This window comes from Oncorhynchus nerka, linkage group LG2 (genome assembly GCF_034236695.1).
Source record: "Oncorhynchus nerka isolate Pitt River linkage group LG2, Oner_Uvic_2.0, whole genome shotgun sequence".
Lineage (NCBI taxonomy): Eukaryota > Metazoa > Chordata > Actinopteri > Salmoniformes > Salmonidae > Oncorhynchus > Oncorhynchus nerka.
The window spans coordinates 49,888,383-50,030,640 of NC_088397.1; the positions used below are offsets into that span (position 1 = coordinate 49,888,383).

Here is a 142,258-nt window from a genome sequence, read left to right on the forward strand (position 1 = left end):
TTTTTTCTGCACTTCAAATCTCAGCTAGTAACTAAAAGTAGTGCAATGTAAAAAAATATATATATATATTAAAAAATGTTGTTTTTCAACACTGTACAGATTCGTTCACGATTGCCATTTCTAAAGCCTTTAACAGATAACACGATTGATATCTGCAAGGCATTCCAAATATATCCAAGGCTTTCATAGAAGTTGGGGACATCATAGTGGAATTAAAGGAACAAGACATGAAAGGGTACTGTCAGCAAACTCCCAAACAAAATGTCAACATATTTGGTATCTTAATTGCCCTCGTTGCTGCACACTCCAAAGAACATCCACCATTCTGCTGTGATGTCCTTATTGTTAGCGGAATGCCAGCATCATACTACTCCATTCTCAGATCTCTCTCCAAGGCTTGTTATGTGAAAAGTAGTGTGGTCACAGGATTTCTAAAAAGCCTGAAGTGTATCGCAGTCTTAACAGAACAGGATTTTACACAGAGAGGCTCTGAGATTGAGCCGGCAGTATACCATCCATCCCCCCATGATGGAACAACCTACTAACACTGTGATATACGGTGGTGGTTGGTGGCACTTCAAATGGGGAGGACGGGCTCATAGTAGTAGCTGGAAGGGAATGAATGGAATGGTCTCAAACACATCAAACACCTGGTTTCCATGTGTTTGATACCGTTCCATTGACTCCATTCCATGCATTACTATGAGCCCGTCCACCTCTCTCCAGCCTCCTCGGATGAGATTTAATGATGGAGCAGAGAACATGTGAATGTGAGAATGCACTTGGAATGCATTGCTAGGGAACTTAGGGTTGTGTGTGACGTGTGTGAGATGTGATTGATTGTGTTGTTATTGCTAAGGACTCTCTTCCGGCGGCCTCCGGGACTCTTTTCGATCCATCCACTGTCTGTTTGTACTGCTGCTCATAAATTTTACAGCTGCACTGGGACCTGCTGGGAGCTTAAACAATTGCTTTATTGATGAATTCCCTCATACAAGGAAGAGCACCATAGCGCAGAATGAGACTTGACGCCACAAGCATCTATTTTTTAACTGTCATTGTTTGAGCAGAAGTAAATGTTTGCATTTATTTAGTTCTGAGCATTGTCCTTTAAAGTTAAGAATAGCAGTTATAAACTGTATGTACTACATCAGGTATTGTGCTGTCCTTGATTAGTGACAGAATAGGAGTCAGTTTGTAATAACCTTCAGAACCTTCAGAACGTCTTCCCACCCTTTGACTTTTGGTGTGTTACAGCCTGAATTTAAAATGGATTAAATTGAGTTTTTTTTGTCACTGACCTACACACAATACTTCATAATGTCAAAGTGGAATTATGTTGTTCAAATATTTACTAATTAATTCGAAATGAAAATTTGAAATGTCTGGAGCCAATAAGTATTCCTTCGACCCCTTTGTCATGGCCAGCCCAAATAAAATCGCGATTAACAAATCACAATAAATTGTCTGGACTCACTTTGTTTGAAATAATAGTGTTTAACATGATTTTTTAACGACTAACTCATCTCTGTACCCCACACATGTAAGGTCCCTCAGTTGAGCAGCGGATTTTAAACGCAGATTCAACCACTAAGTCCAGGGATGTTTTCCAATGCCTTACAAAGAAGGGTACCTATTGGTAGACGGGTTTACATTTTTTTTAAAGCAGCCATTAAATATCCCTTTGAGCATGGTGAATGATTAATTACACTTTCGATGGTGTATCAATAAGCCCAGTCACTAAAAAGATACAGGTGTCTTTCGTTTTCGGAGAGGAAAGGAACTGCTCAGGGATTTCACCAAGAGGCCAACGGTAACATTAAAACAGTTACAAAGTTTAATGGCTCTGATAGGTGAAAACTGAGGATGGATCAACAACATTGTAGTTACTCAACAATACTAACGTAATTGACAGAGTGAAAAGAAGGAAGCCTGTACAGAATAAAAATATTCCAAAACACGCATCTGCAACAAGACACTAAAGTAATACTTCAAAAAATGTGGCAAAGCAATTCACTTTTTGTCCTGAAAGAAAGTGTTATGTTTTGGGCATATCGAATACAAAACATTACTGAGTACCACTCTCCATATTTTCAAGCATAGTGGTAGCTGCATCATGTTATGGGTATCCTTGTAATTGTGAGTTACTTTCCAAGAAGACAGTGAATGTTCCTGAGTGGCCGAGTTGCAGTTTTGACTTAAATATAAATCTACTTGAAAATGGCAGCCTAGCAATGATCAACAACCAACTTGACAGAGCTTGAAGAAATATTGTACAATCCAGGTGTGCAAAGCTCTCAGGGACTTATGCAAAAAGACTCACAGCTGTAATCACTGCCAAAGATGATTCTATCATGTACTGACTCAGGGGTGTGAATGCTTATGTAAATTAGATACGTCTGTATTTCATTTTCAATACATTTGCTAAAATGTCTAAAAACATGTTTTCACTGTCATTATGGGGTAGTGTGTGAGAATTTTTTATTTATTTAATCCAATTTGAATTCAGACTGTGACATATCAATGTGGAATAAATCAAGGGGTATGAGTGCTATCTGAAGGCACTGCATTCAGGCTGTGACACATCAATGTGGAATAAGTCAAGGGGTATGAGTGCTATCTGAAGGCACTGAATTCAGGCTGTGACACATCAATGTGGAATAAGTCAAGGGGTATGTATGAGTGCTATCTGAAGGCACTGTACACTGAAAAATACATATGAAGTAGAGTTCAGATAGACTGCTAGGCTAGATATCAGAGATTGTACATGTTCAAACAATATCTATCACATTTCTGATACTATAGCTCATATTTAATATGAGAGCCTGTTGCACATGATTGGTTTACAGATAGGAAATGACTGCTTCATTAGCCAGTGAAGTCAATTAAAAGTCACAATAGACAGAGCCACACAGCTAGTGGGAAAGTAGGCTTCATTCTCCCTATAATTACTGCTATAATGGAGAGGCGTGGAATGCTCATCCTATTTTCAACCTGTCACTGAATAACTATTTTCTGCACATTTAGTGTTAAATGTGTTTTTACCTCACCGCTCCCTGAAAATGTATGCAAAGCTCTTATTCTGAAAGGACTGTCTTTTAGAGAGACTAAGTTGCAGTGTTTATTAGGGATTAGCATAAACCCTCTGTGAAGTTGTTCAGATGACACTCTGCCTACCTTTTGTTGATCGTTCACATTGAGAGAGTTTATTGTAGAACATGGTTCTACTTGCAACCAAAAAGTGTTATCCTATGGAGACAGCCGGAGAATCATTTTGGAACCCTTTTTTTCTAAGAGTGTATAGTATTGTTGGATAAAAAATAAAAAAATGTTTATGAGAGTTCCTGGTGAGAAACTGTGACATGCGTATAGTTACACTGAGGTGTGTGTGGAGATACCCTGTGTCATTGTATCCATCGCGGCAGCTGGTCATTCTGACTTGGAGGAGCAATTAGGCTTCAGTGCCTTGCTCAAGGGCACATCGACAGATGCTTTGCCTGTTTGGCTCGGGGATTCAAACCAGCGGCCTTTCGTTTACTGGCCCAACGCTCTTAACTGCAAATGCACACAGATCAAGCCAGTCACAGCCACCTCTTGCAACCAACAATTCTGCAAGGCATTTACTGTTTAAGAATAAATATTGCAAGCAAAACATGTTTAATTCTTGCAAGGATCAGCTAGAGGCGCATGGCGAGTCAACAGGGGGCTGGGGAAATGGAATGCTGAAATATTTATCTGAGCATTGCATATTCAGCTGAGGGTCCTTTGTGAGTGCCTGTGTGATCTTCCGCAACACGTTCACAAATTAAATATTTATCGCATTTAAATAAATAGGCGAGTGGCAGGCCCCGGTGAGAGGGGGGATGCCTGGGTGAAAAAGGAGAGCAGCGAGTGGTGTGCTATCAGGGATGATTGGTGTCCCAGGAGGAGTGGGTGTGTTGAACCTGTCAATGTGTAGATATGAGACTAACCACAGTATATTCCTCATTCTCACAGAGTGGAATCAGCCTCAGTGTAAACAGCACATTGTAGCTTCAGAGAGCTGGAGATGTACACAGAGACGTGTCATCACATCTCTCTCTGTAGCTGAAAAACTATATCGGGGAGAATATGCCACACAGCAGAGATATAGGCCTATGTGAGAATATAGATTTTCCACTACATTAATATTTCACCAACATATTAACCAAATAACCAGCCCCTGAGGGCCTGTGACCTCTGCAAATGGCAACACACATTTGGGTCAAAGGTCATTCCTAGTTCTGTGTTGAATTTGGATTTAGTCGCAAAAAGGCAAAGTAAGTGACTGTCATGGGTGGAATGAAGTTGCATTGACAGCCTCAAGGATGAAAATCATCTGCCAAATGTAGTACATTTCTCCCTAACTTTACTTAAAACTGGAAAGGGATGTCGATTTGTGTGGTTTGGTCTACCACTTCCAGGTTGAAAGTCAACATCGTATTCCCTTAATTTCTTCGGAAGAGTTTGTGAACCTCAAATCTGCAAAGAAATTCCCACATGCCATGTCAGAATGGCTGGTGATATCATTTTCCCTTGCCATGCAGGAAGACCATGTTCACTTATCGCCAATCAAACTATTAATCCACCAACTAATTTAAGTCTGTCAAATTATGCATGAACATTTACAAATGTAAAACAGCGAAACCATTGTTTTCCATTTCCAAAGCTTGTGAAGGGAATGATTTGTACTGTAGGCATACGTGAACCAGTCCTTTTTATGAAGCCCTTGCTATGAGCCTGTGTATGAAACCAACAGCCTGAAAAAGCTTTGTTCTGCTGAGATGATGAAGTGATACTTTGAAAAGGGCCAACCTGCTGAGCGGAGGACATCTAAAATGAGCCAAACATGATCAGCAATTATAATTGTCAGTATGTGGGAGTGTTTTACGTGAGGGAAGATAATTCTCCATCCACGGAATTGCTAGCATGTGTCAGAATGACTATTGATTAGAACATTTCGCTTGCACCCTGCATAACTGAGATCTATGCACTGAGGTAGGACTCACTCAGTTTGACAGTTCAGAGTATTTCAAAGAATACGTGTCAAAATATGATTTGAAACATCTATAGCCCAGTTCAGATAGAACAGCCAAGACGAGACGGTTTTATGCTGTTTTAAAACGAAGTTTGCTTGATCTCAACAGTCTCGTTTTAGAACGTCTCATGTTAGCTGCTGGAGTTTAAGATTCAACGTGTTAAATCTTAGCAAAAGATTTGAGACGAGACAGGTCCATTGAGACAGAGAACAGTGCACTGAAGTTGTGTGTTTAGCCAGGCAGCTAGCTAGTTAACCAAGCAGACAGCTAGCTAGCTATTTTGCTGCAGTTATCTAGTCTAGCTTGCTGATATTTATCTGACAAGTCAAAGTGCGCTCTGTTTTTGGTGCATGCATTTCATGATACTAATTGGCTACAACACCTTGCTTCAATAAGTGGCAACTTTGTTTCAAAGTTTCACCACGCCATTTTGAAGAGGTACCGTTACCGTGGAAACTTTTTGACCTGAATGCCCCATCTGCAGCTGTTCTACAACACCACATGGTTCTCCTTATGTCAGCTGTTGTGTCTGAACCGGGCTTATGTAAGTATGTTTCTAGATAATATGGTGCCATGGTGTCAAATGTTGCATGTTTCAATCCATACAAAAACATGCATGGGTAAAATGTCCTGTAGCCTACATTCAACGCATACAAGCATAGGTCACAGGGGTCAGAGCAGACCCTTATGATTCCTTATAGAAATAGGAGAGGAGGGATCAGATCTGTTGCTTTCATGGGCATCTCATTTTCCTTTGGAAAGGGCCCATTTAAATGGACCCATAAAGAACATTTACAACAACATAACTTCACTCTCCCCTCGTTATACTTGGTATGGACTTCCTGATGGTGAGAAGGTATATCTTACACACCCAGATGCGTTACTTTCCAGACTCTCAATGCTTCTGTAATCACCAACACGAAAACACATTATTGTATAATATGGTATAAATACTATAGTATTCACTCTAGTGTTTATGCAGACATTACTGGGGCGGCAGAGTAGCCTAGTGGTTAGAGCGTTGGACTAGTAACCGAAAGGTTGCAAGTTTGAATCCCCGAGCTGACAAGGTACAAATCTGTCGTTCTGCCCCTGAACAGGCAGTTAACCCACTGTTCCTAGGCTGTCATTGAAAATAAGAATTTGTTCTTAACTGACTTGCCTAGTAAAAAAATATAAAAAACTGTAGTATTTACAGTTTACTATAGTATAAATACTGTAGTATATACACTATAGTAATTCGTTTTTGCAGTATAGAGTAGTATTTATAGTATTTACTGTAGTGTTGGTTAGGGCTTGTAAGTAAGCATTTTACTGTAGTGTTTTTGTGGATTGTAGTATACTGTTGCTACGCTCATCGTCTGATGATAAATGACCGGACCAAGGTGCAGCGTGGTAGGCGTACATTCTCTCTTTATTTGAATACATAACACCGGGAAAAAACGTGAACCAGCACCGGGAAAAAACAATGAACACAAACCGAACTTAAAGCTAGTCGTGCATAATGCAACAAACAAAGACAAGATCCCACAACCTAAATGTGGGAAAAAGGGCTGCCTAAGTATGATCCCCAATTAGAGACAACTATAGACAGCTGCCTCTGATTGGGTACCACACTCAGCCAAAAACAAAGAAACAGAAAACCTAGAATGCCCACCCAAATCACACCCTGACCTAACCAAATAGAGAAATAAAAAGGCTCTCTAAGGCCAGGGCGTGACAACTGGCGAGTTTTGCGGACATTACTATACTGTTTTTGTTTCATTATATCTGACATACAAGTGGAGGCATTCTCCTTCAGGAAACTACTGGAAAAAAATTAAAGGACACATTTTCCATAACCTGTAGGTAGGTAGGGAGGTAGGTAGAGCTTCTGCTCTTTTGTATAACATGTATGTAACACAAATCAAATTTACAGTGAAATGCTTACTTACAAGCCCTAACCAACAATGCAGTTCAAGAAATAGAGTTAAGAAAATATTTACTAAATAAACAAAATAAAGTAACACAATAAAATACATAACAATAACGAGTCTATATACAGGGGGTACCGGTACCGAGTCAATGTGTGGGGGTACAGGTTAGTCGAGGTCATTTGTACATGTAGGTAGGGGTAAAGTGAATATACAGAGAGTAGTAGCATTGTAAAACGGGGGTCAATGTAAATAGTCCAGGTGGGCATTTGAGTAATTGTTCAGCAGTCTTATAGCTTGGGGGTAGAAGCTGTTAAGGATCCTTTTGGACCTAGACTTGGCGCTCCGGTACCGCTTGCAGTGCAGTAGCAGAGAGAACAGTCTATGACTTGGGTGACTGGAGTCTGCCTTCTTCCGACACAGCCTATTATATAGGTCCTGGATGGCAGGAAGCTTGGCCCCTTATGGTCGGATGCCGAGCAGTTGCCATACCAGGCGGTAATGCAACCGGTCAGGATGCTCTCGATGGTGCAGAAGTCAAACTTTGAGGATCTGGGGACCCATGCCATATCTTTTCAGTCTCCTGAGGTGGAAAATGTGTTATCATGCCCTCTTCACGATTGTCTTGGTGTGTTTGGACCATGATAGTTTGTTGCTGATGTGGACACCAAGGAACTTGAAACTCTCGACCCGCTCCACTACAGCCCCGATGTTAATGGGGGTCCTGTTCGGCCCTCCTTTTCCTGTAGTCCATGATCAGCTTGTCCTGGCACCACACTGCCAGGTCTCTGACCTCTTCCCTATAGGCTGTATTATCATTGTCGGTGATCAGGCCAACCACTGTTGTGTTGTCAGCAAACTTAATGATGGTGTTTGAGTCATGCTTGGCCACACAGTCGTGGCTGAACAGGGAGTACAGGAGGGAACTAAGCACGCACCCCTGAGGGGCCTCAGTGTTGAGGATCAGTGTGGCAGATGTGTTGTTGCCTACCCTTACCACTTGGGGGAGGCCCGTCAGGAAGTCCAGATGCCAGTTGAAGAGGGAGGTGTTTAGTCCGAGGGACCTTAGCTTAGTGATGAGCTTTGTGGGCAATATGGTCTTTACTTGACATGTAGGTTTTCACTCATGGGTGGCACAAATTGGGATATGGGGTAGTGGAAGGGGCAGTATATATGCAAATGAAATACTATAGTATTTACTATAGTTAAAAGATGTGTAGTGTTTTTGCAGACGTTATTGTAGTTTTTACCACAGTGTTTACTTGCAGATAATACTGTAGAATTCTATGATCTCCTACAACATTCTATCGTACTACACATGATCAAGAGATAGTACAGTGTGCAGTATACTACAAGGTAACTAGTATTTTTGCATGTACGGAATAGGAGGTATAAACGGTAACATGTTATGGCTGACTAACAGGCTCTGAAAAAAATAGCAAAAGAAATGCAGGTTTTAAGACGCCTGGGAAAAACAAAACACTTTGTAAAGACATACAGTTGAAGTTGGAAGTTTGGAGTCAATCACCACCTTCCGGAGACACCTGAAACCCCACCTCTTTAAGGAATACCTAGGATAGGATAAAGTAATCCTTCTCCCCCTCCCCCCCCCCTTAAAAGACCTAGATGCACTATTGTAAAGTGGCTGTTCCACTGGATGTCATAAGGTGAAAGCACCAATTTGTAAGTCGCTCTGGATAAGAGCGTCTGCTAAATGACTTAAATGTAATGTAAATGTAAATGTAAACATACACTTTAGCCAAATACATTTCAACTCAGTTTTTCACAATTCCTGACATTTAATACTACTACAAATTCCCTGTCTTGGGTCAGTTAGGATCACCACTTTATTTTAAAGATATGAAATGTCAGAATAACAGAAGAGAAAATGATTTATTTCAGCTTTAAATTCTTTCATCACATTCCCAGTGGGTCAGAAGTTTACACATACACTCAATTAGTATTTGGTAGTATTGCCTTTAAAATGCCTTTAAACTTGGGTCCAACGTTTCGGGTAGCCTTCCACAAGCTTCCCACAATAAGTTGGGTGAATTTTGGCCCATTCCTCCTGACAGAGCTGGTGTAACTGAGTCAGGTCTCCTTGCTCGTACACGCTTTTTCAGTTCTGCCCACAAATTTTCTATGGGATTGAGGTCAGGGCTTTGTGATGGCCACTCCAATACCTTGACTTTGATGTCCTTAAGCCATTTTGCCACAACTTTGGAAGTATGTTTGGGGTCATTGTCCATTTGGAAGACCCATTTGCAACCAAGCTTTAACTTCCTGACTGATGTCTTGTGATGTTGCTTCAATATATCCACATAATTTTGCTTTCTCATAATGTCATCTATTTTGTGAAGTGCACCAATCCCTGCTGCAGCAAAGCACCCCCACAACATGATGTTGCCATCCCCGTGCTTCATGGTTGGGATGGTGTTCTTCAGCTTGCAAGCCTCCCCCTTTTTCCACCAAACATAATTAATGATGATCATCATGGCCAAACAGTTCTATTTTGTTTCATCAGACCAGAGGACATTTCTCCAAAAAGTACGATCTTTGTCCCCATGTGCAGTTGCAAACCGTAGTCTGGGTTTTTTATGCCGGTTTCAGGTTATGTCGATATAGGACTCGTTTTACTGTGGATATATATATATATATATATATATGTATAGATAGATACCTTTGTACCCGCTTCCTCCAACATCTTCACAAGGTCCTTTGCTGTTGTTCTGGGATTCATTTGCAGTTTTTGCACCAAAGTACGTTCATCTCTAGGAGACAGAATGCGTCTCCTTCTTGAGCGGTTTGACGGCTGCATGGTCCCATGGTGTTAATACTTGCGTACTATTGTTTGTACAGATGAATGTGGTACCTTCAGGCATTTGGAAATTGCTCCCAAGGATGAACCAGACGTGTGGAGGTCTACAATTATTTTTTGAGGTCTTGGCTGATTTGTTTTGATTTCCCATGAAAACAAGTTTGAAAGGTTGGCCTTGAAATGCATACACAAGTACACCTCCAATTGACTCAAATTATGTCAATTAGCCTATCAGAAGCTTCTAAAGCCATGACATCATTTTCTGGAATTTACCAAGCTGTTTAAAGGCACAGTCAACTGAATTATAAGTGAAATAATCTGTCTGTAGACAATTTTTGCGAAAATGACTTGTGTGCACAAAGTAGATGTCCTAACCGACTTGCCAAAACTATAGTTTGTTAACAAGACATTTGTGGAGTGGTTGAAAAACAAGTTTTAATGACTCCAACCTAAGTGTATGTAAACTTCCAACTTCAACTGTAAAAGCCATGAAGTCCTCACAGAGCTGCACAGTCACTGCCACAATTGTATGTGTTTTCATTTGGTGATACCCTTTGTCGGTAATATTCATGTTAAGGATCAGGCGAAATGGGAGAGAAGTGAGTGATCATAATTGTACACAATTTTAACATCAATCTTTTGTCACACCCCATTGTCATCTCATCACCTGGTCGCCTGGGGTCCACGGGGATGAAAAGTGAGTTTTCCATTGCAGACGCAACCACTTCCTACTCTTGTCTGGTGTCGCTCTTGAGCTGGTCTACATATGTTATATCTGGCCTGCCCCTTCCACAGGTGCCACGCTATGGTGTCCAAAGGATCCGTTCACCAGCAGGGATGTCCTGTCTGTAGACCCCAAATAATCAAAAATGAAAATCAAAACATTATCAGTCTAATTTCACTTCAAACTAAAGTATCCTGCTATTGTGGTAGAGCAGACAGGTTTGAAATCAGTTGAAATGAAAGAAAGTTGATCTTTATCGCCTCGCCTCGCAAGAGAGTTCTAATACATTCACTTGTTCACTGTTACCCATCACTGACTCACATTATTTATCCACAATTCTACTGCCTCAAATCTCTGAAACAGCCTCTCTTAGTGCAGCTAATTGCAGGGGAAGTCTGTGGAAGGTCAGGGTTGTGTTGGGAGGCTCTCTTAATTACATTTACATTACATTTAAGTCATTTAGCAGACGCTCTTATCCAGAGCGACTTACAAATTGGTGCGATCACCTTAAGACATCCAGTGGAACAGCCACTTTACAATAGTGCATCTAAATCTAGTAAGGGGGGTGAGAAGGATTACTTTATCCTATCCTAGGTATTCCTGAAAGAGGTGGGGTTTCAGGTGTCTCCGGAAGGTGGTGATTGACTCCGCTGTCCTGGCGTCGTGAGGGAGTTTGTTCCACCATTGGGGGGCCAGAGCAGCGAACAGTTTTGACTGGGCTGCGCAGGAACTGTACTTCCTCAGTGGTAGGGAGGCGAGCAGGCCAGAGGTGGATGAACGCAGTGCCCTTGTTTGGGTGTAGGGCCTGATCAGAGCCTGGAGGTACTGAGGTGCCGTTCCCCTCACAGCTCCGTAGGCAAGCACCATGGTCTTGTAGCGGATGCGAGCTTCAACTGGAAGCCAGTGGAGAGAGCGGAGGAGCGGGGTGACGTGAGAGAACTTGGGAAGGTTGAACACCAGACGGGCTGCGGCGTTCTGGATGAGTTGTAGGGGTTTAATGGCACAGGCAGGGAGCCCAGCCAACAGCGAGTTGCAGTAATCCAGACGGGAGATGACAAGTGCCTGGATTAGGACCTGCGCCGCTTCCTGTGTGAGGCAGGGTCGTACTCTGCGGATGTTGTAGAGCATGAACCTACAGGAACGGGCCACCGCCTTGATGTTAGTTGAGAACGACAGGGTGTTGTCCAGGATCACGCCAAGGTTCTTAGCGCTCTGGGAGGAGGACACAATGGAGTTGTCAACCGTGATGGCGAGATCATGGAACGGGCAGTCCTTCCCCGGGAGGAAGAGCAGCTCCGTCTTGCCGAGGTTCAGCTTGAGGTGGTGATCCGTCATCCACACTGATATGTCTGCCAGACATGCAGAGATGCGATTTGCCACCTGGTCATCAGAAGGGGGAAAGGAGAAGATTAATTGTGTGTCGTCTGCATAGCAATGATAGGAGAGACCATGTGAGGTTATGACAGAGCCAAGTGACTTGGTGTATAGCGAGAATAGGAGAGGGCCTAGAACAGAGCCCTGGGGGACGCCAGTGGTGAGAGCGCGTGGTGAGGAGACAGATTCTCGCCACGCCACCTGGTAGGAGCGACCTGTCAGGTAGGACGCAATCCAAGCGTGGGCCGCGCCGGAGATGCCCAACTCGGAGAGGGTGGAGAGGAGGATCTGATGGTTCACAGTATCGAAGGCAGCCGATAGGTCTAGAAGGATGAGAGCAGAGGAGAGAGAGTTAGCTTTAGCAGTGCGGAGCGCCTCCGTGATACAGAGAAGAGCAGTCTCAATTGAATGACTAGTCTTGAATTAATACCAGGGGGCCAAAGGCCTCTGAGTGAGATGTCATGAAAGACGAATGCTCAGTCAACTATTTTGTTCCGACAGGGAGGAATCCACAAGCATCAGCCAAATGTTTGTGTTTATCTTTTTGTGCAACGCCCATACACAATATATTATTGCAACTCATTGGACAGTTTCTATTGAGATTGTCAGGAATGCGTCAGCAGTTGTGTAAACATTTATGATGTGTTGAAAGGTGTTCCAAAGTAACTCTGCTTTGGAACTTTAGTTCTTTAGTATTGATCAGTCAAAACAGTTACCCACATGTACTGTACAGTATACAGTGCATTCGGAAGGTATTCAGATCCCTGGACTTTTTCCACATTGTTACGTTACAGCCTTATTCTAAAATTGATTCAATTGTATCCAGACCCTTTACTCAGTACTTTGTTGAACACCTTTGGCACCGTTTAAAGCCTCGAATCTGACGGAGTATAACGCTATAAGCTTGGCACACCTGTATTTGTGGAGATTCTCCCATTTTTCTCTGCAGATCCACTCAAGCTCTGTCAGGTTGGATGGGGAGTGTCGCTGAACAGCTATTTTCAAGTCTCTCCAGACTTGCTTCCGTCTGGCCATTCTACCATAAAGGCCCGATTAGTGGAGCGCTGCAGAGATGGGAGAACCTTCCAGAAGGACAACCATCTCCACAAAGGTGTCACGTCCTGATCTGTTTCACCTGTCCTTGTGATTGTCTCCACCCCCTCCAGGTGTTGCTTATTTTCCCTGGTGTATTTATCCCTGTGTTTCCTGTCTCTATGTGCCAGTTCGTCTTGTGTGTTTCAAGTCAACCAGCGTGTTTTCCAGTGCTCCTGCTTTTCTATTCTCTTTTACTAGTCCTCCCGGTTTTGACCTTTACCTGTTTTTCTGGACTCCATTCCCACCTACCTGACCATTCTGCCTGCCCTGACCACGAGCCTGCCTGCCATTCTATACCTCTGGAACTCTGAATTGGTTTTGACATTTTGCCTGTCCACGACCATTCTCTTGCCTACCCCTTTTGGATTGTTAATAAACATCTTGGACTCTAACCATCTGCCTCCTGTGTCTGCATCTGGGTCTCGCCTTGCGCCCTTATAAGAGGAACTCTGGAGCTTGGTCAGGGCGGCCCTTCTCCTCCGATTGCTCAGTTGGGCCAGGCGGACAGCTCTAGGAACAGTCTTGGTGATTCCAAATTTCTTCCATTTAAAAATGATGGAGGCCACTGTGTTCTTGGGGACTGTCAATGCTGCAGAAATGTTTTGGTACACTTCCCCAGATCTGTGACTCAACACAATCCTGTCTCGGAGCTCTACAGACAATTCCTTCAACCTCATGGCTTCATTTTTGCTCTGATTTGAACTGGCAAGTGTGGGACCTTATATAGACAGTGTAACGGCGTTCTTCGTTTGTCGAAAGAGAGTCGGACCGAAATGCAGCGTGGTGGTTACTCATGACTTTAATGGAAAAAGTGACACATGAAATAACTATACAAAGTACAAAACAACAAACGGAACGTGAAACCTAATTACAGCCTATCTGGTGAAACTACACAGAGACAGGAACAATCACCCACAAAATACACAGTGAAACCCCGGCTACCTAAATACGGTTCCCAATCAGAGACAAGCGAATCACCTGACTCTGATTGAGAACCGCCTCAGGCAGCCAAACCTATGCTACACCCCTACTCAGCCGCAATCCCAAATCCTATAAAACCCCAATACGAAACACAACAAATAAACCCATGTCACACCCTGGCCTGACCAAATATATAACGAAAACACAAAACACTATGACCAAGGCGTGACAGAACCCCCCCCTAAGGTGCGGACTCCCGGACGCACCTCAAAACCATAGGGAGGGTCCGGGTGGGCGTCTGTCCATGGTGGCGGTTCCGGCTCGGGACGTGGACCCCCCTCCATTAATGTCCTAGTTCCTCCCCTTCGCGTCCTGGGATAATCCACCCTCGCCGCCGACCATGGCCTAATAGTCCTCACCCAGAACCCCACAGAACTGAGGAGCAGTTCGTGACTGAGGGGCATCTCGGGACTGAGGGACAGCTCGGGACAGAGGGGCATCTCGGGACTGAGGGACAGCTCGGGACTGAGGGGCAGCTCGGGACTGAGGGGCAGCTCGGGACTGAGGGGCAGCTCGGGACTGAGGGGCAGCTCGGGACTGAGGCAGCTCGGGACTGAGGGGCAGCTCGAGACTGAGGGGCAGCTCGGGACTGAGGGGCAGCTCGAGACTGAGAGGCAGCCCGGAACTGAGGGGCAGCCCGGAACTGAGGGGCAGCCCGGAACTGAGGGGAAGCTCGGGACTGAGAGAAAGCCCAGTACTGAGAGGAAGCCCAGTACTGAGAGGAAGCTCAGGTAGGTAGTAGGCTCCGGTAGATCCTGGCTGGCTGGCGGATCTGGAAGATTCAGGCTGACTAGCAGATCTGGAAGATTCTGGTTGACTGGCAGATCTGGTAGAATCTGGTTGACTGGCAGATCTAGAAGATCATGGCTGACTGGCAGATCTAGCTGCTCTATGCAGACTGGCAGATCTGGAAGAGACTGGTTGACTGGCAGATCTGGAAGAATCTGGTTGACTGGCAGATCTAGAAGATCATGGCTGACTGGCGGATCTAGCTGCTCTATGCAGACTGACAGCTCTGGCTGCTTCATACAGACTGCCATCTCTGGCTGCTTCATGCAGACTGACAGCTCTGGCTGCTTCATACAGACTGACAGCTCTGACTGCTCCATGCAGGCTGACAGCACCCTGCAGATTGGCAGTTCCTTGCAGACTGACAGCTCCTTGCAGACTGGCAGCTCTTTACAGACTGGCAGCTCCTTGCAGACTGGCAGCTCTTTGCAGACTGACAGCTCTGGCTGCTTCATGCAGACTGACAGCACTGACTGCTCCATGCAGGCTGACAGCACCCTGCAGACTGGCAGCTCCTTGCAGACTGACAGCTCCTTGCAGACTGGCAGCTCTTTGCAGACTGACAGCTCTGGCTGCTTCATGCAGACTGACAGCACCTTGCAGACTGACAGCTCCCTGCAGACTGGCAGCTCAGGCTGTTCCGAACAGGCAGGAGGCTCCGGCAGCGCTGTGGAGGAGGAAGGCTCTGATAGCGCTGAACAGGCGGGAGACTCCGACAGCACAGGAGAGGCGAAAGGCTCTGATAGCGCTGAACAGGCGGGAGACTCCGACAGCGCAGGAGGGAAGGAAGGCTCTGGCTGTGCTGAACAGACAGGAGACTCCGACAGCACAGGAGAGGCGAGGCGCACTGTAGGCTTGATGCGTGGTGCTGGCACTGGTGATACTGGAGCGAGGATACGCACAGGAAGCCTGGTGCGGGGAGCTGCTACCGGAGGACTGGTGTGTGGAGGTGGCTCTGGATAGACCAGACCGTGCAGGCGCACTGGAGCTCTTGAGCACTGAGCCTGCCCAACCTTACCTGGCTCGATGCCCACTCTAGCCCGGCCAATACGAAGGGCTGGTATGTACCGCACCGGGCTATGCACCTGCACTGGAAACACCGTGCGCTCCATAGCATAACACGGTGCCTGCCCGGTCTCTCTAGCCCACCGGTAAGCACAGGGAGTTTGCGCAGGTCTCCTACCTGGCATAGCCATACTCCCTGTAAGCCTCCTCCCAATAAGTTTTTGGGGCTGCTTTTCGGGCTTCCTTGCCAACCGTGTTCCCTCGTATCGTCGGCTCCTATCTCCTGCTGCCTCTGCTCTCCTAAGTGCCTCCACCTGTTCCCATGGGAGGCGATCTCTTCCGGCCAGTATCTCCTCCCAAGTGTAACAACCTTTGCCATCCAACACGTCTTCCCATGTCCATTCTCCGAATAATTCATCCTCCTTTCGCTGCTCATGCTGTCGCTGCCTGTTACCACGCCACTCGGTCCGTGTGTGGTGGGTGATTCTGTAACAGCGTTCTTTGTTTGTTGAAAGAGAGTCGGACCGAAATGCAGCGTGGTGGTTACTCATGACTTTAATGGAAAAAGTGACACATGAAATAACTATACAAAGTACAAAACAACAAACGGAACGTGAAACCTAATTACAGCCTATCTGGTGAAACTACACAGAGACAGGAACAATCACCCACAAAATACACAGTGAAACCCCGGCTACCTAAATACGGTTCCCAATCAGAGACAACGCGAATCACCTGACTCTGATTGAGAACCGCCTCAGGCAGCCAAACCTATGCTACACCCCTACTCAGCCGCAATCCCAAATCCTATAAAACCCCAATACGAAACACAACAAATAAACCCATGTCACACCCTGGCCTGACCAAATATATAACGAAAACACAAAACACTATGACCAAGGCGTGACAGACAGGTGTGTGCCTTTCCAAATCATGTCCAATCAATTGAATTTACCACAGGTGGACTCCAATCAAGTTGTAGAAACATCTCAAGGATGATCAATGGAAACAGAATGCACATGAGCTCAATTTCGAGTCTTATAGCAAAGGCTCTGAATACTTATGTAAATAAGGTGTTTCTTATTTTTAATACACTTGCAATTCTAAAAAACATTATGGGGTATTATGCGTAGATTGCAGATTTGTTATTTATTTTTAATCCATTTTAGAATAAGGCGAACATAACATGGAAAAAGTCAAGGGGTCTGAATACTTCCTGAAGGCACTGTATATTTACAAAAATAATACATATGGGAGGAGTCAACAACTGCAACGCATTAAGACTTGTATTCTCTTGGGTATATTATGTTAATGGTGGTCCAACTCAAGGTGTTTATAAACATGGATATCTACTTCCCTTTTATGGCACAGTCAATGCCAAACAGGCAACTAGCCAGAAACTTGAGGGTTCTGACGACCAGAGGAGGAGCTCATTCTCCATGCCTGTTTCATGATCAGAGCCGGTTGCTGCCAATGATCAACAAGGTGGAAATCTGATTTTCAACTTTTTGATGTCATATGTCGTGATTTGACTTTTAACATTAATCTGAACACTGTTATCTAATCAACTAACTATGTTTAATTGTTACCCAATTAAATTAATAATGCAACAATTAACTTATTAGGATTTGGGGCACCATGAGAGCAGTTCTATAAACCTCTTGCGGATCAGTAGGATGCTAGCGTCCCATTTTGACAACTTCCGGTGAAATTGAAAGTGCCAAATTCAAATTACTGTAATTATTAAACTTTCATGAAATCACAAGTACAATACATCAAAATAATGCTTAACTTGTTAATCCAGCCGCCATGTCAGATTTCAAAAAGGCTTTACGGTGAAAGCAAATCATGCGATTATCTGACGATAGCGCCCAGGACACAAATGCATAACAAATCATTTTCAACCAGGGAGTTGCGACACGAAAGTCAGAAATAGTGATGTAATATATGCCTTACTTTTGAAGATCTTCTTCTGTTGGCACTCCAAAAGGTCCCAGTTACATTACAAATGGTCCTTTTGTTCGATAAACTCCTTCTTTACATCCATAAAAACTCAGTTTAGCTGGCGCACTTCAGTCAATAATTCACAATAATCCATAATCAATAATCCCTCCTTTAAAATGCATACATATTGAATCGCAAATGTTACCAATAAACTTATCCAATCAAGTCAATCAATGTTTATAATCAAACCTTAGGTACCCTAATATGCAAATAAATTATCAAATTTAAGATGGAGAATCGTTATTGTTTTTACCAGAGAAAAATACCAAAGAACGCGCTCTCATTCACGTGCTTGGAAACACTACAGCCAAAATGGGAGCCACCTAGAAAAACTACAATTTCTGGCTCAATTTTCCAAAAACCAGCCTGAAACTCTTTCTAAAGACTGTTGACATCTAGTGGAAGCCCTAGGAACTGCAATCGGGCACGATTTCACCCTATGATAAAAGTGCCAGTCATTGAAATCAGTGGTAGGATGACATTTTTGGGGGGGATGGTTTGTCCTCGGGGTTTACCATTTCAGTTCTGTTATACTCACAGACATTATTTGAACAGTTTTAGAGGGTTTTCTATCAAAATCTACCAATTATATGCATATTTTAGCTTCTGGGCCTGAGTAGCAGGCAATTTACTTTGGGCACGCTTTTCATCCGGATGTCAGAATACCGCCCAATATCCCAAAGAAGTTAAAGAGGTACCATCTCCCGAAATAAACTCTAAAAGCCTTGGCCAGGTCGATGAAGACGGCTGCACAGTACTGTCTTTTAACGATGGCGGATATGATGTCGTTTAGGACCTTGAGCGTGGCTGAGGTGCACCCGTGACCAGCTCGGAAACCGGATTGCCTATCGGAGAAGGTACGGTGGGATTTACATTTTGGAATTAGTGCTGCAGGATGCAAATTTCTGTTTGAAAAAGCGGGTGACTTAAAAAAGCTTTCCTAACTGAATGTGTATTTTGGTTCCTGACTTCCCTGAACAGTTGCATATCGCGGGGACTATTCGATGCTCGTGCAGTACGCCACAGGATGTTTTTGTGCTGGTCAAGTCTGGAGTGAACCAAGAGCTATATCTGTTCTTAGTTCTACATTTTTTTAAAGGGGCATGCTTATTTAATATGGTGAGGAAAGCACTTTTAAAGAACAACCAGACATCCTCGACTGATGGGATAATGTTAATATCCTTCCTGGATACCCGGGCCAGGTCGATTAGAAAGTGATGAGGGGTGGTCATTTAACCGTGGACCCATAACAGATGCAGGCAATGAGGCAGTGATCACTGAGATCCTGGTTGAAAACAGTGCAGGTGTATTTAGATGGCAAGATGGTCAGGATGATATCTATGAGGGTGCCTATGTTTATGGATTTGGGGTTGTACCTGGTAGGTTCCTTGATAATATGTGTGAGATTGAGGTCATCTAGCTTAGATTGTAGGACTGCCGGGGTGTTAAGAATATCCCAGTTTAGGTCACCTAACAGTACAAACTCTGAAGATAGATGGGGGGCAATCAATTCACATATGGTGTCCAGGGTATGTGAATTGTAGCTTCTTGTGTTTGGAGACATGGATGTGAAGTTCATCATAATTAATGTAATCTCTAGGCAGCATAATGAACTGCATCCTCTTCCCATAATGTGGTGACATTTTTATCAGACATGTAGACTACTTTACTCGCATTAAAAGGTTGGATGGACCTAGTTCATGTCAAGCCTTTTTGAGGGTGCTGGAATTATATTTTGGATGAACGTGCACATGCTTAGAGGATACGTTTTAAGTAGCCTAATCAGATTAAAACATTGTGACTGGTTGTGTTTATGCCAAAAAGTTAAATGTTAAATATTTTGGTTATATTGAAGCATTAGGTTTGAGGTGAGCGAGGAATAGTTGCTCAGATTGGAGAGGAGCGTGTGCTAAGCTTTCCTGAGTGACTGGGCCTGCTGGGAGCATGTGTCCGTGTTATTATAGGACGACTTGGGAGAATGATGATCTGCAACAGACAGGGCATTCAGTATCAGAAATAAAAAATATAGCCAGACCGGCCTGCTACTGTAACTTTCTAGACCTTATAGACTGTCGAGAGTAGACCCACAACTGATCCAAATGAAATGAACCATTCAAATTAAAGGACATTTGCGCCATAATTCAAAATACATTTTCACTGCATCCTAGAGTGAAATGTTGTACTCATATTCATTGCATTGCAGCGTTGTAGGCTAGTCTAGGCAAGACAATTGTATTGTCCCTAAACAACATCAACATCATGCTCAGTGATGCACCTGGCCTCTCCGCTACCTATCAGCTATTCCTATTAATTCTTGTCGATTCATATAAAAAATGTATGAAGCTTTGAATGTTTTTATGTGTGGTATGATTGCTAGTTAGCTTATTGCAGATCTGGACAAACGATCCATCTACCACTATTGTCACTATGAATGGTGGATAGAGGGCAGGATAGACCAATATACTGGTAGACTGTACTGACCTGTGGTATAGTAAAAGTTAGCACATGGAAATGGTAAGTGCATAAGGGAAGTACCAGAACAACTTTTGTACAGGGGAGGTGTGCATGAAGCGCATGAAGAAATGTGGCTAGGATGCAAGAAATTACAGTGTGAGTGGGTGGATAAGAGGATAAGAGAGACAACACTACATAAAGAGAGACATAAGACCACAACATAGCATTGCAGCAACACATGACAACACAGCATGGAGTAAACACAACATGACAACAGCATGGTAGCAACACAACATGGCAGGAGCACAACATGGTAGCAGCACAAAACAGGGTACAAACATTGTTGGACACAGACAACAGCACAAAGGGCAAGAAGGTAGAGAACAATACATCACGCAAAGCAGCCACAACTGTCAGTAAGAGTGTCCATGATTGAGTCTTTGAATGAAGAGATTGAGATAGAACTGTCCAGTTTGAGTGTTTGTTTGCAGCTCGTTCCAGTCGCTAGCTGCAGCGAACTGAAAAGAGGAGCGACCCAGGGATGTGTGTGCTTTGGGGACCTTTAACAGAATGTGACTGGCAGAACGGGTGTTGTATGTGGAGGATGAGGGCTGCAGTAGATATCACAGATAGGGGGGAGTGAGGCCTAAGAGGGTTTTATAAATAAGCAACAACCAGTGGGTCTTGTGACGGATATACAGAGATGTCCAGTTTACAGAAGAGTATAGAGTGCATTGATGTGTCCTGTAAAGAGCATTGGTGGCAAATCTGATGGCCGAATGGTAAAGAACATCTAGCCTCTCGAGAGCACCCTTACCTGCCGATATATAAATCACCTCTCCCTAATTGAGCATGGGTAGGTTGGTCATCTGAATCAGGGTTAGTTTGGCAGCTGGGGTGAAAGAGGAGTGATTACGATAGAGGAAACCAATTATAGATTTAACTTCAGCCTGCAGCTTTGATATGTGCTGAGAGATGGACAGTGTACCGTCTAGCCATACTCCCAAGTACTTGTATGAGGTGACTACCTCAAGCTCTAAACCCTCAGAGGAAGCAATCACACCTGTGGGGAGAGGGGCTTTCTTCTTACCAAACCACATGACCTTTGTTTTGGAGGTGTTCAGAACAAGCTTAAGGGCAGAGAAAGCTTGTTGGACACTAGGAAAGCTTTGTTGTAGAGCATTTAACACAAAATCCAGGGAGGGGCCAATTGAGTATATGACTGTATCATCTACATATAAATGGATGACAGAGCTTCCTACTGCCTGAGCTATGTTGTTGATGTAAATTGAGAAGAGTGTGGGGCCTAGGATCGAGCTTTGGGGTACACCCTTGGAGACAGGCAGTGGCTGAGACAGCAGATGTTCTGACTTTATACACTGCACTCTTTGAGAGACGTAGTTAGCAAACCAGGCCAAAGACCCATCAGAGACACCAGTACTCCTTAGCCGGCCAACAAGATTGGAATGGTCTACCGTATCAAAAGCTTTGGCCAAGTCAATAAAATAGCAGTACAACATTGCTTAGAATCAACCTTTTAAAGTTGCAGTGACACATCCATAAACCAGATTGCATACCAGAGAGAACACTATAGACATCAAGAAAGCCAGTCAATTGATTATTGACAAGTTTTTCCAACACTTTTGATAAACTGGGAAAAATAGAAATAGGCCTATAACAGTTAGGATCAGCTTGATCTCCCCATTTAAATAAAGGACTAACCGTGACTGCCTCCTCCCAAGCAATGCAAACCTCCCCAGAGAGGAGAGACCGGTTAAAAAGTAGATGGAGAAGAAGGGAGGGGTGGTTAATGAAGGAGAGTAAGGAGGGGAGGTGGTCTTGGGGGCAAGGGTGGGTAAGGATGGTAGGGTGGGACAAGCTTAGTTTGGGGGCGCAAGGGGGAGTAAAGATGGGAGGTGGGGATAAGCTTGGCATGGGTGGGATAAAGGGGGAAACAGGGAAGGGGTGGTGGAGAGGGGTAGATTTTGCTTGGGAGAGGACTTGATTATATGTTGTTGTTATTGATGACTTATAAACCCATGGTAAAATGAATTAAAGTTCTGGGTAGATTATTGTATTGGGACATTTTGATTGTATGTGTCCACATAACTGAGTATGTGACTAACATTGTAGCTTGCACCTGCGTTCTTGTACAGATAAAGTCCTGCCGAAGAACAAGAAACTATAAAGTTACGTGCTTATCACCCAATGCTTCGGAATTGACTGTCTACACTGTGCTGTGTAATTCTGTTCCCTATGAGCTCAGAAATAAATAATCTTAGTTTGACTTGGACACCAGAAAATCCTTATGTTATAATACCCACCACAATTATCAAAAGCCTATACAATATGAGTACAATGTATGCATCCACAGTCTAATTTTTGGTACATTAGGAGAGGAATTGTTTGCTTTATATTTTGTTGTGTGTGTGTTTTTTTTAAAATGTCTGCTCAGCCCACATGCCCACACGCTCTATACACACTATATATACAAAAGTATGTGGACACACTTCAAATTAGTGAATTTGGCTACTTCAGCCACACCCGTTGCTGACAGGTGTATAAAATCGAGCACACAACTCACTACCGAGTTATAAACTGCCTCTGGAAGCAATGTCAGCACAATTCATTCATGCTGCCAAACATACCCTTGTAAAACTGACCATCCTACCAATCTTCGACTTCGGCGATGTCATTTACAAAATTGCCTCCAATACCCTACTCAACAAATTGGATGCAGTCTATCACAGTGCAATCCGTTTTGTCACCCAAGCCCCATATACTACCCACCATTGTGACCTGTACGCTCTCGTTGGCTGGCCCTCGCTTCATACTCGTCTTCAAACCCACTGGCTCCATGTCATCTACAAGACCCTGCTAGGTAAAGTCCCCCCTTATCTCAGCTCGCTGGTCACCATAGCATCACCCACCTGTAGCACGCGCTCCAGCAGGTATATCTCTCTGGTCACCCCCAAAACCAATTCTTTCTTTGGCCGCCTCTCCTTCCAGTTCTCTGCTGCCAATGACTGGAACGAACTACAAAAATCTCTGAAACTGGAAACACTTGTCCTCCTCACTAGCTTTAAGCACCAACTGTCAGAGCAGCTCACAGATTACTGCACCTGTACATAGCCCACCTATAATTTAGCCCAAACAACTACCTCTTTCCCTACTGTATTTATTTATTTTATTTATTTATTTTGCACCCCATTAATTTTATTTCTACTTTGCACATTCTTCCACTGCAAATCTACCATTCCAGTGTTTTACTTGCTATATTGTATTTACTTTGCCACCATGGCCTTTTTTTGCCTTTACCTCCCTTATCTCACCTCATTTGCTCACATCGTATATAGACTTGTTTATACTGTATTATTGACTGTATGTTTGTTTTACTCCATGTGTAACTCTGTGTCGTTGTATGTGTCAAACTGCTTTGCTTTATCTTGGCCAGGTCGCAATTGTAAATGAGAACTTGTTCTCAACTTGCCTACCTGGTTAAATAAAGGTGAAATAAAAACAATAAAAAAAAAAAAATTAAATAACTGTTCGTCTGGAGCTTCATGAAGTGGGTTTCAATGGCCGAGTAGCCGCACACAAGCCTAAGATCACCATGCACAATGCCACGTGTCGGCTGGAGTGGTGTAAAGCTCACCGACATTGGACTCTGGAGCAGTGGAAAAGCATTCTTTGGAGGGATGAATCACGCTTCACCATCTGACAGTTCGATGGACAAATCTGGGTTTGGCGGATGCCAGGAGAATGCTACTTGCCCCAATACATAGTGCCAACTGTAACGTTTGGTGGTGAAGGAAGAACAATGGTCTGGGGCTGTTTTTCATGGTTCGTGCTAGGCCCCTTAGTTCCAGCGAAAGGAAATCTTAACGCTACAGCATACAATGACATTCTAGACGATTCTGTAATTACAATTTCCAAGCGAGGTCCATACAGAAATGGTTTCTCGAGATTGGTGTGGTAGAACTTGACTGGCCTGCACAGAGCCCTGGCCTCAACCCCATTGAACACCTTTGGATGAATTGAAACGCTGACTGCAAGTCAGACCTAATCACGCCCATCATCAGTGCCTGACCTCACTAATGCTCTTGTGGCTGAATGGAAGCAAGTCCCCGCAGCAATGTTCCAACATCTCGTGGAAATCCTTCCCATAAGAGTGGAGGCTATTATAGCAGCAAATGGGTGACCAACTACATGTTAATGCCCATCATTTTGGAATAAGATGTTCTACAAGCAGGTGTCCACATACTTTTTGTCATGTATTGTACAGTATATAATGTAAATAATAACTATTTATACTATGATCCTCCCATTATATGTAATGCCCACTACTCTTATATGTCAGGTCTGTTCAAATGTTTTACTTGGTTCTTTAATGACAGACAGAACGGAAAAGGTTAAGTTAGATTCTATACAAGTAAAGACCAACAAAATCCAAATTTACCACATGGAATGTGCACCGGCTCCATGATGGGGGAAGAAAATGGTTCTCGAAACCTGAAAGAGATGGTCAGCAGATCAAATAAAATTGTATTTGTTACATGCGCCAAATACAAGTATATATATATATACCTTACCATGAAACGTTTACTAAAAGACCTTAACCAATAATGCAGTTTTAAGAAAAATAACAGTTAAGAAAATGTGTACTAAATATACAAAAATGTAAAAAAGTAACACAATAAAATAACAATTACGAGGCTATATGGGGGTACCGGTACCGAGTCAATGTGCGGGGGTACAGTTTAGTCAAGGTAAATGAGAGAATATGTACATGTAGGTAGGGATAAAGTTTCTTTAAAAATGTATATGAATCAGAATTAAACAGTGGGATGGATCCCATAGCCTTTTAAGATTCAACAACTCTGAAGCAACCCCGGGAAGTCTTCCTGTGGGCTCGGAAGTTGCCCCAGACCACTCCACGATTCCCACAGAGTACCAGGACATCCAGGAGGTATTAAGAATGGCCTGGGCCACTTTGCTTCCTCCGCACCGACCCTATGACTGCGGGTGTCAACCTTCTCCCTGGCACCACACCACCCAGGGGGCAACTATACTCTCTGTCAGTGCCAGAGACCAAGGCTATAGAGACCTACAGCGAGGCGTCCCTAGCTGCAGGGTGTATGCAGGGCGTCCTTCTCCCTACCCAACCGGCACAGGGTTCTTCTTTGTGGAGAAGAAGGACAAAACCCTGCGACTGTGCATCGACTGCAGGGGCCTCAATGACATCACGGTTAAGACACGTTACCCCCTACCACTCATCGCCTCTGCCTTCGAGCTGCTCCAGGGGGCCACCATTTTCTCCAAGTTGGATCTGCAGAACACCTACCACCTGGTGCGGATACGGGAAGGGGACAAGTGGAAGACTGCCTTCAACATGGCCAGCAGTCACTACGAATATCTGGTCATGCGATTTGGTCTCACCAACGCTCCAGCTGTGTTCCGTGCCCTGGTTAATAACATTCTCGGCAAAATGTTGAACCGGTCCATCTTCGTCTACCTCGATGGCATCCTCGTTTTCTCCCACTCACGTGCTCCATGTCCGACAGGTCCTCCTGCGCCTCCTGGAGAACCAGCCTTTTGTGAATGCGGAAAAGTGAGAATTCCATCGCTCCACCATCCCCTTCCTTGGTTCCATCATTGCTGCGGGGAATGGATTGGCCCCAGCCTACGGGTGGTGGATTGGCCCCAGCCTACGTCCAGAGTGCAGCTGCAACGTTTGCTTGGATTTGCCAAATGTTATCGCCACTTTATCCAGGGTTACAGCACCCTGGCTTCCCCCCTGTCTGCTATCACCTCTCCCAAGGTCCCATTGAAGTGGTCCCCAGCTGCTGACTGGACCTCAAGCACCACTTCACCACAGCTCCCATATTGGTGCATCCTGACTCGTCCCGTCAGTTCCTGGTGGAGGCCGACACTTCGGATGTTGGAGTGGAGGCTGTCCTGTCCCAGCGTTCTGCCCGGGACCTCAGGTTCTTCTCTCATCGTCGTAATGCCACAGAGAGAAATGATGATGTGGGGAATTGTGAGCTTCTCGCCGTGAAGATGCCGTTGGAGTAGTGGAGGCACTGGTTGGATGGGGCGGAACATCCTTTCATTGTGTGGACGGATCACAAGAACCTGGAATATCTCCACACCACCAAGCATCTCAATTCCAGGCAAGCTAGGTGGCCCCTGCCTTTCACCCGGTTTACCCTCTCCTACCGACCGGGATCCAAGAATGTCAAGCCGGATGCGCTGTCACGCCGCTATAGCCCCATGGCTACACCCTCAAACCCTGAGACCATCCTTCCCACCTCGTGCCTGGCGACGGCACTCAGCCATCCCTGGTGCCGCCCGTCCCTCGGTCCTGAGGTGGGCCCACTCCTCCAGACTTGCCTGCCACCTGGGCTCCCATCGGACCCTGGTCTTTGTGCGACAACACTTTTGATGGCTTACCATGGTCCCTGATGTCTCCGCGTTTGTCCCCACATGCACGATCTGTGCGCAGAACAAGACACATCGGCAAGCTCCAGCTGGTCTGTTTCAACCACTTCCTGTCCCTCACCGTCCCTGGTCTCACATATCCTTGGTCTTCGTCACAGGTCTCCCCCCGTCTGATGGCAACACCGTCATCCTGACAGTAGTGGACCTGTTTTCCAAAGCTGCCATGTCATTCCTCTCCCCAAGCTACCCTCTGCCAAAGAGACGGCATAGCATGTCTTCTGGATCCATGGCTCTCCTACCGGGGTTCCTCAGTTCTTGTCCCGGTTCTGGAAGACGTTCTGCACACCCATTGGGTCCTCTGGGTTCCATCCTCGGTCTAATGGCCTGACAAGTATTCTCTGCTGTTCATCTTGTGTTGCCCCATACCCATCCCACATTTCATCTGTCTAGGACTAAACCTATGTCTCACAGCCCTTTGTCTCCCGTTTCCCTTTTTTCCTGGATGTTGACCATTCTGCCTGTCCTGACCCTGACTGCTGTTTTGTACCTTGTGACACTGCCCTGGATTACTGTCCTCTGCCTGCCTTGACCCTGAGCCTGCCAGCCGTTCTGTACCTTTTTAACTCTGCTCTGGATAACTGACCTCTGCCTGTCCTTGACCTGTCATTTGGCTGCCCCCTGTTTTGGTAATAAACCTTTGTTACTTCAAACTGTCTGCATCTGGGTCTTCTCCTGAGCCGTGATAGCCATCCTATGGGACTCCCAATCACGGCCATATGTGATACAGCCCTGGAGTCGAACCAGGGTCTGTAGTGATGCCTCTTGCACTGAGATGCCGTGCCTAAGAGAGCAGCGGTCAAATGTAGCAGATATCAGTATTGGTAAACATTAATATAAACTCAATTTATTTGCAGATCGCATTATATACCTGACCAATATTGAAAACTCAATGCCCGCTTTAGTAAAGATGTTCTCAGAATACTAAAACAATATCAGGTTCTAAATTTAACTTTGAAAAAAACTAAATAATGGCAAAATGAAATAAAATGAATAACTCACAATTTACAGTAATTCCACAAAAAAATATGAAATACTTGGGATTCTTAATAACTGAACAAACAACAAATATATAAAGATACCTTTATTCCATTACTCAAAAATATGACAGCAGATCTGATTAAACGGGGGAAAAAATATATATATATATTTCACCTTTATTTAACCAGGTAAGCTAGTTGAGAACTACAGTATGTTCTCATTTACAACTGCGACCTGGCCAAGATAAAGCAAAGCAGTGCGACAGAAACAACATGGAATAAACAAGCGTACAGTCAACACAATAGAAAAAAAGAAAGTCTATATACAGTGTGTGCAAATGCCATGAGGAGGTATGGCAATAAATAGGCCATAGTAGCAAAGTAATTACAATTTAGCAGATTAACATTGGTGTGATAGATGAGCAGATGATGGTGTGTAAGTAGTGATACTGGTGTGCAAAAGAGCAGCAAAGTAAATAAAAACAATATGGGGATGAGGTAGGTAGATTGGGTGGGCTATTTACAGATGGACTACAGTGCCTTGCGAAAGTATACGGCCCCCTTGAACTTTGCAACCTTTTGCCACATTTCAGGCTTCAAACATAAATATATAAAACTGTATTTTTTTGTGAAGAATCAACAACAAGTGGGACACAATCATGAAGTGGAACAACATTTATTGGATATTTCAAACTTTTTTAACAAATCAAAAACTGAAAAATTGGGCGTGCAAAATTATTCAGCCCCTTTACTTTCAGTGCAGCAAACTCTCTCCAGAAGCTCAGTGAGGATCTCTGAATGATCCAATGTTGACCTAAATGACTAATGATGATAAATACAATCCACCTGTGTGTAATCAAGTCTCCGTATAAATGCACCTGCACTGTGATAGTCTCAGAGGTCCGTTAAAAGCGCAGAGAGCATCATGAAGAACAAGGAACACACCAGGCAGGTCCGAGATACTGTTGTGAAGAAGTTTAAAGCCGGATTTGGATACAAAAAGATTTCCCAAGCTTTAAACATCCCAAGGAGCACTGTGCAAGCGAAAGTATTGAAATGGAAGGAGTATCAGACCACTGCAAATCTACCAAGACCTGGCCGTCCCTCTAAACTTTCAGCTCATACAAGGAGAAGACTGATCAGAGATGCAGCCAAGAGGCCCATGATCACTCTGGATGAACTGCAGAGATCTACAGCTGAGGTGGGACACTCTGTCCATAGGACAACAATCAGTCGTATATTGCACAAATCTTGGCCTTTATGGAAGAGTGGCAAGAAGAAAGCCATTTCTTAAAGATATCCATACAAAGTGTCGTTTAAGGTTTGCCACAAGCCACCTGGGAGACACACCAAACATGTGGAAGAAGGTGCTCTGGTCAGATGAAACCAAAATTGAACTTTTTGGCAACAATGCAAAACATTATGTTTGGCGTAAAAGCAACACAGCTCATCACCCTGAACACACCATCCCCACTGTCAAACATGGTGGTGGCAGCATCATGGTTTGGGCCTGCTTTTCTTCAGCAGGGACAGGGAAGATGGTTAAAATTGATGGGAAGATGGATGGAGCCAAATACAGGACCATTCTGGAAGAAAACCTGATGGAGTCTGCAAAAGACCTGAGACTGTGACGGAGATTTGTCTTCCAACAAGACAATGATCCAAAACATAAAGCAAAATCTACAATGGAATGGTTCAAAAATAAACATATCCAGGTGTTAGAATGGCCAAGTCAAAGTCCAGACCTGAATCCAATCGAGAATATGTGTAAAGAACTGAAAACTACTGTTCACAAATGCTCTCCATCCAACCTCACTGAGCTCGAGCTGTTTTTCAAGGAGGAATGGGAAAGAATTTCAGTCTCTCGATGTGCAAAACTGATAGAGACATACCCCAAGCGACTTACAGCTGTAATCGCAGCAAAAGGTGGCGCTACAAAGTATTAAGGGGGCTGAATCATTTTGCACGCCCAATTTTTCAGTTTTGGATTTGTTAAAAAAGTTTGAAATATCCAATAAATGTCGTTCCACTTCATGATTGTGTCCCACTTGTTGTTGATTCTTCACAAAAAAATACAGTTTTATATTTACATTTACATTTAAGTCATTTAGCAGACGCTCTTATCCAGAGCGACTTACAAATTGGTGCATTCACCTTATGACATCCAGTGGAACAGTAGTGCATCTAAATCTTTTAAGGGGGGTGAGAGGGATTACTTTATCCTATCCTAGGTATTCCTTATATATATCTTTATGTTTGAAGCCTGAAATGTGGCAAAAGGTCGCAAAGTTCAAGGGGGCCGAATACTTTCGCAAGGCACTGTATATACAGCTGCAGCGATCGATTAGCTGCTCAGATAGCTGATGTTTAAAGTTAGTGAGGGAAATGTAAGTCTCCAGCTTCAGCAATTTTTGCAATTCATTCCAGTCACTGGCAGCAGAGAACTGAAAGGAAAGGCGGCCAAAGGAGGTGTTGGCTTTGAGGATGACCAGTGAGATATGTCTGCTGGAGCGCGTGCTACGGGTGGGTGATGTTATCGTGACCAGTGAGCTGAGATAAGGAAGAGCTTTACCTAGCATAGACTTGTAGATGACATGGAGCTGTTGGGTCTGGCAACGAATATGTAGCGAGGGCCAGCCGACTAGAGCATACAGGTCGCGGCGGTGGTGGGTGGTATAAGGCGCTTTGGTAAAAAAAACGGATGGCACTGTGATAGACTGCATCCAATTTGCTGAGTAGAGAATTGGTAAAATAGTCGGCGGCGTGAGTGAAAGTTTGGTGGCGTGAGTGGCTTTGTTGCGAAATAGAAAGCAGATTCTAGATTGATTTTGGATTGGAGATGTTAGATATGAGTCTGGAAGGAGAGTTTACAGTCTAGCCAGACACCTAAGTATTTGTAGTTGTCCATGTATTCTAGGTTAGAACCGTCCAGAGTAGTGATGCTAGTCGGGTGGGCGGGTGCGGGCACTGAACTGTTGTAAAGCATGCATTTGGTTTTGCTAGCGTTTAAGAGCAGTTGGAGGCCACGGAAGGAGTGTTGTATGGCATTGAAGCTTGTTTGGAGGTTAGTTAACACAGTGTGCAAAGAAGGGCCGGATGTATACAGAATGGTGTCATCTGCGTAGAGGTGGATCAGAGAATCACCCGCAGCAAGAGCGACATCGTTGATATATACAGAGAAAAGAGTCGGCCCGAGAATTGAACCCTGTGGTACCTCCATAGAGACTGCAAGAGTTCCGGACAACAGGCCCTCCGATTTTACACACTGAACTCTACTATCTGCGAAGTAGTTGGTGAACCAGACGAGGCAGTCATTTGAGAAACCAAGGCTATTAAGTCTGCCAATAAGAATATGATGATTGACAGTCGAAAGCCTTGGCCAGGTCGATGAAAACGGCTGTACAGTACTGTCTTTTATCGATGACGGTTATGATATCGTTTAGTACCTTGAGTGTGGCTGAGGTGCACCCATGACCAGCTCAGTAACCGGATTGCACAGCGGAGAAGGTACGGTGGCATTCGAAATGGTCAGTGATCTGTTTATTAACTTGGCTTTCAAAGACTTTAGAAAGGCAGGGCAGGATAGATATAGGTCTGTAACAGTTTGGGTCTAGAGTGTCACCCCCTTTGAAGAGGGGGATGACCGCGGCAGCTTTACAATCTTTAGGGATCTCGGACGAAATGAAAGCGGTTGAACAGACTAGTAATAGGGGTTACAACATTGGCGGCGGATAATTTTAGAAAGGGAGGGTCCAGATTGTCTAGCCCAGCTGATTTGTACGGGCCCAGGTTTTGCAGCTCTTTCAGAACATCTGCGATCTGGATTTGGGTGAAGGAGATGCTGGGGAGGCTCGGGCAAGTAGCTGCGAGGGGTACATAGCTGTTGGCTGGGGTTGGGGTAGCCAGTAGGAAAGCATGGCCAGCCATAGAGAAATGCTTATTGAAATGTTTGATTATCATGGATTTATCGGTGGTGACCGTGTCGCCTAGCCTCAGTGCAGTGGGCAGCTGGGAGGAGGTGCTCTTGTGAAAAAGCTCTGAGCTTTTCACAAAAGTCTCCACCTCTCTATGTGGAGTTTAATTTTGGATGTGTGATGACATCTGACTGCTTTGTACTCTATCACATAATTTCTTCATTAAAGATGCACTCCTGGTTCTTAAGCAGCACAAATTGGATTTCTAACATACGCAAAATTCACATCATATCACATGAAATGGGATGACGTAGTACACAATTGAATTACTTAGTACACAAAAAACAGGGACACATTTTGGCTCGTGGCACCACTTTCAAAATTACTGACTGAAATTATACGAAAGTTTAGAGGGCTCAAGGGCTGCAATCCATTTTACAAGCTGTTAGCTAGAAATATGATAAATTATTTGACTTGTTGAGGGAATTCAGAGATGAAGAGGGTGAAATGAGATGCTTGAATCTGCACCAAACTCTGTCTGTGCGGAAAATAGAAGCAAATCAAGTGGGGATTTTTGTGTTTGGAGGTCAATGAGAAATTGATGAATTCGGTCAACATAAAATTGAATATAGCTAATTTGATGTGAGGCTTATTTGATCAAATATATGTTTTGTCATGTTTAGGTTCTTACGAATGTACTGATATAGGTGCCATTCCGGAAACTTTGAGAAAAATAATTTTATATCAGAGTTGTCTCTGTTGTTCACACACATAACTGTCCTCTCATTGGCTAGAATGTCCCCGCCTGATCCCGCCTCCCCCTGCCTGCCTTCGGCCTATGTGGGCATTTATTCCCAATGTTAGTGCTGCCAGTCCCATTACTTGTCAGTCTATAGATCATCTTTGACGAAGATTCACTGCATCAGGATTGTTACGATAAAACAAGAGTCATGGCGATCAAAAATTAAACTCATTGCATCTTGTGGAATTGTTAGTGTAATTATTATTAATTGAATGCATCAGTATGAGCAAAAGTTCAGAGTACTAATTTAAAACAATCTGTGTTGTCCTTGCAAGCATCAGTATTTATTGAGATGCCCATGGAGGTTATGGGGGATATCTAGTGGGCCATCTTCCACACCTCTCTAAGCAAACATCTAAGCTAATTTCCTGACTTCAGGGGGAGTTTTGTCTGTGCTTTCCATCCATGCAATTTCCTCCTTCTATCTCTGATGGGTACCTGCAGTGAATTTGTTTGTTAGACACTGCTGGAGGTGTCTGATGGCTAATATTTCCAAGGCAGTCGAATTTGTTTTTATTAGATCTGTAACTTGTGTCTTTCTCCCTCTCTATCCTCAGATGCTTTCTGGATTTTTTTCTCTGCATCTTTGGGGGATGTACCTAGAGTAGCTTCTGTAATTACTGAACGTCTAAGGGAATATGGAAAAACTGAGTTCAGAAATAGTTCAATGTGGGTATTAAAAGTCTAATTTCATTCAGATTGTGCTGCATCTACACACGCACCTAATATGTACATTAAACATTACTTGCTTGCTGATGAAAGTTGTCTTTAGACGATATGATTATGAAATTGTGTATTTTATTGGAACATTGACAGTGGACCACAATGAAAGGCTTTACATTACAATAGCTTTTACCACAGATAAGTAATGATCAACAACACCTGTGAAATATAATACAATTCCAAGTGTGAATTTACTACCCCAACATTGTTGATGCCTCTGGCTGAATCCTGTACCTGTTGTTATCAGAGGGCTGAGTCAAAATTCCTAGAGGCTGCGTTTCCTCTCGAAGTGGCTCTGTTAAAATTGCATGAATACATTTCCACAGTAATATTCTATCAATAATGTCTGAATGAAGAGCCATTAATGATGCTTGAGAAGAACTGAGGAAGAAGTGTCAGGCTACTTCACTGGGTTTTCCAGGCAATGCCATCTGTCATTTTCAAAAGCTTGGCTCCGAAGACAATTAACGGAGTTTAGAAAAGGCAAAATTGTCAATTGTGTGTCTTTACAATGTTCAAAATCAGCAACTCAGCACTTGACAATCAGTAAAGGGAGTGAAGGACCTTATATTCATGCTCAACTCAGATTTGCTAATCTGTTTGGAGAATCGTTATTTACGATGCATACAGTGAATCAAATACAAATGAGGAATTATACACACAAAGAATCGAGTGACACAGATACGCTATGGCAAATTAGAATATGGCATTACCATTCATTTCAAAAAGGTCTCCTGAAGCAGCAGATAAACCAAATGGGATCTTCCACACCTGCTGCCTTTGATGTGAGAAATCCCAACAGGAAATTCCCCCAAATGAGGGATCAAATTCTGTTTGATGCTGTCTACCACTGCATCGCAACATAAAACAATGCACTGACATGTTTTTGTGATGGGCCACTGACTAGCACATAACCAAGCTTGAAGTATTCCTCTCCGCACATGCACCTGCTTATGACCTACAGTTGCAACTATGACACCACATTCAGGTTCAAATCATGTCATCAAGCCATCTGTTTTAATGGGTCACACATTTTGAAATTGAGTGCTCACAATCCATGAGGCTGGGTTAAATGTTGTTTTTACAGTGTTACCAGTTCACATGGTAATAACAATTATTCCTGAATCATTATTATTATTATTTTCTTTCTTTATCCGTTATTTTGCCAGGTAAGTTGACTGAGAACACGTTCTCATTTACAACGACCTGGGGAATAGTTACAGGGGAGAGGGGGACAGTAGGCTACATATGAATCCTAATCATTCATTCTATTGTCTTTAGTGTGTTAGCATCTGGTTGGTATGTCAGTAATTCTGTTAGAATGTTTATAGATTTAATAATATCATATATGAAAGCAGCAACCATGTACACGGTGGAAATTGCATTGCAGTGCTCACAGACTTATTGTTGACCTGGAAAGCAACATCTTTGCTGGATTACAAGACAGCACCCCAGGACATACAGATACTGTTGAGTGCACATGGTGTAAGGGCCGTGGTATTGACCACCCTGTTTTTATTAACCCACTGCCCCCTTTCACAAACATGCCGCATCTCTTATCTAGCCTGCTCTCTTGCTCTGACATGAGATTAGAGGATAGCCTACCCTCGGGCCTTTTAAAGCTCATTGAAGCTGTGTCCAACGAAATGGAATTGTATGCTGAAACCACAATGCTGCCCTAAGTTCATTAATACACTCTTAACTGTAGCATACGCGTGAACTTTAAACACCCTTAAATTCAGTGCTCTTACATTTATTTATTTTTTAGGAAAACAGATAACATCCTGTATTTCTACACATTCTGCCATGGGGCAGAGAACAAATGTGTCGTTTTATAGACGATCTCATGCCATTTACACATTTTTTACATGAGGCTGATAAAAAATGTTGCTGTTCTAAAGCTAATTTCCTGCAATTCTAATCATTTTGCAATGGGGCAGAGAGAAAATGTTGCAGTTTTCATATGATCACTCAGGATGAGACTCGGATGCAAACACAGGAGGCAGATGGTTCGAGCCCTTGTTATTTATTAAAATTACAAGGGGCAGGCAATAAGCAGGTCGAGGACAAGCAGTTCATTAACCATGTCAGTGTCTAAAAGGTACAGGGGGGCATGCAGGCTCAAGGTCAGGGCAGGCAGAACAGGTCGGAACCGGGAGGGCTAGAAAACAGAGTCTAGGAAAAACAGGAACACAGAAAAACACGCTAATAGGCTTGACAAGATAAGACGAACTGGCAACAGACAGGGAACACAGGTATAAATACACTGGGGATAATGGAGAAGATGGGCAACACCTGGAGGGGGGAGACAACCACAAAGACAGGTGAAACAGATCAGGGTGTGATATGTAAAGCTAATTTCATGTAATTATAAACATTTTGTCATGGCTTATGACGTGTTCTGTGTACATTTGCTATGCACTTTTTCAGAGTTTAAGCTTTTACTGCAGTTGGCTAAATCAGGGCCACAGTGATTCTTGGTAGTCTTAAACAAATCTACTTTGAAACAAAAGTATACACCTCACACACACACATGATTATGGGCTTAAAAAAGACACCTGTAACACGTCGGGTATGTATTACATTGAGTTTACATCCCAATATTACACGCTATTTACAGTACATCACAGAAGACTGAAATATAAAACTGTTTGACATAGAAACACCGGATTTCCGTCGTAAAAATAAAATATTAACATTCCACCCATGAGGCCAAAGGCCTTTTGGTCATTGAGGCCTTTTGGTCATCGACTGCAGGAAAGGGCTACAGCTAGAATTCTTCATTGAAACAATAACAAACCGGACACCCAGCCTCTGTTTTGGTATAAAGCTGAGGGATGGGCCCTGGAGAAATGTAGCCCATCTCAAATTCATAGACAGAGCTATGGATGCAAGGACCATCCATGATATATAAAAAAAAAAATCTAGTTTTAACCATGTTTTGAGACAATAGTGTTTGTTTTACAAACATTGGAGTAAATAAAACAAGCTTTTATTTAGGGTTCTCATGGGGTATGAGAACCAAGCTCATGGAGCATTTATAAGTTGTAGTCTTCAAGAATCAATATATCATTCATTTATAAGTCCAACAATGGATGTGGCAACTCAGGATTCTAGCTTTAAATAATGAATGTTGGCCTACTGAATATGACAATATTGGTTGTCTGTGAGTACACACTACAAACTGTTCTCTACAAACACTTTTTGTACCTGGGTTTTATACCTGGGCACTGTACCATTTACTTTATGTGTTCAGTTCTGTTCTGTTTTGGCATGCTTTGGTATTCCGTGTAATATTTGTGACATGCTCAATCATTTTCAGTCACGCTAGCTCATTAGCATAAAGTATTGGCTTGATATGTTTTCTGATCAAAATTAGAATTCACTAGAACGACGTGTTTTCTAGCCAATCCTATTCGTTTGAATGTAGAAATCATAGTGTAAGTACACTTTAAAAGCCTCAGATGTTAATCAAGATCCCCCTTTCAAAATGAGTCATTCATTAACAGTCAACTAAAAAGCTAGCTAACTAGCGGTTTAGCTTGCTAGCACTCCCACTGCATTGAATACTGAGGGAGAAAAAGGTGTAGAGTCATACGCAGAGCATGGCAGATGTTTATTAAGCCTTTGCAGAAGGCAGGAATCATGGTCACAGGCAGGCAATGGTCAACCACAGGTAGGCAGTCAAAAAACAAGCAATACCTCACAACCATACAAACAGAAAGAACTGAACTAAATCGGGAGCTGATTTGACCAGGTGAGAAACAAACAGGTGAAATCAATGAAAAAAAAAGAAAGAAAGACAGGGCTATGTTCCAGAGCACAAAGACAAAGGTTGTTCTGAATGAACAGGCGCTAGAAGTTACAGAACCCAATGTGTAGCTCCCTTCAGTAACCACGAGCACAACCGTTCCTTGATTTTAACTGGCGGCTTTATTCTGTAGTTTTAGTCAGAATTATCACCTTCCGTGAGAACTATAAAGTAAATGAAAAATACAGTTAAGCACACTCTTACAACCTTATCTTACGAGTGACTTATTAGCTTGGTATAACTCTGAAGTGCTTACATACATAACAGTTTAACCGGCGTTATAACGGGTTCAGATTAAACACATGAATAAAGGAACAAATACCTCATTGGCTGCTTATTACAGAAGGGAGGAAATCAAACTTCACACTTATTATTCCTGGCATGAATTCACACTTCCTCCTAACATACACTCTTCAACCTTTATGAACTACACCCGATGACATGAAAACTTAGCTAACGCAGCGCAGGATTGCCATCCCTCCAAAAGTTTGTTGCTACAATAAGGATCCCCGTTACAACAGTATTAGCTACGTAGTTCCACTTGTATTATCATTTCCCCCGCACAGCGGACACATAAACAATTCAAACAAAGGACAACGACATAACCTGTAAGTCTAACTGTCAGTTACACAATGAAATTTTGGAGTTCCTTAAAACCTCTTGCTTCTACCTGAGACGCTTGCGTCCCAACTAGAGCTCTGGAAATGCAAATGCGCTACGCTAAATGCTAATAGTATTAGTTAAAACTCAAACGTTCATTAAAATACACATGCAGGGTATCGAATTAAAGCTACACTCGTTGTGAATCCAGGCCACAAGTCAGATTTTTAAAATGCTTTTCGGCGAAAGCATGAGAAGCTATTATCTGATAGCATGCACCAATACACTACAACACAAAAGCCACGCAGGGGACGTAAACAAAATAATTAGCATTTCGGCGTTACACAAACCGCACAATAAAATAGAAAACAGTCATTACCTTTCACCATCTTCTTTGTTGGCACTCCTAGATGTCCCATAAACACTATTGGGTCTTTATTTCGATTAAATCGGTCCATATAAAGCCAAGATATCGTTATATGTAGACTGTGTGATAAACGAAAAAAACAGCGTTTTCAAAACGTAACGTCATTTTTTTTAATTCAAAAAGTCGACGATAAACTTTCACAAAACACTTCGAAATACGTTTGTAATGCAACTTTAGGTATTAGTAAACGTTAATAAGCGATAAAATTCATCAGGAGGCGATGTAAAGATCATTAGCTGTCCGTCTGGAAAAATGTCCGGCTAGAAACTCAACGAAAATATCCGGTCCTAGACCTGAGGAAATACGGTGCCCTGCATGTGTTTGACCAAGAAAAAACTCGAAGGGAAATGACAAGACTCTAGACACCGTGTGGAAGCTGTAGGTACTGCAACCTCAGTCAATTAATTGTGGTTCACCTTTATCAATGGGTTCAAGTAGCGCATGGATATATTTTCCCATTTTCAGTGATCAGTTTTTCCTGTGCTTTTCGATGTAAATGCCGTTCTGGTAAAGCCACAGCAGTGATTTAACCAGTTTTATAAACGTCTGAGTGTTTTCTATCCACACAGACTAAGCAAATGCATATACTATATTCCTGGCATGAGTAGCAGGGCGCTGAAATGTTGCGCGATTTTTAACAGAATGTTCAAAAAAGTAGAGGGTAGAAGCAACAGGTTAACAGTGGTGGGTTTGGGCCAGTTACTGACGGCGGTGACTTTGTTCTCATCCATGCTGACCCCTCCAGGTATCAGTATGAAGCCGAGGAAGTCTACCGAGGTTATATGGAAGGTACTCTTCACATGAAAGTCAAAGAGCAGTTGAAGAACCTTTTAAACATGATGTACACGTCCTACTCCCTGAAGGAACACATACAAAATCAGGATGTCATCAATGTAGACGAGAAATCGGTTGATCATATCCTGGACAACCTTGTTCATAAAGGATTGGAAAACGGCGGGGGCGTTCGTAAGGCATGACCAGGTATTCGTAGTGCCCTCGAAGCAGTGATGAAGGCCGTCTTCCATTCATCACCTTCACGTATACTGACAAGTTTACATGCACTTTGCAGGTCGAGTTTAGTATAGATGTTGGCGCGGCCCACTTGTTCAAGGGTCGCTGCGATCAGAGGAAGAGGGGAAACGGTTCTTGACGTCATTCAGGGAACGAAAGTCAATACATGGACGGAGACCACCGTCCTTTTTTCCAACAAAGAAGCTGGATGCAGCCGGGGAAGAAGAAGGACGAATGAAACCGTTTGAGTGATTCATCAATGTACTGTAGTTCTCCATTGCCTCATTTTCTGGGATAGATGTGGGTAAATACGGCCCTTCGGTGGGGACACTCCAGGGAGTAAGTCCATAGCACAGTCTCCTGGGCGATGTGGTGGCAGAGTGGAGGCCTTGGTTTTTCTGAAGATATTGCTGTTCCCGGGTGTATTCAGATGGTGTGGTGAGAGGCACTGCCGAGGCCTCAATGGTGGTGGCTCTGCTGGGTAGGCTGAGACAACTGGAGAAGCAAGTGGAAGACCAGGACAGTAGTTCACCTTGTTGCCACGAGATGTCAAAGGTCGTGACCACAAAGCCAGGGGTGTCCGAGGATGAGAGGCTGTTTGGGGGATGAGATTTCCATGAGTTGAAGGGTTTCGGTGTGGAAGATTCCAATCTGGAGGGTGACGCTCTGTGTCAAGTGCGTTATGAAGCCCGTGCGCAATGGCGGCCCGTCCAGGGTGTTAATCCTTAACCTCTCTGAGATATGGCCAAAAGCCAGTGAAAATGCAGAGCGCCAAATTCAAATGAATTACTATAAAATCAAACTTTCATTAAATCACACATGTAAGATAGCAAATTAAAGCTACACTTGTTGTGAATCCAGCCAACATGTCAGATTTCAAAAAGGCTTTTTGGCGAAAGCAAACGATGCTATTATCTGAGGATAGCACCCCCATAAACAAAGAGAGAAAGCATATTTCTGCCCTGCAGGCGCAACACAAAACGCAGAAATAAAAATATAAAGCATGCCTTACCTTTGACAAGCTCCTGTTGTTGGCACTCCAATCTGTCCCATAAACATCACAAATGGTCCTTTTGTTCGATTAATTCCGTCGATATATATCCAAAATGTCCATTTATTTGGCGCATTTGATCCAGAAAAACACTGGTTCCAACTTGCGCAACGTGACTACATAATATCTCAAAAGTTACCTGTCAACTTGGCCAAAACATTGCAAACTACTTTTGTAATACAACTTTAGGTATTTTTAAAGTAAATAATCAATAAAATTGAAGACGGGATGATCTGTGTTCAATACAGGAAGAAAACAAACTGACGCTACCTTTCTGGTCACGCGCCTCTATCTAACAGTACACTTGAAGTGACCCTCGTTTTGAACAGGGCTACTTCTTCATTACACAAAGGAAAAACTTCAAGCGGTGGGAACTGCAAGGAAGTCCCTTAGAAATCTGGATTCCCAATGAAACCTCATTGGGAATCTGAATGGTTAATCCTCAGGGTTTCACCTTCTACATAAGTTCTGCTATACTCACAGTCATGATTCAAACCGTTTTAAAAACTTCAGAGTGTTTCAAAATCTACTAATAATATGCATATCTTATCTTCTGGGGATGAGTAGCAGGCAGTTGAATATGGGCATGCATTTCATCCGGACGTGAAAATACTGCCCCCTGTCACCAAGAGGTTAAGGGAGGGGTGACAGGTGTTAGATCAATGTCAAGCGCTTGTACTAGCTAGTGATTGATCAAATGACCTGCTGCTCACAAATCTATCAAGCCCTCTACATACTTAGTAACCCCCTTCAATTATCAATACTGGGATGGAGAATTGCCTCGGATATATTTATAAATAAGGTCACACCTACCTGCATGGCAGCGGAGGGACCCTTCTCATCCCTCCGTGGGGGGCGAACGGGGCAATGGCTGAGTAGATGATCTTTCCCTCCACAGTATAGGCAGAGCCCTTCTTGGATTCGCTTTTGACGTTCAATACACGCGAGAGGAGCATGGCCCAACTGCATGGGCTCTGGAAGACTCGGACGGGATCATGGAAAGAAGGTTTCGGGTTCCTGGGTGGCAGAGTTCTTCGGCGGTCGGCAATTAGGTGGTCAATGGACATACGAATGTATTGATTTAAATCCTGAAGGTTCACCTCTACAGGCCAGCGCCACCTGAAGTTCCCCGTTGAGCCTTCCTCAGTAGACAGTAAGTAAAGCAGCCTCACTCCATCCACTCCCTGCAGCCATGGTGCGGAACTCGAGGGCATACTCGGCAGCTGAATTGTGTCCTTGTTGAAGTTCTATGAGGAGGTCTCCTGTAGGACGACCGGAGGGAGTGATCAAATACCTCTATGAAGAGGGGGTGGAAGTGGGTCTTGGATCCAAGTTCTGTGCTGTTGGCAGTCCATATCGTGGTGGCCCAATCCAGTGCTTTGCCTGTGAGTAGAGACAACAAAATACACCCTGCTCTTGTCTGTGGCGAAGTTAGTGGGGTTGTGCTCAATGTATTTGCTGCATTGCATCCGAAATCAATGACATTTCCCAGGCAAACCATCATATTTTCCAGGCATGGGTGTGAACGAAGGAGGGCTATGGGTTACGATACCTGGCTGGCGGAGAAGATGGCAAATTTCCTCCATAAGCTCATCTTGCTGGGTTAGGTGCTGCTGTAGCTCCGCTGAATACTTTCCATTTTTGGTGAGGTATTCTGTAATGAATACTCAGGGAGAAAAATGTGTAGATTCATGCGCAGAGCATGGCAGATGTTTATTAGGCCGTGGTCGCAGGCAACACTTCTGTCATCGAGAAGTTCTTTGAGAGACTAGTCAAGGATCATATCACCTCTACCTTAACTGACACCCTAGACCCACCTTCATTTGCTTACCGCCCCAATAGATCCACAGATGATGCAATCGCAATCACACTGCCCTATCCCATCTGGACAAGATGAACACCTATGTAAGCATGCTGTTCAATGACTATAGCTCAGCATTCAACACCATAGTACCCTACAAGCTCATCATTAAGCTTGAGGCCCTGGGTCTGCCCCCAACCTGTGTAACTTGGTCCTGGACTTCCTGACGGGCCACCCCCAGGTGTTGAAGGTAGGAAACAACACCTCCACTTCGCTGATCCTCAACACTGGGGCCTCACAAGGATGCGTAGTCAGCCCCCTCCTGTACTCCCTGTTCACCCATAACTGCACTCCCATGCACGCCTCCAACTCAATCATCAAGTTTGCAGATGACACAACAGTAGTAGGTCTGATTACCAACAATGATGAGACAGCCTACAGGGAGGAGGTGAGGGCCCTGGGAGTGTGGTGCCAGGAAAATAACCTCTTTCCCAACATCAACAAAACAAAGGAGCTGATCGTGGACTTTAGGAAACAGCAGAGGGAGCATCCCCCCGTACCCATCGACGGGACCTTAATGGAGAAGGTGGAAGGCTTCAAGTTGCTCAACATACACATCACTGACACACTGAAATGGTCCACCCACTCAGACAGTGTGGTGAAGAAGGCGCAACATGGCCTCTTAAACCTCAGAAGCCTGAAGAAATTTAGCTTGGCACCTAAAACCCTCACAAACTTTTACAGATGAGCAAGCGAGAGCATCCTGTTGGGCTGCATCACTGCCTGGTATGACAACTGCACCACCTGCAACTGCAGGGCTCTCCAGTGGGTGGTGTGGTCTGCCCAACGCATCACCGGGGGCAAAAATACCTGCCCTACAGGACACCTACACCACCCGATGTCACATTAAGGCTGAAAAGATCATCAAGAACAACAATCACCCGAGCCACTGTCTGTTCACCCCGCTATCATCCAGAAGGCGAGGTCAATACAGGTGCATCAAAGCTGGGACTGAGAGACTGAAAAACAGCTTCTACCTCAAGGCCATCAGACTGTTAAATAGCCATCACTAGCACATTAGAGGCTATGTAAATTACTTGAAATCACTTTAATAATTTAACACTAGTCACTTTAATAATGTTTACATATTTTTAAATTTTACCCTTTTTTCTCCCCAATTTTTGTGGTATCCAATTATTGTAGTAGCTACTATCTTGTCTCATCGCTACAACTCCCGTACGGGCTCGGGAGAGACGAAGGTTGAATGTCATGCGTCCTCCGATACACAACCCAACCAGCCGTACTGCTTCTTAACACAGCGCGCATCCAACCCGGAAGCCAGCCGCACCAATGTGTCGGAGGCTACACCGTGCACCAAGCAACCTTGGTTAGCGCGCACTGCGCCCGGCCCGCTACAGGAGTTGCTGGTGCGCGATGAGACAAGGACATCCCTACCGACCAAGCCCTCCCTAACCCGGACGACGCAAGGCCAATTGTGCGTCGCCCCACGGACCTCCCGGTCTCGGCCGGTTACGACAGAGCCTGGGCGCGAACCCAGGGACTCTGATGGCACAGCTGGTGCTGCAGTACAGCGCCCTTAACCACTACGCCACCCGGGAGGCCATACATGTATTGCTTTTATTATACAATGGGTGGGTCTATTCCTGGATGCTGATTGGTTTAAACTGCGTTCCAGCTGTTCTATCAGATAAATCACTGTGCATCCACTGTCCCATCAGCCCAGCCAGGCATAAACTTGATCTACACTGTAAAAAGGCCTTTAGAAAATATTTCCCCTTGCTTTTAACCTAGCATTTGGTTTGCAACAGCCGGGACTTGTATAAACCTTGCGGTCTGGTCTGTCTTTCTGACATCTGCAACGTTGTTTTAGTTTTGAAACGCAATCTCCAACATCACCTTGAGAGTGAACGTGTCTGGACAATATAGACAGCTTTTTTGAGCGAGGCGAAATCAAGATCAGCATTATTTTTATGGACAAATGCAACAAAAAAATCCAAATAGAAAACAGGTAAAAGGAAACTAAATGCAGCTAGCATGCTGTCTTTCAATCTTCAGTTTGAAGTGATTTCTGTGTAGTTGGCTAGATAAGGGAGAAGAGCCTGCATAGCAACCATTTTTATTTGTCATAGTAACTGCAAGTAGGTTATCAATAAACGTCACAATAAGGTGCAGAACGTTCGATTTGCCTGTGGGGGCAAGACACCGCCAGCTAAAACCATTGTTAACGATTGCCAAATAAATGCCAATATTATTTGGTTGTAATGTGATCACCTCTTGAAGAGCAATTATTCCATGAAAAACAATTGAGCACATTTAGCTCAATATCACAGTTACGCAGCAAGTAACTGCATTCATTCCATGATTAGTAAACATAATTTCAGATGTGTGAGGGTAGCCTATCCATTCGGCATGTAGCTAGTCAAAAAAAGGGTTTTAAACATCAGCAAGTAGCATATATGTTGAGTCAACACTCAGCCTGGTAAAGTTGTCTGTCTGACTAACAGACAAACATTCATCATTACTATAAGCAAATATAAACAATATTTAGAGATTACTAGATAGGCTATCCAACGAGACTAAGCCAATTTGCCCAAGCGAAAATCAATGACGTCTATATATTTTTTAGCAAGCTAGCTTCATACTTTTTTCTGACATGCCGAACATGCAGCCTTGTTGATTTAATTTGACACTTCACGGCCACCAGAGTTTGACATGTGACGACAGTTTGCATTGAATTGTGGGTCATATCAACTCCGCAAGTGACCAAAGTTCTTCAAGGCCAAGGGGGAAACGTTTGTGAATTGTACCTCCACTTAAGATGGCAATCAAACTGCATCTGGTTTCGACAGGGATTCCCCGAGGGAAAGTGGCTAGTGGAAGGGCTGAGGGGGTAAAAATAAAATGCTTGGATTGCAGCCCTATAGTACATTTTAGGTAGGGGGAATGGCGCGCTACAGTCACAGTCTGTACATGATCATCACATGGGGATTTACTTCAGAATTAAAGGGGTTTTCCACCTGGGTGCTGAACTTTACCGTACCCGAGCTGGTAATGGTGGGTCTTTTTTTCTATTACTTTTGGGTGAAGTACGGTTCAATTAATGTGCAGCTCAAATCGGAAGTTTACATAGCCAAATAAATTTCAACTCGGTTTTTCATCATTCCTGACATTTAATCCAAGTAAAAATGACCTGTTTTAGGTCAGTTAGGATCACCACATTATTTTAAGAATGTGAAATGTCAGAATAATAGTAGAGAGAATGATTTATTTCAGCTTTTAATTCCTTCACCACATTCCCACTGGGTCAGAAGTTTACTTACACTCAATTAGTATTTGGTAGCATTGACTTTAAATTGTTTAACTTGGGTCAAACGTTTCGGGTAGCCTTCCACAAGCTTCTCACAGTAAGTTGGGTGGATTTTGTCCCATTCCTCCTGACAGAGCAGGTGTAACTGAGTCAGGTAGGTAGGCCTCCTTGCTCCCGCAAACTTTTTCAGTTCTGCCCACAAATGTTCTATGGGATTGAGGTCAGGGCTTTGTGATGGCCACTCCAATACCTTGACTTTGTTGTCCTTAAGCCATATCTTTGGAAGTATGCTTAGTGTCATTGTCCATTTGGAAGACCCATTTGCGACCAAGCTTGAACTTCCTGACTGATGTCTTGAGATGTTGCTTCAATATATCCACAAAATGTTCCTTCCTCATGAAGTCATCTATTTTGTGAAGTGCACCAGTCCCTCCTGCAGCAAAGCACCCCCACAACATGATTCTGCCACCCTCGTGCTTCACGGTTGGGATGGTGTTCTTCGGCTTGCAAGCCTCCTCCTTTGTCCTCCAAACATCACTATGGTCATCATGGCCAAACAGTTCTATTTTGTTTCATCAGACCAGAGGACATTTCTCTAAAAAGTACGATCTTTGTCCCCATGTGCAGTTGCAAAACGTAGTCTGTCTTTCAGGTTATGTCGATATAGGACTCGTTTTACTGTGGATACAGATACTTTTATACCTGTTTCCTCCAGCATCTTCACAAGGTCCTTTGCTGTTGTTCTGGGATTGATTTTCACTTTTTGCACAAAGTACGTTCATCTCTAGGAGACAGAACACGTCTCCTTCCTGAGCGGTATGACGGCTGCGTGGTCTCATGGTGTTAATACTTGCGTACTATTGTTTGTACAGATGAACGTGGTACCTTCAGGCATTTGGAAATTGCTTCCGAGGATGAACCAGACTTGTGGAGGTCTACAATTATTTTTCTGAGGTCTTGGCTGATTTCTTTTGATTTTCCCATGATGTCAAGCAAAGATGCTTGACATCAAGGTAGGCCTTGAAGGTAGGCCTTGAAATACATCCACAGGTACACCTCCAATTGACTCAAATTATGTCAATTAGCCTATCAGAAGCTTCTAAAGCCATGACATAATTTTATGGAATGTTCCAAGCTGTCACAGTCAACTTAATGTATGTAGAACTAGAATTGTGATACAGTGAGTTCTACGTGAAATGATCTGTCTGTAAACAATTGTTGGAAAAATGACTTGTGTCATGCACAAAGTAGATGTCCTAACCGACTTGCCAAAACTATAGTTAGAACCTCTTTGGGGTGGGTGGAACGCTACCATCCCACCTGGCCAACATCCGGTGACATTGCAGAGCGTAAAATTCAAATGACAAAAAATAGTAATATTAAACATTCATGAAAATACAAGTGTCGTACATAATTTAAAAGCTTAATTTATTGTTAATCCAGCCGCTTTGTCAGATTTCAAAAAGGCTTAACGGCGAAAGCACACCATGCGATTATCTGAGGACAGCGCCCTGCACACAAAAGCATTACATTAATTTTCCAACCAAAGTCAGAAATAGCAATAAAATATATCACTAACCTTTGAATATTTTAATCTCGTTGCAATCACAAGGGTCCCAGCTACATAACAAATTGTCCTTTTGTTCGATGAAGTCCTTCTTTATATCCCATCAGATCCTCCTCTCCACCCTCTCCGAGTTGGGCATCTCCGGCGCGGCCCACGCTTGGATTGCGTCCTACCTGACAGGTCGCTCCTACCAGGTGGCGTGGCGAGAATCTGTCTCCTCACCACGCGCTCTCACCACTGGCGTCCCCCAGGGCTCTGTTCTAGGCCCTCTCCTATTCTCGCTATACACCAAGTCACTTGGCTCTGTCATAACCTCACATGGTCTCTCCTATCATTGCTATGCAGACGACACACAATTAATCTTCTCCTTTCCCCCTTCTGATGACCAGGTGGCGAATCGCATCTCTGCATGTCTGGCAGACATATCAGTGTGGATGACGGATCACCACCTCAAGCTGAACCTCGGCAAGACGGAGCTGCTCTTCCTCCCGGGGAAGGACTGCCCGTTCCATGATCTCGCCATCACGGTTGACAACTCCATTGTGTCCTCCTCCCATAGCGCTAAGAACCTTGGCGTGATCCTGGACAACACCCTGTCGTTCTCAACTAACATCAAGGCGGTGGCCCGTTCTTGTAGGTTCATGCTCTACAACATCCGCAGAGTACGACCCTGCCTCACACAGGAAGCAGCGCAGGTCCTAATCCAGGCACTTGTCATCTCCCGTCTGGATTACTGCAACTCGCTGTTGGCTGGGCTCCCTGCCTGTGCCATTAAACCCCTACAACTCATCCAGAACGCCGCAGCCCGTCTGGTGTTCAACCTTCCCAAGTTCTCTCACGTCACCCCGCTCCTCCGCTCTCTCCACTGGCTTCCAGTTGAAGCTCGCATCCGCTACAAGACCATGGTGCTTGCCTACGGAGCTGTGAGGGGAACGGCACCTCAGTACCTCCAGGCTCTGATCAGGACCTACACCCAAACAAGGGCACTGCGTTCATCCACCTCTGGCCTGCTCGCCTCCCTACCACTGAGGAAGTACAGTTCCCGCGCAGCCCAGTCAAAACTGTTCGCTGCTCTGGCCCCCCAATGGTGGAACAAACTCCCTCACGACGCCAGAACAGCGGAGTCAATCACCACCTTCCGGAGACACCTGAAACCCCACCTCTTTCAGGAATACCTAGGATAGGATAAAGTAATCCTTCTCACCCCCCCCCTTAAAAGATTTAGATGCACTATTGTAAAGTGGCTGTTCCACTGGATGTCTTAAGGTGAACGCACCAATTTGTAAGTCGCTCTGGATAAGAGCGTCTGCTAAATGACATAGATGTAAATGTAAATGTAAATCCCAAAAATGTCAGTTTAGTTGGCGCGCTTGATTCAGTCATCCACCGGTTTCCCTCATTCAAAATGCATACAAATGAATCACGTAAATTACCAATAAACTTCTTCCAAACAAGTCAAACAACGTTTCTAATCAATCCTCAAGTACCCTAATGTGTAAATAAACAATAACATTTAAGACGGAGAATAGCATGTTCATTACCGGAGATAAATAACGAAGTGTGCACCCTCACCGGAACGCATTACAAACACTACAGCCAAAATGGGACCCACTAACAAAAACTACAAATTCTATCTCATTTTTTTTTAAACAGGCCTGAAACTCTTTCTAAAGACTGTTGACATCTATTGGAAGCCATAGGATCTGAAATCTGGGAGGTATTATTTTTATATTCCCATTGACAGCCATTCTAATCAGTGGTGAGCTGAAAAAATAATTCTGGATCGATTGTCCTCGGGTTTTCGCCTGCCATATCAATTCTGTTATACTTACAGACAGTACAAGTCCAGTAACTCCAGTTGACTGTGCTATTTTGGACGCAGTAATTTCAATGTACTGCAGTGGTGTAAAGTACTTAAGTAAAAATAAGTACTACTCAATTAGTTTTTTTTTTAGGTTTCTTTACTTTACTATTTATATTTTTGAATACTTTTACTTCACTACATTCTTTAAGAAAATATTGTACTTTTTACTCCATACATTTTCCTTGACACCTAAAAATACTCGTTACATTTTGAATGCTTTGCAGGACAGGAAAATAGTCTAATTCATGCACTTATCAACAGAAGATCCCTGGTCATCCCTACTGTCTCTGATCTGGCGGACTCACTAAACACAAATGCTTTGTTTGTAAATGATGTCTGAGTGTTGGAGTGTGACCTTGGCTTTCCATAAATAAATCAAAACAAAAAAATGGTACCATTTGGTCTGCTTAATATAAAGAATTTTAAATGGTTTATACTTTTACTTTTGATACTTAAGTATATTTTAAACCAAATACTTTTAGACTTTTACTCAAGTCGAATTTTACTGTCTGACTTTTTCTTGAATCACTTTCTATTAAGGTATCTTTAATATAAATTTTACTCAAGTATGGCAGTTGGGTACTTTTTCCACCACTGCAGTTATACTGCACTCTGACTGCAATCTTTTTTCGTAAGGGAACTAACACGGAGGTGGACCGGTTAGTACTTAACAATTTCACCAGAGTGCAGGTGATAACAGAGAGTACTGGTACAGCACACCATATACAATCGCCCTCTGGGCCACCATAATCACACCATATTTCAACTGGTCGATCAGTACAGTACCGTTTCCGTTTAATCAAACGTGGAACACAGTTCTGTCGTACTGAACGCACCCCAGGCAAATGCAATCGAGCAAAGCGCCGTGACATTGATCAACCAATGGGTGTGTAAGATACCACCCACATACGTTTGCTTGACACCCCCGCATGATAATACTGGAGGAACAAAGATAGATCCAACGGTAGGGAGTGCTGTTTTGTCACAGGTAGCTTGTGCACTGACGAGACAGGACTGTATTTGTTGAATGTAGCCTAGATAAATACAGTTATGTAAACCGTTGAAAGATCAACACAATTTGTGATACATTTTAGTAGACTATTGCATATAGACCTACTTGTAAAAAGATCTAGTCTAATAGCCCTACAGTGGAATACATTTGAATTGGGCCTATTGACTTGAACACTGGTCTTAATGGCATAATCATATCAGTGACAATGTGATGCTCATTACATTCCCGATGCAATTACCACGAGGTATTCAAGTTACCGTGACAGTCGTGAAAGGAAACTACTGCTGTAACTCCCTCTATCTGGATGTCTGTGACTAATTCCAATTGGGCAACGTATAGCCTATAAATGACCGTGTGCCATATAAAAAAGATACTTCAGATCATCTTTTTGGCTTTGAATACGTGGAAATTAGAGCATGCTGGGTGAGTATTGAGCTCCCGACCAGTGGTGCATTTCATTTGTGCGCGTGTTTTTACGTGTCAACAGTGGGCGCTTCACTGCCTCTGTACAACGGGTCTGGAGCAAGGGGATGCGCAGAATGTAAATCTCAGCTCAGAGGTCTCTCTGTCTCACTCTCCGTCCAGACTGGCAGCATTTCCTGCGGTGTCTTCGTTGTTGAAAGACTAGACCAAAGCACCTGTGATTGAGTACAGTTGGCATCTCGACGTCGGAGCTGGAGCCCTGTGACTCCTGAGCTAATTGCGTGGGTGCTTCGGGGATTACAACGAGAAGCATCTCCCCCAAGCAAGAGGAGAGACGGACTTGCGGGGCTCTTTACGAGAAGTGTGGTGCTGCGATTCCGTGGACCAGCGTTTATCCGCAAACTCTCGTTGGGACCCCGAATAAGAGAGCCACGGCTCTTATGAAAATGTTTATTCTTTAGGATAATACATATAGACAATCGATAAATACCACTGATGTATGTCATTTGGACAGTGGAATCAATTAAATAGACTAGCCTACTATTTTCTCTGGTCGTCCAATTCCTTGAAGAGGAAAAACAGCATTCTGTTTAATAACTCGGTAAGTGTTTATTAGTTTACGTTGATTTGATAAGCTTTCACATAAGGTAAGACGCTATTTTAATGTTTCATAATAGTGGTTACGTTGCATGCGAGTCCGAGTGTCTATCAATTCCACAATATGTCATAGGCTATAGCCTACTAGTATTTTTCGACATGCTGAGAAGTTTTTCTTTGTTTCAATAATCGAAAAGGCAGTGTGAAATATAACAATTATTTCATAACTGAGCATGTTATGGCAACTACAGTGCAATTCACACGGTGCCTATAGTATAGCCTATTAGGCCAGGGTTATAGTTGGATTTTCTAGCTTGTTCCCATTTCCAAATATGGGAAGTGGCGAGGGTGACACATTTAAACAACACCCTGATTCAAGCACTTATTCAACTTTCTATCTTTTCAATTGCAGAAAAAGCTATTTCCTCAACAACAGCAAAAAAAAAAAAAAGATGTGTGTAGCAGACATTTATCGAGATAATGGTTGTGCATGATCATCTCATGCATAATGCTGATATAGTACTCCACCAGGAGCCTTGAATGGCTTTTCCAGGCTACTGAGATTTATCTTGCTGCTCAGGCTCATTTTCTTCATCTAGGGCACAAGTCCACATGGGGCCTGCTTTGTGCCATGCAGTCAGGGAAGGTATAGCCTTCATAGCTCTGACTGCAGATAGGCTAATGCTGGTTGCAATAGAGCCCCTTCCTCTACATACAATTCAGTCAGGAGCACCATATGGATCTTTTGCTCTCTAGATTTTTTTTCATTTTAAGCTGTGATTAGTCATCCAACATCATTCAATTATGCTTTTAATTATGTTGCTGGCACTATTGTATTTCTCATTGACTCCTCTGACTGTGTAAAATGATTGTCTGCATCCCAGGTGGCTGCCCTCTGGGGGACCTTTGTGACCAAAACGGTCTCTCCTTTGTTCTATTTCCTTTAGATAGATACATATATTCATGTCTCAAAACTCTTCTGGTTGGAGCATATTTTGAACCCCTTAAAAAAGACAGAACACCAGCTGCAGCAGAATTGCAGATGCTCAGCCAATATACATCTTCAAAGTATGTGCTATTCATTGGGGAATTTGATCCCTCTCTCCTCTATTCATGTTTATTTATAGATTTCTCTAGCATGCTTTGCTCATCTCGTTTTGTGGCTAACAAGCACAGCCAAATGAGAGGTGAAAACATCATAAGCAGCTAGGTGCTGAATTATTCCTGAACACTGCAATATGCCGCTGACATTGCTACAGAGGAAAGGACTGTGGCCCTTCTATTTTAGCTCAAATGGTTTTGAAATCCCTTCTGAAGAACATCAGAGTGGCAATCTTGGTACAAAAAGTGCATTTCTGTTTGAAAAAATCTAGGCGGTTCGAATATACTGTAGTGCTGTAAATGGATGCACAGATCCAGAGGTCTAGCTCTAATCTAGAAAGCATCTGTCCCTCTCTTCACCCAGTGATGTATCTGTGGCTATTGGGATGGGGGTCTGGGGATATGTCACGACGATGATAGGGTGGTGGAACGGATCACTGCTCCCTGTCTCACTCTCTGTTAAGTGCACTTACTTTTCTGGCCCCATGGTTTGCAGTAGCTGTGGGGTTCACCGATGCACTGGCCCCTTGGTTAACATCTGAGGAAATCACTGGAGCTTCCTGTTGTCTTTAGAACAGTGAGGCCTTCCAGGAATTCTCCTGTTTTCTCAGTTACTAGATCCTTCCCTCTTTGGGTGAAATGTTTTCGACCCGATAATTATCAATCCTTTCACCGTTTGTGCACAGCTGCTATTCGGGTGTTAAACAAACTCTCTCACTCACTGTGTGAAAACAGTTCATATCTCCTCGTGAAAGTATCTTGCTTCATGCCATTTAGTTTAATAGATAACATATGTGACATTGATTGTGTCTTCAAATGTTTTGAGGTTTGGCCTCAAAAAAAAAAAGAAGTATTTTTTGTTGTTTTCAATTCATCCTGTACAGTATTTGCTATACTATAATGTACTGTATAATGCATAAAACAATTGTGACTCAATGTCACTACGATGTTTCTCTGAGTGACAAAAGTGGGAAACGTAATAACATCTCCCTTGTCTTAGAGCTCAGTCTATGTTAGTGCTCTGTATGTTTGGTCTTAGTCACAGCCAGTTTGTCAGTCCTAATCACATTTATCTTATGCACGCATGTATGTAACAACATGCCAATCAGACACCTTCATGGAGTGACTCAGTGTTCTGCGTTATGTGATGTGCTTCCATGGCAGCCGCACTTGAAACGGCTGACAGAGACATCTCAGGAGAGGTATTCATATGATTATGTAAAACCATTCTTTAATTGGATGAAAATGGTACAAAGCTGTACGGAGAGGAAAGGGGGCAGTATAGTAAGAGATTACAAAAAATATTCCAAGTCAGTACACTTAATTGGTCTTGGACAAACATCATTCAGTTTCTCAGCACGGAGCATTTAGACCTTAATTGTGAAACTATCTCAAAGACGTCTTTCAATGCCCTTGTTCGAAGTCTTTAATACCTAACTTTGATATACTAACGTTTATGCGTCCTCGTTGGCCCATGTGAAATTAAGTTTACTCAGCAGCTGGATCGCTGGATAAACTAAATAGTGAGGCACAGATGAGATGGGCTCATTATCTTTCTTGTGTAAATCACAGCTCATGTTGGAAGTTAGAACTTAAATCATTCCGCTTGTTCATACTGGCCTTAGAGATTTTCTAGTGGAGGGCAATAATAGTGATTACAGTAATTATATGTATCCTTTCTCGAATTAGAGATAATCTTCAATATGAATGAGGTTTTAGATGCTGCTGTCTTGTGATATGGTGAATAGCCTACCCAGTGTTTCCCCTAGGATTTATTTCAGAAGCATGGGGTCTTCCTGGGGTCTTCCTGCAGGGGGCGGCCAATGGGCTCTTCCTGGGGCATACTTCTATAACTCTAATAGTGCAGTGGCAGCAACGCACCAAAGCATATAGGGGAAACGCTGGCCTACCTATTATCTGTTTTTATAACTAACTGAGTAAGTGTCTCCTTTTGAGATGTACACTACAGTCCTTGCTGGTCCAGCTTTGTTTGCCATAGGTCTTATTGCATCTGAAAACAGCTCAGCCTCCCTCTCATGTTGTGATAGAACCTCTCTCCTTTTCTCCCACCCTTATTAGATTCTTTGCTATTATGCGTCCCTTCAGGGGGAAACGGACGCCTTTAACCACCTTTTCTATCAGTTATGCACCAAACAACAGCCCCTTTAACCAAGAAGTCATGTCATTTACTCAGGGGTACGTTTAGCCAACGACTTTCATTAGGCTTAGCTATTGTGGAGGTGAAGCTGTGATGCATCATTACATTTGGCAGAGAAATCTTGTGTTCATAATTTCACTTCACCTCCGCCAGTGCATAGTGATAACCAGCCACCCTTACCTCTACAGTACACGGCCAAATAGAAGACAGACTTGAATGATAATGCATACCTATGGGTCCCGGCATTAGACTGGGAATGATAGGATGGGATGACTGGGATGGAGCAGAGCAAACCAGACAAACTGGAGAATGTTGCACACATTTCTACCCGGGTATGATCTCAAAGCATGTAATCCAATGTGACACGATTTACAGTGGCAAAATGGCCCCTAAAACTTGAAAGACACCAGGAAATCCACTCTGAGACACACTGTGTCCCACAATTACAGCAGATGAGGAACCATTACTGGCACCAGGAGCATGGTGCTAAGCCAGCACTGGCCGGAAGATTATGTAATCTATAACCAAATGAGATCACTCCCCTGAAGAGTGTGTACTGGGCGACAGTAGGTAGCTGCAGGAGGCTGGTGCTTTGGGCTCCTCACAGAATGTGACTCATAACAATGTTTATGGAATAACAGCTATATTCCTCCCCTTCAAACTAAACATACACAATTCTGTAGCTATTGAAATGACTGCATGTTTTGTTTTGTAAACATTTGTAAGACGACGAAACAAGTGTTTTATGTGCCATTTTACTACTATATTAAGAATACCAAAGTTAGTAGCCTACTGGGTTAATCCACAAACATTTTTAAAGTTTTAAGAAGCTGGGGAAGGGTTAGGAATCTTAATCCTGAGAGGAATATCAGTTACCAGTGGTAACAGTGATGTAGGTCAAAGCATTCGGAAAGAAAGCTTTTTACCATTGAAATAATGATAGAATTGGAATTATATAACAATAGGCACCACTTCCAGATCCACATTTTTTTAAAGGCCCATTACATTACTTGTCAGACAATATTATGTACCAGGCATTGTGAATTCAGTTCACAGACTTTGCAAGCATGACACAGGCTCAATGGAAAAACGTCACTAAATATACTGGCTGTGGAACCAGGCTTTCAAAGCTTTGACAATTGAAAACCTTAGAGACGTATCAAATAAAATAAAATGCTTTTTGTCACATGTACCGAATACAACAATTGTAGACCTTACAGTGAAATGCTTATTTACAAGCCCTTAACCAACAATGCAGTTTTAAGAAAAATACCAAAAGAAAATTAAGAAATAAAAGTAACAAATAATTCAAGAGCAGCAGTAAAATAACAATAGCGAGGCTATATACAGGGGGTACCGGTACAGAGTCAATGTGCGGGGGCACTGGTTAGTTGAGGTAATTGAGGTAATATATACATGTAGGTAGAGTTATTAAAGTGACTTATGCATAGATAATAACAGAGAGTAGCAGCAGTGTGAAAGGGGGGGGCAATGCAAATAGTCTGGGTAGTAATTTGCTTAGATGTTCATACCACACATATCGAAGCAAGTCATTCATGTAATGTATAATTTCAAAGGATCTGGAAGTCAAATGGTTACTGAAATGAAAATGTATTGATCTTGACAGTCAATACCCCATAATGTCAAAGTGGAATTATGTTTCAGAATGATAACAAATGAATTATAAATAAAAAGATGAAATGTCTTGAGTCAATAAGTTTTCAACCCCGTTGTTTTGGCAAGCCTAAATAAGTTCAGGAGTAAAAATGTATGTAACAAATCATAATAAGTTGCATGGACTGACTCTGTGTGCAAGGATAGTGTTTAACATGATTTTTTAATGGCTACCTCGTCCAATAATCCAGAGGGCGTGATCAGAGAATTCATGCAATCCGCCTTGAAACTTCCTATAGAGACTGTAAACAAGGTGGCTTTCCACCGAGTACACAGACCTGGAGCTCGGAGCAACAAGACCAAGGCTCCTGACCGATCATCGCAAAATTTGAGCACTACCAACAAAAAGAGATGATCAAAGGCAGGGGATGTGAGCCTAAAGGGACCAAATTGAGTCTCAATTACCAATTTCTAAGGGAGATCAACAAATATCGTAAGAGACTGTATCTGGTACAGAGGCAACAGAGGGAGAAGGGTAAGCGTTTCTTTCCCATTGTGGACAAACTCTTTATAGATGGACAGCTATTCCAAGACAGCTCCATAACACCATGGATGTACTAAAATCTACAGGGACTTACGAGAAAAAAAGTATTGGAACTAAAAATATCTGAACACTATGAAGTGGCTATAAACACACACGTACTCAATTACATGCTCGCTTACACATACGGATTTATACATACACACCTGATCTCGCGCTCTTCTCTCACTCTCTCTTTCTCTCTTTTCTCTTCTCTCCCTCTCTCACCTCTCTCTCCATTGTCAAACTGTTTGTGTATAATTTCATATGATTCTTGTTTGTCTCTTTTTTTATGTATGCGTCTACATGTTTATAAACTCAGCAAAAAAATAAATGTCCTCTCACTGTCAACTGCATTTGTTTTCAGCAAACTTAACGTGTAAATATTTGTATGAACATAACAAGATTCAACAACTGAGACATAAACTGAACAAGTTCCACAGACATGTGACTAACAGAAATGGAATAATGTGTCTCTGAACAAAGGGGGGAGTCAAAATCAAAGTAACAGTCAGTATCTGGTGTGGCCACCAGCTGCATTAAGTATTGCAGTGCATCTCCTCCTCATGGCCTGCACCAGATTTGCCAGTTATTGCTGTGAGATGTTACCCCACTCTTCCACCAAGGCACCTGCAAGTTCCCAGACATTTCTGGAGGGAATGGCCCTAGCACTCACCCTCCAATCCGACAGGTCCCAGACGTGCTCAATGGGATTGAGATCCAGGCTCTTTGCTGGCCATGGCAGAACACTGACATTCCTGTCTTGCAGGAAATCACACACAGAACGAGCAGTATAGCTGGTTGCATTTTCATGCTGGAGGGTCATGTCAGGATGAGCCTGCAGGAAGGGTACCACGAGGGAGGAGGATGTCTTCCCTATAACGCACAGCGTTGTGATTGCCTGCAATGACAGCAAACTCAGTCCGATGATGCTGTGACTCACCGCCCCAGATCATGACGGACCCTCCACCTCCAAATCGATCCCGCTCCAGAGTACAGGCCTCGGTGTAACGTTCATTCCTTCGACGATAAACGCGAATCCCGACCATCACCCCTGGTGAGACAAAACCGTGACTCGTCAGTGAAGAGAACTTTTTGCTAGTCAGGTCTGGTCCAGAGACAGTGGGTTAGTGCCCATAGGCGACGTTGTTGCTGGTGATGTCTGGTGAGGACCTGACTTACAAGCCCTCTTGAATTCTAAATATCAGACATTTGAAAGCTCTAATATTTACCCTCATAATACCTCTGATGGCAGTAACTTTACAAGCACTAATTATGGTCAATTTAGACTGAGAATAGTATCTAGTTATGGTAAGGGCTGAAATAAGAATAGCCAGTTAGAATTGTAACGGTTTAACAGATTATGAAAGAAGATCAGTCTTTATGTGGCTAAAAGGAATATAACATATAATGTTTACAGGAAACTCTACATCCTTAGATGAAGTTGCGTGGAAAAAGGAATGGGGTGGTGAAATAATTTTCCGTCATGGACAAAGGAACTCAAAAGGTGTGATATTAATTAGTCAGGAATGATTCGCAAGTAAGGTGGATCATTTTGGATATGAACGTGGTCGAAAAAGAGTTTTGGCTCATTAATCTATATGGTCCAAATCAGGATGATCCATACTTCTTCGAAAATATTTATAACAATTTATTGAATTTACAGGCAACAGATTATCAAATCATTATGATAGGAGACTATAACACAGTGTTAAGTACCTCAATTGACCGTAAAGGAAATCACTCTTCAAACTATCATCACCATGCCCTTAAGGAAATCACAAATATTATGGACACATTAGAAATTGTGGATATTTGGAGACTAAAAAACCCAGACCTAGTGAGATATACATGGAGGACACTTAATCAAGCTAGTCATCTTGACTACTTTCTTGTCTCTTTCTCTCTTGCATCAAAGGTTCAAAAAGTTTTAATAGGAGACAGAATGCGATCGGATCATAATCTAATGGGCCTTCACATAACTAATAAATAAGAAATGTAATCAAAGTTTACTGGAGGACAACTTATTTTTAACTAAGACAAAATAATTTATAACTGAATTTTTCCAGTATAAAATAGGTTCTGCAAATCCACTCATTGTTTGGGATACCTTTAAATGTACCTTCAGAGGTCATTCAATATCCATCAATAATAAAAAAGCAGTTTCTGGCTAAAGAGACAAGACTAACAAGGAAAATACATGAACTAATAGTACAGGTAGATAGCAATAAAAACGATCCTACGGAGATACAAAATAAGTTTGAGGAAAAAGAACTTGAGGAACTTATTCAAGAACGATCTAATGTAATCTATTGCAAAAATAAAGCAAACTGGATGGAATATGGAGAAAAAGGCAAAAAAAATATTTCTGAATCTCCAATACAGGAACACTAACAAAATTCATTTGCAGAAACTCGTTACTGAAAACGGAGTCATTTATGATTCTCTGAATTATATTTTAAAAGAGGAAGCTAAATATTTTAGGCAGGTATATCAAGCCTTTTTGATATACTAAAAGCTCTATTGTTAGATTGTTTTAACTACTCCTATAGAAATGGTAGTCTGTCGGGTACTCAGCAGGAAGGTCTGATTTCACTATTATTAAAACAAGACCCAGATGGCAAATATAAAGATCCAGTCTATCTAAAAAACACTGGAGGCCCCTTACACTTCAATGTTGTGAGGCAAAAGTATCTGCAAAATGCGTAACACTCAGAATTAAAAGGGTTTTACCAGGTATTGTTCATCCTGATCAGACAGATTTTTTTACATGGACGATTCATTAGATATAATATATGACAACTACTAGAAATAATTGAACATCATGAAACATCTAAGAAGCCAGGCCTGGTATTTATAGCGGATTTTGAAAAGGCATTTGATGAAGTAAGACTGGATTTTATTTATAAATGCCTGCGTTTTTTTCAATTTCGGTGATTCTCTTATAAAATGGGTAAAAAATAATGTATAGCAACCCCAGGTGAAAAATTGTAAATAAAGGTTACTACTAAAGTTTTCAATTGTCAAGAGGAGTTAAGCAAGGGTGTCTGCTGTCACCATATCAATTTGTTATGGCCATTGAAATGCAAACTATTAAAATCAGATCCAATAACAATATTAGAGGATTAGAAATCCAAGGCTTAAAAACAAAGGTGTCCATGTATGCCGATGACACAAGTTTTATATTAAGTCCACAAGCTAGATCCCTGCAATGTCTCGTTTAAGATCTAGATAACACTTCTGTACTTTCTGGAGAAAAAAAACATCATTATGATAAGTGTACAATATTACATATTGGATCTTTAAAAAATACAACTTTTACATTACCCTGCAGTGTACCTTTAAAATGGGCTGATGGTGAAGTAGACATACTTGGTATTCATATCACAAAATATATAAATAAGCTCTCCACAATTAATTTCAATAGAAAACTCCTGCAACCATGGAGAGGTAAATAACTGTCTATTTATGGAAAAATTGCCCTTATTCACCCCATAGTCATATCTCAGTTTACTCACTTACTTATGGTGCTGCCTACTTCTGATGATTCATTTTCCAAATTATATGAGCTAAAAATATTTAGCTTTATCTGGGATGCTAAACCAGACAAAATATAGCGTGCCTATCTAAACCCTTTTTCAGGACCCTGTCTTTCAAAGATATTTTCGTAAAAATCCAAATAACTTCACAGATCTTAATTGTAATGGGTTTAAACACTGTTTCCCATGCTTGTCAATGAATCATAAACAATTAATGAACATGCACTTGTGGAACAGTCATTAAGACACTAACAGCTTACAGACGGTAGGGAATTAAGGTCACAGTTCTGAAAACTTAGGACACTAAATAGGCCTTTCTACTGACTCTGAAAAACACCAAAATGAAGATGCCCAGAGTCCCTGCTCATCTGCCTGAACGTGCCTTAGGCATGCTGCAAGGAGGCATGAGGACTGCAGATGTGGCCAGGGCAATAAATTGCAATGTCCGTACTGTGAGAAGCCTAAGACAGCGCTACAGGGAGACATGCCAGACAGCTGATCGTCCTCACAGTGGCAGACCATGTGTAACAACACCTGCACAGGATTGGTACATCCGAACATCACATCTGCAGGACAGGTACAGGATGGCAACAACAATTGCCGGAGTTACACCAGGAATGCACAATCCCTCCATCAGTGCTCAGATTGTCCGCAATAGGCTGAGAGAGGCTGGACTGAGGGCTTGTAGGCCTGTTGTAAGGTAGGTCCTCACCAGACATCACTGGCAACAACGGTTGTGATTTCCTGCAAGACAGGAATGTCAGTGTTCTGCCATGGCCAGCGAAGAGCCCGGTTCTCAATCCCATTGAGCACGTCTGGGACCTGTTGGATCGGAGGGTGCGGGTTAGGGCCATTCCCCCCAGAAATGTCTGGGAACTTGCAGGTGGCTTGGTGGAAGAGAGGGGTAACATCTCACAGCAATAACTGGCAAATCTGGTGCCGTCCATGAGGAGGAGATGCACTGCAGTACTTAATGCAGCTGGTGGCCACACCAGATACTGACTGTTACTTTTGATTTTGACTCCCCCCTTTGTTTAGGGACACATTATTCAATTTCTGTTAGTCATATGTCTGTGAACATGTTCAGTTTATGTCTCAGTTGTTGAATCTTGTTATGTTCATACAAATATTTACACATGTTAAGTTTGCTGAAAATAAACAGAGTTGACAGTGAGAAGACGTTTCTTTTTTTGCTGAGTTTATATAATGAATATGACTTGCGTGGGTTGAGATTATTAAATATAAAAGCACTAAACCTCTCTCTAATAGCTTCACTTATTCAAAAGTTTACTTGATCCCTAAATGGTTCTCAAGTAGATTGCTAAGAAAAGCTCATCCTTTGTTTAAAATTGGCCTTTTTGCCTTTGTGTAGATTGTCATGTTTCATTTTCGATTAATGGAGAATGATAGTTTGAATAAAGTATCTTTCATTTTCAAACAACCATTGCAGAGCTGGCTACAATTTCACATTCATCCCCCTGAAAAGATAGAACAAATATTATGGATGAACTCAAATGTTCTGGTTGATAAAATACCTTTATTTATGGGAAATATGTTTGAAAATGTACATATATACACACAGTCTCATTCAAATACATGCATACATGGGCACACATGGAATAGTGCCAGACATGCACTCAAACATATACAGTTGGCATTGCTGTTATGATTTTAGTTGTCCTTGATGTCCTTTGTGTTTTTGTTGTTTTTGTTGTTTTTGTTGTTTTTTGCGTTGTTTGCTGTTTTTCGTTTGTCTTTTAATTTTTTCTCTTTAGTTCAATTTCTTGGTTGTTGGTGCATTTGGGGTTCTTGGGGGTGGGGAATGGAATTGTATATATTTTTTCTTCTTGCAAGTCAAATCAGAATTTGATAAAAAATAAGGCCTAACTTGTTTGCCCATGTCATGTAGCCCTACGTGGCAGTGTGGAAATGATCTCGAATGAGTGCAGGACATGCAGAAATTGATGAAAATACATATTATAATATTTTGTTAAATTTGAATTGAATGGTATAAAACAATCAGAATGGAGAAATACTCATTGAAATCACTTAGACTGTATGTGTTGCACCCTAGGGTCACACACTACTTATGAAGCAAATGTATTACTTGTATTATTAAAAAAACATTAAATACCGTAATATACTGTCACAGCATCCATTCCAAATAAAAATACAGGGATATGATATTTGGTCCATATCGCCCAGCGCTATATGTACCCCACAAATACAATATCCTAGAGGAAAACCTGGTTCAGTCTGTTTTCCACCAGACACTGGGAGACAAATCCACCTTTTAGCAGGACAACCTAAAACAGAAGGCCAAATCTACACTGGAGTTGCTTACCAAGAAGACAGTGAATATTCCTGAGTGGTCGAGTTACAATTGTGATTTAAATCTACATGAAAATCTACAACAAGACCTGAAAATGGTTGTCTAGCAATGATCAACAACCAATTTGACAGAGGTTGAAGAATGTTGAAAAGAATAATGGGCAAATATTGCACGATCCAGGTGTGGAAAGCTCTTAGAGACTTACCCAGAAAGACTCACAGCTGTGTTCACTTCCAAAGGTGCTTCTACAAAGTATTGACTCAGGGGTGTGAATATATATTTCTGTATTTCATTTTTCAATGCATTTGCAAACACTTCTAAAATCATTTTTTCACTTTGTCATTATGGGATATTGTGTGTAGATGGGTGAGAACCCATTGAATCAATTTTGAATTCAAGCTGTAACACAACAAAATGTGCAATAAGTCAAGGGGTATGAATACTTTCTGAAGGCACTCTAAGCTTTTCTCATTGTATGGGCGTTGTGCTGCACATTAGGCTATATATTAGTATACTGCTGAATGTATTTAGGTTGTCTGCCAGTTCCTATTAATAGGAAAGTAGCTTTTGAGGTCAATTATTTCCAACCCGCCTCTTTCCTCCGATGTAGCAGATTTGTGCTTGTTGCTCAGGTTGACAGGAAATTTACTATGATGGTTTGGTAATGAAAAAACAAGCTCACTTAGCAATTATTTGTGTCACTATTCCATAACAATGTCCAAGATAAAGTTCCATAGAATAGGTACTGTTGGGAACCTGTGAGTCATTGCAGCTGAATAATATTCAAACTTCTTCCATGTTTGATATGTAGTATCTTCTTAAGAGTTTGTCTGGACCAGGTTTTATGGTGAACATTTGACATTGTCACAGATGATGGAATAGTGATCACTGGCTTTCCATCTATACCTGGTATTGAAATGTGTACAACTGAGCAAGAGTGTCTAGTTTGAGAAACAGACGCCTCACAAGTCCTCAACTGGCAGCTTCATTAAATAGCAACTGCAAAACACCAGTCTCCATGTCAACAGTGATGAGGCTACTCCGGGATGCTGACCTTCTAGGTAGAGTTGAAGAAAAAAGCCATATCTCAGACTGGCCAATAAAAAGAAAAGATTAAGTTGTGCAAAAGAACACAGACACTGGACAGAGGAACTCTGCCTAGAAGTCCATCATCCCGGAGTCGCCTCTTCACTGTTGACCTTGAGACTGGTGTTTTGCGGGTACTATTTAATAAAGCTGTCAGTTGAGGACTTGTGAGGCACTTGTTTCTCAAACTAGACACTCTAATGTACTTGTCCTCTTGCTCAGTTGCGCACCGGGGCCTCCCACTCCTCTTTCTATTCTGGTTAGGGACAGTTTGCTCTGTTCTGTGAAGAGAGTAGTACACAGAGTTGTATGAGATCTTCAGTTTCTTGGCAATTTCTCTCTTGGAATAGCCTTCATTTGTCAGAACAAGAATAGACTGACGAGTTTCAGAAGAAAGTTCTTTGTTTCTGGCCATTTTGAGCCTGTATTCGAACCCACAAATGCTGATGCTACAGATACTCAATTAATCTAAAGAAGGCCAGTTGTATTACTTCTTTAATCAGGACAACAGTTTTCAGCTGTGCTAACATAATTGCAAAAGGGTTTTCTAATGATCAATTAGCCTTTTAAAATTATCAACTTGGATTAGCTAACTTAACGTGTCATTGGAGTGATGGTTGCTGTTAATGGGCCTCTGTACGTTTATGTAGATATTCCATTAAAAATCAACCGGTTCCAGCTACAATAGTAATTTACAGTATTAACAATGTCTACACTGTATTTCTGATCAAACTGTTATTTTAATGGACATAAAACAAGGACATTTCTAAGTGACTCCAAACTTTTGAACAGTTAGTGTATATATATATTTTTTTTAATGCACTCTGTGTCCTTATTTACCCCCAATGTGTCAACAGCTGTATTTCCCATTACATTTAGGCGTCATGCAGTCATCAAAAGGCATACAGTATAATTAATAAAATAATTAATCAACCGTTTCCTAATGTCTGAAATCATATGCATGTGTTGTCTCGTGAGTGGATTTCATTTACATTGCTTTCAGAGTTTAATTTTTTAAATTTTTACTTCAAGCCTTCTAAAAACTGTGAAAGAACATGAATAGTGAAGCTTTTGTAATACTGTAATCATGTATTGATGATGTTGAATGCTTGTAATATTTGGCTCAAAATATCTTATTTTACTTATTTGTTTAATTACTTTCCCCTCAGATCAAAGATTCTCGTATTCAGGGGAGAACATTCCATTCACAAGCAATTGGATGAGAGTCTTATTTGCCCTTGGCAACGGAAGATGATGTTACTATGGAAACAACTTGTGCTGCTATCAATCATTGGTTGCCTTGCAGGTAAGATGTTTTACTACACAATTTTATTCAAGAAGAGGTATTTACTATTATAATTCTACAAGCTCCAATATGATTTTTCATTCGAAGGATGATTTATGTTTACATTAACATTGTGCAAGTAACAATGTTACTAGGCCTAATTGCTCTCTTTGTTACAAACGAGAAACTGCTCAGCAAACCAAAATTGGTTCTGTGAAAGTTCCCAGAACATTTGTTAGGTCGTGGCAAAAGTTCTCATAACTGTCCAGTTGTGGTGATGATTGTAGAATGTTTGTATAAAATCAAATTAAATTGCATTTGTCGCACGCCGAATACAACAGGTGTAGACCTTACGGTGAAATGCTTGCTCACAAGCCCTTAACCAACAATGCAGTTCAAGAAATAGAGTTAAGAAAGTATTTGCTAAATAAACTAAAGTAAAAAATAGTAACACAATAAAATAACAAGAAAAAGGCTACATACAGGGGGTACTGGTACCGAGTCAATGTGCGGGGGTACAGGTTAGTCGAGGTAATATGTACATGTAGGTAGGTGTAAAGTGACTAGGCATAGATAATAAACAGTGAGTAGCAGCAGAGGTCAATGTAAATAGTCTGGGTGTCCATTTGATTAATTGTTCAGCAGTCTTAGGTTTGGGGGTAGAAGCGGCTAAGGAGCCTTTTGGACCTATAAAACATTTGCCTGGTGTTGCAAGAACGTTACTAAAACACATTTCATCTGTTCTTTAAAGTTTCCCAGAATGTTTCATTAGGTTGTGCGTAAAGTCTGGTGAGAACAATGTAGGGACATCACAAAAGATGTTCCCAAAACACAAAAACGGTCCAGTTGCGTGGATGATTGTACAATGTTTTGTTAGTGTACAAAAACATTCAACTGATGTTAAAAGAATGTTCCCAGAACACAGATTATATGTTCTTTTAAAGGTTCCCAGAATGTCTAATTAGGTTGTGGGAACAGTCTGGTGGGAAAATTGTGAGAACATCACATAATATATGTTCCCAAAACACAAAAACTGTCCAGTTGCATGCCAGCTAGTATTGCAATGGAACTTTTAGAACCAACGACTGGGTCGCGTCCATAGATGTAGAACAAAAAGACAGAACGACTAGGTCGCTTCTCTGGCAACCGAACAGAAAGAACGAGTGACCAGCCAGCTTGTGTTGCAACCCTAGATTTGTGTCGGGACTATATCTTGTGGAAGGATGAAATAGTATGAATAAATATGTTAGTAACCCATTGTATAAAAGTGATCATATTTTAGGGTGCAAAACATTCACCTGATATTACAAAAACGTTCCCAGAACACATTTCGTATGTTCTTTAACTGCTCACAGAATGTTTCATTAGGTTGTGGTAACATTGTGGGGCGATAACAACAGATTTGTTCCCAAAACACAAAAACTGTCTGGTTGTGCTGACATTCAGATAATGTTTGTATCAGGGTGCAGGAAACATTCCTTTAATGTTGCAAAAATGTTGACAGAACAGCCTTCCTGAGTTCTTTAAAGGTTCCCAGAACATGTAATTAGGTTGTGGGGAAAGTGTGGGTACATTACAAGACAGAGGTTTCCAAAACACAAAATATGCTCAGTTGTGATGACACTCATACAATGTTTAAGTTACGTTGTACAGGAACATTTTGTAAGAATTCAATAAGACTATTTTTATGATGTTCATAACATGTTTGTTTTAGGTTTAGCTTAATATTCCAGGGCCTCCCGAGTGGCACAGCGGGTCTAAGGCACTGCTACGCAGTGCTAGCTACATCACTCCAGATCCTGGTTTGATCCCAGGCTGTGTCGCAGCCAGCTACGACTGGGAGACCCTTGAGGCTGCGCACAATTGGCCCAGTGTCTTCCGGGTTAAGGGAGGGTTTGGCCAGCCGGGTTGTCCATGTCCCTTCGCGCTCTAGCGTCTCCTGTGGCAGGCTGTGCGCAATGCACGCTGACACGGTCGCCAGGTGTACGTTGTTTCCTCCTACACATTGGTGCGGTTGGCTTCCGGGTTAAGCGAGCATTATGTCAAGAAGCACTGCAGCTTGGTGGGGTCGTATTTCGGAGGACGCGTGGCTTTCGACCTTCACCTCTTCCGAGTCCGTACGGGAGATGCAGCTATCTGACGAGACTGTAACTACCAATTGGATATCATGAAATTGGGGAGGGGACGTAATATTCCATTGATATTCACGCAATATACACAGAATATTACAAGTACACTTAGAAAATGTTACGTTTAAGTTTTACCTAATATTACCACAACATTCTCAGTATGCAAATGAAAGAATAAAAAAGCAGATTGGAATACATCCCCATTATGTTTCTCTACAGATTTAATGGTAATTTGCATTTGAAGACTATATTGTAGAGACACATGGCATTTTAATTTAATTCATAGGACATTTGAACAGCATTTAATCATCCAAACACAACCATATTTTTTACACTTCATATGTTGACAATATATAGCCATGGCAGTATGGTCACACAGGAGTTTCATGTTTCCTTTTCTGCTTTCATAGATATAACTAACCCAGTGGAATACTGGTAACTTGGTTATTCACCATCATACTCTTTATATGCTGCGTACCCTTAGGCCCATATATAGACTATGAGTACTGATCTAGGTTCACTTTTGCTTTTCAGATCATGAAAAATAAGACAGGAGGGCCATATCAAGAACTTCAAAATAGGAATTATATTGGGTGCGTTTTTTAAAAGTTGAACAGTCCATTTTTACACAATGTTTTTTATATATTTTTTTACAGGTAGTCTAAATTCTACATGTCTTTCTAGATTTATAAATCTGGATGAAATAAAGACATCCTCTCTTTTAGTAGAGTATACCTGAGCCTTAATTTCACATTTTCTTTTGTCCCCACAACGATCTCACAAAACTGCTCCCACAAACTAATGAAGCATTCTGGGAACCTTTAAAGAACAGATTAAATGTTTTTTTAGGAACGTTCTTACAACATCAGACAAATCTTTTATATACAGGTATGTTATGAGAACATTTGCTGTGAGCTAACGAATGTTCCGGGAACTTTCACAGAACCATTTTTGGTTTGCTGGGAAAACATTACTGGTACATTGTGTTATTACATTACCTGGAAACCTAATGAGAACTTTGGGGTAATGTTCTGTGGTTGTTGTTACAGATGTTCTGCACAACAGTTTAATGAATGTTAGGAGAACATTCCAAGGATGTTTAATTAAAAAAATATATATATTAATTCAAATATTTGGTTCTGAAAAACATTCTCTTAATGTTGTCATCCTAGTGTTAGATACAACCCTAACTATAACTTAATGAGAATCTTAGCTAATGTTCTGGGAATGTTCCCAGTTTGCTGGGTGGTATACCTTTTAGGCAACAGTACTGCAATACCTCTCAATAGAGCACTAGTTTGAAGTCGACAGTATTACACTGATGTGTGTGCGCTATGTTGTCTCTTTTGTCTCATATGGAAATGTAGGAAATCTAATGCTTACAGTATTCCCTACATCATTTTGAAGTGCTTTGGATATTCTCTAGATTCTGCTTGACGTTATGAACTGAAATGAACCATACTGTGCACTGACTACACAATTCTACAGAATCTGTATTGCATTACATTGCATTAGCCTAGATCTAATCTTCTCTTTTGCTGTTGATAAGAAAGTGATAGAGACACCCACACAGTATTTGCAAGCAACCGTATTATATTTCATAGTGACAAGGTTAAATTGATTAAAATGCAGTTTTTCATATACGGTAGGCTACTGTTGCCCTTCAGCCATCCCTTGAGCAGCCTACTGCATTTGCACCTCCAGGGACATCTGCGATTCCATTCCTATTCCTGTGTATGACATGTCAGAGATCATTATCAGGATCCTTGGGATGGAACTGCGCCTGCATTTTAGAACAAACCTCTTGCTACACTGGCTCGTTATGCCCTTGTGGTCACCTGGGATTGGGACAGAAATCCATTCTCTCTCTCTCTCTCTCTCTCTCTCTCTCTCGCTCTCTCTCTCTCTCTCTCTCTCTCTCTCTCTCTCTCTCTCTCTCTCTCTCGTAAGACAACCACAGCAAAGTAGACTTTGAATGTACATATAATGCAGTATTCAATAGCTGTATGCTTTAAGGGGCTCAACAAGTATTCAAAACCGTTTGAACAGTCCATGGAGATTTATTCTATGTGTTAGTGCTATCTTACTGTTGAGGAATTTGTTTTCTCTATTTCTGACACACTGTCAAGTTGGAATGTTTTTACCTTTTATTTTCACTACGAACGTGATTTCAGAAATCATGTCAAATTATTGCCTGACAGATTGTGGTGAGATGTATGTACATCGATGTGCATACAGTATGTACAAAGACATAAAACCATAGTTTGTGGAATCCACAGCCTACTGGATTGGAAGATGGCAGATAGCAGGTTAACACTTTCTTAATGACCTTTCTTTATTAAATACATCTAAAACCATGTTTGAACAAAACCCTTATAAAATATCATGATTTAAGAGGATTGAAATTTGTTTCAAAGTTTGGCAACTTTGTATAATACTATACATTAATATTAGTGGATCGTTGCAGTAATGTTTTAAGAACTACTTCCATTATTGTTAAAGTATGTTTTTAGAACATTATTGGAACGTCATGTCATAACATTACAATATAACTTTATAAGAGTCTCACAGAAATGTTTGTTGTTTGTTGCTATACACTATATATACAAAAGTATGTGGACACCCCTTCAAATTAGTGGATTTAGCTTTTCCAGCCACACCTGTTGCTGACAGGTGCATAAAATCAAGCACACAGCCATGCAATCTCCAAAGACAAACATTGGCAGTAGAATGGCCTTACTGTCTTCAGTAACTTTCAATGTGGCACCATCATAGGATGCTACCTTTCCAACAAGTTAGTTCATGAAATTTCTGCCCTGCTAGAGCTTCCACGGTCGACTGTAAGTGCTGTTATTATGAAGTGGAAACATCTAGGAGCAATAACAGCTCAGCCACGAAGCGGTAGACCACACAAGCTCACAGAACAGGCCCGCCAGGTACTGTAGCACGTAAAAATCATCTGTCGGTTGCAACACTCACTACCGAGTTCCAAACTCCCTCTGGAAGCAGCGTCAGCACAATAACTGTTTGTCGGGAGCTTCATGAAATGGGTTTCCATGGCCGAGCAGCCGCACAAAAGCTTAAGATCACCATGTGCAATGTCGGCTGGAGGGGTGTAAAGCTCGCCACAGTTGGAAAAGCATTCTCTGGAGTGATGAAACACGCTTTACCATCGGTTCGAGCTAGGCCCCTTAGTTTCAGTGAAGGGAAATCGTAACGCTACAGCAATGACATTCTAGACGATTCTGTGCTTCCAACTTTGTGGCAACAGTTTGGGGAAGGCTCTTTCCTGTTTCAGCATGACAATGCCCCCGTGGACAAAGCGAGATCCATACAGAAATGGTTTGTTGAGATTGTTGGGGAAGAACTTGACTGGCCTGCACAGAGCCCTGACCTCAACCCCGTTGAACACATTTGGGATGAATTGGAAAACCGACTGAGAGCCAAGCCTAATCGTTCATCATCAGCACCCGACAACATTAATTCTCTTGTGGCAGCATGTCACCGCAGCAATGATCCAAAATCTAGTGGAAAGCCTTTTCAGAAGAGTGGCCAGAAGAGTGGAGGCTGTTATAGCAGCAAAGGGGAGACCAACTCATGCCCATGATTTTGGAATAAGATGTTCGACGAGCAGGTGTTCACATACGTTGGTCATGTAGTGTAGGTATAAGTGCATTGATATCAACATTAGCTGAATTTGATTTATTTTTACTATTTTCTACATTGTAGAATAATAGTGAAGGCATCAAAACTATGAAACAACACATATGAAATCATGTAGTAACCAAATAACTGTTAAACAAATCAAAATCTATTTTATATTTGAGATTCTTCAAATAGCCCCCCTTTGCCTTGATGACAGCTTTGCACACTCTTGGCATTCTCTCAACCAGCTTTACCTGGAATGCTTTTCCAACAGTCTTGAAGGAGTTCCCACATATGCTGAACACTTGTTGGCTGATTTTCCTGCACTCTGCGGTCCGACTCATCCTAAACCATCTCAATTTGGTTGAGGTCAGGGGATTGTGGAGGCCGGGTCATCTGATGCAGCACTCCATCACTCTCCTTCTTGGTATATTAGGTCATTGTCCTGTTGAAAAACAAATGATAGTCCCACTAAGCCCAAACCAGATGGGATGGCGTATCACTGCAGAATGCTATGGTAGTCATGCTGGTTTAGTGTGCCTTGAATTCCAAATAAATCCCAGACAGTGTCACCAGCAAAGCACCCCCATACCATAACACCTCCTCCTCCATGCTTTACGGTGGGAAATACACATGCGGAGATCATCCGTTCACCCACACCTCATCTCACAAAGACACGGAGGTTGGAACCAAATATTTCCAATTTGGACTCCAGACCAAAAGACACATTTCCATTAGTCTAATGTCCATTGCTCGTGTTTCTTGGCCCTAGCAAGTCTCTTCTTATTATTGGTGTACTTTACTAGTGGTTTCTTTGCAACAATTCGACCATGAAGGATTGCTTCACACAGTCTCCTCTGAACAGTTGATGTTGAGATGTGTCTGTTACTTGAACTATGTGAAGCACTTATTTTGGGCTGCAATTTCTGAGGCTGGTAACACTAATGAACTTATCCCCTGCAGCATTCCTGTGGGGATCCTCATGAGAGCCAGTTTCAGCATAGTGTTTGATGTTTTTTGCGACTGCACTTGAAGAAACGTAAAATGTTATTACATTTTCCAGATTGACTGACCTTCATGTCTTAAAGTAATGATGGACTGTCGTTTCTCTTTGCTTATTTGAGCTGTTCTTGACATAATATGGACGTGGTATTTTACCAAAAAGGGCTATCTTCAGTATACCTCCCCTACCTTGTCACAACACAACTGATTGATTAAAATGCATTGAGAAGGAAATACATTCCACAAATGAACTTTTATCAAGGCACACCTGCTAATTGAAATGCATTACAGGTGACTACCTCATGAAGCTAGTTGAGAGAATGCTAAGAGTGTGCAAAGCTGTCATCATGGCAAAGGGTGGCAATTTAAAGAATCTCAAATATAAAACATATTTTGATTTTATAAACACTTTTTTGGTTACTACATGATTCCATATCTGTTATTTCATAGTTTTGTTATCTTCACTATTATTCTACAATGTGGAAAATAGTACAAATAAAGCAGAACTTTAATGAATAGGTGTTCTAAAACTTTTGACTGGTAGTGCATATGAGAGTTATGCAGAAATGTTCCCTGCATGTTGTTTTGAATGATGTCTCCATGAACATTAAAAGAACGTTCCTGTACTGTTTTCTCAGAACCAATTTAATTGAATCCAGACATATTTGCTGAAATATGTTGAGGGAATATTTTTGGAACATCGTTATGTCATAACGTCACACTGGAACTTTATTAGACCATTGTAGGAATATTCCCTGCTTGTTTTTATGAGTGTTTTGAATATAACATACATATCCATCAACATTAGCAGAATGTTCCTGTAATGTTTCCTCCTAGTAATGTTTCCTCCTACTTCAATTGACCCGTCGCTAAGTCCCACCCATAAGTTTTGGCAACCAATCTCAGTGCTCCAATGGATAGCAATTGACAAGCTCTGACAAGCTCATGTTTAAATCGTCTGAAGGCAAATGAGGGCTATGGCAAAAACTGAGAGTTTTCTTTTAAAAAATACATGTTTAAATGGATGAATAATTGAACAATGCACCGGGAGTAATTATTAATGTGATTCCTGAGATGCATTATTTTTTTTTTGATTCCGAAATTATACTTTTGTTACATTGTTTGCCAGCTCAGCTGGTTAGCTATCTCTCAGTCTCCGACCACCAAATGTAGCTAGCTAGCCACTTATTATAGTTTGTTTTCTCAAAATGTATGTTAGCTAGCTAAGTTAGGAATGTTATTAATTCAACTCCCATCTGCTGTTGACATCAGGATACGGTTTTTGTGCAATAGTTCCAAAAGTGGTTATAGCTTTGACTGCATGCTAACAATGAATTCAGAGACATTCAATGGCTAGCTACACTACAAACATAATTTGACCAGGTTCCCATGAAGCAATTGTAATGACAGTCCACCACAACATACCCAAGAGTTTCCTGATTTAGCAAAGGGTGATTGATCTGTGTTCAATTTCATTTTTTATTAGAAACAGTTTCATTGGTCTCAAAAGAAGAAAAAAAACACAGTTTGAGGTTATTGTGAGGGGATTTCGCCAATGGTTGAATGGGGAATTGGTCTTCCTGGAAAAATGTTGTCCAGGTTTGCAACAGCAACCAAGGGGGGCTGGGCATAGCAAAGGGTCAATTGATTTTGTTGCGGCAGTATGTTCTAAGAACATTGCTGTAACATTGTGTTATTACCTTAACCTTAAGAGAATGTTCTGTGGTAGTTTTTACAGATTTTGTGAACAATATTTTTGTGAATGTTAGCAGAACATTCCAATGATATTTTCATTTCCAAAATGTTTGGATTTTTTTTTTTTTTGGTGATCAAAAATGTTGTCTCAAATCCTAACAAGAACTTAATAGGTATATGTTAGCTAATGTCCTGTGAATGTTCCTGGTTTGCTGGATTCACACAGGTGCAATCATGTGACTAACGTTTCAACGTCACCAAGATTTTTGCAGTGCTCAGATTTGTGCCAACATTGAATAGTAAGGCCAACATTTAAGTTTTTCATGGATTAGCTATTATAATTATTTGGGTTAGTAGCACACTATTTAATCAAATAATGGTTTCCTTATGTCTATTCCAAATCAAATATTTGAATGGCCCTGTCTCAGTCGTACCGTGTATTACCATGTTGCAATCATAGACATGATTTTAAAAAATGCTAAATTGTCACTAGTTTTTGTCAGGATTCACAAGTTTTCACTGTCTACCTGTTTCTTCAGACTAATTTATTAATTCTGTGTTAGATGACTGAAATGTCACACATTGACAAATGTCAATTGTTAAAGGCCTGAGTATTACAGCCTGTGTTGCTTTTGTTCTCCAGCTCATGCACAAGATGTCCTGTTCCAAGGGCCAAGATGGAGGACAGAGCCCAGTGACCTCATTCTCCCCATCAACTTCCCTGACCAGGAAGCTACCATTAGATGTGAGGCAGAGGGGAACCCCACCCCACAGTACAGGTAAATGATTCCACCAATCTACACTATAATTCCACAATTCAGTGTGGAACTGCCATTAGCTACCATTTAACATGGATGTTTAACCAAATATTCAGTCGCTCTCTCTCAAGGCAATCAAACAGGATACTGAGAGCATTGATTGGTATTGATTTGGTGGAGAGCGATACACATTGGGCTTACCATAGTAGCAGTAGAGATACTGTAACATCCAAGAAACAAGATTCACCTTTCACTGCAGTTGGCTAAATCAAGGTTACATATAGTGTTTCTTGGTAGTCTTAAACAAATCTACTTTGAAACAAAAGTACACACCTCACAGGGTATGGGCCTAAAAAAAGAAGACACCTGTTCCATGTCAGATATGGAGTTAAAATGTATTCCATTTTGAGTTTGCATCCCAATATTACACTTTATATACATTACAGAATACTGAAATATAACAAACCGTTTGACATAGAAACACCAGATTTTCTGCGTAAAAAAAAGTGGAATATGTTTATTAATGATTCAATAATGACATATTAATAACATTCCACCCATGAGGACACTGGGTCATTTGACTGCAGAAAAGGGGTACGCAGACATTTAACCAGACAGAGAAACTGATTCATATGGTATGCTCATTCCAAAAAAACTAAAAGCTGTAAACTAATGCAGGCTTTGAGCTATGATTTAGATTTAGATGGGAAGTCAGACAACCATTAGCTTATAAATACTTCAGAGATATGAGTCTAGTTATCTTTATTACAGATTTTTATTTAGGTTGCTCTAGGATTGAAGCTAATGTTTTATAATGTGCTGCACTGCTTAGGAAATCATTAGGAATGTAGGGAGATTTCAGTTACTAATTCTACTCTAGATTCTCTGATATCCCCCCGGTTATTCCCCGGTGGTAAGTCTGCCTGAAAATGGCAGCCCGCGTTGGTTTGGTGGTAGATTGTGTTTCGTAGCTTGGTCAGCATCATGTAAATACACAGCAGGCAGTCGAGAGAGGTAATAACCTTGTGAGTGACATTCCGTTAAATGCTTACATTTCCTCTAATGCGTATGTGCTGAAAACATGGGTCTTAGAGCAGCAGCAGGGGGTATCATTATACTTGTTGTGCAAGCTGAGCGATCCAAGGAGGAGCTGAACCATTACAACTTGCACTAACTCTGAAAAAGAAGCAGAGTGGACGTGTTCTCACCATCAAACTGAACAATTAGGATTGTTCTTTTTTTTTTTTTTTTTTTTTTTTTTTTTACTTAAGTGCACAGGGAAAGCATAGATCGTGGGTTATGATTATGTGTGATAAAATGTGGTCTAGTCATCTGTGCCACAAATTGGAATAACCCTCGAATGCTGTAAGTAGAAGCCTCTTTAGATTTTTACGTGCTGCGCAAAAGTTTCCTACATTAGTAAAGTAACAGTGATATGTTTTCTCTTGATTAATATTGGATGTATTGGAACGGATAACACATTAGTCATCATAAGCAATTCCAAATATTATGATTGTTTTCATGCAGGCTAATAACACTCCAGTTTAAGTGTGTCTAATGAGCTATTTCACACGATTAATGTTATTTGTAAAGTCCAATCCGAGACTAATTAAAGACAATCCAAGCTTTCGTTGTGAAATGGATAGAACCAAGTCGATCAAATTGAAAAGTTGGACTTCAAGCACCCATTTTACGTAAGATAAGTGTATTAAAACCAAATGAAATACAGAGCACATATCTGAGTAGAATTGAAGTGAATCACTTTATTGAAACAAACTCCCATGGCAGGGGATTGACGTTTATGGGAATACTTTTAAAGACACTGCATCGTTTAGTCCTTGGACTCACTGCAAGTAAAGGGATCATTTGTGGATTTATTTGGGTTGCACCAGAGTGTATGTTTGACACTGACTGTTCTTGACTTGTGTCCCCTCCGGCAAGGAGAGGACTTTTGTCTTGATGATTAAAAGTGAAACAGAAATGTTTAGCAATACATTTCCCAAACGCAAAAAAAACTCAGGACCTCAAATGCCCCCAATGAGCTGCCCGCGCTGTCCCTCAGAGCCGCAAAGGGACAATCTTTGATCTCCCGCAGGGAGGCATCAACGAAAATCAGTCAATTTCTAGTGAAATTATACTGGAATCACAAGATTTGTGAGTTTTTTTTCCAAGAGCTTCACTTTTTCCAATTCATGTCAAAGTAACCATCTCATATCACTCAAACAATGCTCTTTAGTACTGTCTTTCTTCTTTATCTTTCATAAGCAGTCCCACACAACTCCACACTTGACATCACTCCACACCACAGCGCATGTTAAAGATATTAGTACTTGATCTGTTACAGTAGGGGTAGTTTTTCTCAATATGGTTGTCACATTTGATTTTCTTCCTTGACAGTGACCCATAATGAACACTACATTGGGCAGTGTGTTCTGAACTTACAGTAATGTACTGTAGAACCAAGGGCATAGTGGCCAAATCAATCATTTATTTGTGATGTTCCCTGCCCTCTAATGTGAAATCTGGGAGATGTTGTCACGTCTCTTAATTTATGTAATAGCGCTCCGAGGACACGTTAGGCAATTTGAGTTTCTCATTTAGTCTGGAAGCTATCACAGCATGGAGCCTGAGGAGAGAACTTTGCATCTCCTGCCCTGACAAAGTCTCAGACTACTGAAATATTAATTCTTCCATTTCAAATACAACCATGTTCAATGATGATATTCAGTAATATCTGTTGAGCTGTTAGTCTTATTCTCTGCCAACCTTCCGGGTTGAGACCAAGGGCCCTCTTTCTCCTGGTCAGCAATGTGTTTTTTTAAGGGCCAATATTAGCTGTGTGTGTTTGTCCTCAGGGGAAAACAGGTGAGGTGCGTGGCTGGAGACAACGCTGAGTGCGGCACCATTCCCTGCCTGTATTTGATGAAGAGGCCTCATGCAACATTGATGTGAACCTCAAGGTCGGACAGAGTTCATCCAGACCATGCCATGAGCAGCCCATGGCCTGGAGGCTGTAACAGGCTAGGACAGCCAGAGCAAATAAGGGAGCCATTAGTCTTTGTTGTTGTTTAGGACCCCTACAGTCTGGTGTGTTAAATTCCCTCCATTCACTCTATAAGGCTCCACTAATGCCATGGCCCCAGAGAAATTGTGCTTTTTCGAAGTGCTGTTTTTCCATTTTTGCGAAGCACTTCAGTTGGAGTCCTCATCTGTGGATGAGTTAAGACCTGAGGGGGCAATGAAAAGGAGATGAGACCACTAGTGTTTAGAATGCAGAAAGATTTCCATGGTGTTGGAGTGCTCATTCAGTTCCTCATTAGTCGTGTGCTGGCAACAGGTTTGAGGGCACAGACTCCTATACAGGTCAGAGCATGCAGTTTGCAACAATCATATACTCTCACAATACAATATAATTGGCGCCAGCTGTCTTATTTCATGTTTTTTGACACCATATTTGAGGTTTTGCTCACAACCTCACAGCTGGTAAGAAGCATTTTATTGACTGTTAGAGAGAAGGATACACATCACTGCATATGACGATGATGGTGATGATGATGGTGATGACTCAAATACAATATGACTAGGCTCCCATGGATAATTATAGTTTGCATAGTTGATAGTAAAGGATCGTTATGTCCGCATGGGCCTTAATTGGTGGCGTGATCATTTATTATGAGGACAATGTGGAATATCAGTTATATTGGTTCAGGTTTAATAACTCCACATCTGCTTATGGGTGAATTTACACCAGCAGCAGCACTGTGGTTTGCCCTCGTTGTTTACTCCTACTCTCATGGAATGGGTGCTATGTATGTGACTGGTATTTGATGCTCTATCACCTAGCCTTCATCCCCAGCGGGGATTCATACCAGGCCTTTTCTGGTGGCTACTTAGTGTTGGCAGGTGAGGGGTGTCTCTGACAGCTTGTCCCACTGTTCAAATGGAGCCGAGGCTTGCTGTTCGAGGTGTTGCGGCTGCTTCTGCTGCTTCTGCTAGATGGGATGGCTGGCTGTGTCGTGCGTAGACACGCTCACACCCAGCAGAGGCAGAGCCCAGCCATCTGCTCCAGGGGTGTCTGATCTGCTCAGCCTGCCTACCGTCCTCTCCCATTAAGTTCAGATATGCTGGGGTGGCTGCGAATACAACCAGCAACCCAACCCCCTCTCCCCCGCTCTCCTTTATTATTTTACACGTCAGATCCTTCGGCTAGGCTGTATACGCAGTGTCACCTCTGCTAGAAAAAAAATCCGGAGGGAAACACTGGTTTGCATACGATAACACAATGGATAATATCAGCCATTTGGAACATGCATAAACAAGATGCTCTTTTAAAGGCAATTGAGATTGAATATGGCATCAAATTGCCTTGTTTGAAATGTTTGTATTTGTGCGCCCAGGAAACATAGGTTTCATCACATAACTTCAAACATTTAAACAATTATTTTGGTATCTGGAATGGTGACAAAATAAGTTTGATTAAGTGAAAGCCGCACTGAGATAGATGAATAATGCAGGCGACAACATGAAAGACAGCTATATCTTTTGTAGTCTGTCAGACGGGAGTCTGGGGAAAGTCACGGCTGGTTTTAAGGCTGTGTGGAGCACCACTTTCCCTGCTCGTTAGTTTGCTGAAAATAAAAAAATATTGATCCCCCCCCCCCCCCCCATCATTGAATTGTCATTTCACGGTACCAAATTGCATTGCTCAAGCTAGCTGGCTCCAAGTCTTATCCTAATCATGCCTAATTTCTTGCATTCTTAAGTGGAAAATAATCTATACTTATCATGCCTCTCAGCTTTGTTAACTTTGGAAAAACAAAAAATCATTTCCCCATTTTGTAAATTGTTTATTGCAACAAATCATTAGAGTACTAAATAGTCCAACACATTTGTATGTTGTGCATTCTTTGACCTCATGCTATCTGGGAATTGAACTTAGCTGCTGATGGATGTTTTTAAAGAAGTTAGAAATAGGAATTATTATGCTCAACCCATAACTTCACATGCAACGTATTTTAGATCAGTAATATAAGATAGATGTGATTTTTTTTTATACATAATACAATCATGTACAATATTAACAAATAGACTACACAGTGTTTCAAAGGCAACTAGCTAACCCAATACACAATGAAAAGTTTCACGCTCAAAATACCAACAATTGCAGCGTGATTATATCCCATATCTTCATTTGATTCAATTGTCTTTATCAAATCGATCCATGTGATAAATGTTTGTGAGTGTGCATCTCCAGAGGCCCGGCTGCTGATTGTGTTTACGTCTTTCCAGATGGTCGCTTAACGGAACACTCATTGATCTGGGGAGTGACTACCGGCGTCACATGTCTGGGGGCAACCTGATCGTTAACCGTCTGGACAGGGACCAAGACACGGGGATATACCAGTGCACTGCCTTCAACACATGGGGGACCATCCTCAGCCGCAGAGCCACTCTGAAATTTGCATGTAAGTGACCGGGCTATCCCTAGCACGTTTATAGGGGAGGGGTGTGTGTGTTTGTGGGCATGCATGCATGTGTAACCCTCTCACCAGGCTCCAATTTGACTCTCACGATATTACCTTACATAGAGTATCTCAACAGCATGGGATGTTAGGTGAGAAGGACATCTCCAATAACAGTTCCTATTGTAAAGTATCTAGGGTGATGACAATTTGGGTAATAACTTCAGATTATAGGTTTCTGTTATTGTATCAGGATAGGCTATCCCATGCATTCAATTACATTGAAACAGTGACTCCACCAAGGCAACATACATAAGGTTCAAAATGTGTATTATTACATATTCAAAGCACCACATCAAAATAAATAAAAAAGAATGAACCCCAATGAGTCGTGCACAACCCATGTCCAAATTATTTCAAGCTTGTTTAACCCGTTGGTGCGCGTTGGAGCTCAAAAAATATGACGACACACATAAAGGCCCAAAGCAACCCACAGTGGTTACTCACTACTCGTAGATATTTCCTCAGTGAATTATGGCAGTTCCTTTCAGGTTTCCTCACAGGATCCACAGCAAGCACAGCTATCAATGCAGACAGTACTCTTTAGCAGTAACCGATATCCCATGGGAACATGAACTCGTTAAGCTTTCCCAAGCAATTCTCTCTCGGTTTCACACGATGCTAGGCTGACCTCAAGGCTGTCAAATACCTCCACGATGAGACCGTAGCTTCAGTCTTTACTAAGTTTTTCATAACAAAATTATAACAACTCTCTTATAAAATAAAATCGGTAATTCCCTTCAAACTCGGTAGGTATGGGTTTTGTTCTATTTTTATCGTATTCTTTTATAATTCTTCTTCACCAACGGTCATAATGTAATGTTCATCCTTTTCTCAACGTCTCTCTCCCTCTCTTTTTTCCCAGGCCACCCGTTAACCAGGTCCATTCTCCCATTGGCCACAGCTTATCAAGTGACCTTATTGGTCAAAACTTAAACTTAAAAGTAAACCAACCTATTCACTTATACATTAAATAAATATTTCTTCAAAATAAATGCATTAACAACATTACAATTCGGGAGCAATTCAATCGCCTTTTAAATATAATACCAATTAATTATAACAAATAAACTCAATACTTGGTTTTAACAAGAATAAACTCAATACTTGGTTTTAACAAGAGTATTACACTTGCAATTGTGCACGCATGTTTGTGTGTGTGTGTGTGTGTGTGTGTGTGTGTGCACTTGTGTTGTGTGTCTGTGGCCTCTGTGTCTTTAGCATTCCGATTTCTTGCTCGGTATGCTTCAAATAGATTTTTTTAAAGGGAAATGGTAATCGAATGAAATGTCAGATGCAACAACCACAGTGGGTGAGGCAGCTTCTGACTGCCTCTGAACTCCATTGATTCTCATTAGTCTCTGTGTTTCCAGCTTTGACAGCGTCTGTGCAACCTCGGTACTGACTGATACTTTGCCAATCTATGCAAGCCTCTGTGATCTGGACTTGAAAGGAAACCTACTCAAATAAAGCTTAAACTTTGCAAACCAGACACAATCATTTTTTACTGTGGAATTGTTTGCCGTTACAGATAGATCAGACTTGGTTGAACAGCCAGTCTGGTATTCTAGAGAGGGAGATCTGAATATCACAGGAGGTTGGTGGCACCTTAATTGGGGAGGACGGGCTTGTAGTAATGGCTGGAGCGGAATAGGTAGAATGGTATCAAATGCATCAAATACACGGTTTGATGCCATTCCATAATCTCCGTTCCAGCCATTATTATGAGCCGTCCTCCCCCCAACAGCCTCCACTGGTGAATATGAAGCTTTGGTGTGGGTCTCTACCACATAGAGAGCAGACCAATAGACGGTGTAGAGAGACACCTCTCACTGATCATTGATCACGTCCCAGGGATAGAGAGCATTTCCTTCCTCTTAAGAGATGGACTGCCATTACCCTTATGGGCTGGATAATGAATCTCACTTGTGGGGCCTGGGTGAGGAGGGAACTGCTTGACATTTATTGTCTATTTGAATGCTCAGGGGAGGCCTTGGAGATAGATGGGGATTGCTGCATACACGGCTAGATTTTCTTCGTAATAAAGACTCTTCCATAGACAGGGATGGCTTACCGCACCCATTTCCTGTCTACACAATTCAACTGTCATTTCAATTATATCTTTTTTTGCGATGTGTTACGGCCATCAACTTCATCCAAATTTACATTGAATTTCTGAACAACTGTTATACAAATGTACAAACACTGGTATAATACACACCAGGGAGAGAGAATGAAATGCATTTAAAATGACATTCCCTCTGTACTTGTGACTTGAGTTGCTATTCCTTTGTGGTAAAAATAGAATGAAGAGCTTGCATGGTGTTAGATAGGATGCCTTTATATGTTTTTCCTGGCTTCCCTCCTGACACATTCTTATTGCCTCTCAGAGTTGGAGTCTGTGTAGAGGAGACATATTACACCGAAAGCCGTCGTTCTGCTATAGACAAGGCAGAGCCAGCTTATAGAGTGCAGCAGTCCCTACTGACAGCAGTCCCTACTGTCTCTCCTTACACTGAACATTTCTGTGTGAGGGAGAGAGGAGTAAGAGAACTGATTCCTACCTCTTAGGAGGTAAGGAATATTTTCATAATGATCAGCTGCTGTTTTGAGGATGCTTTCCAACCAGCCTGCACCACATTTCCCTCGTCTAGATAGCCTAGCCTAACTCCTCCAGCGCTTTAGATTCGGCACCATGTCTGCGAGTTGAAGTTCTCTGTGGCTCTATTAAAAGATGGCGACTCACTGTGTGGCCTGGACAGAATCCTGCTATGCCTTGGCTGTGTTGGATTTCACCACGGTCATCAGAGACTGGCTCATTAATCTTCCATTCACTCTCCCACCCCCCTCTGTAATCCTCCTCTTTTCCCAATTCCTTTTATCGGTCCCATTGACTTTATTTTGTTTGTGTTCGGGGCCCGACTGTAGGGCTGCCCAACCCGAGGGTGCAGAGTCAGTAGGGACAGGGGTACAGTAGTTCACCCATCACTCACTAAACTAGAGTAGCATTTCATCAGCCCAGGTACAAGCTCAGTCAGGCAGCTTTTCCTCTTTCATTTGCAGGGATGAATTGCTCCCAGAGTATTGACAGGGAAGCTAGTGCTTTTAAGGGCGAGATTACACTGCATTTAATAATGATGTTGGTTATTGCTCTTGGCACTGATTCCTGTTATTCGTCATGTGCTCCGTGTTTGTGCAGCCCCTCCAACTTCCTCCCCTCTTTTTTATCCCTTTGCAATTTAATCTCCTGCTGCTATCACAACGACTGTGTGTTGTGAGGTATCCATCACATACCATAAGTCCATCAGTAATATTTAATGTTACAGTTGCCTTTCTAAGTATTGGATAGCATTGGGGGTGTTCTAAAGCAATCCATTACTGTACCTGTAAATGGTTTTCCTACAGTACATATGGATTTTAGCGCTTTAAAGAAACCAAGATAACAGATACAAACTGGGAAACACATTAGCTGATACGGATTGAGTTATCAGCTGCATTTAGACATAGAGTAATATGAAGGTTTGTGCTTTATATCTATCCGTTCTGTCTTCTGTAATAACACTAAAGCTTACCCTTGATTTTTGTGTTGATAAGACCTAGATAACTTCAAGACCCAAACGACACGGAGTGCTGTCAGTGTCCGAGAGGGCCAAGGAGTGGTTTTGTTATGTGGACCACCCATGCATTCTGGAGGTAGGTTTTTATTCCATATTAGAGATATTGATGAATACCTGAAGATGCCTCTCCTCTGTATCCAATTAAAATCTTTGATGCGGTATATGAGTGAATATACAGGCGCTATTTGGTGTGCTCACATTCCTAACCTAATCAGTTTTTTCATAAAACATTATTTGTTAGAGCCTCAAAGCATGGATTCTTGCGAGCAGCCTCAAATGAACTTATTTCACACAGATATTTGCAGACTAAAGATATGCTTAGCTGGCCTTCTTTTTCATTCTGAACTTTCTTACAAGTAGTGCCAAATCTGGTGGCAATTGAAAAAATATTCCTCAAATTGGAGTCTTAACCTGATCATTAGGCAATACGGTCTGAGTAAAGTGCTTTTAATAAAACCTGTATTAGATAATCAATAGTAACTTATCCTAACTTAAATGGAATGCAGAATTCAAAGGGATTTTGTAAACTAATTTACTCTACACCCTATAGAGGGAAAACAAACAGAATCACTTTCTGGAATATCTTATTTATCTTCCATACTGTTTTCAACTTGTACAGAGGAAGTGACTCGGCACATGCGAGACGGCTATTTGAAGTGTGTGTGATCGCGACACTACTCAATTCCAGTTAGCTTAGTATTGAATAACGGACTTTGCCTACATACAGGCTGACCCTGTTGCAGGACCACTCACTTTTAACATGACATTGTAGAGTGGCTGGTTCTTCTCTAATGTATTGGCCTAAAGTGTGCCTACAGTAGGTGTGTGTATACAGTCTTGTACAGCTGGAGGAGGCGATAATGGCCTGGGGTAGCCAGTGTGAAACACAATGCGACAGCCTCTCACTCAGAAATGAGCTTCTGCCAGGCATGTTGTTGTCACCATAACAGTATTTTTTGTTTGTTTCCCTATTTGAACAAGTGAATAAGACCAAGTAGGTGTGGCACTGTGCTCATTGCACTGTGAAGCATGAATATGCCACACACAAACATGGAACTCGTTGGACCCATCACTATCCACTGACTGTAAGACATCTCTGCAGGTTTTTACTCTGCCTCAGCGGCTTCAACTGCTGGAATAGAGGCTCTCTCAAATGACACATTATATCTCACGTTACATCGACATGGCCACAAAATAAATATCGTTGCTAGCTAAAATGACTGCATTAGGGCTCTGAGCCATCATAAATATGTGTTTATTCTCCAGGGCTCAATTATGTTTATTTTTGTGTCATAGCTCTTGCATGTTTGTAGCGTTGTGCTTGTTACATAAATAGCCATTGTGTTCAATAAGAAAAGAGGTTGTTGCACTATATTTTCATTTTCCTCTTGATTTGTATTTTCTTGGCGAATGCCATCACTGTTCATTACGGCCACATAGCTCAGAGTCAGGGATCCCCGGTCTTGCTTTGCTTCGTCAGAATGAATTGGTTTCGGCTTCAGTGAACCGACTGCAAAGATGTGATCCCAGGAGCCAAGGTTTGCGAGGCGTTCTCCTCCCAGGGGGACAGGAGATGAGCGACAGTACGCTGCATACACACCTTTGTAGTTCCGTACGCGCTCTCGCCTCCACGCCACGGTAGATAGGCTTTCGCTACGGTACCTCGCTCCTATGAATCTGTGCACTGGCTCTTTTCAAGATGACCCAGTATTGCTGTGTGGCAGCGCTCTGTGTTCTTTAGCTAGGCCTGTTGGCTGAGGAGAAGTGTGGCATGCATGAGTCAAGCCTGGAAAAAAAGCCCTGTCCCCAGTTACTCAGGGTAGAGGACAGGGCATGTGTCATGAGAGTGCCAGTGAGGCGCTGTAATCCGTTTTGTTTCGCTCTCTTTCCTTTGGACACTCTTTTTTTTGTGCACCAATAGCTGTTCTAATATATTTGCCCTGGTATCTTCTTGGAAGGAAACTGAAATAAGGAAAAGGAAATTGTGTGGAATGCCAACATGATCTGCTTACAATGTGCTTTTCTTTTTGTTTTCTAATACAGTATTTCATCAATGGGCAATACCGATACTGTGAGCTATTTAGCATACATGCTAAATTATGTTTTCAAAAGGGAATTTTTCAATGTAGACTCCTACAAACACATTACTGTGTTGTAATATATTAATACTACTGTACTGTATTTAACACTGTCATATTCCTCTCCCTCCTAGAGCTGACATTTGCATGGATCTTCAATGAGTACCCATACTTTGTTCAGCAAGACAGTCGTCGATTCATCTCCCAGGAGACAGGAAGTCTGTACATTGCTAAAGTGGAGCCTTCTGATGTGGGAAACTATACCTGTGTGGTCAACAACAGCATCACTAAGGGGAAAGTCCTCAGCTCTCCTACACCACTGGTCCTGAGGAATGATGGTAAGATCCCATCCTTTAAACAGACACACTGATCAGACAGCACAACCACAAAAAACTGCCCCGATTTTTTAAAAACTGCCCAGATTAAGCCCCAATTTACAAAACATTGGCAGTCTATGCAGTCTACAATAGACCATTCTATCCAGATATTCTGTAATGCTGATTATAAGTGGTCAAAGAGCAAGAGTAATCTTACCCCCTCAAAAGGTAAAGTCAAAGGGTGAAGCTGTTGCCCTCCTAGCAGTTTGAATATGAGATTCAGTCTGAAAAGGAGATTAATCCCTGCCTTCACCCAGGTGTGTCCTTCTTTGAACCTTTTGCAAACCTTTTCCGTTTCTCTCCATCTTACCAACCTCTCAGTGATCGCTTCTGTTCCACACACAAATACCTTTGTGTTTCTGGGCCCATGTTATTGTTGTTGTTCAGGGCGTAAAGCGAGTGTGCCATTAATCATTGATGCCAAAATTTGGTTCGTGTATTGTCTCCCTTTCATAGGAGCAATGGGTGAATATGAACCCAAAATAGAAGTTCATTTCCCTGACACTGTTCCAGCTGCGAAGGGATCCACGGTGAAACTGGAATGTTTCGCTCTGGGAAAGTAAGTTGGAGTGAATGTGCAAGTTTGTGCATATGTCAGACATATCATTGTAATCAAATCAAATCAACGTTTATTTGTCACTTACGCCGAATACATACAATGTAGACCTGACAGTGAAATGCTTACTTACAGGCTCTAACCAATAGTGCAAAAAAAGGTATTAGGTGAACAATAGGTAAGTAAAGAAATAAAAACAACAGTAAAAAGACAGGCTATATATAGTAGCGAGGCTATAAAAGTAGCGAGGTTACATACCGGTTAGTCAGGCTGGTTGAGGTAGTATGTACATATGGTTAAAGTGACTATGCATATATGATGAACAGAGAGTAGTCGTAGCGTAAAAGAGGGGGTTGGCGGGTGGGACACAATGCAGATAGCCCGGTTAGCCAATGTGCGGGAGCACTGGTTGGTTGGCCCAATTGAGATAGTATGTACATGAATGTATAATTAAAGTGACTATGCATATATGATAAACAGAGAGTAGCAGCAGCGTAAAAAGAGGGGTTGGGGGGAGGCACACAATGCAAATAGTCCGGGTAGCCATTTGATTACCTGTTCAGGAGTCTTATGGCTTAGGGGTAAAAACTGTTGAGAAGCATTTTTGTCCTAGACTTGGCACTCCAGTACCACTTGCAATGCGGTAGTAGAGAGAATTATGAGGTTGCTGTTTTTAGGATGCTGGAATATTAGTGATATCACCTATAGTCTTGAAGTCAAGTATCACAAACCACAACCTTATCCTGCAACCAACTCACATTACACAGTGACGTCAACAGAGCGCGACTCATGCTGAGAGCGGAACAGTAGAGAATTTGGTTTGTTGTTTTTGAAAGTTTGAAAATGTTTGTTTACCTGTTTAGTTTGGATCCCGCGACGCAGTTAGCCTCAGTTGCTGGGACTGCTACTATCTGTCCCGGGATACTGCTAAACCCTAAAGGCTGAAGAGCTGCTGATTGGTGAAGCAGCTAGCCTAGCTTTCAAACTAGCCAGGTTTCCTTGAACGTTTGAACACAGCCCGAGACGCAGTTAGCCCTTGTGGCTGGGGCTGCATATAGTCCCGTGCTTGTGACTGTTTAAATCCCTGCTGTTTTTTGCTGTTTCCATCGGCCCTGTGAGCTGTGCAGGCTGGAATTGCGTGGAGTACCTGTGTTAGCCTACGTTTCTACCGTCTGAAAAACCTGTTACGAGCCCAGGTGACCTACCCAGGCCAATAATGGTCAAGTTCCTAAGGTTCAATGACAAGATGGCTGTTCAGGAGAGAGCCAAGAACTCGAGAGAAACCAACATCTTCCTCAACGAGGACTTCTCTGAAGCTGTTCGCCAGAGGAAAGAACTTATCCCAGCTATGAAAGCTGCCAGAGAGCGTGGGGGCATTGCTTACATTAGCTACCATAAGCTCAATGTCCACCCTCCCAAAAGCCTGGAAGGAGTTAGAGAGCCAAGCTTCTGGATCAGTAGCTTCAGCCCGACATCACATATGTACAGGCACACATACACCAACTGACACTCACAAGATTGATTGATTGTTAGCTAAACAAGGTTTTATATATCCTGAAAATATAAACTCAACATGTAAAGTGTTGGTTTCATGAGCTGAAATTAAAGATCCCAGAAATGTTCCATATGCACAAAAAGTGTATTTCTCTCAAATGCACAAGTTAGTTTACATCCCTGTTAGTGAGCATTTACTCTTTGCCAAGGTAATTCACCCACCTGACAGGTGTGGCGTATCAAGAAGCTGATTAAACAGCATGCTCATTACACAGGTGCACCTTGTGCTGAGGACAATTAAAGGCCTCTTCAAGTTTTGAGGGAGCGTGCTATTGGCATGCTGCCTGCAGGAATGTCCACATGAGCTGTTGCCAGAGAATTGAATGTTAATTTCTCTACCATTAGCCGCCTCCAACGTTGTTTTAGAGAATTTGGCAGTATGTCCAACCGGCCTCACAACCGCAGACCATGTGGCACCGTGTGGGAGAGAGGTTTGTTGATGGCAATTTGAATGCACAGAGATACCATGACGAGATCCTGATACCCACTGTCGTGCCATTAATCCGCCACCATCACCTCAAGTTTCAGCAAGATAATGCACAGCCCCATGTCGCAAGGATCTGTACACAATTCCTGGAAGCTGAAAATGTCCCTGTTGTTCCATGGCCTGTATACTCACCAGACATGTCACCCATTGAGCATGTTTGGGATGCTCTCAATCAACATGTACAACATCATGTTCCATTTCCCGCCAATAACCAGCAACTTAGCACAGCCATTGAAGAGGAGTGGTACAACATTCCACAGGCCACAATCAACAGCCTGAACAGCTCTATGCGAATGTCGCGCTTCATGAGGCAAATGGTGGTCACCCCAGATACTGAAAGGTGAGAAATCCATATCCTCATTTACACCAAGGTACTTAGTAGCCTATAGTTTGTCAATCCAAAAATGTTCCCTTTGGTTTAGCTGTTTTTTCCTTATCTTAATTGAGGTCAGAACATGTTCAATACCCATAGCTTGTAGGGAGGCAGGGTTGCCATAGTGTAAGGACTTGTAGTGCCTTGCCATGGGGTAGACTTCATTGCCTACCCATATGGCGTACTTGTGTTCCGCTAAGCGGTCTTGAAGGTGTCTCGTTGTCCATCCAATGTAGAACACCTTGCACTATTGGACATTCCAATCTGTAGGTGACATGAGTGGTTTTTGCAGTTAATGAAATGCTTGACTTGATACTCCAAGATGTGTCAACAAAATATTTTTTCTGTGCAATATTTCTGCAATGGTGGCACTGGTTGCATTTAAAAGAACCCATAGGTTTGTGGTTTAGCCAAGTTTGTTGAGAGTCAACAGGAAGATGTATGTGGACTCATTTGTCATTTAGGGTAGGACAGTAGCGTATCACTTTGGATGATTCCACAATTATTTTGAATGATTTGTTCTCTGCTTCAGTGCTGTATTTTGTAACAAAGTACACTCTCTCTGATGCATCAGGAGGCACTCCCCTTGCAACAAGTTATTTCTGTCAAGTCGCACGTCCCTTATACCTGCATCTTTCAGGACCTGGGCGCTGTAGCCCCGATTCAAGAAGCGATTATCGAATTCAGCAGATTTGACACTGTAATCTTTTTCCTGATGGCAAATTCTGACTCTTTGGAATTGGAATATTCTCTTTTAGCCTTTTTTTGAAAGCTGTCTGCCCTCAGAATGGTTTCCTAAAGATTGATGTGTGCAAACAACCTTTGTCATTTTTACTAATGTCAAGGTCCAAAAAAATGTATGTTATCCTTGCTTGTAACCCAAGGTATTGGTGGGAGGAAATAAGTTCTATCTTCTGAGCCAGACCAGAACAGCCAAGCATCATCAATATAGCGTCCCCACTGTATAATCCGGTCAAAATGAAGTCATTTCCCCATTTACCTAAGTACAAACCGGCATAGGAAAGGCTGCTAGCAAGCTCCCATGGCACATCCTTTGACTTGTTTAAGAATACGGCCCTGAAAGACAAAGATGTTATGATTAAGAGTCCATTCAGTCAGTGAGACAATGAATTATGTGGGAGGCATCTCAGTCTCAGGCCGGGTACTCAAGAAATGGTGCATAGAGGGTTTCAAGATTCTTGTGGATTTTTGGAAGGAGATAAAAAAAAAAGAATCCATACGAGGACTGCCATGGTAAATACATTTGAACTCAGTGTCTGAAATGTAGCCATTCTCCTAAGGCTCTGTGAGGATCCCTTTCAATTCCGTTTTTAGGTCCTCTGTATGGTTCAAGGTAAGAGATTGGTAGAATTCATCATTGTCTAATTGACGGTAGGCTTCTGTCACATTTGTCTTTACTCCACACTACTATAGCGCCACCTTGCTCTGCTTTTTAAACCACAATCCATACATTTTTGGACAATGATTCAACTGCATCCCTCTCTGTCTTGGATTATGTTGCGTTTGGTTAGAGTCAATTTTACCCTTAAACGGATTCTCCACATCAAAATCCATCTTCTTGGCAAGTGTATTTAGTGTGGCATTCTGGACAATGGGACAAAAGGTGGACTTGGGCTTCAAATGTGTCTTTGAGGGCACAGAAACTGCCTGACCTGAAACACTGGTGTCTATAGTTGGAGAGTTGTTTTGCTTATACTAGGCCTTCAGATGTAGATTCCTGTAGAATCAAAATATGTCTATCTTTGTATTTAATTCATTTGTTGAGTATATGGGGGCAAAGGACAGTCCTTTAGACGACCCTTACACAATCATCAGAAAGGGGTTCTCCAGAAGTGTTGATCACAGCCTTGTTCTGGTCCTGCTCGGTGTGGTTGGATAGACTTGATTTCTTCCTCCCCCTCCGTGTTGACCTCTTCCGCGTCCTCTCCCTCGCTTGTTGGGGGTCCTGTGTGGCTACTCTTCCTGGAGGAGCCGGCCTCAGAGTGTCTGGGCCTCATCGCCACTGCTCATAAAGTTTAAATAAACAGATCTTGTGGGTTGGTTTTCTCCAGGAAAAGACCTTGCCATCTCTGTAGTCTACTGCATCTCTTCTAAATGTCCTTAGCTTGTCTTGCTTCAATGTCAGAGTGAATGTGTCTATTTCCTCTTTCAAAATCTCATCACATTGTGCTTTGTTAGAATTGTCACTGTGTTCTGTAATTTTCCTTTTTACTTCTTCAACTTCTGTTTGGACTACATGTCCTTTATCGCTTCCTCTATCAGAAGTAGCATTAGGTCAAAAGAACACATGTTGAGAATAGCCTCCCATTTATCTCTAAATTCAGTCTTACCTTGTGCTCCATTAGCTGGAAACATCATAATACGGAGGTCTCTGGGGATTAGGCCTTTTCTCCAATAGTCAGACATGCTCATAGAATTGAGGTCAAGTTTGGTGTCTTTCTCCATAATGTGTTGCAAGTCTCTGTAAGCCTTGTTCGAGTCCGTTCCAGTATTCTCTGTGGCTGTCATCTCATCTAGCAACGAGGGAGTGGTAATAATATTTTGACCCTCTTCATGGGAATAGGAAAATCTTGTAGCCTCTTGGGTAAAATCCATAGTATGAGTTGTAAAATGTCCCCAAAACACAGAAAAAATGACTGTGGAGCTGCTTCCTCTAAGCACTACACAAGTGCTGTGATTAACTTGTAGAAAAAGGAGGAAGGGAAGCGCTGCTAAGGTAATAGTAGATTTTGGTAGGCAGAAGGTGCTCTTGTAAAAGGGGTAAATTGGTCATTAAAAAGAAAGGAGGACCAAGGCACACTTCATATAATTAACTCAAATAATTTTATTTGTATGGAATGTTCAATGGAAACAAAGTTTTAAAATTCTGAAGTGTTCTACAGGGATGCTGGCCCATGTTGACTCCAATGTTTCCCACAGTTGTGTCAAGTTGGCTGGATGTCCTTTAGGTGGTGGACTATTCTTGATACACACAGGAAACTGTTGAGCGTGAAAAACCCAGCAGCGTTGCATTTCTTGACACACTCAAACTGGTGTGCCTGGCACAACCTGTTCAAAGGCATTATTTTGTCTTGCCCATTCACACTCTGAATGGCACACATACTTAATCCATGTCTCAATTGTCTCAACTCTTAAAAATCCTTCTTTACCCTGTCTCCTCCTCTTCATCTACACTGATTGAAGTGGATTTAACAAGTGACATCAATAAGGGATCATAGCTTTCACCTGGATTCACCCGGTCAATCTTGTCATGGAAAGAGTTCCTAATGTTTTGTACACTCAGTGTAAATTCAGAGCCATATTCCTATAAGGCTTAGAGAGCTCAAGTCAAATGTTGAAGTTTTGTGGTTGCAAGTTCACCTGCCTCATCTAAAGCCTCTTCTTTTAGGGTGCTACTATAAGCCACCAAGTCGTAACAGTCAGTATTTTGGATAATATGTGTGCAATGCTTGATAATGTGTGTGATGTTAAACAGAGGTCTATTTTCTGGTTGACCTGAATATTGACTGGTTAGCAACTAGCTGTCCTCTCAAGAGAAATCTTTCTGACTGTGACTAACGCCTGCAATATGACCCAGGTTATCACTCAAACAACTAGAGTGCATATCAATAGTGTTGGATCTGTGACATCCACTTGTATTGATCAGATCTTCACTCATGCCGCAGAGCTTTGCTCGAAAACAATATCCGTTCCCATAACATCGTGGCAATAAGAAGGAAAGCCTAAGTGCCAAAGATTGAGCCTAAAGTAATTTACAAGAGATGATATAAAATGTTTTCTCATGACTCTTTTTGTTGAAGATGTATAACATGTCTGTTGGCCTGATGTGTATGAGGAAGTGAACCCAGATGCAACACTGGAAGTATGTGTAACATGATTCATGCACCTGTTAATAAATGAACTGTGAGAGCTGTTGGAGCCCTCTGGATTGATGATTAATAGAAAAATATTATGGTTCAAAGAAATTATGCAAAAGAGGTAGCAAACAAGTCAAGCTGCTCAGCTGATTAGTTGACATACTTTAAATTGAGACATTTTGTGACTACACTATATTACCAAACCAAGATAAAAGACATAAAACACAATGGGTAAAAACTTCGGCGTACTTTAAGTTATATCATGGGCAGAAAAACCAATTAATCTCCATCGTTCATTGAAGTTGATGGGTCATTTATTTTATTTTTTAAACTTTTGATATTGCCAATCATTTCAATTACTATTTCGCTAGTAAAGTGTAAAAACATAAGTGAAATAAAAACATTGAACAGTGAACCATCATATTTTTGTATAAAATATCTAATAATGAAAGAGAAGGAGTGCTGTTTTGAATTTGGTAAACTTAGTGTGGTAGAGCTGGAAAAACTATTGGTATCCATCAATAATGATAAGCCACCAGATATAGACAACCTTGATTGGAAACTATTGAGAATGGTAGTGGACTGTATTGCCTCCCCTTTTTGCTATATCTTTAACCAAAACCTAAAGAGGTGTGTGTACATAGCCGTGGGAGGAAGCTAAAGTCATTCCACTGCCTAAAAATAGTAAAGCACCCTTGCCAGCTCTAACAGACACCCAATCAGTTTGCTGCCTACTCTTTGTAAACTAATGGAAATCATTTGTGTGACCAAATACAATGCTATTTTTCTGAGAACAAGTTAGCTACTGACTTTCAGCATGCATATACTGTAGAGAAGGGCATGCACTTGTACTGCACTGACTCCAATGACAGATGATTGTTTAAAATACATGGATTTCAGTGCAGGATGTGATTTTATTATACATTTTTATCGAAGAAACTGACTTGCTATGGCTTTACATCACCTGCCATGACATGGTTGGAGAGTTATGTATGCAATATAACCCAGAGAGAGTTCTTCAATGGAAGCTTCTCTAACATCAGATATGTACAGTACGGAGTCTCTCAAGGCAGTTGCCTTAGGCTGTTACTCTTTTCTATTTTTACAAATGATTTGCCACTGGTCTTACACAAAGCTAGAATGACTATGCATGCAGATGATTCCACACTCTACATGTCAGCACCCGAAGCCAGTGAGCTCACTGAAATTCCAAATAAGGATTTACAGTCCATATCAGAATGGGTGATTAATAATAAACTGGTCTTAAATACATCTAAAACTAAAACAATTTTATTTGGTTCAAAGCGTTCTCTAAGACCTAAACCTCAACTGGAGTTGTGTACAAATGGAGTGACCATTGAGCAAGTTGAGGAAGCTGAACTCCTAGGTGTAACATTGGATGGTTAATAATCAGTTGTTAATTATCAGTTGTTGTGAAGAAAATCAACTGTACTAGTTGTTCAGGCTCTGGTCTTGTTCCATTTTGATTAATGCCCGGTAATATGGTCAAGTGCAGCAAATAAAGAACCAGCAAAGCTGCAGCTGAATCCAAACTGAGCAGCAAAAGGGCTTTCCCTTAACTGCACGCACAGAACTAACATCAACAACATGTATGCCTGTCTTTCCTGGTTGAGGGTTGACGAGAGATTAACTGCTTCTCTTCTCGTTTTTATGAGAAGTATTACTGTAATGAACATTCCAGATTTTCTGCATAATCAAATAACATTCAGCTCAGACACCCACAAGATGTGCCACCCGGGATCCAAAACAAATCCACGGCAACACACAGTATTATACAGAGCCATGATCGCGTGGAACTCCCTTCTATCTCCAATTATTGAAGAAAACAGAAAAATTACCTTTAAAAAATATATAAAACAACATCTCATGTAACGGCGGGGACTGCAGGTCAGGTCTGAGCATACATACTGCAACAGAGGGATATAAAATAAAATAAAGTATTCTTCTCTCTTGCTTTCTTCGTCTCTTCATAGTGTACAAGGTGACACACAAACACACGCACACACAGACACAATCTAACACACATTTTTGTGGTATTTGTCCTTTTTAGTTTGGTCTTTTTGAATTGTTTGCATATCATTGTATTTAAAATGTGTGTGACTGCTCTTGTCTGTCAGTTTATCAGTACTTTGTTACTTGTCATGTTTTGTGGGATTTTTTGTACCCCAGGAAGAATAGCTACTGCCTCTGCAAAAGCTAATGGGGATAAACAAACAAATATCACAGATTCCCAAGGGGCTACAGAAAGCAATATCACATAGTAAGGATGTGAAAATCAAATGTCCTTTCATACATCTCCCAGGAAGGCAAAGCCGTAGAAATTTGAGACTGAAAAATGGATGAGAGACACATTTGTATGGTTACAGTAATTGTAAAGGTTTTGGCAGCCTCATCCTTAGAGAATAATTGAATTCCATTACACAGTAGAAGCTTCTGTACAGTTAATCACATTTTTTCCACCTCAGACAGTCGTCGTCATTAGGGCTTTTTTTTCATTCCTAATATTGCAGCCCAGTCCCAGAAATAAGTTGGAGGAGAACCAGTGGCGTCCCGTTTCCCAGTAAGGTGAAGATGAAGAACTCCAACGCAGTCCTTGAAATTCAAAATTTCCAGCAGGAAGACACTGGGACGTATGAGTGTGTGGCAGAAAATAGCAGAGGCAAAAACGCTGCACGAGGTCGTATCTCCTTCCATGGTAAGTGATCCATTTCAAATCCAGAGAGACTTATGAGTCAACGTGCTGTTGTAATAGATATCCCCAATTTTTTATGGCCTTGGACGTCTGATAGAAAACCTGGCTGTTTTGAATGCTCAGTGAGATTAGCATAGTAATTGTGTGAAATGATGGAATATTCATTCAATGCTTATATTATTTCAGTGGTCCGTGATAACAATTCATTTTTAGTCTTGACTCAGTTGTCCTTTTTATCGTCATTATGTCTTTTGAATCCATGTCCCTGGCATTTGCATATTCCCTCTTTTCATAGCGAAGCCCCATTGGCTCCAGACAATGATCGACGGGGCCCTGTCCATTGAGGAGAATCTGTTCTGGGAGTGTAAGGCTAACGGGAAGCCCAAGCCCTCCTACAGCTGGCTGAAGAATGGAGACAACCTAATGGCAGAGGTATGTATGGAGCCCTGGCAACCACCAGCTCTGAGCATGCAGATCGTTCAACCCCCCCCCCCCCCCCTTCACAGCACTGTGATGGATCCGATCTGAGGGACCTGTCCCACAGACACATCACATCAACATCTCCACCATAATATGCCGTGGTTCAGGCTCTCTTAACAGCTGATGGGGTTAAAATTCAGTCTGAGTAAGACATCAGCAAAAAAAATCAGACCTGTCTTAGTGGCTTTTCCAACTGGATGGCCATGGAAAATAAATTGCTTATTAGTGTTCTACTGGTATTGTCAACATTGCTTTTTTTCCCTTTTCATTGAAGCTGCAGGTCAGCATTTTTTAGCCCCAATCTGAGCATACATACTGCAACAGAGGGATATAAAATAAAAAAGTATTCTTCTCTCTTGCTTTCTTTGTCTCTTCATAGTGTACAAGTAATTGCATTTGCGCCTGTGGACATATTAGACTGCTCCAGCAATACGTATACAGATCTGTCTGCTTTCTCATACACAGGGCCGGAGACAAATTGAAAACGGGGCTCTCTCCATAGCAGCATTAAACCTGTCAGACACCGGGATGTATCAGTGTGTGGCTGAAAACAAACATGGCATTATTTATTCCAGCGCTGAGCTAATGGTGTTAGGTAAGATTGCTTTCCTCTCTGCTTTTTATCTGTGTCTATCTTGCTGTGTGTTTGATCATATTCTTAAAGGTACAACTAGCATCCTGCGATTACCCTTTTCAAAAATCACTCTGCTGCCTCATTTAATGCCACTTCGGCTCCAGAAAAGAAAATCTGAATCTGATGGAGTGTCTCATTTTAGTTTCAATCATTTCATTATATTGATTTTGATGCTACAGATACGTTGCATAGTGGCGTCAGAGGGCTTTCTCATGTAGATGACATATCGATTTATTTGGAGAGCTTTGATGAGTTCTATCTGACCTACTGGATGAGAAATCCAATTCTGTCTTGATATTTAATGACACTGGGGGTCTCAGATGATGGCTGACAAAACATGATGATGACAGATGAAGCCAAAAGTTTAGAGAATCTCATACTGTGTAGTGAGGACTGGGGGCGGGGGGGGGAGCTTCATCGCTGAAGCCCTGGAGCAGTTCCTATGGAAATAATGGCTTTTATGCCAGAGGGTAGGGGAAGGAGGGAGGGAATGAGAGTCAATCTCAGCTCAGCACATTTGATCTGGGAGTTGGTTCAAGTTGTCTTCTTTGCGTTTTTTTCACCCCCTGCATCTTCTCTAGCATCACCTCCCAGTTTCTCCAAGAATCCACTGAAGGCCCTGCTAAAAGCTCGCTCAGGCAGTGATGTGGCTTTGGAGTGCAAGCCCCAAGCCTCGCCCCGGGCAATTAGCCTGTGGAAGAAAGGCAATGAGATTGTGCAGAGAAACGAGAGGTAGTGTGGAACTCAGCATGAATTGTCACCCATTCACAAAGTGTGGTTATGTGTGATTAGAATATTTTCAGATGTGTGGATGAATAGGAGTACAGGCTAATGAGAAGACAACAAAGCCCAGTAAAGTAGTATGCAGCATCTGTGCATGTTGAATGCCTAGTATATGCAAAGACTTACATTTCAGTCATTTAGTCTCTTGGATGACAAACCTGGGTGGAAGGATTGGCATTAGGACACCAATCTTCATAGGAAATTGAAAAATGCAAAGTCCATTTTCTGAAATGACAGTTGGACTTTCCTCTGGAATAGAAGGAAACATGTAAATGGCGTTGAAAGGAAGGCGATGATGCGCCCTAGCACTTGGACTGGATTTAGACACGGCACTTCTGTTCTCTACCCAAGCACAAGCTCTGAATCTCTGCTACTCATCCCCCAGGATTACTCTGCTCCCCAACGGGACACTGAAGATTGCCAATGTAACCAGGAGGGATGCGGGAAGCTACACGTGCATCGCTAAGAATCCGTTTGGAACTGCAAGCACCACTGGAAGGCTGTTTATCACAGGTGAGCTCTCACAACATATTCTCCCAATAATCCCTGAGGCATCACCCCCAAAACTAGGGAACGTCGACGGATTTTTCACCTTGCAGGCTCGGGTATTCAAACCAGCGACTTTTCGGATACTGGCCTAACGCTCTAACCACTAGGCTCCCTGCAGCCCACACTTCAATAAGCTTCAGTGAAGCTACAAAACTGTTAGTGTTTAACCTTAACGTGACAACAGTACAACACAACGGATGAACAGGAATGACATTTACCTTTACAAGTTGGCAAAAAGAACCATCTGAAACCCATGCCCCTACTAAGCCACACCTTCTGTTTTCTGCCCCATATCTCAATTACCCAGCATTATTAACCCAGCATCAACAACCCAACCCTGCACTTTTTAAAGAAAACAACCCAGTGGCCCACTGACTGCAACCCAGTAGTTGGGTCATCCAACAACCCAGCGTTTTTTAGAGTGTACTGTCTGATATTTGTATGTACTTCTTTGTGTTGATAAATGTACTAATAATTCCAGCCTAACATCTAATGAAAGTGATCCTGACTATTTTGTCTGTACAACTTAACACAGTCACAGTTGTTATTTTCTAATTAAAGCAATTGCAATGGTGCTCAAATAGGCAATCAAATATTGTACTGCAATTAAGTAACGGTCATTACTTATGGATGCGGAGACCTAACGTGCAGATGCAGATATCTGGTACATGTGTTGTAAACGTCTGTCTCCACCTCCCTTGTTTTCTCATTCGCTTATTTAAAGTTTTACTCCGACAGCTGATCCCTTTAATCTAATGGAATGTAATTATCCTGACCTTTCCCTTACAAGGCTCCCATAGTCCACTGCATCCAATTCTCTACAGCCAGCATTGGAAATGCATTCTGCTTGCATAATCCTACTTCAAACATTTCCCCCCAAATTGACCATGCAAATACGAAGAGTCAACCAGAAATGTTTTGAAAGCTAAGTGCTCGAACCAAGATACACGTAGCTATGATGATCCTTGTCGTAATGATAGTACGATATAATTACACTAGAGTTGTTTGAGTGTAATGGTTCCCACCCAGAGAGTATTAAGATGCATACTAAGCTGTCATTGTCTGGACAGAGCCCACCAGAATCACCCAGCGGCCTGCTAACATGGAGATCATTGTTGGCGAAAGTATCGTGCTGCCCTGCCAGATAGCCAGCGATCCAGCCTTGGATGTGTCTTTCTCCTGGGCCTTCAACGGGCAGCTCATAGACTTCCATGGGGATGCCGACCATTTCGACAGAGTAGGAGGGGTGAGTCATCAGGAGCAGTGGACAACTGCTGTGAGGCTATTCTAGGATTGATTGTTTCACACAGTGTGTCAGACTGCAAAATAATATGCCTCATTTGGAAACTCTGTATAATCTCTGTATAATAGGTTAGCTACCTCCTAAACGCCCTACCCTCACACTGTAGGCTACTTTATTAAACGTGTATTCAAGAAGAGTACTGTTGGGATCAAACCTTAGCAGCAGTTTTAACATTGAAGCGATGCTTCAGTAGGATGTATTTAACTTCCATTGCTTCAAGTTATGTTTACTCTTCCATTTATCTTTTAACTCCCTGTCTATCAGACAGACCATAAGAATTGTGATCTTATTCGTAAGACAACATAAAGGTGGAGAGCTGTTTCAATGGTGGAAGAAGCCTGATGAATTAAAAGTGTTTTTACTTTTCATCCCTTAAACTTCTAATTTCTCCACCCCAAGGGAGATCTTTTTTTTAAATCATCTCTCTTTGCGTTAATTTAATTTGCATACCTATTTATGAATCTTGTGCCCTGAAATCATTTGTAGTGAGTTGGCTGGCATTAACCAAGGGCAAGCCTTCGCACCAGTAAAATGTTCATCTGAATTCCTCATGCCTTCAATTAACGATAAGAGACTGACTACTCTTTGGCGAAAATATGTGTTCCTTTTGATAGACGAGCACTGTCATTTGTTCTGCGCTCGTCTCTGCCAAATTGTTTTAGAGAATCATTTATCACTGTTTTATGGATTCATTATTCACCCAAGGTTCATTGTATGGCTATAGCTGAAAAAAATAATAATTAATGGATCAAAGTTGAAGTTGATATCAGAGTTTAACCCCTCCCACGTCGTGGTCATGCTAAGTTCACGCCTGCGTGGATAGACAAATGGCAATTACAAATGACATTGACATATGGACACACAAATAATGAGATACAGTTTTCACATATTCCGTATCCCCATGCCCAGGGAGATTACCAGCTCCTCTCAACAGCGTCTGATGAATTAATTAACATAATTAAACCAGATCTGCCTCATAGCTTCCTGCCTGCCAAGGCATGGAATTTAACCCCTCACTCTCCAGTCAGGCAGCTGCTGGCTGGCATGTCAGAGGCAGACATGGCATGAGCATGTTAGCCTTTCAGAGGAGAGGAGTGCCATGCCGTCCCTCAGCCACACATAAGTGCCACTCTGCTCCGCTTTGTCTTTGCCTCCGAGAGGTGAGGATCCTCGGGGCGTTCATGCCCAATTGCAACCGAGCCTAGCTGAGCCATGGTCACTACCCAGTGAGTTGATGAAATTTGGCGTGGCTTGAGTGTGTCTAACCTGGCTAGCCCTCAGGTGAATCCTCTCCAGACAAGCACACTCTATTTTAAAAGGAGTCCTGGAGGATGACATGCTGTGTATGTGTGACAGACCACTACTAAGTGAACATTGGCTCTGAATTTTTAGAATGTGAGTCCCACTCCCCAGATAGAGTGATGGGTACCATTGCTATGTACCTAATAGTTAACTACAGATAAAGATGATCCCATTTCACTCACTTTAAAATATGAAGACATTTAAATTTGATAGCTCTTCCACATTGACTTCTGTAGCTCCACTTAAGGCTCCATGGCAGATGGGAAGATGAACTGAAGCTATTTCATCACATCTCACTCCTCTTTAGGTTTTTCAATAGTTTATCAGCTTTAGTTTCCCCATGGTGTCAAAGAGCATACTGTTTTATTTAGAACAATATTAGCTCTTAGTCTGTAAGTTGTTCTAATTTCTCATCCATCCCTGCTTATGTAATTCTTGAATAATTAGGATCATCTTGCCAATTAGCCGTTGTGTGTTTGTTTTGGTGGTCCTGTGCGAGGCTGAGTAGGGGAGCATGCAGTGCCTGAAGCGTAGCCAACAGGACTGTTTGTTTAGAACACAGCTCACGTTCTTGCTGGTTTCCGTGTGTCACAAGACTCTGTGACCTGAGGGGACCACATGCAGCTCCGTACACAGAGCTTTCTCAATTTTAAAGCTACAGTCACACTTGGAAAGAAAAAGAAGATAGCAGCACATGATATTGCTCCGATGTGATGCATGTATTTATTAATCAACCTACAGTAGGATCACACAGGCAGTTGCGCAAAAATAATTATAAAACAGTTTCAGAGTGTATTTCCTTTGGATTTCACGATTTTACATCAGATTTTGTTGTGTGTTGTTGTTTTCCCTTGTAGAGCATCTCAGGAGATCTGATGATTCGTAACATCCAGTTGAATCACGGGGGAAAGTATGTCTGTGTTATCAACACCGACGTGGAGAGCTTGTCTGCTTCAGCCATCTTGGTTGTGAAAGGTAAAAGAACCAACTGTTAAGGTTGTAAAATCTGCCTCTATGGAATTCATGTTCACTCTGGCTATGAGATTCACATGTGTACAGAGACTTATTTCTCAGAAGTGATTTACATTTGAGCTTCTTCAGAAAAGTTTGAGTGTCGAAATACAATATAGATCCGGCTGTGAATGTTTGATCATAGAGCTTCCAATGTAAAATCTTGTAAGCACTTTGATAGAATTAAAATTGATTCATGCAATAAATTGGTGCTGGAATTGCAATCTAGATGACATAGTTAATTTTATTAGTCTGGGTACCAGTCTGTTTAGCTTACATTCCAGTCATTGTTCTCCATGTCATGTGCTAAAAATTTGGCACATGCCATGGAGTACAAGGAGTGGAATGTGATCTAAACAGACTGGCAACCAGACTATCATTTTATAGGCCTATATGAATAATATTGGTGAATTAAACTTGCTGCCAAGCTACCTGTGGGGCGGCAGGTAGCCTAGCGGTTAAGAGCTTTGGGCCAGTAACCGAAAGGTCGCTAGTGCAAATCCCAGAGCCAACTATCTGCCAATGTGCCCTTGAGCAAGGCACTTAATCCTAATTGCTCCTGTAAATGACTCTGGATAAGAGCATCTGCTGAAAGACTAAAATGTCAAATTTAACCATAAATATATTCATAGTTTGGTGAGAACTCTGCAGACAAATATAATTATCTTACACCAATTTCTTCATGACATGACATGGTATACAAATGTGACGATGTGTGATGTTGGTGTAATGAGAACATTTGTATGACATGTTTTTGAAAGACAATATTTGGCATTGCTAAAAATTTAAAATGGCACATAATGTGCTTCCACGGCAGCAGTTAATATCTGTTAAGCGCAGTGTATCATATCTCATCATTGTAACTTATCTCTAGTGATTTACATTGGCATGCATTGCATGCCCATAACACCCTGTAATAGCTGTCCCGGTGTTTTGGAAAGCCATTGTTTGTTACAGAGAATTGCTTTAATTGGCTCATTTACACATTGACAAAAAAAAACATAGAAGCATCTGAATAATGAAACAGAGGAGCAAATAACAACATCTTTTGGAGCATATATGTGACCAACCACTTTTAGATTTGGTAGCAAAAAAAATGTATGGTGTTTTTTTTACATTGGATAAAAGACACACAGCGCTAGAAGATGTTATCTCATAAACTGCAGTTAAGGAACAATGTGAAAGGAATTGTGCTTTGAAAGTGGATACACTTGTAACCACACTGTTAAGAAAATGGCCCTTGAATTGTTTTATACACCTAATGGAGAGCTCTTCTTTGTCTACACCCATTCAACATCGTTCACACCCTCTTAAACCTTAGTCCCACCCATCTCTTTAAGGATTCACATGTGAGGGCATGTGCTAAACAGAGTGAGTAGTGTAGTAAATATCCAACATTTTCAATACTAAAAGTGGTAAAAGTAGTAGCCTACAATAAGGACAAACTCCAGGTAAAAACTCACTTTATCTAGTCCTTGGCCTACATCCTAATCTGACTTTGGTGCAGGTCATGTTGTTCTTCACATTGCCTTCAATGGTATAAACACACCATATCAAATCAAATGTATTTGTGACATGCACAGGATACAGAAGGTGTAAACGGTACAGTGAAATGGTCACTTGCATAGTAGCAATATCAAAAACAGAAATAGTCCAGATTTATACAGATATTGTATACATTTGTTATAATTATTAGATGACGTTTACCCAGACACACGTGTATAAATTAATTGTCACGTGAAAGAAATGCTATAACCACCCCCCAGCCACATCTAGCTAAATGAATGGGTCACTATTGTCTAGACATGTACACATGTTCATGAAATACAATAGATGGCCGCAGTCACCCCGACACACCTGGCTGACTTGATGGGTCATGTAATCATCTGGTGAAGTGTAGCCTTTCATTTAGACATGTAGCTAGATAGCTAGCCAGCTAAACAATGAACCCGGCATAATCCCAACTCATACTACTACCAATACAAACATTGTCATAGCTGTAGTATGAATCTGCAAGTAGCTAAAGCTAGCCAACCAGGTTCAATGTTAGCTAGCTAACATTAGGCAGTAACTTGCAATGCAAAGGGATTTCTGGTTCAAATAATATCACTACACAAATCATACACATACTGTTAGCTAGCTACCAAGCCAGAATGCTAACGTTGGCTAGCTAGCTAACTTTAACTTGCAATGAAAATTACTTTCTGACAAAATTAGACACGTATAATATCTGAAAATGTAGCTAAACTCTTACAAGTGTACATGGATGAACGCTTCATGGCAAACTGAAACTTTAACTCCGTTTTGTTTGTAGCTACATCTTGTTTGGCCAGCGTTGTCAAGTCACTCCGGTTCACACTGACCATGGCGTGTGCAGAAAGTAGTCCATCACAACTTTTTCCAACTGATCTGTTGATAGCACCTGGTAAATTCAAAGCATCAATGTTGTTGAGAAAAGTAGCAAAACTTTTGTAATTCTCGATGGCTAACATAATATCTTTAAAAAACACTGTGAGAGAAAGGACTATCAACATGTACTGAGCAGCTCACATTATAGACAGAGGCATGCTACATGGCAGACCAATCCAAACTCATCTCCCGGCATGTCCAGCCCTACCATTATCTCAGATAATCATGGCTAGCGGGACAGTTCTCACTTTTTCCTTGGCTAATCCAACTAGGCTTGTAATTTAGCAATTGTATTCATATTTACAGATGGAATACAAGATTGTTATTGAGGCATATTAAAGTTCACATGCAACAGAAGGCATTTCTGCCAAAAAGCGCACTTTGATAAAAATATACACTACCATTCAAATGTTTGGGGTCACAGAGAGAAATGTCCTTGTTCTCGAAATATATATTTTTTCTGTCCATTAAAATAACATCAAATTGATCATGAATACAGTGTAGACATTGTTAATGATGTAAATAGACTGACGAGTTTCAGAAGAAAGTTCTATGTTTCTGGCCATTTCGAGCATGTAATCGAATCCACAAATGCTGATGCTCCAGATACTCAACAAGTCTAAAGAAGGCCAGTTTTATTGCTTCTTTAAACAGGAAAACAGGAAAACATAATTGCAAAAGTGTTTTCATATGATCAGTTAACCTTTCAAAATGATAAACTTGGATTAGCTAACACAAGGTGCTGTTGGAACACAGGAGTGATGGTTGCTGATAGTGGGCCTCTGTACACCTAAATAGATATTCCATTAAAAATCAGCCGCTTCCAATTACAATAGATAGTCATTTACAACATTAACAATGTCTACACTGTATTTCTGATCAATTTGATGTTATTTTAATGGACAATTAAAAAAAAAAAAAATCTTTAAAAACAAGGACATTTCTAAGTGACCCAAAACTTTTGAACGCTAGTATATGTTCAAATGCCTCTCCTGTGAAGTAGTGACGTGCGACAAATGCCTAGCTTCCTGAAGCGGGTCACATATTTGCTGTACTTCTCAATCTTGCTGCATCTCTATCTCACTCACTGTCTCTCTCTAACTCACTGTCTCTGTCTCACTCACTGTCTCTCTCTAACTCATTGTCTCTGTCTCACTCACTGTCTCTCTCTCAATCTCTAACTCTTGCTCTCGCTCTTTCTCTCTTCACAAATGTACCCCTCCCATGTCCCTGTTCGGTGTTAGTGATCCTGTGTTCATAATCACTTCTCAGCCTCACATATCACACGTCTGAATTAAAGGCCCCTGTGAAGCCGGACCAAGGACACAACCCTTAATTGGATGGAGTGTAATGGCCTTGATATGTAACAGGGTCAGCAGTAAAGGCAAGAGCATAATGAGTTGGGAATGGGAGGGGTGGTGGTGGTGTTGTGAGCTTGGTGTGGAGGCTCACTTTGCTAATTGTCTGATTGAGTCAGGTCCCCCCGGGCCCCCGGACACTGTAGCGGTGGAGGAGATCACAGATAGCACAGCCCAGCTCTCCTGGAAACCTGGTAGGGACAATGGCAGCCCTATCACCGGCTACATCATCCAGGCCAGGACACCCTTCACTGTGGGCTGGCAAGCTGTAGACACAGGTAGCTAATACACCTAGCATACAGTACAGAACAGAGCACACCTTAGCCATGCTTATGTAGATGGTAATGTTGAACGCTCTCCTTTCCACTTCCAGTTCCCGAGGAAATCAATGGCAACACGTTGACAGCCACTGTAGTGGGTCTGAATGCCTGGGTGGAGTATGAGTTCCGGGTGGTGGCCCGCAACAGTGTGGGCATGGGAGAGCCTAGTCCAGCCTCAGCCAAGACCAGGACAGAGGATGCCAGTGAGTGTCACTCCTCTACTCTCTCTAAAATACATATGTAGACACACACACACAAAGTGATATACACAGAACCCTGACATCTGACTTTAAATGCTGGTTGAACCAGTTGCTAATGTGACAGATGAAATGTGATGGACCATTTACTTTGGGTAAATACACATCAGGATGCACATGAGTGATCCACAAATCTTTTGTGCAGAGCCATGCACAAAACAGTTGTCAAGTAAAATGGCATTTTCTGACTATTAAACTTAACAGCTAAATCAAAAACGAAGTTGTTTATTCATTGTGAGACTTGCTATTCGAGTAGGAGGATATACTCCAAAACATGTTGGGTCGCTCGTATCAAGGGAGAAGTTGTGGTTTGTAAAATTAAAAAATATTCTGGATGCATTTTAAAACTGTCGTGGGGCTAGACTTATAGACCTGTAGTTCAGCTATGTTAACTGCCTTCTAATTGCTTTCCTTTGGGCTTTGCCTTACAGTGCCTGATACAGCTCCCACTGATGTTGGAGGCGGAGGCGGCACAAAATCTGAATTAGTGATAACTTGGGAGGTAAGTCATCTGTCAGGTTTTACTGCTCTCTCCATAGCCTGGTAATGGTTTTGCTTAATTGTGCAGAATTGAATGGAGCAATTTCATGACCTGCACTAGAGCCAGCCCCTCCGTTCTGGGGTCTGGCCTCGGAGTGCCAGCCCCCAACGTGATTCAACTCCGGGAAAGAGATTGTTTCTTTGAAGCCCACTTCATCCACAATGATGTACCAATGCAGGGAGAAAAGGATCTGTGGGTTGTGGTGTAGGGGGGAAAACGCCGCATCTAATCATTGCAGCTCGTGTTGAAGCCCTCTTTGGCGGGTGCTTGAGGACAAAGGCAGGGGTGTCTGTGTCTTTGTCTGTATGCGTTTTAATATCACTATAGTTTTGTGTTTCGCTCCCAGCCCGTGCCTGAGGAACTGCAGAATGGAGAGGGCTTCGGTTACATCATCGCCTTCCGGCCACTGGGTGCTGTCACTTGGACGCGAGTGGTCATCTCCACGCCTGGGGTCGCCCGATACGTCTTCCGCAACGACACCATCCCGGCCTTCTCTCCGTTCGATGTGAAGGTTGGGGCGTACAACAACCGCGGGGAGGGGCCTTTCAGTTCCATAGCCACAGTGTTTTCAGCAGAGGAAGGTAAAGGCAATGGCAGCCAGTGGAACCACGCTCAAACAGCTCCTAATCTTTTGTATTCTGGAGGCACGACCTTGAATAGTAATGATGAAATAAGTTGGTTCAGACACTTTTCCCCCTCTCAAGCTGGGAGTTTCAACTTGATATTAGTTATTGTTATTGCAGAGGTAGATTACAGGAAATCCTAGCTGACACTTACTACACTGGGCTGTCAGTGAGGTACTGTGTTAATTGAATTTGCCGTGAAGATAGTCTTCCCTAATGTCAGTCACAGATCCCATTAAAAACCAAGCCCAAGCAATATAGCTCTCTCCAGTGAAACTACAGGTCTATTCTCTGCCTGCTTCTGCTTCCTATTAGTGTGTTTGATGGTGTTGAGTGAGTGGTGCTCACCAGCTCTCTATTTCTGCAGTCCCCAGTGAGGCTCCTAAGAGGGTTTGGGGCAGGAGTGTGTCTGCAGCTCAAATTGAAGTGATCTGGGAAGCCCTCCCTGCCACCCCTGAAAGAGTGCTGGGTTATGAGGTAGGATTCTCTCAATTTGCTCAATAAATAACCATACTTGCATTCTAAATAGTAGGCATTTTAGGCATGCGAAAATATAACGGTTTATAGTATATGAAATTTCAAGTATTCTTTAAATGCCAGGTTATTACTCATTTAGGCTTTTCATCGGGTAGAATTTGCTGAAAAACTTTTGAGGAAGAGAATCATCTCTCCAGAGACAAAAACGGATAATCTGACGATAATGAGATAAGATAATGAGATAAGATACCAAATGAACAAATTGCGTAAATCAATGCAATTGCGCATTAGATGACGCATTCTCAGGATGGGTGAGCCTAGTAGCTTGGTATTTGTTGCTTACTGCATCCGTTTTGACTAAACAGTACGTTCTGAATAGTATATGGTATGAATAGTACACATTATGTAGTTGTAGTAAGTAGTACAGACAGATTTCGGACACGGCCAGACACGTTCTGATGCCATTTCTAATATTTATATGCAAATCAGTAGCTTTATTTAAACTATTTTAAGACGATTCTTGAAATATTCCCTGGAGTGCTGTGTAAATGTAACATTTCACTGAATAAGATATCATGAGAACTTCTATAACGTTGACAACAGCTTGTAAATAGTATAGTATGTTCACTCCTGTACCTATAGGTAACTACAAAAATAATGGAAACACTTGAGTAAATTAGGGATACAGAGAATATTGACAGCAGGTGCTTCCACACAGATGTGGTTCCTAAGTTAATTAAGAAATTAACATCACATCATGCATAAGGTCAAAAATGCTGGGCAGGCCATGGCTATGCCTCATGACAATGCCCCCATCCACAGGGCACGAGTAGTCACTGAATGGTTTTATGCGCATGAAAACGATGTAAACCATAGGGCATGGCCATCTCAGTCACCAGATGTTAACCAAATAGAACGCTTATTTGAGATTCTGGAGCGGCGCCTAAGACAGCGTTTTCCACCACCATCGACAAAACAGCAAATTATGGAATTTCTGGTGTCACACTGCTCCAATAGAGTTCCAGACACTTGTAGAATCTATGCCAAGGTGCATTGAAGCTGCTCTGGCTGGTGGTGGTCCAACATACTATTAAGCCACTTTATGTTGGTGTTTCCTTTATTTTGGCAAGTTTCACAAATGTACATGTGTGTAATCTGTTCAGTGTTTGGTGAACTGGAAATGTTATTTTCTGTGTATATCCCACTCCCCCTGAGACACCCTCAGAGAGTGAGTGTTGCTTAAGGGTTTATCATAGTCCAAAACACACAGCAGTGTTCTAGAATATTGGACCGTTGGCTTTCATACTTTTCGACTACTCAAGCAATTTCTCCAACTAGTGTCAACACATTCAAATGAATGGAGGATGCGTACCAAAGCCGCGTTGGTTGGGAATTGTGGGGAGGTGCCCGTTCAGCTGTGCGTCTCGCTCGGATAGTGTTCTCAGAGCCGCCTAGCTATGTCACATTGGGACACCAGACTATCGCGTCTCAGCTTCCTGCGGACTATGATTTACGCTTTATACACTGCTGCTCTGAAGACCACCCACCAGAGGCTTCTGAAACCTGATGAGGATAGCTATCATCCATCCATTTAAGAACACATTTTTTTTCCCAGTGCTCTTTCAATCCCTCTCACCCCTGCCCCTTGGCACAAAACCCATGGTTGCTATGGCAATGGCTATATTGTGTAGATACAATAGTGTTATCATGTCACCAAAAAGGATTTGAGAGAGAGGCGCTTTTACGGAGGAAAGCTGTTGTTATGCATCTTAAACCTTAGCCATTGGGTACAGTGGAGGTCATAGGATTCTGAAAGACATCATAGACAGATGCATTAGTGTTGTTTGTTTTAGTATTCAAACAGGCAGGATAGGTCTAAACTGAGTTGCACAATAATAGGCCCATCATCTACAGTATGGAGGTAGTTTTTAACTCCAGAACAGTATATTGTTTTGGGGTGAAAAATAGTATATAATAGATTCATTTAGTTTCATAGCAATACCAGGAATATAGGAGTGCGGGTAGACTTCACCTTTTCTCTCTAATTATGTATTGACTTAACTCTGTCACTTAATACCAGAGACTTGAATATTGTATATGACCCTAAACTAGCATTGGATTATTTCATTTGCTTAATCAAAAATCTCTTCACCTGCATCGTTAATTGAAAGTTAATACCCTCAAGGGAACTAATTAAGCACTGTGCCTCGTGTTAGAGAGAAACAATATTCATCCATGCTGTTGCTGGATGTGTTCATTTCTAAGTACAGAAACTGTATTTTAATCATTGAAAGTACATATTCCCCGTGAGGGGAATATATTTTCTTTTACCAAAAAGAGGAGATCTAAAACATAGTATTGACAGAATATCCCTATACTTTGTCACACAAGCACTTTGTCATATTCTACTTTTAGGGTTACTATTGGTGCCTTTGTAGAATGGCCATAGGGTAGATAGGATGGTGTATCAGCAATTGAGGACCTAGATATTGAAAAATGTATTATTCAGTGGGAAGCCAGTCCCCTACTGCACACTAAATGGCATTACAGATTAGATGAGGAGGAGTGAGTTCTAATAATGTGATGAAATTAATAACTTGTGTGAGTTAATAAAAGTCCCCATGGCTAGGATAGAATTTTTCCTGTCTGATGTCTCAACCTCTTGTTGTTTTCTTTCCATTGGTAAACAGGTGGTGTATTGGGAAGATGACACCAAGCCTGACACAGTAGGCAAAGTGAGAATCTCTGCTAACTACTCAGCAGTCAACGTGACTGGACTGAAAGCCAACACACAGTATTACTTGGCTTTGTGTACCTTTAACACTGCTGGGACAGGGCCACAGTCTACACCCATAAACGCCACCACCAAGAAGCCACGTGAGTGAATCTCGTCAGTGGGTTTTGTGTCTATTGTACATTCAACTTCAAAATGTAAGCAGAACTGAAACGCTTTCGTTTTTTCCAAGCATACACACATTGCTGTATATGAGCATCTCTCTTTTCTTCTCTCTTTCTTCATCACTACCCTCTCGCAGCACCTGGCCAGCCTCCTCTGAACGTAGAGTGGACCATGATTGGCTCTCTGCTCACTCTGCACTGGGATTCTGTCACAGCCATGGAGACGGAGGCAGAGGTCATCGGATATCTTGTACGTCTCATGTCACTCTAACTCTATTATTTTGTCAAATACAACACAACCATCTCAAACGCAATCTTTCAATTAGTGCTGCTTTGTGTGGGTTGTTTGATTTGAAAAAAGGAAGAAGCAAAGAGCAGGTAGTTGGTCGGGGGTGTAATGAAAGAAGTGTATTCAATACCATCGCCTCTGGTCAACTCAGCCATATTGATAATTAGTGGCTCATATTGGTAGGGTTGTCCACAGGGACAGAACATCCACAGCTTCAATCAGGCAGCCGCACTGTACTGTCACAAAGCATCAGGATTCATCTTATCATCCAATCAGCTAAATCTAGTCACTCTCCTAGTTTGAATTCCCCCACTCCTCACCGCTCATTTTAGCCGGTCTTTCATTTTGAGGTTGTCTGTTTTTGCAAAGTTACTGTGTGTTGCTACATTTTTGTATTTTGGGGGTTTTGCATTGCTGTTTCCAGGTGCTGTTGAGAAGACACCGGGATAATGAGGTAAACAGCATCATGACAAACAAAACCAGGTTGGAGCTGACGCTGTCTTCCAACGACAACTACCTGATCCAGATCAAGGCCCTGAGTGAGGGCGGTGAAGGTGTGGGCAGCGAACCCATCCACATCCACAAATTAAGTACGCTTGCCATCTCCTCTTCCTGTGTCCATTGATCAAGTTTTGGCGATGATTCAACCAGCCGAACAGAACATTTATTTTGGCCTCGTTGCACCCCTCTTCGACCATGTGTAATATACTTTTTTTGGGGTGCAAGAAAGGCAACCTTTTTAAAAATGCATGTACGGTGCAATCCATCTCTGCCATTGGGTTATTATTCCTTGTTGACTGCACAGCTCGGCTGTGTCTAAAATAGTTGAATGCCCCTCCCGCTGTGCAAAATTGAAACAGGGTTCAGTTTTCTCTAAAGAGATCTGCTCTAATGTGATATAAAGCCTTATCATCTCTGTATACTTTAATGGCCTATCCTGTTGAAAGTCATTAATAATGGAGATATGGAAGCACTATATAATTCACAGTTACTCTTTGATTTATGACGACTTGTCAGCCAATTTTGCAGATAGAGACAAAAAATGCCCCGCTTTTTGCTTTAAAAAAAAAAAAAAAGAGTGGAATCTTAAGTTCTTGAAGAGCTTCTCTCTAACTGGTGGTTTATGGTTTCAGGCATGGGCGCACAGGGCTCGGGAGCGTCTCGGCTTAGTCTGCTGTCGCCGTCTCATCTCTCTGCAGTCCTCGTCAGTGCTCTCATCCTCCTCAGCTCCTCCTGGTGATGTCTGGTCACAGCCCTCCTACCGACCCTCCTCTCTCTCCCTCTCCTCTAGGAGGCTGCTCCTGCATTCACCCTCAGTCGAAAGGGGCAACGGGTGAAAACTCTCTGTGGCAGTGCTGGACAGAACAGGAATTTTAAAAGGGCCATGCATTGAGGATTTCAATAACGGGCCGAGATAGAGAACGTGAATTTGTGTGCATTATATTTGACAGTATTTCCTCTCATGTCATAAGTGCCGTCATGCTGTAAAAACATTTTGGAAGTGTTATTTTGTTTTTGCCAATGGAATATACTTCAATTTGGGAGTAGTGATGTCTACATTCTATATGTTTGATACTGATCCTTGAAGAATACTAATGCCTTAAATCCATGTAGATACCAAAGTAGTTGACGAAAAAAAAGGTTTCATTGTCTTTATTTCATTCCTTTATTGGTCTTTCAGAGGTCATCTGAGGTTTTAAAAAATGGTTTTTCACCAGGTGGAGGTACAGTATGTTCACATACATTTGTAATTGGAGAGATGTGTTTTGGTTTATATGGGTCAGATGGCCTTTGATATAGTAGCTAACTGTAGATGGCATTTTGGATTATTATTATAAGAAGTTGAAGTAAAAAAAGTTTAAAAAATATACTAACTAGGTTATGCAGCTGACAACATGCCCAGACGTATTGTAAATTGGCTACTATAGAATATAAAACCAGTTTTACTTGGTGAACCGAACCAAAAAATATTCTATCAAGTGATTTTTGTAACTGCAGCTAGAACCTTACCCTGTATGTTTTGTGTTTTGAGCTTTGTTAACTCATCAGGACCAGGGCTGGATACTAGATCGATTACTTGTGCCTCTAGCCCACTCATCTCTGCATAGTGAAATAGTATTAGGCATCTTACAGAGCTGCTGGCTATTGAGCTTTAGACCCCCTCTCTACAACAAGCTGATGGGACTTGGCATTTTGGTCTGTATCTCAAGCTCCTCTAAATAATTGATGCAAATCACAATGAATTCGGTGAAATGTTAAGGTCCCAGAAGGAATAGAATCATGTGGTGTTGCCACTTGTAATATTCTGCATTCAAATGACCTCTAAATGCTAAATAAGTCTTACCGATTATCCAGAATTCAGATTACCGGTCTGCAAAATATATATAAAGTATACATGTTTGAGTACAGGACATATTAGTGCCTTCACTGCACATGCATATCTGTCATATTACAAATTGAGGGACATACCCATTCTTTCTGGATCAGTTTTTGGAAATGAATTATCAGACGGATAGAAACGAAGTAACTGAGTGGGGTGAATGTGAAACCCCATTCATGGAAATGGGTTGATGATTCCAATTTTAATTATATACTGGAACACCTGATATAACAATGGATTGAAAACTTTATAGAAGTAGAGATGGATCCGACTGTATGTAGTGTGGAAGTTTGGTCTACGTTTATGGTCTGGTGAGATCCTGTGAATAATACATCTATGATTGGATCTGCAGCACAATTTAGCAGCTATTAAAGCCTCTAAATAAATGATGTAACGTTAAAGGAGCTTTGACTGGAAATAGAGGAAAAAGGTTGGCTGCTGTCATAATGTCCCTCTCTGCACACAATGAAGTACATCCTGAGCTGCTAGACTAGACACAGTAACTGCTAAAGTACTTCGATTTAGCCTGATGTTGAGTGAGAAACTGGTTCCTGTTCATGTTGTTGTCTGATGGGTCCTCCATCATAAGTCATCATTCTGGGGCCACTGGTGTAAGTTTGGACTTGCAGTAAACACTCGACTACTGCTATAAAGAACCGTGCCTTCACTGAACTTGGGACTGATTAGGGCTGGCTGAGCTATGATTACATTGTTGTGAGACTGTCCCCGTCGTCTGCGTTTGCACTCATTTCCCAAAGTCGACTGAAAGCACAAGGAACTGATCCAAGGTGACTGTGTGACTGTGTCCCTGCTCAGCCACCAGAACAGGTGTGCAGTCCCTAGAGGCCCGTAAAGCCCAAGCAGCGGACACAATCAGCCTATCTGCTCCTTCAGTGGTTTCATAAAGGCCTGTGCTCTTTGATTAGACTGCTGCAGCCCAGTCAATAGGATATTGATTTTCCTGCCCCGTTATTGCAGCTGTCACAATTCAGATGCTTGATTGACTGATGCCGAGGCTTCCTGTTGCGCTTGTTTTTGTTGGGTACAGTTGGAGATGTTGGAGATGTCCTTCCCCACTCAAAGTTAAAATCATAAGAACACAATGTAATATACAGTACATGTTGTTTTTTTTTTAAATAAGAGCTGCTATGAGAAACTGGTGTTTTAGGTAACATCCCCCTACTAAGAACTTTTAACGGATTCAAACGGCTCCACGTTCATAAGTGATCTTACTGACTTTCGTGTGAAAATGAACAGCATTTTGTTCCTCGTTAAAGCTGAAATCCCGCATAAGGGAAAACAGCACCCCTGTTCGCCCCCGGCACATTTGTTATTGTTTTGTTTTTGAAACGGAGGAGAGGAGCATCCAGCATCGTAGTAAAAAATATCGAAACACATACTCTGCTGTTCTATTGTGCGTGCAATGAGGTGCAATGAGAAAACGGTGTTCGTTGTTTGAAGTAACTTTGTTGTCGTTATATCGCAAATGGACATGGCAGTTTCATCATTACGGATTCCAGGTTTAAAGGTCATGTGTTGGTTAAGAAAGGGAGCTAGTCATTTTCCTTTGTCTTTTTGACTCTTCAGCCTTTTTTTTGAAAAAAAAAAAACATCCATCCTACGCTGAAGATATGCATTGATATAGCAGTGATAGCCTTTGCTTTTTCTCCAAATGATGAACAATAGGCTTTTTAGGTGTCAAACTGTCTGTGGATTAAGCCTGTGTAATAATACTACTATAAAAAAAAGTACAGTGCAATGTCAGTTCATTTCAAGGATAAAACCTTGTAACACAGTGTATAATACAAATAGTGTAACTCGTAGACCTTATCCTCATTCCTGTACCCATCACCTGATCATTATTTCTGTATGCTGGTTAGTAGAATAGTGTATACTTACCAGTACACCTCACTCACACAGTGCTAGAGTATGTGGATTTACAAATGATTCCTTTATCAAACTTGGCCAGACTATCCTATAATCTACGTAGCTATAGTTCTAAGTACTTGTTCCTTGCTGACTGTAAAATAGAGGGGGAAATGCTGTACCTTTTCTGGCCTTGTACTTTGTTAATTAATTCTAAATGCAATCTAAGACCGTTATGTTAGCCATCGGGTCAACTGAGTTTGATTTTAAAGGATTCAACTTGATATGATAAACACTGATTATGGTTACTCAAATATTCGCTTTAGTTCTGACAAATGTACTTGGTCTAATGTAAATAGCTTGCATATATATTTTTAAAGCTGGCCTACAAAGACAACCTACTGATATTTTATACAACTTGTGGCCCTTGATTTTAATACTGATATTTAATCCATGATCTCCATGAGATAACTGACCTATAGAACTGCGTTTTCATATTGAAAACTAACTGTTTTGTCTTGTATACTAAAATTGTGCATGTGAATCATTGTTTTGTGAGTTTGTGTTGAATTTTCTAAAATTGTAACTTAATAAACTGTTAAAATGTTTACTGCGGCAAGTTGTTTGCGTTCAAGATCCCCTTCTTTATTTAAAGCACTGCATCTGTGACAGCGTGGTCTTTTCCACTTCCACATTAGACAGTTAATGGTTTTCCAGCACCATTTGACCTTTTAATATTCATCAGAAGGGACGTTTAGTATGAAAACAGCAGGGATTTATTATTTGGCACCCATTTGAGGTTTGATCGTCTTCAGCAACCCCATTCAGTGCTGTTAACATAGCCATTGTAAATCAATTTGATATCTTGGCACAATTTCAGAGTGGTGATAGAATTACTGATATGTAAGTGCTGGATTATGCAGTGTTTTTTTTTTTTTACATGCACTGGTAACGCATATGAATGCCTAATTGGGTCGAAGGCAGTTCCCTCATGTAATCTAATTCAGGGATCGCAAAGTTCAATAAATCTTGGGGAAGCTGTGCTCCAGGGATTCACACATCAATGATAAGCTAGGCTTTTTAGTCAGTGGGATCCAAATAGGATTACTTTTGCCATAGCAAATTATAGAACAAAGTAGTGCTTCTGCATGTAATCACTGTTCACCATCAGGGAGTGAGTACAGTGTTCAATAGCTTTCATTTCTGCCCATATTAACTACTGTAGATCAACACACACACACACACACACACACACCCAATATATTGCTTAATCACTTAATTACTTTGAATTTAAAAGTGAACTAATGCAATTCACCAGACACTGTATGCATCTTCATGTTTAGATTGTCCTAACCTAATGGACATAGCGTGGAGATACAAGCAAGTGGAATGTAATCTGTACAAACTAGCTATATACATTACGTTTGAATCTCTTTGCCCTTAAAATGTTTTAATGTATTAAAACATGTCCTTAAAAAATAAATACATTCATCAAAACTAAATGATACTGTCAAAATAATTGCAAATACATTCATCAAAAGATCACTGCAAAAAGATTGATACAAACATACAGTCTAAGCTGACAAAACAGAAAGTTAGTCTTTAAAAAAAAAAATGTATCCAGTAGATCAATATATTTTCTTAGCGGTCACTAAATTATGACGGAATACAACTATCAAAGGTGCAGAATTGTGCGAAGTTACTCTACTTTTATGCAAATGTCACCAGACAATTTTATACACATCAAATCAAATATAATTCCTGATCAAAAAGAAAATGAAAATAAGCGTATTGTGTGCAGGATGTGTTCATCAGTATCATCACAATGCAAATTCCATATATGCAATACAAAGGCTGGTCTGCTAAGATATCAGTAGACTTTCCATTGGCAAGCAGAAACACAATCCCCAATAGAAATAAGGAAAGGTGAATACGTAAAGTGGAGGAACACAACTGATATGAATATACTTTCTAGGCTTCAGTCTACGCCGTAGCAATGCTCTGTAATAGAAAGTCAACATTTGGGAGATGATGATTTAGGAGTAACCAAAGTTTACTTAGAAGTCATTCAACTTCATCCTCTACATCTAAGCAATGTAAAAAATCTTTTTTTAAACATTGCCTAGATCTTTGTTCTATGTTCTACCTGATAAAGCCATTTGCAATTTTGTGCAGTGGCATTTACGGAACATATTTGCAATATTTTCTCTCCTGATTAGAACAACGTGTTGATATTCTGTGAACAAGACACTTTACGTTGAGTGAATTTTGTATTCATTGATGACAAAATTGTATTTAATTAACGCTTCTTAAAAGTTGGTCTAAGATATGCAATCAAGGTACAAAGGTTAGAAAATGATCTGACATTCTGCAAATGTCTTTAGGCATTTGATCATTGCTGTTCTGACATACTGTCGGTACATTTAACCACAGTTCCAAAAAAAGCTTGCACTTGATTGTGAAAATTAGAATTTGGTGCATTGTTTTCCCTGTGACATTTCGAGGGCTTTGGGAGATTCCAGACAATTTTGAACTGGGCTTGGGATCAGGTCATTAATATTGGCAGCTTGTGCTTCCTCTCAATATTGTGTAATTAGAGGTAGGCACTGTGCATTTTCCTAATTAAGTAGAAATGCCAAGCTCGTCAGACAGTGGCCAACGTAGAGTCTGAATGCCAACAACTGCTTCTATTTGTAAACATTGTCAGTAAAGTTAAGTGAGCCTCTCATTTCTTCACACAGACATGTTCACGGCTTTAACTTTAGCTTTCGCTTATGGCATAAGCAATTTATTTAGAATCATTCTGTTTTATCTTAATTTAATGTCAACACAGGACTGTTCCCTGGGTATGAAAATGTAAAAGGTATACATAATGTTGTACCTTCAGAAGTACACATGGAATCTCTCGTCATACTGATTGGTACTTTGTAAGGGCACATGTTTGATTATTTGGCTTATTTATTTTCTGATTGATTGATTGATCTATCGACCAATAGCGATGGAGCTGTTAGCGGGCTCGAACTTCAAAGGTTGTTTTGATTTTGGTGCCAACAGACATGATTGTGCAATGGATGAACTGACAACTAACGAACTAAGAATTGGAGAGCTGTCTGAGAAAGTGACTATAAAGTAGTTTTGGCTTGCTAAAACTATTTTTTTTTCCTGATTTGGCAGTTATACAGGCAACTTTAGTTATACAGGCACATCTAGCTGACTAACTGAACTTAGCTAACTAGCTGGCATTTTTAGCAGCATCTAGCTAACATTTTCTCATAGATCACGTCTGCTTACATTATCTAAGACTAATATGCTGGGAAAGTCCTTTTAAAAGTGTCACGTCCGTCGTTAGATTGAGACCAAGGCACAGTGTGGTAAGCGTACATCTTTCTTTATTTGGCTGGACACCAAAAGACAAAATGACCGTAAAGTTCTGCAGGCTATACAGCAACTAACAAAAACAAGATCCCACAAACTCAGGTGGAAAACAGGCTGCCTAAGTATGATCCCCAATCAGAGACAACAATAGACAGCTGCCTCTGATTGGGAACCATACCCGGCCAACAAAGAAATAAACACATAGATTTTCCCACACAAGTCACACCCTGACCTAACCAAATAGGGAATAAAAAAGGCTCTCTAAGGTCAGGGCGTGACAAAAAGATATATGTAAAATTGTATTTGTATTCATAGATACCTTTATGAAGGTTTTCGATTACGAAAAAGACAACGCAATCAGAAACCTTTATGAAAGGCATCAGGTGAAGTCAATTAATCCACAAATATGAATAGATTTTCACATACTGTACATCTCAAATGACCGTTTTTTCAATTGAATTATTTAATCTTGAAGCCCATTCAAAAACCATACAGGACATGATCCAGGAAATAGGCGGGACTTTCCCAGCATATTGCCATGTACTGTAGATAGGTTGTTAAAACACTAGCTAGGCAGTATTATACTAGTTATAACTTAAACTAGTTCAAATCCAAATCTGGTTTATCCGTGATTTGCAGACAAGCTAAACACCCGCTTTGAGGACAACACAGTTCCACCAACGCGGCCCACTATCAAGGACCTCAGGCTCCCCCTCTCCTTCTCCTTGGCCGACGTGAGTAAGACATTTAAACGTGTTAACCCTCGTAAGGCTGCCGCCACAACAGGTCCACAGATGATGCAATCTCAATCGCACTGCACACTGCTTTATTCCATCGGGACAAGAGGAATACCTATGTAAGAATGCTGTTCACTGACTACAGCTCAGCATTCAACATCATAGTACCCTCCAAGCTCACCATTAAGCCTAAGGCCCTTGGTCTCAACCCCGCCTGGGACAATTGGGTCCTGGACTTTCTGACGGGCCGCCCCCCCAGGTGGTATGAAAGGTATGAAACAACATCTCCACTTCGCTGATCCTCAACACTGGGGCTCCACAAGGGTGTGTGCTCCCTGTTCACCCATGACTGCGTGGCCATGCACGCCTCCAACTCAATCATCAAGATTGCAGACATCAAAACAGTAGTAGGCTTGATTACCAGCAACGATGAGACAGCCTACAGGGAGGAGGTAAGCGCACTCGGAGTGTGGTGTCAGGAAAACAACCTCTCACTCAACGTCAACAAAACAAAGGAGATGATCATGGACTTCAGGAAACAGCAGAGGGAGCATCCCCCTATCTACAACGGACGGGACAGTAGTGGAGAAGGTGGAACGTTTTAAGTTCCTCGACATACACATCACGGACAAACTGAAATGGTCCACCCACACAGACAGTGTGGTGAAGAAGGGGCTGAAGAAATGTGGCTTGTCACCTAAAACCCTCACAAACTTTTACAGATGCATCCTGAGAGCATCCTGTCGGGCTGTATCAACTGCACCACCCTCGACCGCAAGGCTCTCCAGAGGGTAGTGAGGTCTGCACAATGCATCACCTGGGCAAACTACATGCCCTCCAGGACATCTACAGCACCTGATATCACAGGAAGGCCAAAAAGGTCATCAAGGACAACAACCACCCAAGCCACTGCCTGTTCACCATACTTTCATCCAGAAGGCGAGGTCAGTACAGGTGCATCAAAGCTAGGACTAAGAGACTGAAAAACAGCTATATCAAGGCTATCAGACTGCTAAACAGCCATCACTAACATAGAGAGGCTGCTGCCAACAAATAGACCCAAATCACTGGCCACTTTAATAAATGGATTTAACAAAGGTATCACTAGTCACTTTAAATTATGCCACTTTAATAATGTTTACATATCCTACATTACTCATCTCATATGTATATACTGTATTTCATACCATTTATTGCATCTTGCCTTTGCCAGACGGCCGTCGCCCATCCCTTAACATTTGTGTGTATAAGGTAGTTGGGAATTTGTTAGATTACTTGTTAGATATTACCGCACTGTCGGAACTAGAAGCACAAGCATTTCGCTACACTCCAATTAACATCTGCTAACCATGTGTATGTGACAACTAAAATTTGATTGGATTTGATTTGAGTTCCCTGCATTTCCCTCTCGTTTGAATAGACAATTTTCCTGACACAAAAGGCTGAATATGAATCCTTGGTTTTGACCCTGGGAGGATGGACACTCCATCAGGCTTGACTAATTAGGAGGGCACCTTTTCAACACATGACAAGGGAGGGGAGACAGGAGGGAGGTTTTGCAATTAATCACCGGGGTTTATTAATAGGGAATGTGCTCCGTATCGCCAGACAACAATATGAGACGTGAACTATCAGAGGCTAGCTCCATCAATCATGGGCTAAACTGTAGACATCAATTGGGCCCGGATTTTGGAAACCATCATTATTTGTGGGAACTGAAGAATGGAATAAATATTGAACCCAGTTATGGATCTCAAATAGGTATGCATCAGTTATTTTTATTTTACTGGGCAAGTCAGTTAAGAACATATGTTATTTACATTTACATTTAAGTCATTTAGCAGACGCTCTTATCCAGAGCGACTTACAAATTGATTTCCTACCCCGGCCAAACCTGGACGACACTGGGCCAATCACAGCCGGTTGTGATACAGCTCAGTTTCGAACCAGAGACTGTAGTGACACCTCTTGCACTGAGATGCGGTGCCTTAGACTGCAGCGCCACTCGGGAGCCCACTAGGTCAAAATCAATATCAAATCAAATGTTATTAGTCACATGCGCCGAATACAACCTTACAGTGAAATGCTTACTTACGAGCCCAATAACCAACAATGCAGTAAAAAAAAGAGGAAAAATACGAATAAGAATAAGAAATAAAAGTAACAAGTAATTAAAGAGCAGCAGTGAAATAACAAGAGTGAGACGATATACAGGAGGGTACCGGTACAGAGTCAATGTGTGCCTAAGATAGATAAAGTACAGATAAAGTACAATGAAGTATGGACGTAACACATACAGTACATAATTAAAGACAATGAGGTCGATTTGAAAGACATACATTTTATAAGTGAAGGTATCAATCTTCACGCTGCACTTGCAGGTAATGGTAACACAATTATGTTAATTAAGAGGGGGGGAAGGTCTACAGTACGTGGTCAGCTCATTAAGGCTGTGAGTCATATTAAGAACAATAACATGAACTATTATAACAAGTAAAACAGTTCCACAAGCAGTAGTTTGATTCCGATGTACACAATGAGCACGTGGAACCAAATTATTCTAGCAGACTGCTCATTTTATGTAGTTCTTTGCAATAACTGTGGCTCGGTGATCTTAGTAAGCACAGGCTTTTTCTCTGTTTGTCCTTGTGACTAGTTTGAGTGGCATTTTGACAGGAACCCTCACAGATGCCTATCCAGTGGGTATAAATACACTTTCACCCCTCTTGATTTTCTTTCTTCTAATTTTGTTGCGTTACAAAATTGGATTGAAATGGATTTCATTGTGATTTTTTTGTTGTCATTGATCTACGCAAAATACTCCGTAATGTCAAAGTTTTCAAAGTAATACAAAATGTAAAAACTCAAATATAGTCTGCAAAAGTGTTCACCACCTTGAGGCAAACCTAAACGAGATCAGGAGCAACATTTGGCTTAACAAATCAAATCACACGGACGGTAAATAACTTACATGTCAAATAATAGGGATTGACATGATATTTTAATGACTACCCTTCTTCTGTCCCCCTGTACATACAACATCTATAAAGTCCCTCAGTCAAGTACTGAATATCAAGCACAGTATGGCTCAACAACATTGTAGTTACTCCACAGTAATGATTTAGATGACAGGGTGAAAATAAGAACGTGAATATACAGAATAATAATACCACAAAACGTGCATCCTGTATGCAACAAGGCACTGCAAAACACCACGGAGAAGGAATACGCTTTTTGGCCTGAATGTAAAGCCTTATGGCAAATCCAACACAAGACGTCACTGCATAACTGCCTCTTTGTTATCAAGCTTGGTGGTGGCTGCATCATGGTATTGGTATGCTTGACATCAGCAAAGACTGGGGAGTTTTTCACTATAAAAATAAATGAGATGGAGCTAAGCACAGGCAAAATCCTAGAGGAAAACCTGCTTCACAGTCTGCTTTACACCAGACACTGGGAGATTAATTCAACTTCCAGAAGGACCATAACCAAAAGCACAAGGCCAAATCTATACCAGAGTTACTTACCAAGGAGACAGTGAATGTTCCGGAGTGGCCGAGGTACAGTTTTGACTTAAATCATCTTGAAAATCTATGGCAAGACTTGGAAATTGCTGTGTAACCTTGACACACAACACTTTCACAGAGATTGAAGAATTTTTAAATGAATACTGGGAAAATATTGCACAATTCAGGTGTGCAAAGCTGTTACAGACTAACTCAAGAAGACTCACAACTGTAATCGCTGGCAAAGGTGTTTCTAACATGTATTGACTCAGGGGGGCGAATACTTATCTAATAATTTTTTTTTACAGATTATTACAGAGTACTTTGTGTATAAAAAGAACACACAATGAAATACAGTTTAACCCCATTTTGTAAAACAATCAAATATGAAGAAATCCAATGGGGGTGAATACTTATGATACCCACTGTATACTGTTGGCTGTAGCATTCACCTCTAAGGTAGGGTTGTGGAGCTTCTAGTCGACTCAAGATGAATGTGTTTGATTGCTCAGGTGCCCCGGAACCCATATGGGTGATGAGGTAAACCCAGCTCTTGAGGGGCATGTCAAAACTGATAAATACGAGCACTCTCAACAAACAATGATTGTATGAAGTTGGTATTCCAACTGAATCAGTCATCATGAATGATGTGTTTTATAGAACTGTAAAAAAATAAAAATAAAAAATACTAATAATAATCCCATGTTGAACACATGACTGTTCAAATGCCTTTGGGCCATGTAGAACATTAGGATCACTTCATATCTACACCGAATAGTATTATGTTTGTGTTATAATGTGAGCTACAGTATCATAGGACAAAACAGAACACTGCATTTGAGGTGCAGTACAACAAAGGACTTCTCTGACCCTCTATGACAAGACAAATAAAAGACCACTTTTATGAAGAACTGTTGGCTTTATACTAGCATTGGCATTGTAATACATTTTTACTGCTTCTCTTCAACAAAATCATTGTGGTCAGACAGATAGGTGTTGCACGTCATTGGTAACTTGAATAAAGAGCGAAATGTTATGTGGAACAAAGAAGCTTTTGACAGTGAATATTGAGCCCTTGGCACTGAGTCGTAGGCTACGAGTCAAATTATGGCAGAATTTGACATATCTATGACCTTAAGGGAACGTATCCAAATCTTGGATCGATAAAAAATGAAAGCATTTGTGCCAGAGAGGGAATATGCACATCGATAAGTCACAAATTGGATCAGCCTCGTATATTCAAGAGCCCTCAGCAGTTTGCCAACCCTTTTTCTTTGCTGTTTGTTTTTGCCAGTGAATTATTAAAAATGCACCTGTCCCTCTCGATGCTAAGAGCAATATCCCTCTCTTCGTGAAGACAAAAGGTGAGATGGGTCTATTTACTTTACAAGTAGTGATTTGCATTTTTATTTTTTATGTCTTCATCAGTGAGTGGGTTCATATTAGGACTTCTTGAATCATCGATGTTACAAAAGTCTTCTGCCAGTTAGCAATGGTTTTAGGATAAACAATGTGATTAGTGCAGCAATACGAAAACATCACGCTGGGGGTTATTGATTCATCACTGCAGGCTAGGAATATATAATATGGCTGTTCTGCCGGGAATTTAGAAGAAGTTTACTTAGTAGACGGTAGTATCACCTTCTTCACAGAAGTTGCCATTTATCTGGCTGCTTTGAAGTGTGATTGTGGAAGTGTTGTGTCTGGGAGAATTCAATAATAATAACAGCACTGAACACAATTCAGAATAATATGGTGTTACAGAAGACATTGCCATGGGGGGAGGCATCAAAGGCCAACAGATTCAACAGATGCACTCTTTCAACATTCCACCTTGAAAACTTTCGTTGACTGATAGATGCAGCTTGATTTGAATATACTCCAAAACACGACTTTATAGAGTATCTTTGTAAGCTCCTGTCAAACAACCAACCGGCTTTGTTTCCAACATCAGCTGATGACCTTATCTGTGTAGCAGATTGGGATCTCAGCCTGAAGTGTCTCCACTTCCGCTTTCGAATAGCTAGCTTTCTGGTTGTGCGACTGGGTGTGATGCTTCAAGGGGGGGCGTCAGGTGTGTTTTGCGAGGCAGAGGTCCTGGGTTTGAGCCCAAGTATGAGCGGAATCAAGAGGAAGCGGTACTCGCTAAGCAAGCAGTGTGCCATCCTTTACATGCGTAACAACAGTTGAGTTGATCCAGTAAAATCTCCACCAATAGACATCATCTACAACAGGGCTCTCCAACCGTGTTCCTGGAGAGCTACCGTCCTGTAGGTTTCCACTCCAAACCTAATCTAGCGCGCCTGATTCTAGTAGTTAGCTGGTTGATAAGCTGAACCAGGTTGGTTACAACTGGGGTTGGAGCGAATAACCTACAGGAGGATAGATCTCCAGGACCAGGGTTGGAGACCCCAGATGTACAAACACGTGTCATTCAAACACCACAACCCAATATCTTGCGTTCAATTTTAAAGCAAGCAGGTTTGGCTTAGCTACTTACATTTTCAATTGCTTAGCACAAGCATTTAAATATTTAGTTAAAAAGCCACCTTTTTCTTTCAGTCCCAGTGGAGTTAGTATCAGCTCTTCTATGTAGGACTTCAGGGTGTTAGCAACAGCAGCTGTTCTCTTCCCTTTAATAATGAGTGGGGTAATAAAAAAATCTGCCATTCCTAACAACCTATTTTAGGCTTTTGCAACTGGGGAGAGGTTTTTCAGCAAATGACATTTCAGCAAATCTTTTTTTAATTTAAAAGTTTGCAGTCATTCTCATACATCCCTATGGCATTACTGACACATAATTAAGAATTAGAAGGAACTCGGTGCCGTCCAAGACATTGGTAGAATGGGTGTTACAGGAAATGTGCTAATTTCATGAATTTGCCCATAACAGTTTCCTGTTAAAAATGCTCTCAGTGGCGTGCTCCAAAAATCAAATAATCAACCTCCCACCTTCAACTGTTCTTTGGACCTAGGTGCTAAACATGGTTAAATGCTGCAGATGCATTTAAAGTGTCCAATGGATGTAAACAGGCAGGACAATTAGTGTTTGTTGTGAATTGAAGGGAATACTAGGCCACCACATTTAAATGAATAGCATAAAACCTGTGGCCTAGGGGATGACATATGTTAATATATTCTTTGGCTACACTCTAATCTGCTATTCTGCACATAACCCTCAAGCAAATTAAACTTGCACTTGAATTATACATGTGTATTAGGAGGAAAATAAAGCAATGAATTGTGAGGTTATTAACATTCATGTCCCACTGCCACATGGAGTCATCAACCACAGCATTTCAAGGAGAATAATGTCGGCGTCCACACGAACCCATTTCATTCAGAGTTCTATAAAGGTCACGTATGTCCAACACAAAATGTTGTCCAGTGACATTACCATAATCTGACAGAGGGCCATTCCATGTGTTTTCGGTAGTTGTTGTGTAGTTAGGGACCTTCTTCCGCTCATAGTGTCACAGAGTGAAATAAAACATTTATCACAGATTATATTTATTTTGTCTGGTGGTGGTGTCGCACGCCTTTGTAATGATGAGCTGTGCTTACAGCACAGTGTGATGTGCCATTCATATGGAGGAGCTGGAGCTCGGTGGTGTGAATGAGTTGTGGCTCTGGGCACCATGACTCCCTGGGCTGGATGTTGCCTTTCATTGTGGCTTCATTAAGCCATTAAAAGCAAATGTGGATCGTGAATGCTGATCACTATGATGTACACTACCATTCAAAAGTTTGGGGTCACTTAGAAATGTCCTTGTTTTTGAAAGAAAATCACTTTTTTTTGGTCCATTAAAATAACATCAAATTGATCAGAAATACAGTGTAGACGCTGTTAATGTTGTAAATGACCATTGTAGCTGGAAACGACAGATTTTTAATGGAATATCTACATAGGCGTACAGAGGCCCGTTATCAGCAACCATCACTCCTGTGTTCCAATGGCACCTTGTGTTAGCTAATCCAAGTTTATCATTTTGAAAGGCTAATTGATCATTAGAAAACCCTTTTGCAATTATGCTAGCACAGCTGAAAACTGTTGTCCTGATTAAAGAAGCAGTAAAATTGGCCATCTTTAGACTTGTTGAGTATCTGGAGCATCAGCATTTGTGGGTTCGAATACTGTATTTCTGATCAATTTGATGTTATTTTAATGGACAAAAAAAATTGCTTTTTATTTCAAAAACAAGGACATTTCTAAGTGACCCCAAACTTTTGAATGGTAGTGTAACTACTGCTGTGGACTGGGATTCTGAAAAAAATATACTCACAGGACTTCAGGTAGTATGAAGGGCTTGGGGCTTTGATGGCTTTTCAAGCTGGTGCTGTAGATCATTTTCTGAGATTCAGCGACAGTACGTCACATGACCTTGTGCCACTGTAGATCATAGAGCATATGCTGCAGTGTGTTACGCTCCGTATTGTTTTAATGACCTAAAGACTTCTAAAGATAGTTTGCATGAGCGTGAGCAGATACATTTATTACAGTGAGACTATGCATTGGACTCATGCATTTGAACTGAAATGCCTTCATTTCTGGAACGCTCAATGTATATATGCGGGAGAATGTATGTATGTGCAATGTATATATGCGGGAGAATGTATGCATGTGCAATGTATATACGCGGGAGAATGTATGCATGTGCAATGTATATATGCGGGAGAATGTATGCATGTACAATGGATATGGGAGAATGTATGCATGTACAATGGATATATATGGGAGAATGTATGCATGTACAATGGATATGGGAGAATGTATGCATGTACAATGGATATAAATGGGAGAATGTATGCATGTACAATGGATATATGGGGGAGAATGTATGCATGTACAATGGATATATATGGGAGAATGTATGCATGTACAATGGATATGGGAGAATGTATGCATGTACAATGGATATATGGGGGAGAATGTATGCATGTACAATGGATATGGGAGAATGTATGCATGTACAATGGATATATGGGGGAGAATGTATGCATGTACAATGGATATGGGAGAATGTATGCATGTACAATGGATATATATGGGAGAATGTATGCATGTACAATGGATATATATGGGAGAATGTATGCATGTACAATGGATATGGGAGAATGTATGCATGTACAATGGATATATGGGGGAGAATGTATGCATGTACAATGGATATGGGAGAATGTATGCATGTACAATGGATATGGGAGAATGTATGGATGTACAATGGATATATGGGGGAGAATGTATGCATGTACAATGGATATATATGGGAGAATGTATGCATGTACAATGGATATATATGGGAGAATGTATGCATGTACAATGGATATGGGAGAATGTATGCATGTACAATGGATATAAATGGGAGAATGTATGCATGTACAATGGATATGGGAGAATGTATGCATGTACAATGGATATGGGAGAATGTATGCATGTACAATGGATATAAATGGGAGAATGTATGCATGTACAATGGATATGGGAGAATGTATGCATGTACAATGGATATATGGGGGAGAATGTATGCATGTACAATGGATATATGGGGGAGAATGTATGCATGTACAATGGATATATGGGGGAGAATGTATGCATGTATGCATACTGAATACACAACAAAAAAAACATCTGAGCATACATTTGAATTATCACTTGAACACTGCCAATACAGTTGATCATTGCTAATCAAGTTAGTTATTTGGGTCTCTAGGCTTGTATGTGGGATCCCTGATCCAGTGTATGTGCTTTGTGGCAGGGCCTGGACTTAGTGAGCCCTGTCTCTACACGAGAATGTAAAATAGGGCTCAATGTTCCTGGACAGTGGTGAGCTGGTGGCTTCATCTGCAGCGACAGGCCAGGCACTTGACTGTGTGTGATGATGAGAGACAGCTAGGGGTTGGCGCTGGGTACTGGCTCTTCAGCTGACAATGTGAATTACGGAGACCTGAAGGAGCCTCGTGTACATCAGTCCATCCCCCCCATCCCCCTTGCCCCTGATCTATCCCAGAGTTGTTGTGCACTACGTAGGCTACAGTACCTCTGTGTAGCCTGGTTGGTTGACACACACGTGTGAAAAACCCCACAATGGGAGTAATGAACCCAGGTTCTCTTTGGAGTTGTTTCTAGTCTATGCATGTTTTATACCCCTCTCATATTTCTATAAGTGCTAATACATTTGAGCAATGATTCTGGGAGGACATAAATCAATGGGCATACTGTATCGGCATCTTGAAAACACACTTTTCTTTGACAAATATTGTTGTCAAGCTTAAGTAGCCTACAGTATAGGCTACAGTGCCAAATAAATACATATTCCGAAAACAATCCCTGTGGGATAGACAAGTCCCCAGGAATCAATGTGTATATTTGTTCTCTGTGCCTTGTAATGAACCCTGGGACTGATGTCTTGGTCTAAGAGATAGGAAAATGAGCCATTCAAAGAAATCCAAATCCGGTTGCATGTTCTTCTCTAATCCTGCCTTTGGATGATAAGTACACAGCAGAGCTTAGAAACACATACCACCCAAGCTGAACCGCCGAGCACAGTCTTGGGAGTGAAGAAACAATGGTATCAGGCTGTGCATTCTCTCACCCCCTGCCCTGCCAAGTTCACATGCCCACACAGACACCAAACTACTGCCAACGGAGCCCCACACAATATACCAGACTCATAGGACTAAAGGTAGAAATATAAAAGAAGCACCAGTCCTTGACAGACCCAGCTCAAATCCGTATGGATAGATAGTGTAGGCTCCTCGCTTTCCGTTGCTGTTTGCTCCATGTATTTCAGTGTGCCCTGGATGGATGTTATTGTGTAGCATTGAAGTTCAAAGCATTTAATATGCTTCCATTTACAGTAAACATTAAGTGGTTCCAAACAGGTCATGGTCGTCATTCCTTGGATTCAGTTCCACAACATGTGTTCATGCAAGCCTATTTGTTTAAATGGAAATGGGCCAGCCAGGCATATGCCCACTATATGGTGCTCATGTAGGAACATCAATTGAAAGAGTAGTTATCTGTGTGATGAGCTCGGCCGAGTTGCTTTGCTGCCGGATTTTGTAAATGCTGTGGGTTGACTGCAAATAAATGAGTCTAAGTGTGTGTGCATTACACAAGGGACGGATCTGTAAAGTGAGGGAGAGGAGGGAGAGCGAGAGAATGTGAATATGTGTGGCATGGAGAATCCTATCTGTCTTACTGCACGTAATCAGGATTGCTCTAAGAGCCCCGTGGAGGTAGAGGGGTGAGAGAAGCATGCCTATAGCTGATATGCTATAATCTCATTATTTAGAAACACAAGTCTTTACTATTGGCATGTTGTCTGAGGCAAACACTCCCACACAGCCTGTTCCTATCCGTTTCCAATCCAATATAGTGTGATCTACATTTACTGGGAAAGTGGCACAGAGTTCTTTTCTGCACACCAATAAAGGTTAGAGTTGGCTTTGTTCTACATTACAAGGAGTTGTGGGACACTTTTAAAACAACAGAAAATACCACATTGCCTTTTAGTTGTGCCTCAGTGTAACTAGCATTGAATTTGAACATTTTAGTGTTATCCCAATTCTAAACTTTAAACAATGCCACTCTAAATAATGCCACTTTAATAATGTCTACATATCTTACATTGCTCATATCACATGTATATATTGTATTGAGACCCAGTCACTGGACACTTTAATAAATGGATCACTAGTCACTTTAAACAATGCCACTTTAAATAATGCCACTTTAATAATGTTTACATAACTTACATTACTCATATCACATGGATATACTGTATTTTATACCGTCTATTGCACCTTGCCTATGCCGCTCGGCCATCGCTCATCCATATATTTATGTACATATTCTCATTCACCCCTTTAGATTTGTGTGTATTAGGTGGTTGTTGGGGAATTGTTAGATTACTTGTTCGATTTGTGTGTATTAGGTAGTTGTTGGAAATTGTTAGATTAGTTGTTAGATATTGCTGCACTGTTGGAACTAGAAGCAGAAGCATTTCGCTACACTCGCCTTAACAACTGCTAACCATGTGTATGTGACCAATACAATTTGATTTGATTTGATTTGAATTGAATTCGGGGAATATTGTATTGTATTATGTATATGGTTCTAGGAATATGGCTCTAGGAATATGCTCAGATGGAACCTGTTACTGACAGTGAGTATTGTCTGCATGTGGTATGTGGCAGTTAAATTGTATCCCTTTAGTGTGTATACATTGGTTGTATTCACCATGGAAAATGAACTATTAATACTGTGTGATTTACTGCTAATTGAAGGATGTATTCAAAGCCCATTGTATTCACCCTCTATATTAACTATTAATACTGTATGATTTAGAGTGCTACAGTAATTGAAGGCTATATTCAAATCTTATTGTATTCACCCTGTATATTAACTATTAATACTATGTGATTTAGAGTGCTAATTGAAGGCTATATTCAAAGCCCATTGTTGTTGCGGGGCAGACTGCTATTTGTGTAGCACTTAGTAACAGTTGGTAAATGTACCGTTATTGAGCCTGTGTAACTGCTTTCTACTAACAGTGTCTTGTTTCTGTTTGTACCTTATTTGAACCATCATCCGTTACCTGTTACGCCGTCTGAAGCCTACAAAGATCAAAGATACAACTTATATTCAATAAAAGGCTATTCCCTCTCCCTTGTGCTTTTACAGACACTCCATTGTAGCAACTCCCAGCCACCCACCTACAGACTTTACGCTATTTTTCAATCATGGCATTTACAAATGTTATGATTATGGTTTGCTGCTGTGGAAACAATGTGTTGTTTGTTCCAAGCAGACATACAGTGTCCTTCCTGCACATGTCGTATGTCCAGGATAAATACTGAGCTATAGGCTCATCCAGGCCATTGTGTGGTTCTGTCCTCTGGAAGCTGTCCTGCTTGGCTGCCAGTAAGGACAAGATCTTCAGCCTCCTGACTGTCTATCCGTTTTCATTTTACACCGTCTGATGGATTGAATGAACTCACCCCTATGATGGATATCCATCACAAAAGTAAACCGATCAAATATCTACCAGATTGATCCTGTATTATTTTTCATAAAACTAGATTAGGCTACTTCATTTAAGTTAGTCACATTACTCCTCTAACCAGCGTTCTGTTTTGACACAGCAGCAGCATCAAATCTTATTAACCCACACCACTTTGACTTTCCCCCATAAATATCTTTCATTTTTCAATCTCTGTCAATATGTCTGTCAAGTCTGAAGTCTACTGCCAAGCCGGAGAGGGCCATGGGATTCAGGAGGAGTGGTCCTGAATAGCACAGCCATTCATTCTGTATATGAAACAGTCCCTAGCCACCACATATGAATCACTGACACAGAATTCACTGGCTCTAGAACTAAACCTGATCTTTGTACCTTGGCTTTAGTTTGAGGCCTGTGGAGTGGAAACATGGAGCTGCAATGAATTATTAACGTCAAGCGCAGAGATGGTCAGAAATAGATGCTACTCCAACACAAGCACACACACCTGACCTCTCTCTACTGTGTATAGTCATTGTGTAAAGAAGGAGAAAATATGAAATGCCATAATACATTTAAAGAATTGTCACATACATTTATTTAGTCTTACATATTAACCCCAAAGTCTCCCATTTTTAAAAGCGGACCACAAAAGCAGAAGGCAAATACAGTCGTGGCCAAAAGTTTTGAGAATGACACAAATATTAATTTTCACAAAGTCTGCTGCCTCAGTTTGTATGATGGCAATTTGCATATACTCCAGAATATTATGAAGAGTGATCAGATGAATTGCAATGAATTACAAAGTTCCTCTTTGCCATGCAAATGAACTGAATCTCAAAAAAACATTTCCACTGCATTTCAGCCCTGCCACAAAAGGACCAGCTGACATCATGTCAGTGATTCTCTCGTTAACACAGGTGTGAGTGTTGACGAGGACAAGGCTGGAGATCACTCTGTCATGCTGATTGAGTTTGAATAACAGACTGGAAGCTTCAAAAGGAGGGTAGTGCTTGGAATCATTGTTCTTCCTCTGTCAACCATGGTTTCCTGCAAGGGAAAAAGGACTTCATAGGCAAGGATATTGCTACCAGTAAGATTGCACCTAAATCAACCATTTATCGGATCATCAAGAACTTCAAGGAGAGCGGTTCAATTGTTGTGACGAAGGCTTCAGGGCGCCCAAGAATGTCCAGCAAGCGCCAGGACCATCTCCTAAAATTTATTCAGCTGCGGGATCGGAGCACCACCAGTACAGAGCTTGCTCAGGATTGACAGCAGGCAGGTGTGAGGACTGGGGTAAAGTCATTTTCTCTGATGAATCCCCTTTCCGATTGTTTGGAGCATTCGGGAAAAAGCTTGTCTGGAGAAGACAAGGTGAGCTCTACCATCAGTCCTGTGTCATGCCAACAGTAAAGCATCCTGAGACCATTCATGTGTGGAGTTGCTTCTCAGCCAAGGGAGTGGGCTCACTCACAATTTGGCCTAAGAACACAGCCATGAATAAAGAATGGTACCAACACATCCTCCGAGAGCAACTTCTCCCAACCATCCAGGAACAGTTTGGTGACGAACAATGCCTTTTTCCAGAATGATGGAGCACCTTGCCATAAGGTGCTCCCAGACCTTAATCCCATTGAGAACTTGAGGTCAATCTTCAAGAGGCGGGTGGACAAACAAAAACCCACAGATTCTGACAAACTCCAAGCGTTGATTATGCAAGAATGGGCTGCCATCAGTCAGGATGTGGCCCAGAAGTTAATTGACAGCATGCCAGGGCGTATTGCAAAAAGAAGGGTCAACACTGCAAATATTGACTCTTTGCATCAATTTCATGTAATTGTCAATAAAAGCCTTTGACACTTACGAAATGCTTGAAATTATACTTCAGAATTCCATAGTAACATCTGACAAAAATATCTAAAGACACTGAGGCAGCAGACTTTGTGAAAACGTTTGGCCACGACTGTATATCTGTTTTGATACAAGACAATGTGATGAACCCTATCTACTGTATATCACCCATGCTTGTTTGAAGGAGCTAGCCTAGTTAGCCTACAACTACATAATAAATGTTGTAGCCTACTTGGTAATACTAATGGAAAGTTGTTTAGTAAGTGACTAAGCATTTCCTTGGAAATAATGTGGAGAAACTTACAAAATCCTCTAGGGTCTCCAGGGGCAGAAAGAGATGCTAAGTATTTCCACTTGGGTAGTCAAGGAATGCTTGAGGCATGAAAACAATTTGTTCATTTTTCGTGTACTATGTTTTAACAGACAATATACAATAGCTATTGACCCTAGGAGTGGGAACATTCCCCATGGCAGTGTCTACTAAGAGTGTGAGTGGTGTTGGTAAGTGCTGTTTCACCCAGAGGGTGTGCTCTTTCCCCAGGTAATACCAACCATCACTGAGACAATACAACGCGACAAGGGGAGCAGTGACCTGGTGTTGCAGAGCGTCTAAATCTACCAGGTACCTGTATCATACGATGACCCACATCCACAGTCTTCTGAAAACGTTTTTTTTTTCTTCTGTCGGAGACACTCAAACGCACAAAGGTATGAATGTAAACGTTTTGTTCTAATGAGGACCGAAAACTGTCTGATTCACTCAGCAACTTCCCAGTTCAGTGTGCTGCTGTGCACTGACACAATGAGGCTACACTGCTGTCACTCCCAACAGAGATCTTTAATGAATACACATAAAACACTATGGGAGGTGCTCTGAAAGTTCAAGAGGTTTGTTGTCCCGTTCCTCTAAGAGATGTAGGTATAAACGTGGACCAAATCTAGGAAGTAGGCCAGAGAGGAAGAGTGGGCTTTTTTTTTGTCTCCTGGCAAAATGTCACTTTTCACCAGAGATGAGTCTATATGCCCAAAGTCAAATGTCACTGCACTCTTTGTAAAGCAATGTGATGTGTGTCTGTCTGTCTGAAAGGGACTTCAAAGGTTTCCAATCTATTTCATATTTCATGCTTAAATGCTGGTGTCAATAAAACAGCGTCAGCCTACCAGACAGATTAAACGAAAGTACAAATGGGGCAAAGAGAAAGTTGTCCTGAAACATAGCATTATTCACTGTGGTCCATTGCCCATACACTTTCATACTTTCTTCAGCCAAGCCGTATTTCACCTTACCTCACTTGTACCAGACGGAGCTTAGAATGTGAGATTTGATCAAGGGTACTTCGTCTCCATGCAGGGATTGTTCACAGGTTGCTATGGTAAGGGAGTAAGTCAGGCATTAAGGCAGTGTGTTTGTTTTGCTGTGGCCAACACTACTGCTGTCACATGGGGTCCCTGAGCCTCCCTGAGGTCTGACCAGAGACAGAGCCTGTCTATCGAAAGGGCTCGGTCAGCACAATTCCCCCTCTCCCAAGCACTCCCCAACCCCCCAGTCTCTAATATCACTCCACTTGACATGTTAGAAGGGCAGCTTGTGGTAGACCACAGAGCACAGAATCATTGTTTGCTGATAAAAGGCTCACCACGGTGGGTATGGATAGAGAGTCAACCTCCTGAGTGCTAGCTACAGTACGACTGAAGAGCAGGAGGAATACTGCGAGGCAGTCAATTTCATTTTATTAGAAGCAGATATAAAAGCATTGTGTTGACTGCAAAGAGAAAGTTATTTTTTAGATGCTAATTCTAGGGTTTAGTATTTAGCCAGCACAACTAGTCTTTTCCAAATAAGATAGAAGAGTATTTCCTTCAAGGAAGGTTACTCTCAAGAGACAGACTTTTTTGTAAGAACAGCTTACAAAGGATTACTCTGAACATTCTAGTATTTTCCCATTTTATGTAAGTGAATGTTTGAGTGAACTACAGCTCCAGAATTCTGTGGCACAACCTACATTTAGTCGTTTCACTCCATCGTATTTGACCCTATTCTCAATATTTTAAAAGAATAACACAATAATGACCTCAAATTTAAACTCAACTACTACCAGCAAGCATCACATGTACAGAGATACTACATACAGTATATCTTAATATCATACAATGCCCACGCAATGCCTAAAACAATAGGCTCTGTCAGCTTCCAGGGGAAGGCTTCGAATTAAACAAATTCTCCATCAGCAGGAAATGTGCACTTTGATCAAAACAGCATGGGATGCATCCAACGCTTTTTCCCCAGTTTGAGTCCCTGAAGGCAAAACAGACTGAAGTGGAGGTTGTCAAATTATGTTGCAAATTATGCATTAAATGGCATGTGGCTGGTGAGCTACAGAGGTGGCCAGCAAATTTTCCAGGTGGAAAGTTACACATCCCCCTAACAACCCACTGTCTGGAATTTGGCCAGGCAAGCTGGCACCGTTTTAAAGGAACTAGGTTTATTTTAGCTCAGTTCACTAAAAGGGTTACTACAGATAGAGACAACACAGTGTTAACGGAGCAATGGACTGGACTGACTCTGTCCATGGTCCTGATATCCTCGAAGCACTGGTGCTGAATAGACAGCAGAGAATCACTTTAAACCACACCCTCTCCCATGTCCAATACATATTGTTCCAATACCTATTGTTAAACAACAACAACAAAAAAAATATATATATGTAATACTCCATAAGAAACATAGCTTTAAAAAAAATAATAATAATGGGAGGGGTGTGATTGGTTATTTACCTATTATGTCAATTTATATGTATAAAACGGGTCATATAATTAAAGTACCAGAGAGCCGATGCTGGAAATGTGACGTGTTTGAAGAGTATTTTGTTACAAACAATAAATCTAAAAAATAAGCTAAATCAAAAAGAGTACTTTTGAGATATTAATATGAATATGTTTTATGTTTAATACATGAATGTGAACATTTGTATTTCAGAATCTAGACATACTCCATATTTGATAGAACACTATGAGGAGTATAATGTACCAAGATGTGTTATGTCTGTATCATGTAAAGTTCACAGATCATAGGGTCTTTACAGGAGGCATTTAGAGTGCCTTCAAAAAGTAGTCATAACCCTTGACTTAACCTACATTTTATTGTGTTACAGCCTGAATACAACATTTATTCAATTGAAGTTTTCTTCTCACCCATCTACACATAATACCCAATAATGACAAAGTGAAAACATTTGTTTATACATCTTTGCAAATGTATTGAAAATGAAATAGATGAAATATCTAATTTACATAAGCATTCACATCGCTGAGTCAATACTTTGCAGAATCACCTTTGGAAGCGATTACAGTTGTGAATCTTTCTGCGTAAGTCTTTAAGAGCTTTCCACATCTGGATTGCGCAAAATTTGCCCATGATTCTTTTCAACATTCTTCAAGCTCTATTGGTTGTTGTTCATTGCTAGGCAACCATTTTCAGGTCTTGCCATAGATTTTCAAGTAGATTTATGTCAAAACTGTAACTTGGCCACTCAGGAACATTCACTGTCTTCTTGGTAAACAAATCCAGTGTAGATTTGGCCTTGTGTTTTAGGTTTTTTATCCTGCTGAAAGCTGAATCGATCTCTCAGTGTCTGGTGGAAAGCTGATTGAACCAGGTTTTCCTTTAGGATTTTGTCTGTGCTTAGCTCAAATCAGTTTATTTTTTACCCTGGAAAACTCCCCAATCCTTAACAATTACATGCATACCCATTACGTGATGCATCCATCACTATGCTTGAAAATATGGAGAGTGGTACTCAGTAATGTGTTTTATTGGATTTGCCTCAAACATAACACTTTGCATTCAGCACAAAATGTTAATTGCTTTGCCACATTTTTTGCAGTATTACTTTAGTGCCTTGTTGCAAACAGGATGAATGTGGAAAAAGTTAAGGGGTGCCTTCTGGATGCACTGTAGGTCTAAAAATGTTCTGAAATGGCCTCCTCATCCATATTTGATAAAGAATTGTTTGTGATACAAATGTCAGAAGTGTGTCAAACATCCTTCCTCCTATTGAAGTTACTATGTAAGAATTGCCAGAACAATCTGAGATACTGAAAATATTTTCTGGCTCCACTGGCGTGGAATCGCCCTGTACTCATACAAGCACAAAAGCTAGATTAGGCACATTTAATTCTGTGTGGGCTTATACGTTCCTGAACATAACAGTAACACATCGGCATGCCCCCCCCCACCCACCCAATTCCCCCAAGTCTGAAAATGTCCTCAGTTTAAGCAATGCCAATGGAGTGAGCCAGGACTGCCTTGTTGAATCACCACGCTCCCCTTTCCAAATCAATAGCAGGATTTATAATGGCATGTGAAGCATGCTTTTACTCTCACCTCCTGATTGGAGGGCGCTTTAATTGCTGAAATCTATTCCACTGATTAGATGTAACTCACATCGGGCTGCAGTGTGTAATTCACTGCTAATTAAAGCATTGAGTTAAGAGACTAGCTTGGTTAATTAATTAGAGCCTGGCTCCCCCACACATATGCAGACACAATCAATGACATGTTCATCTACGTTTATAACCGAGGATATTTGTTTGGAACAACTCATTGAAAATGTGCCAACGTTACAGAGAAAAAGTATTACTATAAAGACAAGACACAGGTAGCCATGTTCCCATTAAGTTGTGCAGTGATTTTTGTCGTTGTCGATGTTTACAACGTTCCCACAGAAAATAGATGCAACAATTTCCTGCCAGGATGCATTTCCAAAGAGAGGAAGAGATAAAGAGAGAGGCCCCACTTCGCCCAACAATCAAGGAGTTTTTGTATGGAGGTCAATAAGAGTGTTACATTTGGTCGCCATCAAAATGTATGGCTTTATTCTCTACGTGAGGTTTATTTGATCGAATAGAACTTTCATACTACTTAGGTTGTTACGAGTGTAGTGATACAAGTAGGACGAAACACGGAATTGTCTCAAGATGACTATGCATATTCATGTAATAGCATCTCTCCATTGAATACAGGAGGTTGACGTCAACAACCCTCATCAAATATTCAAAAAAGTATTCGAGTAATTTGATGTATCCACCAATCTAATGAAAGGATAGGCAGGAACTAGATGGCCCGCTGTGCCACTTTGTGGACAATGACTCCCATTGTTAGGGCAGAGAGACAGGTATCTTGTCAGTATATCAATCATCTTTGGATGTTATTGTCTGTTGTTCAAAACAGCTGTACATAATGTCACACCAAACTTTTTTCTCAAAAACTTACAGTGTTGAATAGAAATGTAGTAGTTGAAGTGTTTCCATTTCCTATTTACACATGAATAAATTGGCGACAGACAGTTTCTTTTACACATGTCGCAATGATTTTTTGGGGCTATGTATTGTACCTTGAGGGTTTGCTGATATTAGCTACTGAAATCTGTTTGCTGATAAGTTATCATTCAAATTGCCGAGCCGTTTGCTCTTCATGGTTAATTAAAGTTAGGAGTTTGGAGACAAATCTCTCTAATTAAGCACTGCAGACATGACCCCTCTCTTTGTTCCTAGCCATCTATCTCTATAAACACGTCAACAAGCCTACACCAAATCGCTACCTTTATATTTATGACTTTGAAAAGGCTCCCACAGCACATTGAACAAACATTAGGAGACAGTGTACTTTTTGGAAGAGCAAAGCAGACAACGATAATAGATTTCACCCACTGCCTTTGAAACCTGATTGCTTTTGGCTTTAAATAATTCATCATGGTATAAGCATCAGGTCACTATCAGGTCTCTATCTTTACCACCAGAGAAATCACTGCTACTGTACTACTGAACAGTATAGGAACTAAGGTCCTCTGGACACCAACAGATTTAAAGTGAAAAGATAAAAAATAAAAATGCAAAGTTGAATTATCTGATTATTTGTTATCGTCCTTGTTCAGTTGCAATGAACTCAAAAATGCCTGACCATTTTCTGCATGGCAGAAGAACTGCTACTGCTTATTATTTGGAAATACATGATATAGTAATATCAGTCTTGCGCTTGACATGATGTGCAACAACATAGTACGTGACTCATTTTAGGAAACTAGGCATATGTCGCACGTCACTACTTCACAGGAGAGACATTTGAACGTAAACCTTTTTTAAATCAAAATGTGTTTTTTTTGGGGCAGAAATGCCTTCTGGAACATGTGAACTTTCATGTGACTTAATAACAAACTTGTATGCCATCTGTAAATACGAACCTAGTTGGTTTAGCCACAGAAAAAGTCAGCAACCTTCCCGCTAGCCATGATTGGCTGAGATAATGAGTGGGCTGGACATGACGAGAGATGAGTTTGGATTGGTCAGCCATGTTGCACGCTTCTGTCTGTATGAGTTGGTCAGTATGTGTTGGTAATCCTGTCTAACACAGTTTATATATATATATATATATATATATATATATATATATATATATATATATCATGTAGTATAACTGCATAAGTGTTGCTCTCCACTTTCTGCAGGACTGAGTTTTGAAATCAGTGGAATTATAGTATATATGATAGCTAAGGAGATGGAGAAAACACCTGTCCCGGATTACATCTTCAAACTAAGGGCAACCATGGCATCCGTGACAAAGAGTAAGAAGCGTCCGTCCGAGCTAGCTACATTTTCATATATTACACGTTTCTAATTTTTGTCAGAAAGTTGTTTTCATTTCAAGTTACAGTGTACTGTTAGCTAGCCAGCTAACGTTAGCTGGCTGGCTCGCTAGCTAACGTGACGTGTATGATCTGTGTAGCAATATTATTCATATCTCAGAGCCATATGCTTTGAAAGTTATAGCCTAATGTTAACGAGCTAACATTTAACCTGGTTGATTAGCTACCTGAGGATTAATGCAGGGTAGTACTGTAACATCATGAGTTGGGATTATGGTTCATTGTTTAGCGAGCTATCTAGCTAGCTACACGGCTTAACAAATGACTCCACTATGCAAGAAACCATTTCAACAGAATGTTAATGATGTCATTACGAAAAATGTTGATAGACGTAGCTGGTAAATTCACTCTGACGATTAACTGATGAATTTACAAACATTGGCAGAAAAGCAGAAATTGTTGCCTACAGCACAGTTGCAATCACAAACGTTCTGGATAACGTAAAAACAACCTAACCAGCTCTGCTAGGCTGAGTAAAATGGTCAGTGAGCTGATCTCTCATTAGTGTCTGGAAGTAGCTAGCAAGCTAGCCAGGGTTAGCCAGTTAGCTTGGGTGTTTGACTGTTGTTGTTGTTAGGACAGAACGCTCGGATCAACCCTTAAAGAGATGGGTGGGGCTTTTTATTTATTTCACCTTTATTTAACCAGGTAGGCTAGTTGAGAACAAGTTCTCATTTGCAACTGCGACCTGGCCAAGATAAAGCGTAGCAATTCGACACATACAACAACACAGAGTTACACATGGAATAAACAAAACATACAGTCAATAATACTAAAGCTAAAGCTTAAGAGGGGGTGAACGATGCTAAATGGGTCTAAACGAAGAAGGGCTCTAAGTACAAAAACATTTAAAGGCCATTTTCTCAAAAGTGAGGTTACAAATTTATCAACTTTCAAAGCAGAATTACTTTCCCAGTGTTCCTCAACTGTAGTGTATGATATTTACATTTACATTTAAGTCATTTAGCAGACGCTCTTATCCAGTGCGACTTACAAATTGGTGCATTCACCTTATGACATCCAGTGGAACAGTAGTGCATCTAAATCTTTTAAGGGGGGGGTGAGAGGGATTACTTTATCCTATCCTAGGTATTCCTTAAAGAGGTGGGGTTTCAGGTGTCTCCGGAAGGTGGTGATTGACTCCGCTGTCCTGGCGTCGTGAGGGAGTTTGTTCCACCATTGGGGGGCCAGAGCAGCGAACAGTTTTGACTGGGCTGAGCGGGAACTGTACTTCCTCAGTGGTAGGGAGGCGAGCAGGCCAGAGGTGGATGAACGCAGTGCCCTTGTTTGGGTGTAGGGCCTGATCAGAGCCTGGAGGTACTGAGGTGCCGTTCCCCTCACAGCTCCGTAGGCAAGCACCATGGTCTTGTAGCGGATGCGAGCTGTCCACATGATATACCATTTTCTAGCTCGAGTCTCTACTTTTATCCAATGTAAAAAATACCATTTCAAATGTTGCTACACAAGACCGATGTGAGCCGGTCGATCACGTATGTATGTGCATTCATTGCTGGCTCATAACCACATTGATGCGAACTGTAGCCAAATAATAATTCCACCAAAGTATTAGTATTGGGTGGCCATGACCTGTTAGGTATATTTGACGTTATATTGGAATGGATCCCATAGGTCGAAATAATGGCTTCGATTGCACAATTATTACAGCTTTATTTGATTACTGTCAGACATGCTTAAGTGCACATTCCCAAACATTGTATCTCCATTAAGACTGGGCACAGCTGTGTATGCTAAAACGCATGTGAAACACAGAGGCATCCAGTATTTGTAATGCAGAGAAAGTCATAAGCCCAAATGTTCATGCATTATGTTGCTAGCTGCAGTATGCGTTACAGATAACTGGTGTTTTGTAAATATTAGTCCTGGTACACATTTTCAGGCTGAGTGACTCCATTCATATTAAGTGGCAACAAACAGAAGGGATGCCCGGCCCTGCTCGAGGGAGGTGAGTAGAGGGAGGCTTTTGACTGACAATTCTCTGAAAGATTGTCATATCCCTTCACCGAATGATTGTCTAATGAAATACAAAGACAGATTGGCTAGGGGGTGATGTTGAGTTCAGTCTGAGAAATATGACTGAATAGGAATACCCTATTGTTCGACTTGAAACGTCAGAGCTACAGATTGCTCTTTGTTTCCCTCAGTAATGATCTCCCAATTATTCATAATGTGTGTGCATCTGAGGAATCACCATTTTGATGTTTTGGTGGTTTGGTGAGTGATGAACTAAAGCAAAACAAAGGCTTGACTGTTCAATCCCCCTAGGAGTGGATGATGACAAGTCTTCACAAAGGAGATATCCATGTGCTTATCCATCTTTCCTCCATCCCCCTGTAGCCATCCCATCCTCAGTTCATCAGCGTTTTTGCTCTTTGTGTGAAATTAGTGAGCAGATGTCCAATTGATAGATAAATAACTAAATAAAGAAGACAGAATGAAGACCTGAGCTTAGGTACCGCCGTCGCACGTGCCTGCTCAGCTATTTTAAGGGCCTGCTTTCACATGGTGAGTGGACAGGAACAGGGGGGAGGGACGTGTGAAGTGTTGCTGGTATGGCATGCAGAAAGGATAAAGAGAGAGTTGGATCCGGTTATCACAATCCTGTCCAAGAATCCTTGCGTGCCGCGCTCCCACATAATCCCGGCTCCTCCGGTGTGGCACCGCGGCCTTGCCACCTAATTTACAGGCTGAGAGACAGCAGGTGCTCAGGAAAAAGTCAACAGAGGAGCGGGGGGGGACAGCAGACTTGCTATTATGAGGCTCCCTGCTGTAGTCAGAATGGTGATGTACTGTATCTGTCTTGGCATGCAGAGGCTGTTTAGCCTGCCCAATCCTGCTCTGGCCAAGTGCTCAGCTGGGCCCCAGGTCATGACTTTAGAGCAG

General features: G+C 41.6%; 1 protein-coding gene and 1 long non-coding RNA gene across 2 annotated transcripts; one reads left to right on the plus strand and one right to left on the minus strand.

Moving 5' to 3' along the window:
• Positions 1-37,045: 37,045 nt before the first annotated feature.
• Positions 37,046-37,398, minus strand: LOC135572582 (uncharacterized). The gene is made up of 2 exons (XR_010464427.1): positions 37,265-37,398; positions 37,046-37,094 (listed from the first exon to the last, which is right to left on the minus strand). It is a non-coding gene; the product is annotated as an uncharacterized LOC135572582 (long non-coding RNA).
• Positions 37,399-64,226: 26,828 nt separating this feature from the next.
• On the plus strand, positions 64,227-114,790 carry LOC115137027 (contactin-3-like). Its single transcript, XM_029673020.2, has 22 exons — positions 64,227-64,339; positions 73,433-73,568; positions 78,837-79,012; positions 82,664-82,762; positions 84,899-85,102; positions 85,598-85,700; positions 94,521-94,705; positions 94,998-95,134; positions 95,648-95,777; positions 96,398-96,548; positions 96,985-97,112; positions 98,219-98,394; positions 100,611-100,728; positions 104,651-104,809; positions 104,905-105,054; positions 105,540-105,610; positions 105,996-106,230; positions 106,640-106,749; positions 109,440-109,626; positions 109,785-109,897; positions 110,361-110,526; positions 111,070-114,790. Exons 1-22 carry the CDS (start codon positions 64,285-64,287, stop codon positions 111,174-111,176), a joined length of 3,096 nt encoding a protein of 1,031 aa, XP_029528880.1. The 5' UTR covers positions 64,227-64,284; the 3' UTR covers positions 111,177-114,790.
• The last annotated feature ends 27,468 nt before the right edge of the window (positions 114,791-142,258 follow it).

What these genes read in the sequence shown, in the direction of transcription:
- LOC115137027 (XM_029673020.2), top strand. Translation starts at nt 64,285, where the DNA reads ATGATGTTACTATGGAAACAACTTGTGCTGCTATCAATCATTGGTTGC. An exon ending in TGGAAGGCTGTTTATCACAG is followed by an intron (nt 97,113 to 98,218) that starts GTGAGCTCTCAC and finishes TTGTCTGGACAG; the next exon opens with AGCCCACCAGAATCACCCAG. An exon ending in CATCCACATCCACAAATTAA is followed by an intron (nt 110,527 to 111,069) that starts GTACGCTTGCCA and finishes TTATGGTTTCAG; the next exon opens with GCATGGGCGCACAGGGCTCG.